At 40.3% G+C, this 144,179-nt stretch overlaps 1 protein-coding gene and 1 long non-coding RNA gene across 5 annotated transcripts; one reads left to right on the plus strand and one right to left on the minus strand.

Annotated features, from left to right (window-relative positions):
* The first annotated feature begins 224 nt into the window (after positions 1 to 224).
* On the plus strand, positions 225 to 41,033 carry MAB21L3 (mab-21 like 3). Of its 3 annotated transcripts, none has more exons than XM_072644455.1 (7): positions 225 to 366; positions 6,697 to 6,993; positions 18,296 to 18,436; positions 26,964 to 27,255; positions 36,460 to 36,641; positions 37,511 to 37,705; positions 40,222 to 41,033. In XM_072644455.1, the coding sequence occupies exons 2-7, from the start codon at positions 6,946 to 6,948 to the stop codon at positions 40,453 to 40,455; spliced, it is 1,092 nt and encodes a 363-aa protein (XP_072500556.1). In that variant the 5' UTR covers positions 225 to 366; positions 6,697 to 6,945; the 3' UTR covers positions 40,456 to 41,033. The 3 variants fall into 3 exon arrangements, with proteins under 3 accessions (XP_072500556.1, XP_072500558.1, XP_072500557.1); XM_072644457.1 differs by lacking the exon at positions 225 to 366 and adding an exon at positions 5,022 to 5,062; XM_072644456.1 differs by lacking the exon at positions 225 to 366 and adding an exon at positions 5,695 to 5,911.
* Positions 36,069 to 47,996, minus strand: LOC140527493 (uncharacterized). 2 transcript variants are annotated; one of them, XR_011974814.1, is made up of 4 exons: positions 47,867 to 47,996; positions 40,002 to 40,119; positions 37,448 to 37,636; positions 36,069 to 36,612 (listed from the first exon to the last, which is right to left on the minus strand). It is a non-coding gene; the product is annotated as an uncharacterized lncRNA (long non-coding RNA). The 2 variants fall into 2 exon arrangements; XR_011974815.1 differs by lacking the exon at positions 40,002 to 40,119.
* Between the last annotated feature and the right edge of the window lie 96,183 nt (positions 47,997 to 144,179).

Consider the following 144,179-nt stretch of genomic DNA (forward strand, 5'->3'; position numbering starts at 1 on the left):
TAGGAGCTGGGAGCTAACACCTCTGTCATCTGGGCCAAAGATTTTCTACTACTGCTACCCTGAAGCGTTTGACACCTGGACAATCAGTGGGAGTCCCTATAATTTCATAGGGAAGGACAAGGTTTTCCTCAGGCAATATGATTGGCTTTCTGCTTTTGATGTCACAGGTATGGAGTCACCAATTATCATGATTGCATGGAACATGGAACTTTCCTGCTTAGAAAGTTCTGAGCCCAAATGATTTCATAAAAGGAAGAAGTACCAAGCAGGAGGAAAGGGGCGACTTAGATCATACTTGCACAGTGTCAAGAAAGACTAAACTATCCAATCCAGAGGACTTTTGGGACACTATTTACATTACTCTAGGTGGGTGATGATCAGAAGACTAAACTGAGAGAGTGGCTGTGGGAACAGGGCAAAGTAGGTGGATACTAGAGATGTTCTAGATACTAGAGAGAGAGACAGTCTAAGAGATTTGAAGAAACCCTGGAATCTGAGTTTAAATCCCACTTCAGACACCAGTATATGCCCCTAGTTACTCCGTCTTTCTCAGTTGCCTCATCTGTAAAATGAGGATAATAATAGCTCTTGCCTTGTAGGGTTGTTGTGAGGATAAAAGGAGATACTATTTGTAAAGTGTTTTGCAAGCTATACTATAGAAATGCTAGTTGTTGTTACAGCTTGATAACTGCTTGGATATAAGACATGGAGGAACAAGAAGTATCAAAGATAACCCCAAATCTAGGAGAAAGAGAAAGGAATGTGGTGTCACAGAAATAGACAAGTTGGAAGGAGGGGTTCACTTTTGGACATTTGATCCAAGATGGAGATGTTCATAATGGTGCAAGGAATAGAGGGCTAAAGAGAGGTAAAATGTAGTGTTACATACAGAGCTAGAGAAGTAAGAGCTCAGTTCTGACCCTTTGAGTTTGGGGTGGAAAATGGAAGATCCAAGATGGAGATGTTCATATTGATATGAGGACTGGAGGGCCAAAGAGAGGTAAGATTGTTCAAGAGGTATGATAGTGGACATGAGACTGAAGTTCCTAGAGGAAGGAAGAGGCAAGAAGAAGACCCAAAGCCAAGGAGTTAGTTAAAGTTAGAAGAGCAACCTGGAAATGAGTAGACAAGAGCACTGAGGGTAGGAGTGAGGGTGAGTGCTGGACATGGGTTATGCTGACCACCAGAAATGAAAGGTTGCTCAAAGGTCACTGGGGGTGGGGTGGGTGCTATAGAACAATAGAAATGGTGGTGAGGAACAAGGAATATATATACCCATCTCTAATTCTGGCCCAGAGAGTTGGGATAATAGAACAATTGATTCTAAACAGAGAGGTTTGCAAGGGAGGTGATTTCTTCAGAGAGACAAGTGAAAGGAATATTGGTTGAAAAGCTCTGGAATATAGATGATTTCAGTGATAAGAAAATAAGGATCCCAGAAAGCACAGGGAATTCATTAGATATAGCAAGATATAGGGGAAAGAGTATTGACTCTGAAATCAAAAGATCTGACTTCAAATCGTCCTATCCCTTTGGAATATTGGGCAATTCACCTAATCCCTCTGGACCTTAATTTTCCTATCTGTAAGATGAGGGGTTGAGCCAGATAGCTTCTATGCTAGATAGCCTTTAGATCTCTTTCAGATTATCTCTATGGTCCCTCCTATGAACTTTATCTTTTAACCTTACATACTGAAAATTGAGTTATAGATAAAGGATTCATTGAGCAGTATCATAGTACCATAGATTCTGAGTTGGGATGGACCTTAGAAATCACTTAGGAAATCTCTTCATTTTGTTGTTGAGTCATTTTCCAATTGTGTCCAACTCTCTGTAACCCCATTTAGGGTTTTGTTGGTAAAGATACTGGAGTGGTTTGCCATTTTCTTCTTCAACCCATTTTACAGATGAGGAAACAGGCAAATAGGGTCAAGTGACTTGTCCAGAGTCATATGGGTAAGTGTCTGAGGCCAGTTTTGAACCCATGAGGGAGTCTTCCTGACTTCAGGTCCTCTATCCATTCTATCTACTGTGCCACCTAACTCCCCCCATATGTCCATATATATGGACATATTAACATGTATACACATGTAGCTATATGTATATATGTATGTGTACATACATGGATGGGTGGATGTGTATATATGTACACATGTATATGTGTCAATATAGATATAGATTTTTTTTTTTTTAAAGACTGGATTTCCCCATCTAGCCTTGGTTGGACATGCAGGATCTATTCTTGGGCTTGTTCCCACTTCTGATTGGCATAGGAGCTTTGAACTATTTTGTTTCTGACCTGGGTGAGTTCTTCCCTCAGATAACCTGCTTGCCCCTGGCACCTGGCTGCTCACCATAACAAAGCCAAATTTACTGCAGACATCCCTTTAGCATATCCTACTAAAGCTCAGACTTTTAGAGTTAATGAGATCCAACATCTTTAGCCTCTTCTGCTGCTAAGAGTATAGGCATGTACCTACATGCTTGGCAAAATTCTACATTCTTGAGGGCAGGGAAACTTGACTTATATTTCTTCCTATCTTCTATGATGCCTATCCAGTTCAATCAAACAAGCATTTCTTAGGCACCTCCTTGTAAAAGTAGGTGAATAGCATTAGAGTGTTACAAAGCTTTGAGCCCCATTGGGGGAACTAACAGAGAACCAGTGGAGGAGTCAGGATGACCTCTCTTCAGTTCCTGTTTCTGACACTTGGTGGTTGTGTGAGTTGGGCAAGTCACTTAACCCTTCTGTACTACTATTTAGTAAGCTGTGACTAATGTGTCAGGGACACTAAGGACAGAAAGAAAAACAAAACCAATCTCTGCTCTCAAGGAGCTCACGTGCAAACAAATATGTACAAGGAAGATATCGATACGATGAATTGGAATCATCTCAGAAAAAAGAGGATAAGGTTAAGAAGGAATGGGAAAGGCTTCTTGCAGACAGTGGGATTTTAGCTGAGACCTGAAAGAAGCTAGTGAAGCCTAGAGGCAGTGATGGGAAGGGAAGGGTATGTGAAAGAGTCAGGGAAAATGACTATAGTCTAGAAACGGATCAAGGAGGTCAGTGTCATTGGATCAGAGAAGAGACAGAGAGAAATGAGGTGTAGAGTGGATAGAGTACTAGGCATGGGGTTTGTGAGTTTAAATCTGAACCTCAGAAACTAGCTGTGTGACTCTGAGCAAGTCACTTAACCCCGTTTGCCTAAGTTTTCTTATCTGTCAAATGATCTGGGGGAAGAAATGACAAACCACTCCAGTATCTTTTCCAAGAAAACTCCAAATGGAGTCGTGAAGGGTTGGATGTAACTGGAAAAAAATGACTCTACAGCCACCTCTCCTTGATACTCTCTTCTGTCTAGGTTTTTGGGACATCCCTCTGGTTCTTCTCCTACTTATCACACTGCTCCTTCTCTGTCTGCTTTCCTAAATCCTCTTCCAGGTCATGCCCACTAACCTTAGGTGTCCCACAGGGCTCTTTCGTGAGTCCTTTTCTCCTTTTGTATTATTTTGTTGTGCCACCTAGCTGTCTATTCAGGAGAAGGAGTCAATCAGTATTGTCAAAGGCTGCAGAGAGTTCAAGAAAGCTGAGAATTCATAAAAAAGTCATTAATTTTGGCAAATACAAGATAATTAGTAAATTTGGAGAATGCAGTTTTGGTTGAATGATGAGATGAGAAACCAAACTGCGAAGAGTTAAGAGAGTGAGAGGAAAGTAAGTGGGGGCACCAATTGTAGATAGCTATCTCAAGGAGTTTAGCCTCAAAAAAGAGAAGAGATATAGAGGGATAGCTAGTGGGAATGGATAGATCAGGTGAAGGATTTTTGAGCATAGGGGAGACATGGTTATGTTTGTACATAGCAGGAAAATAGCCAGTAGAGAGGCAACAGTGAGAAAGAAAAGGGAAGAGAGGTACCAGTCTGCAGAAAATGGAATGTAATGGAATCCCTTGAGTATATGGAAAGCTTGCCTTGGAAAAAAGAAAGATGATTTTCATGGAGTCATTTCAGACCAGCTAATGTTAAACTTTCAGTGTGAGCGTATATACCTTGGAAACCAACCCCTAAAAATCAGAGCTTGATTGATTATTTGGTTGATTGTCTAGACTTAAGAAAGTGATGGAGAAAAATGTTAATAACATATTAAACTTCAAAGTGTGTCATGTACACATTTATTTTTCCAGAAATCTGTTTATTAAACACTTATCCACACACCAATAAGCCACCTCTTTGTGTGGGGCAGGAGTGAAGAAGGGGATCCTGGCAGAAAGCATCTGAATGATGATAGGGAGAAAAGAAAGTCTGTGCAAATGGCCTCAATAATTTTAATGAAATATGAGGCAAGGTTCTCAGCTAAGAAGGCAAGTGAGAGGGGAGCCATGGAAGGTAACATGGGGAGTGGGATAGTGAATGGACCAGACAGATGTAAAAGGATTGCCATGCCTCAAGAAAGACCCAATTGAAACTAAGGAACACAAACTTGTAGTGGTCCCAGTCAACATATTTTTGTACCTCAGTTTCCTTATCAATAAAATTTGGACTTGGCCTCTAAAGTCCCTTTCAGCTTTGAATCAATCATCTTTGAAAATGTTGAGGTTACCACGCTACATTGGTAGAGGGATTTCCTCATCATGAGTTCCTCATACCAATGGAAATCCAGCTCCAGACCAAATACATGCATGCATATACACATAATACCTGCATACTTATATATACACACATGCATATATACATCTCTAATTATGTATCTGTGTGTTTGTATATATATGTACATATACAGACACATACACATCTGACTTGTATGTATCCTCCAGTTATTAGTGAATATAATAGTACTTTACATGTAGTAAGTACTCAGTTAACACTGATTTATTTGACTCAGTTTATCGCTGAAGATATCAGCAAAGATAGTAGTCTGGGATTAAGGCTGTATCTATTTCAGGGTGTGAGATGTCTTGTAGATGTAGAAGTGTATTTCAGTGCCCTTTTTCTTAAAGAACTGTTTCCTGAAACCAGGAACGATTCCTGGTTGAAGCCTTGGGTAACTCACCATCCAGTCACTGTGAGTAAACTCCTCCTCCCTCCCCCTCCCTGCCCTTTTGACATAATTACTCTCTCTCAGGATTTTAAAGCTTATCTCTAGCAATCTTCATTTATACCCAGAGAAATGTGATCATTCTTTTCTTCATTCATTCTTCTAGCCCTTCTATGACAAATCACATCTTATCAAACAAGAACTAAGAAGGTTATAGGGTTTTAGAAACAAATAAAACACGAAACTATTTGTGAGGGAAGGTGATGAGCATGTATTTTTTTTTTCTATAATCCTCTCCAGAAGGCAAGGAATAGCCTAAGCACAACACAGAGGGACACACAAAGGCATTGAAGATGGATTTAGGAATATTTGGCGTCAAGTTTGTGCCGTACCTCACTAGGGTAGCAGAGATCAGCAGAGGTATACATAGAAGGCACCCAACCTAGACTTCAGAGATCAAGGATGATGTCAAGGTTACTGAATCTAATAGAGATAAATTAAAAGGGAGAGAAACAGGCTTTAAGGGTGGTTGTTTTCTTGAAACGTCCTCCCCACCTTTGGCATACTTGACAGAAGCAAGCTGAGATTGCATACATATTGTAATATGACAGATTGCTAGGTACTACTAGGCAATGTTTGCTGGTTTCTGAGAGACTGGGCCATTGTGAAATATTTTTCCCCTGCAGTAAAACCAGCCTGAGCCAGCCTGGCTGGGTATCTGCTGCCCATGCTCTTCTCAAACATGACTTTCTGATGAAACCAGATGGAAGCATTTTCTCCACTTATTACCGGCCTGTTTATAGTGACTTTGTTTTTATTGCCAACCACACAGGGACTTCAAATGGGAAGAGGGAAGTTATGTTTAAAGGAAAGCAGGTGAGCAAGTGAAATATATCTATCCTGTCATTCCTCTGTGTGTATGAGCCATGCAAGAGACAGACAGAGAAGAGAAAGAGAGGAGAGAGAGAGAGAGTGAGAGACAGAGAGAGACAGAGAGAGACAGAGAGAGAGAGACAGAGAGACAGAGAGACAGAGAGAGACAGAGAGACAGAGAGAGAGAGAGACAGACAGAGAGACAGAGAGAGAAAGAGAGAGAGAGAGAGAGAGACAGGAGGGGGGAGGGGAGAAAGAGGAGAAAGAGAAAGTGGAGAGAGAGAACACAAGAACACACATACACACACACGTGTACACACACACCAGCATCTTGTTCTAAAAGCAAAGAGCAGCAGCATTACCTCCCTGAAGCTTGTTGCCAGACTGAGATTGATTATCTCTGGGTTTCTTATCTGTTTATTGTAAAGAAAGTAAATCAAACTCTTTGTGCTCTAGACAGGTCAGGCAGGGGTATTTACTGTCAATATGAGAGGGAACCGAGGCTACATAAGCCCAGAAAGGCAAAGGAGTGCTCTTAGTCTCAGTAAAACTGAATACAAAGGAAGTTAGGAAGAGATTAGCTTGGGAGAGGTTTTGGAGGGATGGCTGGCTAGAATGCACTTCTGTCTTCTAAAAAAAATTCAAATATTTGAGTGGGAAATGTGTTTTAGAAGATTAGAAACTCTTTAGGGATAATCTGGAAAATTATCCTAGACTTACATGAATGAGAAATTCCATTTCTCTCTGTTCTCCACCCCCAAAGTAATTTTTCTTTTAAAAAATGACAGATATGTTCTTATGACTTGCAAAAGACAATTTGAGTCAAGAGCTGAGGAGGAAAGATCCCCATACTGCTTCGGACGGCCCTTTTGTTTGACTCCCAGGGAAACTGGGAGGGGCAACATGTGGATAGTGGACAACAACCTCAAGACAGCACACCAGCATTTTTCTGTGCAGTTAGAATCAGCCCAAGAACCTAAGGCATAATCTGGAACAACAACAACAAAAAAAAAATTAAAAAAAAAAAGAGGAAAAACATGGAATCATTAACAGAAGAAGCCGTGAAGTATTATCTTATGAATAAGGTAAGAGAGAATGTTTCTGTCTCCCTACCCCTCTGTTGTTCTCTTGCCATTCACTCAGCATCTCAGTGTAGATACTGAGGGATTTGAGGAGAGAATTCTCATGGAGCTCCTTTAGGCTTAAAGATAATCAACAAGCATTTACTGTGTTTCAGGCATTGTGCTAAGTGCTGAGGATACAAAGAAAGGGGGGGAAAAATCATGGTCCTTGCCCTCATGAGATTCACATTTTATCAGGGAAAAAAACATGCAAAGAAATTTGTACAAACAAGATATTATACACACACACACACACACACATATATATATACATGTATGTATATGTGTATGTATCTGTGTATGCATTGCAAATGGAAATAACCTAGAGATGGCCCATTACTTCTCCCTTTTGAGAATTCCTTTACCTCTTTTTAGGGTTCCTTTGCTGATGGTTCAGTCTCTTTCATGTTTTCCTATTTCACCATATCCCTTTGGATTCATTCAAAAGCTGCTTTGTAATTACAGATTACAATTTGTAATTGTAATTGGCATTTCTGAAGTCAGTTTTGTCTCCCTGCCTGGACTGGTGAGCTCCCCTGGAGGAGACAATTTCTTTTCTTCCTTGTGTGTCTTACAGAGTGCCTGGTATAGTGTGTCAGGTACAAGGACAACTTTATTTGGCCATGTTTACTAAATGCCCGGTAGAAGGAGTCCAGAGCTTGTTGAAAGAGATCTCAGACCTTAGCAGTGACTAAGAATTGTGGTGCTCCTGGCTAGTACCAGAAATGAACCCAGGGCAAGGGGCCAATTTTCCCTCAGATTGTGGGGCAGGGAAGGTGGGAAGGAGGGAAAATTGGAGGACACTACTCCCTGGAGTAGGGGAACTCAGACAGAATGGAACTGGCCACCCTTATAACGGAAGTATGTGTGCACACCTGGGTCCAGGCACTTAGTAACTTTTTTATTTAACTAATTATCTCTTTTAACTGGGTAATGAGCTCTTTTGCTTCTAGTTGTCCAAGAAAAGTATGTCAGTGCCTGCTGGTAAATTCAGTAGCCTTAGGCAAAGAGCTATCTCATCACCTAGTTAGAGTTCTACTAAGGTAATACAAACCCCTCATTCAAAAGAAAATAAAACTGAGTCCCAGAGAGAAATTCTGAAGAAAAGGGAACAAAGTCTGATAAAAACATTAAAAACATAAAAACCTTGAGTGGTTTCAGGACTTTTCAAGGACTTCCGTTAAACCTTCTGGGAAAAAACATCATTCTCATTAATTAATAAGTATTATTTTTATGTTTCCACCTGAGATTTCTTAGGCAGAGTAAGAAGAAAAATGAGGTAGATGGCTACTTACTGAGGGTATAATGAGAATTGTACCTTTTTAACTCTCTTCAAGACTTAAGACATTGTTATTAAAGGTAAAAATGCTCAGTAAATATTCATTGAACAATTTGTCTTTAGAGGTGCAGAGCTTACTGTAGATACTTTGTAGATGTTCTTACAATTTTGTACCTTTACCTCCTGCTAAGAAAATTGAATCTATCAAGTAAACGGTCCTTTTAAACCTACATTTTCAAGGGGAATCCATACATCTGAGTTTTCTTTCTTCAGTATTCAAACCTGAATTATTTTTAAAGTTCTAGGGAAGCAAAATCATTTCCATTATTGGTCCTGTCATTATTTTTAAGTAGCTAAGCAGGGTGGGCCTGTAATTTAAATTTAAAGGCATTAATCACTCAAAAGGTCTGTTATCTATGAACTAAAATCCGAAGTCCAAAATCCAGCTCCCCATTATATGCAATCAGTTAATCTTCCCAGTCTCTTGAAAGGAACGTTGATTTTGTATCCAGAAGACTTCAACTCAGCAGATCTGCTTGCTGACATTCATTTATTTTATTCATTCATTCATTCATACATACATATATGTGTATGAATGTGGTACATATTATTGAGTCCCTATCTTTCCTCTTATTTTGTCTTTTGTCTCATACCTCCTTAGAACACCATCCTATTAAATTTCACTAAACCATATTCCTACACTCCTTCAGAACTATGCTTAAAATTCAGTTGCTCCCTGAAGACTTTCAGGTTAGAATGAATGCCATCAGCTACTCTAAATACGACTATGCCTTACTTGTGCAGATTTTCCATAATTCTCTATGAATGTGCCCATCTCTTATCACTATTCATGATTTTATCTGTCTCCATCTAGAAAGTATTATTTAATATTTCAGTTTATAGCTCTTTATCAGGCCTTTGGGGAATGCTTATTAAAAAAGACATGGTTCCTAACTTCTAGGAATCTACAGTCTAATCTTTATCCCTAGCTATCAAACTATCTTGTCTCCTCCTTTAGATTATAATATTTTTGGAGAAGGGCAAGACTTATGTCTTCTATATTATTTTTAGCTCTCTGCAGGACTTAGGACAATGCAAACAAAGGAAATGATTCCTTGTAAGTATTAATTGAATATTTGTCTCTAGAGATAGAAAGTAAGAGATGGAGAGGGGCAGCTAGGTGGTGCAGTGAATAGAGCACCAGTGCAGGAGTCAGGAGGACCTGAGTTCAAATCTCACCTCAGACACTTGACACTCACTAGCTATGTGACCTTGGGCAAGTCACTTAACCCCAATTGCCTCATCCTGGGTCATCTCCAGTCATCCTGATAAATATCTGGTCACTGGATTTAGATGACTCTGGAGGAGAAGTGAGGCTGGTGACCTACACAGCCCTCCCTCACTCAAAGTTAAGTGCAAGTCATGCCATCATTTCTCTGATGGCATGGTCTTCTTTGGGCAACAAAGGATGAACACACACAAGAGATGGAGAAGAGGAAAGGTAAAAATAATAGAGACAGAAAACGTGACATGAAACATGGTTCCTATCTTCAAGGAATTTGCCCTCTGATCTCTATCTGTCACTACCTAGTGAACTATCTTGTCTCCTTCTTTAGATTATAATATTCCTAGAGAACAAGAATTACATCTACCATATTATTTTTAGCTCTCTGCAGGAGTTAGGACAGTGCCAGCAAGGGAAATAATATTCAGCACATATTAATTGAACATTTATCTTTAGAGATAGAGAGAAGGAGAAGAGAACAGGTAAAGATCTGGATAATATCACAGCACAATACCATGTCTCCTTGGAGAGAGGTGGAGTCCACAGAAATCTGGGGCCCCTGGCAATGTCTTTCTTTAAAGTTGCCTTTAATTATTATTTTGACATGATCTCTGTTGAATTTCAATCAAAATATTCATTTAGCACAATGGCCTCTTTGGGTCTTAGTTTCCTTATCTGGAAGGAAAAAAAGAAGGAACTGAGCTAGATGACCTGTAGGCCCTATTTAGCATGAGCATGTTATGTGGTAACTGAGAGACAGCAAAGTATCATGTATAGGGCACTGGATTTGGAGTCAGAAAGACCTGGGTTTGAATTGCGCTTGAGACACATAATGGATACGTAATTATGGACAATTCACTTAACTTTCGGAGCCACCTTCCTGCACCTGCTAAATGGGAATAACAGTAATACCTACTGTTGTGAGGGTCAAATGAGATCATTTATACAGAATGCTTTTGCAGACCTTAAAGCTCTGTATAAATGTGGGCTGTCATCATCATCATTACTGTTGCTGTCCTGGTAAAAGTGCTCTATACGAACGTGCAATGATACACCTGTGATTCTCTTGGGTCTGTCATTAGTCTATATGTGTAGACCCTCCATACAGACAGTTCTTTTAAAACAGTATTTTTTTGGTATGGTGTGAAGGTGCCTTTGGATTCCATGCCACTTGGATCCCAAAGCCTGGCAGTTCTTACTAACCTGGAAAAGTTTTGAGTTAGGATTAGTGATTATAACTTATATGTCATTTGTCCAAGGAACAGACTAACTGAGTTTGTGAGAGGAGTTGAAATCTGTATCATTGAAAAGAAAATGCTACTAATGAAATCACAGATATACCAAGAATATGATGATGATAATGAGAGAGAAGAGGGAGAGTAGAGCTTAATGCTTTAAGATTTGAAAACATTTCAGACATCTCATTTGATCCTCACTACAACCCTGTGAAGTAGGTACTACAGGTGATATTTTATATTATCCCCATTTTACAGATGAGAAAAACTGAGGCCTCAGAGAGGTTGTGAAAGGCCTATGATCACATAGCTAGCAAATATCAAAGGGAAGATTTGAACTCAGGTCTCTTCTGGCTAGGGACAGATTAAGATCCATATATAGACTTAGGGTATATATCTGCTTCACAGATCTTTTGGTTGATGTATTTTTATAAATGAATCTGATCATATATTACTTTTAAAATCTTAAAATTAAAAATCTATCAAATTGAATTTTAATTTTAAATTTGTTTTTGAATTTAAAACTTGATTTTAAATTTGTTTTTGAATTTAAAATTTGATTTTAAATTTTGATTTTAAAGTTAATTTTATTGTAAATCTTTTAAATTAAAAATCTTTTAAAATCTTGAAATTATATAATTACAGTGTAAAAGATAATATGAATGGTCATATAAGATCTTTAAAAGTTTATCTTTGTTATAGTTTTATTATGTAGATATTTACATATAAAGTATTGAAATGCCAAATAGTTTCTTCATAATCCTTTATAGTTGTGTTCCCTGTAACTACAAAATATTTGGACCTTTCTCCTACCTTTTTCCATTGCCTCTCTAAAGTAGAATTTTTAGTTAATTTTTTTAGTTATCACTATAAAATCCATGCAGCTTTTTAAAGAGAAGCAAGTCTTCCTTTATTAATTAACAGTGAACACAGAATGAGAGAAATCATCTCCCTGGAGGTCTTCTGGTTTGGACAGGGCCCCAAAGTCCAAAATGGGATTTGAAATGGTTCCATTCTAGCTTTCTTGTCTGGTCAGACAAAATTTTTATTTTGTTGTTGTTTTTTTAATACCTTATTATAGGGTAGATATGTTGATGTGACTTGGAGAAAGAGAGCACATGATATCTCTGTGTTTTGCAAGGTGAGGCTGAAGTTGGAGGGGGCAACTTGGTGGCAGGTTTCTACTTGTGGGAGCTCCTTCTTGTTTGGACAAAACTCTACATGCTCTGGCTCCCTGAGAACAACTCTTCCCCCATGAGTAACTATGGAATAGATCACCCTGCCTCCTCCTTACACCAGGCTTAACTTCTGTTTGTCTCCTCCAACCCTGAAGTGGAGATTACTTCACCATGTCCCTAATTTGAGCTAAATAGGAGTATAGAGTCACAGAATATGAGTGCTTTGAAGACCACCATCTCTAGTCCAAACCCCCTCAAAATGAGAATGAATGGGGTAGATAGGTAGAATATAAGACTAGACCTGTAAAATACAGGTGAAGATATATGGTGAACATAGAATCATAGATCTGGAATTGGAAGGGAACTGAGGTCCAAGAGAGCTCAAAGGAGCCTGCATTTAGATCTGGAAGGGCTGGGAGATTTCCCTTTTCTGGAAGGGAAATTATATATACATATACATACATACATACATACATAATAGGGCAGCTAGGTATTGCAACAGATTGCCAGGTCAGGAATCAGGAAAATTCATCTTCCTGAGTTCAAATCTGACCTCAGACTCCTACTAGCTGTGTGACCCAGGGCAAGTCACTTACCCCTGTATGCCTCAGTTTCCTCATATGTATAATGTGCTAGAGAAGAAAATGGAAAACCACTCCATTATCTTTGCCAAGAAAATCCAAAATGGGGTCACAAAGAATCAAACATAACTGAAAAACAACTGAACAACATACATAATATATTCACACATGTGTATGTATACATACACATATTACATAAACTATATATATCTGTTTATGTGTGTATGTATACACGTATACATACATACATACACACATATACACACACACATATATTTCTATTGCCACAAAACACAAACAAGCCCGGAACCTGGAATTTGTGATTGCCAGTTCCATAAATTCCATTTATTTTATCTGTCACATAGGGAAAGCAAATCTATATCATGATAGTTGGTGACACAAAAGTGCTAATGAAGCAATCAGGTTTGTTTGTTTTTTAAAGACATATAAGAAATCCTGTGGCCAACAAACTATTAAGAACCTCAAAAGACATACAATAGAAAATTACTGAAATGACCAAGGTTTTGTGAAAGGGTTTGTGGTCCTAGATCTGCTGGCTGGGAATATCATTGCATAGAAAAGACATAAAAGAATAAGCCCAATTGCCTGGGGAGCCAGAGGAAGGAAAGGAAGATGGGAAGAGGGAAGATGGAGGGAATCATACCTTCGGTGGCAGTCCCAAATTAAGGCAGCAGCTTAGAAAGTTGCTTCCAAAACGAGCGGGTTCCCACTCATTAAAAGTCTTAAAGGAAAGGCTGAATGACCACTCAAATCTCTGTAACATTAAATTAAAAGCTCCTTCAGGGCAGAAGTCATTTCTTGCCTTTCTCTTTTAACAGCAGAACTTCAGGACGACTCTTCTCCTGGACCCCCTCCTACCTTTCTGGCTTTATTATACAGAATGCTCCTTCACACACTCTGGTTCCTGCATATTGGCTTTCTTCTTGTTCTTCACATTTATCACAATTCCCACCTCTCATCTTCTTTACATCGACTGTCCCCTATTCTTTATGGAAACCTTTTGGAATCTCTGGTTTCTTTCAAAATTCCCCTCAAGTTCCACCTTGTGCAAGGGCCCTTTCCTCATCTTCCCTTTCCTCATCCCTCCTGTTTGACTTCCTTCCTAAGCTAAATTTGAACTTGCTTTGTATATATGTGCCTATTTTCTCCCTCCCCCCCATAAAAGGTAAGAAGGGAAGAACTATTTTATCTTTTGTCTTTGTGACCCCAACACCTTATACAATTGCTGCCACCTCATAAATCCTTAACAAATGCTTGTTGATTGATCCATTGGAGATATTCTAGAAAGGATTCTTCTTCTTCAAGTATGAGTTGGACTAGACTTGTGAGTAGAGCCAAACCAAGGGTGGGGCTTTCTGGTCTTTTGTGCAGGATGGGGATTTATACCTGACCAGTGAAATATAAAGGATCAGGGGTGCTGGTAATATGGTGGAATACGGAGGAAATATGGTGGTGTTCAGTGGGAGCTCCATCAGCAAGAACTTCTATGAAGTGCTTAAGCATTTGTTAAATACCCACGATGTACAAGGCATTGTGCTAAACTCGGCATACAGAGAAAGGCAAAACCAAAATAAAACCCAAATTAGTCCCTGCTCTCAAAGAGCTCCCAGTCTAATAGGGTGTGTGTATATATATGTGTGTGTGTGTGTGAGTACATATGTGTATATACACACACACACATGTGTGTATATGTATGTGTATATATACAGACATATGTATGGGCATGTATATATTCACACATATGTATGCATGTATATATACACATACATATACACATGTGTGTGTATGAACATATATATACACACACATACACAAAGTATGTATAAGAGAAACTGGACATAATCTCTGAGAGAAGACATGAAGTATAATAGTACCAGAAAAGAAGAAAGAGTCTGGGTAACGAAGGGCTATAAAAGCTAAATAGGATTAAACAATCAGCTTCTGGTTTTTCCCAGTGAGGGACAGTATCCTGAGGCTTCTGCATTTCCATTGTGGTGGAGTCTCTCCCCTACCCTACTCCCGCCCCAAAGAAGCAAGCCTTCCGTGCCTGTCAAACAAAAATGTCCATTGAAACTTTGCCTCCAAGATTTCTTCTAACCCTAAAGATTTTGAGATTCTGCTTAGTGGAGTCCCGGTTAACTGGGAGTCAACAGACATGAGTTCTAGTCCTGTTCCATGATTTTTTTTCTATTTGATATTCAGAAAGGTCATTTTGACTCTTTGAGTTTCTGTTTTTTTCTTCTAAAGATCGGAGTAAATGGTGTTCTGTCATTCTCCTTCATGCTAGGGCAGAAAGAAAAAGGAGGAACAGGAACTTTGGGACCATGGGCCCTTGGAAGATAGCCAAAGGAAACACCTTAAGTCCTTCCTTGGTGGTTTCAGTTAGTATTCATGCTGGAAGATAAGCTAAAATTCAGGAGTGTACCTATCTACCTATCTTTTCAACCTTATCTCTTACTTTATGTTTTTAAATGCTTGTAATCTTTTATTTTTATTCAACCAGTTTCCCCCATCATTCCCTATCCCTCAATCCCTCCTAATCACATTCTTTGTTCTCACTGTGACCTTTAGTCCCTTCAGTGGTCTGGGCCTCAACACCTCCCCCCACCCCCAATCACCATTGCTCTGATTTTCCTTTCTTCCCCTCTTAGGTTTCTCCAAGCCCTCAGACTACTCCCACTATCTCAATTCTTCTCCTTCTTGACTTCTCTATAGCATTTGACCCTGTTAACCACTCCTGGATAATGTCTAATTTCTGGGGCTTTGTGACATTGCTCAAGGTTCTCTTCCTACCTGGCTGACCATTCCTTCATAGTCTCCTCTATTTGAATATCATTAATACCCCAGTCCCTAAGGGATTCACTCTAAGGCTTTGTATTGGGCACTTTTCTACATTCCCTGACTTAATTTCATCAGTTCTCCTGGCTTTAATTATCATCTTTATGCAGATAACTCCCAGGTCTATATGTCCTCTCTCTCTCTCTCTCTCTTTCTCTCTCTCTCTCTCTGTCTCTCTGTCTCTGTCTCTCTGTCTCTGTCTCTCTCTGTCTGTCTCTCTCTCTCTCTCTCTCTCTCTGTCTCTGTCTCTGTCTCTCTGTCTCTCTCTGTCTCTCTCTCTCTCTCTCTCTCTGTCTCTGTCTCTCTCTCTCTCTCTGTCTCTCTCTCTCTCTCTCTCTCTCTCTCTCTCTCTCTCTGTCTCTCTCTCACCCCTTCTCTTCAGTCTTGCCCAGCTCTTCATGACCCCCATTTGGGATTTTCTTCCAAAGATACTAGAGTGAGTTGTCGTTTCCTTTTCCAGTTCATTTGACAGATGAGAAAACTGAGGCAAGCAAGGTAAAGTGCCTTCTTCAGGGTCAAGGAGCTACTAATCATTTGAGGTTGGATTTGAACTCAGAAAGATAAGTCTTCCTGATTTAAGGCCCAGTGCTCTATGAACTATTGCATCATCTAGGTACCCATGTTTATTACCAAGTACCTATTTCAAACAAAGTGCTCATAGACATCTCAAACTCAAAATTTCCAAAACAAAATTAATTATATTTTTTCCCTCAAGCTAATTCTTCTAAACTTCCCTATTTCTGTTAAGAATACCACCATCCTTCTACTTTCAGAATTATCCTCAAATTCTCTCACTCTTCCCCAATAGATATACTTCAATGAACTGCCAAGTCTTATCAGTTTTACCTCCAGAATCTCTGGCTATTCCTTTCTCATAACTAATACGGTACCACCCTAGTTTCTCATCTCCTCTCAGCTGGATTGTATCAGTAACTTCCACTCTTTTTCCAATTCATTATAACTGGTTAAGTGTTATTCCTAAAGCACAAGTTTGATCATGTCTCTATAATACTCAGTAAACTCCAGGGGCTCCCTATAGCTCTAGTATCAAATACCCCCACCTCTGTTTATCATTCAAAGCCCTTTTCCATCCATCTCCAACCTACCTTACTACGTATTATTCCCCTTCATACAATTTTACAATTTTTTGGTTTAGCCAGACTGGCCTTCTGGCTATTCAAAAATAAGCCATTTGTTGAGGCATAGGAAACAATGAAATGAATTGCATGTGTATATCACTCCTAAGCTCCTAGATTCATTTCCTTAAATTTGGCAATACTTGAAGGAGGATGACCATGTTAACATTTATTTTTCTATTTTGACTGCAATTTATTTAAAAAATTTATTAGACTTCCTATCCCTTGATCATCCTCTTGTATCTTTCATGTTTATTATTGTCTAGGTGTTTGATTCTCGGTTGGTTTTCTCTGTCTTCCTATCAACTATATCACTTTTGCTTAACCACAGTGTCTGGCACATAGTAGGTATTTAATAAATATTTTTTGAATTGGTAGTCTGAAACCCATAGTAGTCTGAGCCCTGGATCTAAGGATGTATCCATAATATTCATTCATTTATCATCACCAGGATATAGAGCACTATGCTGGGTGCTGGGGAAGATATATGTCTAGACTCAGAGCAAACAAATCCCTGACTTCACAGCACTTACAGCCTAGTAGCAGGAGAAAACCACACAGGGCATAGAAGTCATCCAGGTTGGCTAAAGAATAGACTGAATACGACAAGTAATTGGAGAAAACACAGGATGGTGCAAAATTTTGGTAGGCCTTGGATACCAGAAGTTAGACTCTACTTGGTAGAGAAGATTCATGAAGATGTCATAGTGAGTTAATTTGCGAACAGGTGATCTCTTGAAAATGTTCTTTTTCGTTATTATGAGTGAATCTACTTTTCTTATCCCTGGAGCTCAATGTTCAGTCACTATCAGAAGTGTCTGCCTGGAAAGTGTTAAGATGACAGCATCCCTGCCTGTAGTTCTATTTTCCAATGGCTGACTTCTTCCCAGCAACATCCAAAGGTGGAAAAGTAATCTTTGTTTCAGAAGGAACTTCTGGGCCAATGAAATATCTGCTTACAAATTGTTCCAAGACCAAACTTTAACAGGTGTAAAGATTTGCCCTAAGGGAGAAGGTTATTATCTGAAAGCAAACTTTGCTTCAAGGTTCAGGGAGCCAGGGTTGGTGGGAAATGAGAAAAAAGTGTGGAAAATTAGGCTTTAAGATCCCTTATTGATTTAATTTTTGTTCATGGACTATAGCTATCTATGGACTTTGATCTCTGGGATTCCCTTATCTTCATGAACATAAATAATTTCAGCAATTCATAGACTTTCTACTATAAACAAAATATGTGGGCCCCACAGAAACTGAAGCATTTGGAAACTATTTAAGCTGCTAGGTGATGTCATAGATAAAGTACAGGGCATAGAGGCAGGAAGACCTAAATTCAAGTTTTACCTTGGATACTAGCTGAGTGACCCTGAAAAAATCACTAAGTTCCTTCATCCATACCTCAATTTTCTCACCTGAAAATAGGGATAATAATAGCATTTTCCACACAGGGTTATTGTGAAAATCAAATGAGTTAACTGGTTATTACTATCATAATATCAATATATAATATAAAGTATTATAATATAACTCTCATTATTTACAATAGGGTTACAATGGTGAGCCAGAGTTAATGATTTGCTCTCCTGAGAACCTAAGGGCAAGAGTTTATGAACAATATTTTTCCCCTGTGGAAAAATTCAGATTAGAAATTTTGAAATGATGGGAGAGCTGATCTTAAGCAATCAAAGAGAGTTTTTTCCTCTCTCTCCAACACAGGTGGATCCAAGACAACGTCTACTCTCGAAGATTGTGGAAGAAGTGCAGGAAATCATCCATCAATTGACGAAAGAAATCAGCTACAAAGACATTAGATTCCAAGCTGTTTCTAAATCAGTCTATCATAATGAAAACTTAAGGGTAAGAGATGATGGCTCTTTTTAGATTTAATGTCTACTTCAGAAACTCTATAGTAATTTAAATAATTTTGCTTGACCCCAAAGAGCAGAACAAGGACAAACGGGTAAAAATTTCAGGGAAATAAACTTTAGCTTAACATAAGAGAAAAAAAAACATCCTGAGAATCAGAGCTCTCTAACAGGAGAAGGTGTTGCTTTGGAAAGTTCCTTAGATCTGTGTCCCTGGAGGAGTTCCTGCAGATTCTAGATGATAACTTTAGGAGCATTTGGTAGAAAGAATCACTGTACTACATTGCAGGGGTATCAATTCCCAGGCCAGGGTGTGACTAGAGAAACTCCCAAACATAACCATATGATGTAATTGGGAAATTTTTAACAAAACAAATAAAAATACAACATAGATGATATTAGTTTGTGGTTGTCTATGTCAGTATGTGACTTACAAGGATCCATTTCTATTTGAGTTGGGCACAACTGGACTAGAGGATCTTGGAGGTCCCTTTCTAATCTAGTGGCTCTCTGTCACCTCCAGGATCAAATAGAAAATCCTCTCTTTGGTGATCAAAGTCCTTCCTAACCTGATCCCCTCCCCACATCTTTCCAGTCTTCTTACACTTTACTCCAGCCATAGATTCTTTGATCCGGTGCTCTGGCCTTTCCACCATTCTCTGAATTAGACATTCCCACTGTCACCTACCAATGTTTGCTCTTGACTATCCCTCATGCTTGGAATGTTCTCCTCCTCGATCTCTGTCTCCTATCTTCCCTGGCTTCCTACAAATCCCATCTAAAATCCCATCTTAGAAAGGAAATCTTTTCCAATGCTCCTCAATTCTATTGGTTTTTATCTCTCGTGATTATTTTTTCAGTCTGTCCTGAAGCTAGGTGGCTTGGTGGATAGAGCACTGGATTTGGAATCAGGAAGACCTGAGTTCAGATCTGGCCTCAGACACTCACTAACTGTGTGACCCTGGGCAAGTCATTTAATTTCTGTTTGCCTTAATTCAATTATTTTTGGGTAGCTAGGTGTCTTGGATAGCATGCTGGGCCTGGAATTAGGAAGACTCATCTTTCCTGAGTTCAAATCAGGTTTCAGACACTTACTAGCTATGTTACCCTAGGCAAGTCACTGAAGCCTGTTTGCCTTGATTTCCTTGTCTTGTAAAATGAGCTGGAGAAATAATGTTAGCTGAGAGAGAAGGGGAAGATTTCACATGATAGTCAATGAAAAGCATTAGTTGTGCTTAGCCAAGATAGGGGGCAGAGTGACAAAAACAGGACAACTGTCTTCAAGTATTCAAAGGACTATCGTAGGAAAACAGGGTTAGACTTATAATGTACTTTGAATGAGCAGACCTTGGAAAGGTGAGTACAAGTTGCAAAGAATCAAATTTTGGCTTTCTGTAAGGAAACCCTTTCTAATGATCAGAGCTTTCCAATAGGGGAAGGAGTAGTATTGGAGGATAATGGATTCCCCCTTCATAGAATTCTTCGTGGAAAACTTGGGATAAAGGTGAGGTATTGGTTTCACTCATTGGCCTTTGAGATTTAGGTATGCATAAAGAAAGTGGGACCTTTTTGTGGCCTTGAAGGATTTTGATAGGCAGATTTCAATATACTTGTATTTAATGAGTTCAGCAACTTCCTATTGCTTCTTGGATCAAATATAAACTCCTTTAATTGACATGTGAGACCCTTTACAATCTGGTCCCAACCTACCTTTCCAGCCTTAATACACATTATTTCCCCTTCACATATTCTGGGATCCAGTAATAACATCCTCTTTGCTATTCCTTGGGCATCCTCCATGTCTGGAATGTACTCCTTCCTCACTATCTTTTCAGAATCTCTAGTGTCCTTCAAGGCTCAGCTCAAATAGCATCTTCTAAGTGAGTCTTTCTCTGATCCCCCTAGCTAGTGAAATTCCCTTCCCTAAATTTCCTTGTATGTGATGTATATATACCTATATGTGTACATGTCATCTCTCTAGCTACAGTAAAAGCTCCTCCCTGGCAGGCATGGTTTTGTTTGGGGTTTTACATCCCCAGTGCCTGTCACATAGGTAGGAACTTAATAAATGATTGCTGATTAATTGATTTTGGCTATTTTAGCAGAGAGTTTGGAGTGGATTGGGCCATAAAAATCTGTCTTCCTTAACTTCTCTACCCTGGCTTTATTAAAATAAAGTATTGAATACCCACCATGTGCTATATGGAAGATATATCTGTAAGATGCAGACCTTCCCTAATGTCCTAGAGCTGAAGTAAGATATATGCATGTGAATGAAAGTTAAATAGCAAAACAAAATGGTATTTGATTAAGCACCGCCATATGTTATGTTAGTCCAGAGAAAATAAAAATACTGGGAGTTAGGGCAGTCAGCAAAGACCCTATGTGGAACATAGAGCTTGACCTGGCCCTGAAAAGATAGACAGGATTTGGACAATCAGAAAGAATAATCAGAAAGGAGTCTTTCTGTGCTAGTTTGATAATAATAATAATGTTTTAATGCAATATATAAACATAAGTCTATTATAAATATATAATTATTATACATAATATAATATTATAAATAACATAATATAATAATTTACTTTTGTATGGAGAATGCAATTGCAAAGCATTTTATTTCCCTTATCTCATTTAATCCACCAACCTTGAAGCAGGTGCTATTGAGTATGATTATCCCAATTTATAGATGAGGAAACTGAAATCTAGAGAAAGGAAAAATGACTTACTTAGGTCACATAGGTAGTGAGGTGCAGAACCACTGGATTCAATTAAAAACCCGACTTCCAGCCTTGAGAAAATTTATGCAAACCAAGTAAGATCAAGGAAAAGAATGTAAGTACTATTCTGTCACTGCAGAAGACAGTGGATAAAATATTATTTCATTTAGTTTTATTAAAATAGTCTTATTTTTCTAAGCCATCTACCTCACCTGGATGGAATGCCAGAAATTATGGGTTTAGAATTGAAAGCGTCCTGAGCAGTCATCTAGTTCCCCCCATTTTACAGATAAGGAAAAGGGACTTACAAGTAGGTGGAAGCAGTAGGATTTGAAGTCAGCTCTTTTGATCTCAAGTCCAGTGTTCTTTCTATACCTTATATTGTAATATTTTATAAGATCAGCATAAAAAAAATATCATAGGACTGAGAGTTGAAAAAAAATGTTAGAGACCATTTAATCCAAAATCCAGAGAAGAACCCTGCCTTCAAGGATTACATTTTTGGAGGGTTAGGCCATGAACAAATGGACAGATGTTTGGATGGATGGATGGATGGATAGATGGATGGATGGATGCATGAAAAAACATTTGGTAAGCTCCCACTCTTGACTGAGCACTGTGGATACAATTTTACAAAGCAATTTAAGAGCTCTCAAGCTAATTGGAGGAAGCAATTCATATTAGAAAGTGTAGCAACAGAGTGGATGGAAAAACCTAGGAGTCCTAAAAGTAGAATGTGAGCAAAAACCTTTATTCCTGATTCCATTTATTTCTATTTTCATTTCTGCTGGATAACTTTTGAGGTGAATCTCATTTTGTTTTGTTCTGTGTGGGCCCAAGCCAAGTGGAATTTAGTAGAGAGAGAGAGTCTCATCTCTACAGAGCCCTTCACATGAGGGCAGGCCTGGGCCCTCATCAGAGATGGAACTCTGCAGGCTGAGAGAGTCTCCTACTTCATCAGAGCCTTTTTTGTGTGTGGTCAGGGACTGGGTTTCTCCTTGGTGATATTCCTGAGGGCTGGGAATATCAACAGTTTCAGGGTTTGATCATTAAGAAAAGAAAAGAGAAAAAGAAGAAAAGATACTTGAAGCATACAATATGAAATGAAAACTTATGAGCTCTTCTGAATTAATACGCAAACCTCTAAATCTTCTGAAGGTAGTTAAGCCCAAGGCAAAAGGCAGAACCCAGACACAGAGAGGGAAGTAGGTGTACGTTAATAGTTCACCCATTGAGTTTGTAGTCACTCTGGTATCAAGTTTCGCTGTTCTCAGCATTCTGGCTTGGCCAGATCATGAAAAATGATTTCATGATGATAAGGACCATACTTTTCATGAAGAGGGGAGTCATCTTCATCTTTGGAAGCATATGCTTAGTAAAAACTATACAAAAATTTCTACTGGTAGAAGATAAGTCCTTCAAAGACCTTGAAAATCAATGTAATTGGGCTAAGAAGCTAGAGATACAGTCAGCAGACTTATAAACTCAATTTCCTTTCTTTAAATCTCAGTACAGTTGTATTTCATCATGGGCCTGCTCCCATCTCAGAGATATAACACTATCTTCTTGGAAGCATACACCTTGCCCATGATGTCTCATGTTCTTCCATGTTGAATTTCCCATCATGGCAGGGGCTAGATGAAGTGACATTTGTCTAGATCAGTGATCCACAAAATTTCTTTTCATGGGACTTTCCTATTTGGAATCTACTCTTCCTCAGCATCTACAATTTAATTTTTTTTTTTCATTTAAGTTATACCATAAATCTGAGAGGCATTGTGATATGATGGATAGAGAGCTAGCATCAGAGACAGGAAGACCTGGGTTCAACCCTGGACAAGATGCTTAACTTCTCAGAGCTCTAGGAAACTCTAAGATTATAAATTGCAGAGAAAGAACTGACCTACATTGGTAGAAAGAGTTTCCTTACCTAAGAGTTCCTTACATCAGTATAATAACCAGCCTAGACCCTATCCTAGCCCCTTGCTACAAAAAATGATTTTGAAATTAATGGTAATAGGCTATACAATATTATCTTATTTCATCGCAGATTTCAATCAATTCAAGTATTTCTTGAATGTCTATGCTCTAAGCATTACAATATGCAAAGAGAAAGGCCCTCTTGATTTCTCATTCAAAGCTAAATGAAATAGTATTGTGATTGTGACATTTCTGTTTTAGTTTTTTTAACAATAAGATCATCTTGCTCCAGAGCACACATTTGAATTTCGTATCAATCTATCCTAACATCAATCCATTGTTCTTTAAGAAAAGTATGGTCTGCTGCTATGAAATTTGTCATTTTCTAAACAAGCACCTCCCTTGAAAAGAAAGGGTATAGAGTTTAGAATGGGAGGAAAAGATAACCAAATCCTCTTCACAGGAATTTTCTCTTTACACAAAGGGTAGATCCTTTAGGGCCCCATTGTATTACAAAAGCACAGAATGAATTGTGGTGAGGACTTCAGTATTATAGAGTCCAAGTTCATGTTCCCTTTGGTCACACATTATTCTGTCCATCAACTTTTTCTTTTACTTAGACCATCAATCTACCATTCTGACTGCTCAAATACTGTGCTTGGGAAGATTGGTAGATTTGGTTGGTAGACATTTTTCTCATTAAATTCAGAATAACCTCACAAATACAAAACTCATTGTTTCAAGGACTAGCTTTCCATTTTCCCTCTATTCCTCTGAGGATCAAGCACCTATATGAGTCCCAGAATCAGTGCTATCTTAGGAGAAAAAACTAGGGGACAAGTAGATGTCACAGTGGATAGAGCAACTGCCCTAGAGACAAGAGGATGGACCTGAGTTCAAATCTGACCTCACACACTTACTGGCTATATGACCTTGAGTAAGTCATTTAACCCTCATTACCTCAAAAAAAAGAAAAAGAGCTGACCTGATTATCATAGTAGATAAAAAGGAGGTTGATATTCTAATAACTTTTTTCCATGATTACTCCACTCCTACCCTTTTTCAAACACTAAATCCTACATATGTTCAGACTACATATTCCTTAAGTATAGTTCCTTTCTGTTCTCACAGCAAAAGATCTGTTATTTATATGGAGAGCCCTATTCTGGCTCACTTTGTCACTTGCCAGAACCATAAGAGGCTGCCTTGGGAGGTGGTAGATTTCTTCCTCACTGGAGGTCTTTAATCAGACACTGAATGTTGACTTGTTGAGTGTATTATAATGGAGATTCCTTATGTAGCATATGTTGGACTATTTTCTTGGTGGCATACGCCTTGGCCATGAATTCTCATTTTCACTCATACTGGACTTCCCATCATGGGACGGGGTCCCAGGGGCAGAGTACAAGCTTAGGGGTGAGAAGGATGAGGAGGATGGCCAAAGTGCTCATGGTATGACTTGTTTTGATGGTCTCCATTAAACTCTCACACTGCTTTCTGGATTTTTACCTCTCTGGGCCCTGTTGTCTATTGACCCAGGATGTAAGTGAAGATTTCTTAAAACCACATTTTATTTTTTGATGGATATTCAAATAGCTTCCTTTTTCCCAAATTGCATGCAATGTTGCTATGAAAAAACTTTGAAGGTAGCTTTTTGATTGTTTTTGATAGCATCATGGGCAACTATGATCAATTCAGAGAAACATGCCAAAGAGCTTTATGAAATAATGGGGAAAAGGTAGAAACCGAAGATGAGAATATGATAATGTCAATCAAATGAGGAAAAATAAAGGAGAATGAATAAGCATAGAATCCATTCAGATTTAGAGGGAGGGACTGAAGAAGTGTTAAGACACTTTGTTTTACAATTGATGCAGCTCCTCATGAGGACACTCCCCTCTCAATGTAGAGAAGCAACTGTTGTACCAATTAAAGGATAATAGGAACTCAAATTTAGACCTAGAAGTCAGAGTCCAACCCCCTTTTAAAAATAAGTTTTTATGGATTTCTTCTGTTTCTTATATCACCATAGTCATCTGAAGTAGTATTCCCCCTCCTCCTCCTAGAGAGCCATCCCATTTAACAAACTGTAGTTTTTAGAGAGGAAAAAAAGACAACACCGCTGATCAGTACAGTGAAGTAGTCCAAAACTGTGTGCATTCGTAACACTTATGGACCTCCCACCTCCACAAAGCAGCAAGTTGGATGGGGGTGTCCTCTCATTCAAGTCATGTTTGATCTTTATAACTTTATTCCTTTTACTTTTGATGTGCTATTCTTTCCATTGACATCATTGTACTTAGTGTGTCTATTGTTTCTTGGTTCTGCGTACTTCACTCTAAATCAGTTCATATAGCTCTGTCTGTACTTCTTTGTATTAATCACACATATCATTTCTTTTAGCACAGTAATATTTCATTCATGTACCACAATTAGTCTAGCCACTCCCCAATTGATGGGCATCTACTTTGTTTCAAACTCTTTATTACCACAAAAAATTCTACATTAAATATTGTAGTGTTGATGGAAACTTTCTTCTTATCAATGACTTCCTTAGGTCAGTCCTTTCTTTTTACAGATTAAAAAACTGAAGCACAATGGTGTACCCAGAATTAGATAGCTATTCAGTATTTGAGGTAGTATTTGAACCGATGTCTTTCTGACTCCCAAGTCCAGTGTCCTAGAAACTACCTTTTTAAGACTTATAGAAATGCTTGGGGCACTAAAAATTTTAATGACATTCCCTTGGTCAAACAGCTAGAATGCAGAGATGCACATAAGACCTGAACCCAGGTCTTTCTGACTCTTAATCTGACCATCTGTCTACTATGTCATATTTCCTCTTTTAGGAAATATTACGCATTGAAATGAATTAATATTAAAGTAATTAGGTTACATTGTTTATATTTTAGCTCAATGTTATGTTTCTTATAACACATTTAACTAAAATATGTACCCTGTGGCTATTATGGTAAAAATCTTTGACTCAGTTAAGTGGTGTTCCACTACAGGTCTAACCATGAAACCCTGTGACAAAAGGAAGGGATGAGAGAGGAAGACATCCTCCATTCTCATTGTTAGCCACTCTTTTCTCAAAACTTTCATTCCATTCTTCCTAACACATACCACCTCAAATCAACATTTATTTCTCAGAGCATCATGCTAGGTCTTGAGAACAGTGCAAAGATAAATGACCCAACACTGCCTTCAAGATATAATCTAAGAGACCATAATTCAAAAAAATGCAGTACATGCATTGGAGACATACAAACACTGCTATGAGAGACCAAAGGGAAAAATCATGAATCAGCATTGAAAGGCACAACCAAATTTATTCTAAATTTGACTGGTTTAACCAAGATATTATTTGCCTCCTTTTTGCTGTTTGTTTACTAGAAACGTTCTTTTCCATCCCAGGCCATTGAATTCAGTTGAACTAAATTCAACAAACATTTCTTATTAAGCACCTGCCTTTTGCTCTGCATTGTGCCAAGCACTAGAGTTACGAACACAGTACTGAAACTATCCCTACCTTCAAGGAGCTTACTATCTATTGGGGGATGCCACATATACAATACATAATTAAGGACATTAATCAGCAAAGTGGACAAACAACTGGACCTGGAGTCAGGAACACTTGCATTCGCATACTGACGATGTGACCCTTGGCAAGTCATTCGATCCATCTGATTTGGTTTCTACATCTGTAAAGTGGGGATAATAATACAGTTCCCTCCCTCCCAGAGGGTTTGGGAGGATATAATAATATAATATTTGTCAAGCACAAAGCACTATACAAATGCTAGCTATTATTATTATTATTACTTAAATTCCCTCTCTCTTGTTGCGTCTCTTCCTTTTTTCTCTGACTTTGCCCAGGTTTTGGCACCCACCCTATTTGTCATCACAGTCCCCATCAAAGGGCTCCTTGGGTATAGAAAGAGCCAGAGCCGACGATGGAGGTATTACTCCGCGAGTGGCTCTAAGCAGTTCTCTCCTATTCGGGATCCTGAAGAAATGTACCAATGGCTGGAGATCAATCAGTTTTTGAAGACTCTGCGACAGTGGCATGAAACAGACGTGACAATGGATGGGGACATCATGCCAGCTAAGGTGGTGGAAGTGTTCCAGAAGCTGGTGGAAGAATCAGTTAAGTCCTGCAACCTCTCTAGTAAGTCTAGAAGCATACAAAAGAAATTCATTGAATTTGATTGAGGAATTAGAGACTTTTGAGCTTCAGATAACCTTAGAGGTCATCTAGTGCAATCCATTCGTTTTATGGATGAGAAAACTGAGATTGAGAGGCTTAATTAACAAGAGGGGATCAATGAAGCATAGTGGGCAGAGAGAGACAGACTTTTTGAGTCAGGAAGACTGGATTTAAATCTTTCCTCTTACTCTGAGGAGCTGAGTGACCCTAGGTAAGTCACTTAATTCCTCTCGGCCAGTTTCCCCATCTATAGAATGGAAAAAATAATAGGAAGAATCTCACAGGATTGTTATAAAGCTTGAATAAGATAATAAATATAAAGCACTTTGTTTACAGTAATGTGTAAAAAAGGTTAGCTATTTGTGTCCAAGCTCAAACAAGCAGTAATGGAGCCATGACTGGAATCTAGGTCCTCTCTGCCTCTTAATTGAGTGTTCATTTTACTAAGTTCTCTTGCTTGTAAAAGATAGACTTTATCAGCTACAGAGAGCCACAATTTCAGTCCTTAAATTTAATCATCTGCAAAATAGTTCAACTTTCTCCCTAAACAGGACATAGTCTATGTAAGACTATTTAGAAACATGGTATGTTTGAGCTAGAAGGGAGGGAAGGAAAAGAGGGAGGGAGGAAAGAAGGAAGGAAGGAAGGAAGGAAGGAAGGAAGGAAGGAAGGAAGGAAGGAAGGAAGGAAGGAAGGAAGGAAGGAAGGAAGGAAGGAAATAAAAAATATTTATTAAGCATTTGCTTTGTGCGATTCACTGTGCTGAGTGTGCTAAAAATATAAATGAAAAGAGAAAGACAGTCTCTGCACACATGGAACTTATATTTTAATAATGTAAATCATCACAAATAGAGAAATAGTATCTAGAGAAGGGAATCTTTGTCTGGAAAGTTGATCCAAAAGGTAGTCAATTGACCAGTCTTTTCTTGGGAGCACAAAAGTCTTATTACTGTGCCCAAAGCAAGAGATAGGAAGTGAGTGGAAAAGGGGTATGCATGAGTGGAGGCATATGGAGGATGATCTAGGTCAAGGGTGGGGAACCTGAGGCCTCTAGGCCACATGTGACCCTCTAGGTCCTCAAATGAAGCCATTTGACTGAATCCAAGCTTTACATTTGAAGGACCTAGAGGATCACATGGCACCCTGAGGCCACAGGTTCCCCACCCCTGCTCTAGGTAGACATGACTGGATGATATATGAAGAAGAAATGTGGTTTGGTCCAGCTAGATATAATGCGTTAAATGGGATTTTTTTCCCCATTTAGTCTCTGAAACCCAGGGTGGGAGTTTCAAAGATTCCACAGATGAATAGATGAGTTTCCCCAGGGACTTAGAGCATTAAACTTACTTTACAGATGAGAAAACCAAGGTCCAGATAAAGTTACAGTTTTTAATTGGATCACACACTCTCCTAACTCCAAATCTGGTGCCCTTTCTATTATTCTACAGTGCATCATGGATGATAATAAAAATTCGGAAGCTTAATTTATACAGCTGTATATATTTGTGTGTGTGTGTGTATGTGTGTGTGTGTGTGTGTGTATGATGTACATATAATAAAATAGCAAATCTCTGCCTAGGTTTTTAAAAGGAATCAAAATTATTTGATGGTATCATTCAATAATTTAGTATAGTATGTCATTCATACCAAGTTAATTGTGTGATAAGGATAAAGAATGTCTTTTTTACTGCCTGGATTGATAAAGAAATGTTTTCTCTTTACAAAATCCCTCTTACACCATAGGTATACATTGTCTTTTGGAGGTCTTGGTCTCTTAGCCTACTGAAAGAAAGATAAGGACTAATTTATTAAAAGATAAACCTTTCAGAGATTGGTAAGTGAATAGATTGGACTGGGGAACCACATTTCAAGAAGAGCTGTAGCAAATTAGAATAAACCAAAACCATGTCCTGTGAGAGCTGGTGAAGAAGTTAAGGATGTTTAGCCTGGAGAAAAGATGACCTGAAATTGGGGGTAAGGAAGGAGAAATGGAACAACTGCTTAATGCATAAGACAGATTAGGCATATTTTTCAGGACTTCAGAGTACAGAAGTAGGATCAATGGGTAGAAGTTACAAGAAGGTAGATTTAGGTTTGTTATAAGGAAGAACTCCCTAATAATTGGAGAACTGCAGTGGAATGCAGGAAGTCCCCCATCACCAGAAGTATTCAAGCAGAGGTTGGATCTCCAAGTTCCCTTCCAAATCTAAGGTGCTGTGACCAGGAGTCTAATGTGAAGAGACAAGTCGCTAGTACTCTGACTTTTTGGTTCATGAAAACTCAGTCCTCAAAAATTATTTGCTTCATTAAAGAAAACTGAAGTAAGCTCACAAAGCCTCAAACATTCAGATTCCCACAGAAATATTGTTTTTCAGTTGTGTGAATCTTTCTGTGACCCTATTTGGTTTTTTTTTCTTTTTGCAAAGATACCGGAGTGGTTTTCTCATTTCCTCCTCCAGCTCATTTTACAGATGAGGAAACTGAGGCAAACAGGGTGAAGTGACTTGCCCAGGGGCACATAAATAGTAAGAGTCTGAAACCAGAGTTGAACTCAGGAAGTTGTGCCTTCCTGGCTTCAAATCCATCATTCTATTCACAGTGCTACCTAGCTGCCCTCCCACAGAAATATCAGACCTTCAAAGGAAGGCCTCATGAATGTTGTATTATCTCACTTCCAAGTCATTCTTCCAACCCAGTAGTTTACCACTTTTTAGCAAAGAACAAAAGTCTTATTATCTACACTAGAGCTTGACTTTATCCTGTTTAGGTGGAACTCACCAAGTAGAGAAGTGACCATTCATAGAATAAGCCTTCAGAAAGGAGTTGATTAATTAGCTTACCTTGGCGAAAAAAGCCCAAGATTTGGACTCAGAAGGCCTGACTCAGATCTGAATTCTAATTCTTGCTAGCCACTTGATCCACAAAGCATTTCATATCTCTACATCTCCATGTCTTTGTTTGGAAACTGAGGGTGATAATATTTGAAAAACCTACCTTACAGGTTTACTGTGAAAAAAGCACTTTGTAAGTTTTAAAGAAATTTTAAAATGTGTGTTGGTAGTAGAATTTTAAAATGTGAGAAGTGAGATTACTTATTATTGTTTTGGACCCTTCTTAGAAAACATTCTATATAGATATAGCTTGTAAAAAAAAAAAATTATGCCTGGTGGGTCAAGTGTTCAAGATAGTTGTCTACTTTCCCTTAGTGTGAATATCCCTTAGTGTGAATATCCCTAAGTGCTGTGTCCTGAGGTCAATACTCTTCCCTCTCTCCACTCCTTTTCTTAATGTTATTATCTGCACTGGATTTGATAATCCTCAATGCAGATGACTCCAAGTTTCTATGTCTAGCTCTCTCTATTGAACTACAGTCTTGGACTATAAACTGCCTAATGAACATTGCAAAATCAGCATGTCCAAAAGAACTCATCGTATTCCCTACTCAACATCCTAAATCCAAAACCATGTACTATGAAGAACTATTGAAGGAGCTAAGAATGCTTGTTTTTCTATTATGGACACCATAGTTCTTTTAGTCACCCAGGTTCATAATGTAGTAGTAATCCTTGACTCTTTCCTCTCTCTCACAATATCCAATGAATTACCCAAACTGGTCATGTGTATTTTACTTCCATAAGTCTCTTGGGTCTGTTACCTTTTCTCCACTCACATTCCACCATAATAGTTAAGAAATGTCCCCTCCCTCTATTTAAACTATTATAATAGTTTCCTCAATGGTCTCCCTTCTTCCAGTTTCTTACTTTCTAATCCAAAGTAATCTTCCTGAAATATGTCTCTCTTGTCAGTGCCTTGCTCAAGAAATTTTGTTTACCATTATTTCCAAGATATAATAAAGACTCTTTAACATATTGCTTGAGACCTATTCCAATCTGGTTCCTACCCAGCTTCCCAACTTTACTTCATACTACTACCATTTACCAACTCTCTCTGTTACAGCCAAACTGGGCTATTAGCTCTTTCCCCATTTTAACATCCCATTCTTCATGCCCTCCCCACCCCCCTGTATTTATATAGGTGGTTTCCTATTTCTGTAGTGAGCTCCCTTACAATGAGAAAAGCATTGGTTCAGGATTCAGAGGACTCTGGGTTCAAATATTACCTTTTATTCTTTCTACTTTGTGACTTTGGGCAAGCCATATTACCTTCCTAAGCCTCAGCTTCCCCATCTGTACAATGAAGCCAATGGGCAAAATAAGATGAATTTACCAAATTCACAGTTACAACCTTTCTAAGTACCAGTTGTATAAATACAATCATGTAGTCTCTGATATCTATTCTAGCTTTAGACCTATGATTCCATGTTCCCTCCTCATTTCTTCCTTTCAAAACTTTTGTCTTTGTTCTAAGTTTATTCTCATTTGACACCTTTTACAAGGGGACAATTCCTTTGTGGAGCCTTCCCTGATCCCACCAGGTGCTAGTGCTCTCTTCCTTCAATTACTTTGCATTATACTTCAGCTGTTTACAAAGTGCACACTCCGCTGTCCCAACAGAAATGTAAGCTCTTCTAGAACTGGACTTTTGGACTTTGTATATCCAGGGTCTAACAATGCCTGACATCGAGAAGGCATTTAATCAGTGTTTGCTTTTGAATGGAATTGGTTTGGGGTTTGTCGGGGAGATGAAACAAAGCCAGCAGATCATGATTAAATGAAAGTCAATTTGAGGACTTGGATTTGACAGAGAGATGATCAAGGTTACAAGGTTCCAAAATGGGAACTATTCCCCCAACCCTCCACCCCTTAAAAAATCAATAACAATCCCCTAGTCTTTGTGAAATGGCCAGATGCTGGTATGTCTCCCTGAGTGCTCCCAAGTCACACTGCAATAAAGAACATGTGACAAATAAAAAAAATTAAAAAATAGTGATCCTCCCCTCATCAGGACAAGATAAGGTTCATTCAGGGCTTCCCAGACAACTACCTAAATTATGGACTGAGTCAGTCAGCCAACCTTTCTCATGTACTTAGGTATGATCATATTACATGAATGTTATGTTAATATTTGTCAAATTTATCATTTTGACTTTTCCAAGGAAGGTGACGCACAGTGATAGACACTAATTCAAGAAAATGTAATCTTAATGTGAAAAAAAAGTGTGTAAATGTCTTTAAAAATAGAAGAAAACAAAGTAGGATTTAGGAGTTTGGGGTCATCTCATTTATCAGAATCATTTATTGTGGTTTAGTGAAAATCCATCAACACACAAACATTTATTAAGCACCTGTAATTCCACTCAGCTGTCAAGTTGCTTTTCCTAAAGCAAAAGTCAACCTGCCTCTCCACTCCGCTCCACTCTCATTCAATTAACTCCAGAGAATCCCTAGTACCTCCAAGATCAAATATAATCTCCTCTTTGGCTTTTTAAGCCCTCCATGACCTGCAGTCTTCCTACCTTTCCAGTCTTCTCAGACCTTACTCTTCCCCGTGCTCTGACTTTTGTTATCTAGTGACGCTGGCCTACTTGTTCCTCTCACAAGGCAGTGAATCTCCTGCCTCCATGAATTTTTACAGGCTCCCCACCTGGAGTGTTCTACCTCATCCACACTTCCTGGCTTCCCTCAAGTTTCAATTAAAAATCTCCTCATCTTCAAGAAGCCTCTCCTGATCCTCTTTAACATTAGTTCCTTCTCTTTGTTAATTATCTCCAATTTATTGCTTGTTTGTACATAGCTGTGAGCATGCTGTGTCCCTCATTAGAGTTTCTTGAAAGCGGGCATTGGTTTTTTTCTTTGTTTTGTCTTGTTTTTGATGGGGAGTTTTTATTTGTTTCCTTTTTTGTTTTGTTTTGTCTTTCTTTGTATCACCAAAGCAGAGTACAGTTGACTTGACATGCTAGTCACTGGGCTGGTTGCTGGGGATATAAACACAAAAACAATATCTCTAATCCTAAAGGGGTTTATAGTCTATCAGGAGAGACAACATGTACATAAAGAAGTATACAAAAATGTTATACAGAGCTATATGGAAGAGCAAGATGCTAGTAGGTGGGGATGATTAAGAAAGGCTTCATGTTATTCCTTGTAGCTAAGATGACTAAGGAAGACTTCATGGCAGCTAGGGGTTGGAGTCAGAAATACCTGAGTTAAAATCAGGTCACAGACACTTACTATGTGATCCTAGGCAAGTCCTTTAACCTCTGTTTGCCTCGATTTCCTCATCTGTAAAATGGAGCTAATGATAGCACCTGCCTTGCATAGATGTTGTGAGGATCAAATGAAATAATAATTGCCAAGTAATTAGTGTATTGCCTAACACATTAATGAATTATATATAAAATATATATTATATTATACATATATATAATAATTATTATTGTTATCCTGGAAGAAGTGATACCTGAAGAAAATAATTTTAAAATGTAGTCTTTAAAAAAAGATAATTGTAAAAATAATTTTATTTTTTGAAACGCTTTCTAACAGTGCTCTAATTGAAGAAGAAATGAACTGATTCTATAAACTTCTTTGATTTATATTGTCGAAAGTTCTTCTACTAAATCAATATCTTTTACTAAAAAATGAAAAGCTTTGTGTGTGAGGTGATGCTTGAGCATCGAAGGAAACTACGGATTCCAAAAGGCAGAAGTAAGAGAGGAATGTTCCAGAAATAGCGTGTGCAAGGGTGGCAGATGGAGAGTTGGGAGGGGTGGAAAGATTTGAAGTCAAATGAGCTCTATATGAATCTTAGCTCTATCACTTCATAGCTTTGTGATCTTGGACAAGCTCTCTCACACCTTTGATTTGCTCTTTTATAAAATTAGGGGATTTAAACAATTAATTAATTGAATAATTAATTAGGGCCTTAGAGTCACTTCTACATCTCAATTTAATAATGATTATTCCTGGAACAATTGTTTCCTTTCCTGGAAAATGAGGCAGTAATATCTCTAGTCATTCTTCTTTTCCTTCCACCATGACCCATGTGTGTTTCACATGGCTATAATCAGGATATATAAGGCAATGGCTGTAAATGTGATAGAGATACTACATGGATACTACATGTTGTAATAATTATTTTATAAAATCCTAGTATGGTTTGGAATACAGCACTAAATCCCAGCAATCAGGAGGGTGAAAGAACTAGAGAACTGGTTCTGCTCTGAATTTTTGGTCCTTCCAATGTCCTATGACCTCTCTGGGGAGGAAGGGAAAGATGACCATCAATCCTCCATCCTACCTCCAAAGAAGGACAAATTTACATGCTGTTTTATCTCATCTTGTTACTGTTGTCTCCATTGACCTTAGGGCCCTAAGGGTTGCCATGTGGAAGTATGGCGTCAATGAGTCTGGCAGTGGTAGACTCTCAAGTTGTTACTTACTACCTAGTTATCATGGTTTTGGTTTTTTTAATGCTTTAAGGTTTGCAAAATACTTTACATAAGTTATTTCATTCAATCCTCACTACGACCCTTGGAGGTAGATGCTGTTACCCTCATTTTACAGATGAGGAAACTGAGGTACAAAAGGATTAACTGATTTGTCCAAGGTCAAACAAGTCCTAAATGTCTGAGGTAAGATTCAAACTGGAGTCTTCCTGACTCCAAGTTCAGTACTCTATACACTGTACCATCTAGAATATGCTTGTCCTCAGAAGGAAGAGCAAGGAATGAGGAGTGGAATTGATAGGAGACAGATTTCAAGTTCAATGTAAGGGAAAATTCCTAATAACGAGAGCAGAGTAAGCCTGCAGATGAAGGGTGATACAATGAGTTTCCCCTCACTTGATATCTTTAGGCAAAGGCAGGATGACCATTGATAGGGGAAATTTCTGTTAAGATACAAGTTGAACCTTCAAGGATACTTCCAGTTCTCTCTTTTTCATTTTTTTTCCTTTTTTAAAAATAAACTTAAACATTTCAACATAAAACAAAGAACAGGAGACAGAGATGAGGAGAGAAAGTATTTCAGGCATAGGGGACAGTCAGAGAAAATGCTCAGATCCAAGAGATGAAGGTCTTGTTCACAGAACAGTCAGGCGGTCAGTGTCACTGGATCAAAGAGTATGGTGGTGGTGAGTGAGGCGTAAGGAGATAGAAAAGATAGGGGTTGGGGGAAAGGTTATGGAGGGGTTTGAACATTAGAAAGCAGACACCATAACTAATAAACATAGCACAGAAAGGAAGGGCACATGGAATTACCCACAAATTTTTTTGCTGATGATAGTTTATGGTACTATAGGTTTAAGTTTTACAAAGCACTTTCCTCCCAACAACCTGGGATATAAGTATCACGAATATTAATGTTATCAGGGAAACTGAGGCTCTGAGAAGATGAAGTAGTTTGCCACAAGTAACCAAATTAAGCATCAGAGCCAGATCTTTTGACTCTACTTCCTTGGAGTACAACACTTTCAATTGCTCCAAAGTACTTCTCAAGCAAAGATTCCTCACCTTTTTTAATGTCTTGAAGCGCTTTGGCAGTCTGGTGAAACCTATTAAATTCCCCCCCAAGAATAATGTGGGTTTTTGGAATTTTTTTTTATTTTAAACTTCAATACAAAATGAATAAAGAAAAGAATCGCCATGCACACAGCAGAGCATAAGATAGGATTCAATATGAAACAAAAAAACCAATAAATTTCCTTTCGATGTCTAGTCTATAATAAATACTGCACATTATTTTCAAAACTGCCTAGCTTTTCTTTGCTTCCTTGTTGGTTTTCTTTTGTACTCAGCTATGCACAGAATAATGTTTTTATATGAATGAAATAGAATATATATAGGATCGCACAGGGATCAATTACACTGAAATACAGTTATCAAAATATATTTTTAAAAATAACAAAACAAGTCCAAAGCCAGCACATAAGACTGCAAAGGGATCAATTATGTTGAAATACAGTTATCAAAATATATTTTTAAAAATAACAAAGCAAGTCCATGACCTCCCAGGTTAAGAATCCCCGTTCTACACGCTTACAAAAAGCAAAGCTCTTTGAGTAATGCTTAGGACAATATTTACCTGGCATTTCTCTTTGTCATTCAAGTCTAACCTCTAAATGCCCTTCCCTGTTGCTAGCACTGTGAAAACTATTGCGCCTATTGTCAGGAATATCCGGGCCAGTTCTGTCTGTCTCTCTCTCTGGTTAACTGGCCTTAAGCAAGGTTTTCTCTTTTTAACAAATTGCACTGGGATTTTCCAACAGATGAAGTCAGCGTGTTAGACAGTTTTGGCCCCGTGGTCCGATTGGTGGTGGAGACATCCGAATTTCAGGTGGAGATAGAGCTGATACCGGTGGTAGAGATCCTCAACCGTTGGTGCGAGAAAGCTCGGTGGCCTCGATGTTTTTCACGCTGGCCTTCTCGGGAGAAAGTACAATGTGTTAAGGTACCAGGGACTTATAAGTGCAGATTGAAGCATTTTTTTCACTTGATTTTTCTTGCTGCTTCCCCCACCCCCAGCATAATGTGGGAAAATATTTTGCATGACTTCATATGAATAAGGGATATCATAGTTCTTGCCTTCTCCATGGATGAAGAAGCTAATAGAGGGAGGAAAAGAATTCAGAACTGAAAGTAAAAAAATAAAATAAATACCAAAATTAAAAAGTGCCAATGGCTAGGGCAGGAAGGGCCTCTATAGAGCTCACTAGAGACTGGGTGACTATTAAAAGACCAGCTAATTACCTGAAGGACTGAGTTCTGATTTGCCATATGATGAAGGAACACCATAGGACTGAATGCACAGGATTCAAAGGAAATGATGAATATCCTTTGAACCTCATGTCCCTCCTGTTAGCTTCCTTTCCAGGAAGGGACAATTTTTGGGGTCCCTTTAATATAGGAAAGTCAGAATGATGATAATGATTCGAAAACTGACCTTGGAGCCAGGATACAGGTTCAGGTCTACCCTCTGACATAGGTTTGCTGTATGACGTTGGGCAAATCACTTAGCCTCTCAGTGCCCCCAAACAACTATCTGCGATTATAAATTATAGAGAAGGTGCCTCTACATGCATAGGTAAAGGGTGTTTCCTTATCTGAATTTCCTGTACCAATGAAATCACAATCCCTATTCCTAGCCCTTCAATATACAGTAACATACCTTATGTACACATTCCTTACATTTTGATCTCTTTGACAAGCTGGGAAATCCCCTCTTAGTTCTCCTTTCCCATCCTGAGACTTCCTTACCATCTTAGGGATGTGCTTGTTCTTCAGCTGATTGCATTTTTCCCCATTTCTCTCACCCTGCAGTCATTCGGGTTTAACCTGATGGCTCGCTCTAGTTATCACTGGCAATTGGGCTTCGACCGAGCTGAGTATATGCTGATGGAGGGGATAGATGATGATGGCGGATGCCGGAAGATATGTTACCAGGTCCTAAGACAGATGAAAGAGGACGTTTGGTGTCCTGGAAATAAACCTGTCATCACATCCCAGCATCTTCAGGTATATATGCCACACGAGGGTTTTGGAGAAGTCAGAGGGAGTGGAGGGGAGGAGGGGAGGTTCACTCTTTTATCTATTAGAATAGTTGGACTTGTTTAACTAAGATTCAAATATCCCTCTCCTCAGAAATTTTCTAATTTGTTCCCTATGACCCAACACCGCTCAAGAATTAACAGTTTAGTATAGTAGATAAAATGCTAGATGTGGAGTTAGAAAGATATAAGTTCAAAAACTATCTCAGATACTTCCTAGGTATGTAAACTTCTAAGCCTCGATTTTTTCATCAGTAAAATAAAGGTGGTAAGATGGAAAGGCTTTTTAGAGCCCTTTTAGTTCAGCTTTAAATCTATGATACTGAAAAAAATTACACAGAAGAGCTATAGTAGGGTAATGAGTTCAAAATGGGGGGCACCATGGCCTTCATAGGAAAACTGAAATAGGGATTTGGGGTCTAGAAAAGGAAAGAATTAAGGAATATATGTTAGCTCTCTTCAATTATTTACAGGTTTATGATGAGGAAGAAGCAAGTGGTGTATTGGAGAGAGCACCAGGAAGACCCAGTTTCAAGTCCCTGCTGGGACACACACTGATTGAATGAGCTAGAGCAAGTTACTTTAACCTTTCATTTTCCCAGGCAGGCAACTCTCTGAGATATGAATTCAACTGATTCATCCCCCTTCACCCTCCCCCCCCCCAAAAAAAGAAAATTAGATGAATTAATCTTGTTCTGCTTGGTCTCAGAAGGTAGAACAATTAGTATAGGAAATTGCAGAGAGGCAAATATTAGTAGATTCCAAGGAAAATTTTCCTGAAAATTTCAATTGTCCAAGAGCATAATCGGTACTGAGTTTCCTCTCACTGAAAATCTTCAAATGCAGTTGGATAACCACTTGTTGCCATTACTGTAGAACAGTTGTCAATCAAGGATGAGTTGAACTACATGGCCCCTGGCGTCTCATCTAATATTGAGACTCTGAGATTCACCTCAGCTCCCTACCAAGGAAGCACAGAAACCTTGCTAGGATTTCAGTTGAAATGATCCTCTAGGTTTACCATATTCCCCCCCACACCCCATCCAAACTTCAGTTTTGGGGGGTGTTGTCCCTTTCCCATGTATACTGGTCAGAGACTTCTGAATTAATGCACATATGTGTCACACAGACAAGATACACACTAGAAAATGCTGATATGATCATCTGAAACATCACTCACACCTATAAAATACCATCAGCACATTCTGATACCAATTCACTCTTAAGGATTTTTACTGGTTGTGCTACCTACCTCATCACCTACCCAAGCTCAACATCTCATTTGACTATATCTTTCTCATATCCCTCTGTCTCAATTTCTGGTCCAGTATATGACTGTTTGGCTATGTCACATTTAGTGAATTTCCATAATTTTAACAGGCCTCAAAATTCTAGTGGACTCTACCATCCCAGATGATTAGCTTTGGTTTTTATTCTTGACCATAGAAGGTCTGGTGATTTAGGAGAATGGTGGCATTTACTTATACACCTACAGAATCAATTGACAAACACTTGTTAATTGGCTATGTTAAGCTGGGAGCTGAAAATTAAGGAACCTAAGACTTCATCTCTGTTTGGTGGTTTCATGTCTACAAAAGTTCTTGGTCCATAATGTAAATGATCCTCTTAATGGTGGCTCAGAAGCTTTTAGGGCATATATTGTGTTTATAACCACAGCATCCTTTCAGTAGACTTCCTTTCCTGTCATGTTTTCCTTTTTCCCTTGATTAAGAATCACCTTTGTGCTTTTTAGACCCCCTTCTCTATTTTAATGATAACTATCATAACAAGATCCCCTGTGAATACACAACTTATTCTCCTAGCCCACAGGTCTGGTCCCTTAAAAGATAACCTGAAATGGTTTTGTGGGTTCAGGTTAGGTCTTTATTTTTTCACTCTCATTTGCCTTTCTATTAATCAAGCTTTTTCAGCCTTGAGTCCCAAAGAATTTAATTTGAAAAAAAATCCACCGTCATTTAATGTCATCTTAAATAATCTGCCTCACCCTCCTTTTCAGTCTCATTTTATATTGCTCCCCATTCTCTGTTCCAGTCAGAATGACCTGAGAGCTATTGTCCACCAATAACATTCCGTCTCCCATTACAAGGGGTATTCCCCCATATCTAGAATGCCTTACTTCAAACTTCCTTCAAAACCCAGTTCAAATGCTACCTCCTGACCTACATGAGGTCATCAGGGATCTTCCCCAGTAATTGGCATTATCTCTCTTTTGAAATTACCTTCTCTTACTATGGTATACATACTTTGTATTCACTTGTGAACATGGTAAATCTTCAGGAGAATGTGATTTCTTTGAGGCAGGAGGAGTTTCATCTTTCTATCTCCAGGGCCTTGCTCATAGTAGGTGCTTTAAAATACCACCTGAATGAATTCAGGAATATGACAGTTATGGCCTTCAGAACATTCAAATATACATCTTCAATTCAGCAATTAATATGTTTGATTCCCTTCTCCTTTCTACAGATTATATTGTTTTGGACTTGTGAAAAGTACCCACGTTCCAAAGACTGGCGTATCTTCAGAAAAGCCTTCTTGCGCCTGGTCCGTAAACTATACAAGTGTGTAAACCAGCACTACCTGAAACACTTTTTCATCAAGGGTACCAACATGCTTCAGTATGCCAGCAGAAATGAGTTGGAGGTCGTGTCCCAAAAGCTGGCCCTTTTCCTAAAGAACCCAGTACTTCAAGAAGACTGAGAGCTGGAAATTGTCTCCAAGGCTTCTGGGGCAATTCCCCTTGGCCTTTCCTGACTTCTCCTTTGATGACCACCATGCTAGTGGAAGTTAGGACTCTCACCACCTGCCATGGTTCTGACAAGACAAAGGAGACATGAACCAAGAGCATTTCAAACTATATCCTACAATGCCCTACCCATATCCTATGTGATTTGGGTTGTTTCACTTTTAAACTACCTCACTTGGGAGCTGAGCCTGTCCAAGTTACAGATTGTGAACTGTTGATAGTTCCATGTTTATTTTCCTCTGATCAGACTCCTTACTGTCTATTAGAGAGGAGAGAGGAGACTGGAGCTCCTAGTACTGGAAATGATCATGATGATCTGGTGTACACCCACATCACTGACCCAAGAATGCCTTTTTTTTTTCCATTTGTAAAATGGAAGTATTAATGCCAGCTTCACCAAGGTATTGTGAGGCTACTTGCCCTTTCAGATGAAAGGCACTTGATCAAAACAAAGTGTTATTAGGAGTGAATCTGCATCTAGGATGGAGAGCCTGCCTATATCATTGATTAAAAAAATAGGTTTAATTGCTAACTGCATTAGTATTTCACTGGATGTTCTCATTACTCTCCTAATTACTATGTTTCACATGGGTCCTTTTGGGCTGCTTGGTTGGTTTGGCTGGTTGATGGCCTGAAGGTAGGTCAATAGAAGATCATTGGGATGACTGGGTGTGGTCACTGGTTACTATTACTCAAGGCCATTGCCTCCGATGTGATTCATGATGTAACTTCTTACTCATGAACTGTTCACACAGATACCAACTACTGCTATAGAGACCACCACTGCTCAGAGCTGGCTTGAAGGGCTTGATATAAGGCAAAGAGCATTGACTAGATTCCAAAGGTTGGGGTTCAAATCACACGTTGGGCCTTGGGAAAGTCACTTATCACATGTGCAACTTTGAGAAACTCATTTAATCTCCATCAACTTCAGGGTCTAAATCTGTAAACTAGGGAGTTTGGAGTAAATGTCTCTCAGTCCCTTCCATATCTACAGATTCTATGATCCTACATACTTGTCACTCAATTATAAATGTTTGTTGATTGACTGAAAACTTGGCTGAAGACCAAAAAGCAGCTTTGATTTTAAATGTCATTACAATCAACAGGAAACCAAACATCCTAAGACTACAATGATTGAACCAGAAATTCCCAAATCTTCAACCAAAAGCAATGACATTCAACCCTTTCCCCAAACATGAATCTCATCTCCAATATCCCCAATGAGTTATTCAGAGCCCTCTAGATTCAAAGGAATTTATTACTTTGAAGGCAACCCATTTCAATTTTGAGCATCACTAACTGTGATGAAGCTTTTCCCCTACGTTAAGTTGAAATCAGTCTCCTTGAAATATTCACCCAGTGCTTCTAGTTCTGCCCACTGGGAGCAAGTAAATAATGAGATAATTGTTGGGAATTGAGTGAACCACACTGATTCCATTTGAGATTCAATTCTGGTTCTAGCTTAGTTCCTTTTCTATTCAATTATGGGTCTAGTCCAATTTCTGTCTTGTGAGAAAACTTTATTCAATTACGGGAATTGTGAGAAAACTTCAATGCATTGTTTGAACCTAGTCTTGAGGGGCTGAGAAACTGGACCACCTCTACCTGTTGCTGAGAGACCCTTAACCAAGAACCTGGATTGTGCTGACCAGAAACCCAGTCAGATTCAAAGATTAATGCAAGAAGGTTTTGTGGGTTTTTCCACAATTATATAATTCAAGCAACCCATATGTCTTCTCTGGAAACTGGCTCCATACTGGTCAATCAGTTATTGTTTCCATGTTCCCTTGATTGAATGCAGACACTTGGGGGAGTAGGACATCTCTTTTTCTGATTTCAGAGAATTGTAACTATTCACTCCCTCCTAACTTGGAAAGTCCCTAATCTTTCTTCCAATTAGAAATCAGATCACCTAATCTTGCATCCTGGTTTATATCCTGTTAATTGTTTTCTTTTAATGCATAAAAATCTGTCTCCCCCTGTATTCAAGGTCCAGTGCCAAGTTGTATGATTGACATGCATTACCTAATAAATAGATAATACTCAGATGCTATCATTATTTCCTTAGTTATTTCATCTTTAACCCATTACAATAAGCCTAATCCTTTATCCACATGAAAATCCTAACATTTAAAATACATGAAAATGTATAAATCTTAAACATTTGAAAAATATGATCATGCCCTGCCCCCTAGGCTTCTCTATTCTAGGCTAAACCTGTGTCCCCCTCATTTCCACAATAAAATATTTGAGTGCCGATTTTGTACATAATATGATGATAAGTATTCAAAGGGATCCAAATAAATATAAAATGGACTTTGATGGCAAGGAATGTATAATCTAGTTCTGAAAATAAGATATATGCACATGAAAATATAAATGAAAAGTTTAGGTAATATAGAGTAGATGCCAATGAATAGGAATCAGAGGAGCACAACATCACAGCTGTAGGTAAGGGAAGCCTCCTTAGAAGAGGAGAAATCTGGCTGAGTTTGGAAGGATAGGTCATAGAGGAAAGGGAGAACATTCTGAAGTGGGGGGAAAATATGAGCAAAGACTTGGAGATGGGGAAATGAAAGATATATTCAGGGCATACATAGTGTGTAGACTAGTTTGTCTAGAGTAGAAGGTTCATCTAAGTAATAGATGATAAAAATTGAAGGTATAAGTTGGGAGCAAACTATGAACAAGCCAAAGAACTTGGGCTTTGTCCTGTAGGTATTGGGGGGGGGAGGGGTCCTTGGAGGCACTAGGCAGCAGTGGCTAGGCTACAGAATTCATGTAGGGAGGTAGCAGGTGCTAGTTAGCCCAGTGCTATAATGGTGTTTCTCTTATGGCACTGTACATATGCATTAGCACTTAAAAGGTTAGAGTACCATGCCCTGGTAGTCTTTAGAATAGTTCACAGCCAAGAGCAATCTCTGGGAGGGGTCCAGGCCCCAGGATTAATCATACAATGATTACCTCCTCCCACTGAAAACTTTTTTTTTTTGCTAGTGAAATATGGTCAAAATTGAATATCAAGAGTTACATTAAAGAGGAACAAATCCTAAGAATAAATGGGTCACCTTAGCATGGGGGAGAGAGAAATAGGTGAAAGGAAAAAGAAGTCTTTTGGTGGTCACTAAGACATAAAATAACTTTGGCATAGGATCATAGGATCAGCAAGGGACCTTAGAGATCATCTCACTATATAAATTATATATTATGATTATATTATACATTACATAAATTATACACTATGTAAGTTTTATAGAAATCATAATAAAAATATAATTATATAAATATAGTTTTATATAATACATATAAATTATAAGTTATATAAATATATTATATATAAATAAGAAAATTATATAAATTAATTATAGGAATTAAATATAATTATATATTATACAAATATGTATTTATCAAAAATATATTTATCATATCTCATACATAAACTAAAACCCTGAGGAAGGAAGTGACTTTTTTGGATCATAGAAACAAGTAATGAGACAAACAGGATTTGACCCTAAATTGCCTTAGTGCTCTTTCCACAAGGGCCCCTCACATGGTACTAACAGCTGTGGTTACACCTGTGTTTATACCACAAATATATGCATCAGAGAAAAACCTAAATAAGCACAGAACAAGGAACCAATACAGTCACACTAAGATTCCACAGTTGGTGGTGGCTTGTAGATTAGCAGGGATTGTGAGCCAATAGAAGCATACTTGGGTACCTGAGTAGAGAAACTAGAAAGTAGATTTGATGATTTGTCTTGGCATAGTGGCTAGAGAGCTGGTCTTGAAACAATAAAGAACCGGGCTCAAATCCTGTCTTTAACATCTACTAGCCATCTGCCTTTAGACAAATCTCAGTGTACTAGGCAAATTTCTAAGGCTCTAAAGGGCCATACTACATTGGTAAAGAAAGTTCCTGGGGGCAATTATGTGGCACAATAGGAAGTCAGTAGGACTTGAGTTCAGATCTGGCCTCAGACACTTACTCCTTGTGTAACCATGAGCAAGTCACTTAACCCCAACTGCCTCCAAAGAAAAGAGGGGAGGGAGAAAGGAAAGAGAGAAGAAAGAAAGAAAGAAGAAAGGAAGGAAGGAAGGAAGGAAGGAAGGAAGGAAGGAAGGAAGGAAGGAAGGAAGGAAGGAAGGAAACAAAGAAAAAAACAAAGAAAGTAATAGAAAGAAAAAAAATTCCTCATTGGGAGTTCCTATGTCAATGAATTCACAGGTCCAGTTTTCATCTTCACAAGATATAAATTGAGGGGAAAGTTTGCTCCAGTCAACTGTTACTGTACTTGAGATGAACTTGAGATGGAGTGAGGAAAATCCAGGGTTTGGGGTCAGAGGACCTCAACTGAAAATCCTTTCTCACCTATGCAAACCTTCTTCAAGTCAGTTCCCTTTTGTGTATCTGTTTCTTCATCTAAAAAATGAAGGGATTGGATTAGATCTCAAAGGTCTCTTTAAATTCTATTAATCTATGGATTGAGCATATAAAAGAGATCCAGATAAAGTTCTGTGAGTCACTCAGTTATGGAGAGATGACCGCAGAGGTTCCATAAGGAAGAGTGGTTGAGGAACACAGATTCTTGTCATGGTGTTGATAGACTTGTATAAGCTTTAGCAAGTCATTTCCCTTCTCTCCCCTGGCCCCCTTTTGAAGAGGCTATCAGGGTTAAGTGACTTGCCAAGGGTCATACAGGTAGCATCTGAGGTCAGATTTGAACTCAGGTCCTCCTAACTCCAGGGCTGATGCTCTATCCCCTGTACCATTTAGCTTCCCCTATTTCCCCTTTCCAGGCTTCAGGAAAAATTATTGAAGGCACACTTAGCCAGACTATATGAATATAAGGCACCAGGTCTGGACAAATTACCTAAGAATAGACAGACAAGAGTTGGTGGGAGAAAAGATATTGGCATGGGGGAGGAATATCCGGAAAAGACAACCAAAATGGGCAGAAGACTGGAAACCATGACATCCTAAAGATCAACTGAAGGAGGGGGGGATAACTGAGGCAGTTAGGCAGCACAGTGGGTTGAGTACTGCACATGGAGTCAGGAAGATCTTAGTTCAAATCTGGCCTCAGGCATTTTCTAGCTATTTGAGTCTGGGCAAGTCATTTAATCCCTTTCAGACTCAGGTTTCTCATCTGTAAAACAGAAATAATAATAGCACCTACTTCCTAGCACTGTTGTGGAGATAAAATGAGATAATGCTTTTAAAGTGCTTTATAAAGTGCTATATAAATGCTAGCTCTTCTTGTATGATTTGCAAGATCCCTTTAAGCTCTAAGACTTGTAAGTATAAAGAGCTACATTCGTGTAATATCTTATTACTATTAAAATACTGGGAGCACTTCCTTGTCAGATATCACCATCAATTACAATTACCCTGTGCATATAAGGCACAGTGTTCAACTGTATGAGTCAGGTCACTGAGTTCTTTGCCCTCTTTATCCTCTTGCTGGCCTCATTTGGCTAGATGTGCTCTGCTTGGCACTAAGGGGCAAAACGAGACATGATGGATAGATATTGCAAAGAAGAAAATCCAGGTCCCCTTCACTCAATGCCTTCAAGCAAAGGCAGTGTTTGACTCAAGTACAGACTGGACTATATCTAGCATATCTATCTTATCAGTGGGCTTGGAATCAGGACAACATGAATTTGTATCCTGCCTTGGCCATTTCCTATCTGTATGAATCTGGGCAAGTCACTTCTACCCTGTCTCATCTTCAGTAAAATGAAGTGATTGGACATGACAGATTCAGATCTGGGATCCTCTGAGACTCTAAGGACCCTTCCAGCTCTCAGATTCTGTGACTCTCACTAGAAGACTGTGCCAACAAGTCCAGATTCACATGTTTGATCCTATAGGCAATAGTTGAGCTTTTTCTTGTTCTGAAACCACAAACTTGGAACTCCGGGCATCCATCTTGATTTGTAGCAAACATTGCCATTGGTTTAAAAAAAAGAAAGAAAGAAAAGAAAGCATGGTCAGGAGAAAGAGTATATGGTTGGATCTGCAAAAACCTCAAGGGTAAAACAAGAAGAACCTGTATGTTCTAAAATATTTATAGCAGCTCTCTTGGTGGTGGCAAAGAATTGGAAACTACAGGAATGCCCATCAATTGGGAAATGACTGAAAAAGTTGTGGTATATGATCATGATGTAATACTACTGTGCCAGAAGAAATGAAAAGCTCAATAATCATAGAAAAGCATGTGTAGACTTGCACAAAATAATGATGCATATGGTAACAGCAATATTGTTTTAAGAATGAACAATAAATCATTTTGACTATTATAAACCTGCATCCAGAGAAAGAACTGCTAAATAGAAGTATGTATGGAATGGTTTTAGATGCATGCATATATGTATACACAGACACACACATACATATTTGTGTCTAATGGCAGCCATTTTAGGGCAGGAAGGGAAGGGAAGAAAAAAGGGGGGGAAAGTTACATGATAATTTTATTATGTATTTAAAAGGAATGCCAGTTGTACATTATAGATTTGCAGTTTCATGAGCAATCACCTTTGTTATTATGTTATGTTATGGAAATGCTTGTTTTATTTCTTAAGTTCAGAACAAAATAAAATTTTTAAAAAGAAAAAATAAAACAATTTTCTCTCAAAAAAAAAAAAAACTCAAGGAAAAAACTTAGAAGATGAGAGAGGACAGAATAGAGGGAGCCAGGGCTTCTCAACCTCAGGTTCATGAATTTTTTAAAAAATGATTTATTTCAATCTAATTGGTTGCCTTTGTATTGCTATGGATTTTCTTTTATGCACCTAAAAAACATTATTGCAAGAGGGGGTCCATAGGCTTCACCAGACTGGCCAAGGGGTCTATGACACCAAAAAGTTACAAACCCTAGCTAAAGGGGACAGCTTTGACAAGGAAGATGGTCCCTTCACCCTCTGAAACCAGAGAGAGGGATAGGATAGACAAAGTTAGTACAAAACATAATCTGTTCATATGGAGGAGGAGAATGAAAGAGGTCATTCTGGACAAGAGAAGAGATGAACCATTTTATTTCATGAAATCTGGGAATTTTTCCTCTTCCCTAATTAATCCCCATTATTTTCTCCTGTTTTCTGAATGGCTGATGACCCATGACTTCTTTGAGGTTGAAAGGTGTTTCCTTACTGAGAATTACCCATGTCAATGGAATGAGATCCCATCCAAATATGTTACTGTTCATTCTTGACTGGGTTAAAGAATTTCATTCTACTGGGTGCATTTCCCGCACATCAGTATCATCCTTTCCATAACACTGATGCAAATAGCAGGCATTTAATTTATGCTTGATGAATTGAATAAGAAAAACAACCCAAAATCTCAAAAAGCAAACTTACCAGTGTCAGTAAAAGCATCTGTATATTCGAAAGGAGACGTGCTTCCCATGCATTTTATCCCAGTAGGTATGGAATCAGGAAAAAAGAGTCCCCACTCCCAGGAGAGGTGAACTCCCTTATTTTGTAAACAGGTCAAGCAGGACCGAGACTAAGCCACATGAAGCAATAAATCTGTCTTCTCCGAGAACTTACCTCCTACAGGTTCTCCCTGGGAGACCTCCAGGCCCTTAGGGGAAGAACCAGTTACCTTCCTAGCTCTTAGCAGCTTGGTAATAACTTGATGGGTAGCCATGGCATTGAGGCAAAGTAGGCTGAAGATAGTGTACTAGAAATAAGGAGACCAGAATTCTAAGTCTGCTACCAATTCACAGTGGGAACCTGGGAAAATTTTCTTTTACCTCTCAGGTCCCCAGACAGATCAAATCTCATCCTCCCAGATCTGTCAAAGTCAGAAGGTGAACAAATGAAACCCAAGGTCCCATCTGCTCTGGCATTCTATAATTCTTTGAAATACTGCATCTCCGTTCCTCGTGTCAAGGGCCTTTGCTAGCTATATTTCATCCCTTGGATATTTGAAATGGCATTAGTCTCTCTTCTGAGGGAGTACCTCTATCTTCATAAGACTCCTTTAGCTCCGGGGCCTGCTTTTAAAGACCAAAAGCAGAACAAGGAAGTCTGACACATGGGACAGTTTAAAGGGTAGAGAAAGAGTCAGAGGCTTCAAAAACCTCTGCTAGTAGGTGTAAGGAGGAGAAATAGTATGTTACTATGTTACTGCTTTACCCCTAGGAATCCACATGGCTAAAGCACCTAGGCAGCCAGGTAGCATAGTGGATAGAGCTCTGGACCTGGAGTCAGAAAGAACTGACAGCCTCAGCAAGTTAGTTCTGAGACTTTGGGCAAATCATCTAACTTCTGCCTGCCTCAGTTTCCTCAACTGTAGAAATGGAGATAATAGAGTGCCTACCTCCCAGGGTTGTTATGAGGATCAAATGAGTTAATAACTTGTAAAATGCTTAATCGCAGTGCCTGGTATATGTAGGTACTTCATACATGCTTCTTCATTCCTTCACTTCTGTGGTACAATATGAGGCAGTTTATCCCGGAGAGATGAAGATCCACTGCGCATCAGTGAGGGAAGGAGCTGTCCAAGGAATAGATTGATGATAACTTTCAAAAGGTGGCAGTGAAGGGGAGAGAACAGTCTTATGGGGTAGCACAGGGCTTTTAGAGGACTTAGGGGCACTGCCCTGAGAAGAAAGTATATCTCCACTCAATGTTGGTACCGTGAATAAGCTACCCATGACTCTATCCTAGTCATGGCTCTGATTAAAAGTGCTCTTTCTGTCTCCTCAAATTTCCCATACATCTTTTCTGGATATCTCCTTTGTACTTATCACAAATTCTATCACACTTACATGCATATCGTTTCCTCTCTATTAGATTTTTAAGTAGAATCTGGACATGTCAAAGAATGAATGCATATGTATTCATAAAGCATTGTGCCAAGCTCCAAACACTAAGAAAGTCTCCATCCCATGAAGCTGATATTCTAATAGAAAGAGACAATGTATACATACAGGGTGATACTGGCCAATGTCATAGGACACCCTTTTTGGTTTAACTTTAACATTTTGCTCCATCACTTTCCTAAGACTGTGGGGCTAGGAAGATTTTTGAATGGCACCTCAAGGCAGCTCCTGAGAAGCAAGTCAAAGAGCAGACTAAAGCATGTCTGGGGTCTGCCTAAAATCTCAGTCATCAGATCAGAGGGCCATAGGGTGGGAATTCTGAAGATAACAAAGTCACTCAAACATGGTTTCTGGTCGGGGCAGTAAGTGTGGTGTCTTATACATAGAATATACTTAGTAAATTTTTGTTGGATTGTGTGTATAGCTTGCTTTGTATATATCTGTTTACATGATGTCTTTCCCATTAGATTATATGCTCCTTGAGGGCAGGGACTGTCTTTTGCCTCTTTTTGTACCTCCGGCACTTATCACAATGTCTGTTATGTAGTGCACACTTAATAAATGTTGATTGATTGAATTGAACATATATTGGTTGGTCGGACCATTTCTTTCTTACTCTGAAAAACAGGCTTGGGAATGAGATTATCACTATATCATCTCTGAACAGCAGAGGGCAGTGGGATATTGCATATGAATGCCATCTGTCCAACGGTCAATTCTAGGCTAAAGTCTCGAAGTTGAGTCATGTAGTTTACTCCTAGTTTAGTTTGTAGCTATATTCCTAATGGGAAAAGAAGGGGGAAGCTATATTTTTTGGTTTTTCATATTTAAATATTCATCTTGTTTTATAGGGGTTTTTTGTTGTTTCATTCTTCTGGTCCACATTTCACAAAACCAAAGAAGTTCTAGGTGGAAGAGACCTAGAGGGTGGTCTAATACTATGAATAACTAACAAAATCCCTTCTCCAATATGCGTGAAAAGTGGCCATTGGACCTTTGCTTGAAGACCTCTAGTGAAGCAAAGCCCACTACCTCCTTATGTAGCCTGCAGTGGACAGAGCATCAGACCTGGAGCCAGGAAAACATGAGTACAGAATCTTGCCTTGGACACCTACTAGATGTACTGAACCCCTCTTTCTAGCTCAAAAATCATAATCAAATCTAAACTGCCATGACTCCTGCCAAGTGTGCTTCAGTCTTCTCTCCTGTGATTCCATTTGATAACTCTGTAACTTTACAAATCAAAATATCCCTCCTTGACCAACCTCCCATGTATACAGGAGTGTGTTGGAGCCAGCTCTGACCAGCTTGGACCAGCTCCTGAGAGCCAAAGTTTTCAATGTGAGCACTTACATTTCAAAATCTAACACCACAAATCAGGGCTTGATTGATTGTTGTTGATTGTCTAGTCTTAAGAAAGTGATGGAGGAAAATGTTAAAGTTAAACCAAAAAGGGTGTCCTATGACATTGGCCAATATCCCCCTGAATGTATGGTATGTTAGGTAGGGTATGTTAACCTAAGCAAGTCATATAACCTCTGCTTGCCTCAGTTTCTTCATCTGTAAAAAGGGGATAGTCACAGCACTTACTTCCCAGGGTTGTTGTGAGGAACAAAGGAGATAAAATTTGCAAAAGGCTTAGCACTGTGTCTGGCACAAAGTAAGTGTTATACAAGTGTTAGCTATAATTATTATCATCCTCATCATCTCAAACCTAAATCTGTCTCTTTGCAGCTTCCATTTTCTTCCATTTCTGGGGTCAATATAAATAAGTCATCTTTTTCCCTTCTAATATCAGGTCCCTCCTAAGGCTTTTCTTCTTCAAACTAAACACCCCCATTTCCTTTAGTGGAAGAACTGTTCTAGCCAGGACAGATCGGGATTGATCTCCTACTTCTGACAACCGTTAGGTGGGTGATCATGAAGGAGATCACTGGTCTGTAGGAGCTAAAATTCTTCCTCTGTAAAATGAAGATAATGAGCTTTCATTACGTACATCACAGGAGAGTCATGAAGAAAATGCTTTGAAAACTTTCAAGTACTATGCAAATGCAAGTTATGAAATGGCATGACTGCCACCATCATCATCCTAGTCATCCCCTACTAGTCTCTTTCCAGCTTATAAATGTCTTATCTAAAATATTCTACCCAGAACTGACTGTAATGTGCTAGATGTAATCTGACAAAGGCAGAAAACAGTGGACATTAACTTGTCTCCTTGTAGATACTAGGTTTTTAATGCAACCTAAGATCCCATCCACTTTTTCCCCCCATACTTCTTCTAGCAAATTTCTTTAATTATCTGTAACTGAAGCCCCAAGGCCCATTGGTAGAGGACTCTCTTCTCATTGGTAGAGATCAATGTCCCATACCTGCATAAGGGGCAAGAGTCTGGGCAGGCTTGGTGAAAGTAGGAGGGGAGAGAAATCTGGAGTTCTGGTAGTTGAATTGTGATCTTCACCCTCTGGATGAAGCAGGAAAGAGCATAATCCAGAAAGAAAGATTATCCCAGTCTGGTCATTTTTAAAGACACAAGGTAAGACATTTCTGAAGCCTGAGAATGGTATGGAAGGGCCAGATTTGAAGTGCAGAGGAAGATTCTAAAGGGTCTATGCCAGCCGCTGATTCCATACATTAAAACTGAAGGAGAACTTCTAAAAACCTGAGATGGAGCAATTGGGCTATTCAGATCTGTGGCTAGAAAAGAATTGAGTTAATATTAAGGAATACAAATAAACAAAGAATAATGAATGAAAAAACTATTAAATTGAGGGAGCAAATATTCTAAACAAAGTTCAGCTACAAGGAAGATGGAAAGACCTATAAATCCTAAGAGGGTGATGGTGGGGTAGATGGTAAATTTCAGAGATAGACTGAAAAATTTCAAGTCTTTCTTGGGAAAACAGCATAACTTGGCAGAAAGAGCACTGAATTGGAATTCTTCATTGGTATCATTTTCTCTTACTATGTGTATCCTCCAAGACAGGAAGACACCCACAATGTCCTCTTCTCTTTTTCCTCTGTCTCACTTGGTAATCTCTTCAGCTCCCATAGATGACATTATCACTCTATGCAAAGGATTCCCAGATCTATATATCCAGTCCTAGTTTTTCTCCTGCGCAACAGTTAGCTTTCACCAACCATCCTTAGGACAACTCAAACTGAAATTCCAATTGGAATTCCCAACCTCAAACCCACCATATTGCAAAAAGGTCTCATTACTCCTCTTTTGAACTTCCCCCTTTAGGATTAAAGGGCATCATAATCCACACCAAACCTCCTTAACTCTAGCCAGCGTCCACTGGAAGCATCAACACTTCCCCTAGGGTAGTAGATTCTGATAGTTTAGTCTTTGCCTTATTATTGCAGAAATCAAATTTCAATATCGTTTCTTGGCCATTTCCAGACCATATGATCAGGCATACATACTGTCTTCTACCCCCTACTTTCATGTTACCTTTATATATTGTCTTTCTCCCCCACATAAGGATAATGATTGTCTTGTTTGCTTATATTTATATCTCTGACACTAGCACTGTATCTGGCACAGAGGAAGCACTTAATAGAAGCTTACTCTGTCTTTTTATCCATTTATTTATCATCTATCCCTCCATCCATCTATTTATTGTCTATCTTTCTATCTGTAATCTATTCTTCTTGTCTCCCAGGTTCATATCTTTGCATTACCCTTAGCTCTTTGTTATCCTACGCATAAGATAATTTTGCTCATCTTTGCTACCTTCACAACATCATTTTTATGCATCCTCTTCATTCTTTCTCAAAGATATTGCCATGATTCAAGCCCTCATAATCTCTTTCATGAACTATTACAATTTCCTTTTAATTGGTCCCCCTGTCTCAACTCTCTTCCCTCTACAATCCAGGCTCCACTCAGCTGCTAAAGTTATTTTTTTCCAAAGCCGAAGTCTGATCTTATCACTCCCCTAATCGATAAGTTCCAGTGGGTTTTTTTTATTACCTCCAGGATCAAAAATAAACTCCTCTGGCATTTAAAACCAAAGAAAGATCCAATCTTCTTACATTTTACTTAACTCCTTGCACTCTATGATCTAGCTACACTTGCTCTTCCTTGAGTAAAGTCAACATGCATTTATTAAGCACCTACTATGCACCAGGCACTGTGCTAACTACTGTAATACAAAGAAAGGCAAACATATGATCTCTATTCTCAAGGAACTGACTGTCCAATGGGGGAGATAACATGCAAACAATTATGTTATCAAGATACAGATAAATTCCCTGAACAAAAGGAAGGCACTGACTAGCATTTAGAGATTTCAGAAAAGGTTTCTTGGTGAAGATTGGATTTTGGCTGAGACGTGAAGGAAGCCAGGTGATAGAAACAGGGAAGGAGAGCATTCCAGGCATAAGGAAATAGCCAGTGGAAATGTATGGAGTTGGGGAGAGAGAGTGTCTTGTGGGAGGAATCCTGATTTATGCACCTGCTAGCACTCTCCTCCCCAAACTATCTCATGTTAATTTTGTAAATATTATAAATATGTCTATATATACATATTCTCTACCCTACTGGAAGGTAAACTTCATGAGAGCTTCATTATAGACCCTAGAGATCAATCAACCAATAAACACTTATTAATCACCTACTAGGAGCCCAGGTAATGTGCTAAGCACTGAGGATACAAAAAAAGGCAAAGGACAGTCCCTACCCTCAAGGAGCTAACAATCTAATACATAAAAAGCAAAGTGTATACAGGATATATAGCAATGATTAAAAGAGGGAAGGCACTGGAAATAAGAGGGGTTAGGAAAGACTTACTGTAGAAGTTGGGGCTTAAAGGAAACCAAAGAAGTTAGTAGGTAGAGATGAGGAAAGAGAGAGTTTCAGTCATGGGGGACAGTCAGAGAAAATTCCTGGAGTTGAGAGGGGAGTGTCTTATTGGTAGAACAGCTGGGAGACCACTAGAGTGAAGAGTACCTGTCAGGGAGTAAGGTATAAGAAGATTGGAAAGGTAGGAGAGGTGAGAGATAGTGAGGAATCCAGAATGACTCCTAAGTTGTGAGCCTGAGGGACAAGGAGGATGGTGTTACCCTCTGAGAAAATATAGTTGCCCTCTATGGTAATAGGAAAGGTGGAGAGGGTGGGGATGTCAAGTCTAGAAGAAAAGATGAGTTCTATTTTAGACATATTGAATTTAAGATGTCTACTGGACATCCAGTTTAATAAAGCTGAAAGGCAACTGAATATGCAAGATTGGAATTCAGCAGAGAAATTGGGGCAAGAAATTTGATTTGAGAATCATTATATACAGGAAGTAATTAAAATCATGGAAGCTGATGACATCACCAAATGAAATAATGGAGAGAAGGGGACCCAGGACAGAACCATTAGGAACACCTAAGGACTGGAGGGCATGGTCTGGAGGAGGTCCAGCAAAGCATAGGCAGGAGGAAAACTCCGAGAGGATCAAGTTCCAAAAAACCAGAAAAAAGGAGTTTCAAGGAAGGTAGAATGATCAGCAGTGTCTAAGTCAAGAAAAATGAGGATTGAGAGAAGGCCATTGGATCTGCAACTAAGAGATCATTAGTAACTTTTGAGAGAAGTTTCAGAGGATTGAAAAAATAAGATAAGATAAGAAGCTGGATTGTAAGGAATTAAGAATAAAATGAGAGGAGAGCAAGTAGAAGCATCTATTATAAACTACATTTTTGAGAATTTTAGCTACAAAGGACAAAAAAGAAAAAGTATGATAGCTAGCAGGGATGGAAGCATCAGGAGATGTTGGGTTTCTTTCAGGATAGGGGAGATGGGCATATTTGTAGGCAGTAAGAGATGAGCCAGTGGACAGGGAGAAATTGAAAATAAGTGAGAGAGTGGGGATGAAAAAGGTGGCAATCTGTTAGAAGAGACAGGATGGAATCAGTTGAACTTGTAGAACAAGTAGCCTTGGTAAAGAGTATAACCACTGTATCATGTGAAACAGGGGTGAAAGAGGATAGAGGAGCAAAAGGCACCTCAGTGATCAGAGATGAAGAAGGAAAAAGAGAGAGTTCATGAAGAATGACCTCAGTTTTTTTCTGTAAGATAAGAGGCAAGGTCCTCAGCTAAGAGATGGGTGGAGGGGGAGCCTTGAGAGGTTTGAGGAGGAATGGAAAGGTATGGAAGAGCCATTGTGGAGAATGAGGTTGTTGTGTTTGTCCTTTGTTCTTGAAGAGGACCATGACTTCAAGATGATGACATGATTTACAATTCACTTTGATTTGAGTGAGGGAGGGCTGTGCAAGGTCACCAACCTTCTTCTCCTGAGCTATCTGGGTTCAGTGGCCTGATATTCATCAGGATGACTGGAGACTGTCCAGAATGCAATGTGAGATCCTGACCCTTTTAGGCTTATCACATTCTCACTTTGAGTGAGATATACCCATTCAGTGAATAGGTTTCTTTAAGCAGTTACTCAAGGGATGTCCCCTTTAATCAAAATAAATAAATAAATAAAACTGGGAGGGGAAGGCCCTCAGGGTTCCTGGGTAAAAGAGAAACAGCTACTATTTAGTAATTACATTCACTCTGTGCTTGGTGGGTAGGGACTTGTCCAGTCTATGAGCTCCAGAGTGAATTAGGTTTAAGGTTTGATCTTTAAGCAAGAAATGTAGCCAGTAAACCCAGAGGAAAAAAGGCAGCTGTTGGCCATGGAGTATATCTTCCCCTGGGTAGAACATGAGAGGAGAGGAGGGGAGGGGAGGGGACGAGCTGCTACTCACTCACAGGTTGTGTTTTTCCTTCGTTCTTGCAGAGGTCTGTGACATCAAGATGATGACATGACTTGCAATTGACTTTAACTTGAGTGAGGGAGGGCTGTGCAAGATCACCAACCTCACTTTCTTCTCCTGAGCCATTGGAGAATGGGGTAGTGAGTTAATGAGGGCGGTACAGTTAAGATTAGCTAGCAGCAGTGTAGAGTTGAATTGGTTCACCAGGGAGTCAAGATGGGGAGAAGAGGAGAGAGTGGCTAGTGCAGGAGAGATGGCCTGGGAAAAAATTGAAGGGTCAAGGGATTAGAGGTCATGGTGTAGATGAAGAATAGGGTGATGTAAGGGAAAGTAGAGGTAGAAGTGATTTCGATAGATTATGGATCTATTTCAAAAGATTTTGGTCAGAAAAGGGGATTTCAGAATTCTTAAAATGGAAATATTGAGGTTGGTGATAGTGTCCCTTCCTTCTACATTACTTGAGGATGATGGCAAGATCAAGGATATGACCATCTTTGTGTGTGATTGAGGTAGGGTGGAGGATTAACTCATGGGAAGTAAATGAGGTTGAAGATGAGTCGTTTGAGTATCTGAGGTAGAATCAAGAAGGATGTTGAAATACCCTAGTATGAGGGCAGGGGTTGGGGAGGGGAGAACAATCGTAAGCCAAGGATAGAGGTTGGGGGGAGACCTAGGCCAAGGCCAGTGCTGAGGCTTCTCCTTGAGCCCTGCACTCTCCCCCAAAGTGGGATTCTACTGAAGTTCCCCAAATACTCCAATCTCTGGCAAGATCCCTGGTTCTCAATTAGCTTGATACTTCATGGATGATCCTCGGGCATGACCAAGCTTCCTCAGTAAATCAGAACACGATTCTGGTACAAGTCATTTCAGTTCCAAGGAGCGTTAGCCTAAATTCTATTATTGAAACTGATTGATTGAAACTATTCTCACCTGTTTAAGGTACTGGTGCATCTTGTGACTTACTTTAAGAGGGATGGGGTGAATTGATTCTTTTATTTAATCAGTTCTTTCCTTATTCATAATCACTATGACATAAGGATCAAGAGTCTGCTGAGGTGTGTGTGTGTGTGTGTGTGTGTATCTGTGTGTTCATATGTGTTTGTATTTGTGTGTGTTTATGGATGTTTGTAAAAGTGTGTGTGTGTTTTATACGTGTTTGTACTTGTATGTTTGTGTGTGTTTATGGGTATTTGTAAAAGTGTGTGTTTGTGTGTGTATATGTGTGTGTTCATATGTGTTTGTATTTGTGTGTGTTTATGGATGTTTGTAAAAGTGTGTGTGTGTTTTATACGTGTTTGCACTTGTATGTTTGTGTGAGTTCATGGGTATTTGTAAAAGTGTGTGTTTGTGTGTGTATGTGTGTGTATCTCAAGGACCAGTGCTCTTATTGCTTCAAAGATAGAAAGAAAACAGTCTCTATTATTTGCATCCTTTGGGGTCCTTCGCTATTTTAACTACCAGGAGGTGCTTTTGACTAGGCTCAATCTAATGATATGAGCATTTCAATCTCACCCTTCTCCAGCAGTTATGCACTCTACCGTACACCAGAGGCCGCTCTTAGGTAGCATCAAATTGTCCATGACTTGGAGCTCTGGCCTGTCTCCCTTTGCCGGTGGCAATGGTAGGATCTGCTGGTCTAAGGTTTTAGGTATGTGCATTTGTGCAGTTCAGCTCTGCCTCAGCCTCTGCTCCTCTTCCTATCTTTGCTGCCTGTCAGTGGGGTTAAATTGTCACCCAAAGTTGGCGTAACTGAACCAAATGCCTAAAACAACCATTGCACTGGAACTGCATAGGTTGGGCTTCTCCTAGATCCAACAACCCAAAATCTTTTGTCTGAAATTAAGCCAAACCTGAGAGATCAAAGAAATAACAATTCAGGGGCTCAGATTCAAACATCCTCTTCTAGCGCTTCAGGGAAGTAGGAGGAAAAGTATCAACCATTCCTGGGCTCCTCCTGACAGGCTAGGCACTGCTGATCCTGGCCAGTTCCTGCTGCCCAAGCTGGGTACAAAGCCACTTCTGTTTGCGGTCTCTGCTTTTCTGATTCGCCTTTGCCTCAGTCCCAGCTGGCTGATCAGAGGCTCCAGATGATCCCATCTCTTTCTCCTTGGTCTGTGTAAGGAGGTGTGGGTCATCCTTACTCCCTCAATGGAAGGAATCTCCAAAGGGCATGACTGGCCCAAATATCCCAGTCCAATCAAGTGACTGCAGTGGGGAAACCCAGAGGCATCCCAAGCCTGCCACAATTGCCCCATTTGTTTTTCTCCTCCCTTTTTTCTTCCTTGAAAATTTCATGTTTAGACCATATCATACCCTACATGCCTTCTCCATGTTAGGTGATCTCCCTCCCATCCCTCCCTTTCCATCCCTTCTTTCTACTCCATAGGGAGACACAGGATCCTGGCCAAGCATATCCTGGTGCAGGGGAGGGGGTTGGAGTATGAAAGGGGTGTAATGCTTGGAATTAGCTGAAAAAAAAACCCAAATAAGCCAGTCAATGCTGAAAGCAGTAGATCCCTTTGTTTGGTGTTTGGGGAAGGCTATGTGCTCCAAAATAGAAATAACAATAATAGTAATAGTAGCATGTAGATAGAGCTTTAAGTTTTGCAATATACTTATCATGTGTTATATGATTTGAGCTTAACAATAACCACTATTATTCCCAATTTACAGAAGAGAAAACTGTGGTACAGAGAGGTTGAGTGACTTACCCAGGGTCACACAGCTGGTATATATCTGAGGCAAGATCATGAACTCAGGGCTTCCCATCTCCAAGTCCAGTAGTCTATCCACTACTAGTGCTATCTCATTGCTTAAACAGATATGCTCTAGGAAGTACAGAGGTAAAAGGGGTGGGGTGGAGGTGGGGGTAAATAAGGATGTATTTGAGCAACAGCTGATATCTTCAGAACAAGGGGTGCATGCTAGAATCAGGGCCAATGCCTCCCAAACTATGTCTCTTGACTGAGCTTAGTCCTCTTTTTTTGGTCCATAAAGTATAGCCTTAATTAGGATCACCTGGAGCTCCAGCACAGCCCAGGATACTATGAGGTTTCTATGCTTGGACTGGCTGCTGCTGGGTAGGGCAGAGGTGAAAAGGTGGAGTAGGTATGGCTGGGACCATTGGAAGAAAATATACCTAAGGATGGTATTTTCAATGCTGTCTAAATTTTAAAGCCCTATGTCGGAACCCTAGTCACCCTACCCTAGTTATGGCTCTGCTTTGAAGGTGAGCTCCTATATCTACATGGGGTCAGAAATTCCTTCATTCTAAAAGAAAACAAAATTTTCTCAGGCTGAGAAAGTCAGTTTTGCAAAGAGCATCTGTCTCTTTCCTAAGTCAGCCTGCCTTTGCTTGAAGAACTGTACACAAATTGGAAGGAGATTCTCTCAGAATGCACACTCATGCTGCAGAGTTGGCATCTCTTCCTCAGCCAGCTTCAGACTCTGCCACGAGCTGAAGAGGGACAACTGCAGATTGCTTAATTTTATACCTGCAGTGATGAGCCCATTGAGGACACAGGTTGGGCAAAGGGCTATCAACACAATCATTTTGAGGTTTGTAGAAAGAGAGAGAGAGAGAGAGAGAAAGAGAGAGAGAAAGAGAGAGAGAGAGAGAGAGAGAGAGAGAGAGAGAGAGGGAGAGGGAGGGAGGGAGGGAGGGAGAGGGAGAGGGAGAGGGAAAGGGAAAGGGAGAGGGAGAGAGCTAGCATTGTCATAGAACCACAGACTTAGAGCTGAAAGGCATCAGCTAGTCCATAATTACAAAAAGAGAAACTGAGACTCAGAGAGAAGAAGACACTCATCCCAGGCCATACAGGTAAGTGACAGGCTGAGTTCAAACTCATGTTGTCTGACTCCAGATTCATCTGGAGTCTGTATCAAGCTGCTTCCTTTATCCTCTATTTGCTGAAAATTGAATGTTACTGAGGAAAGAAAGCCCTCTTTTCACCTCCCCCTGCCCAAAGTGTGATTTGTGAGCTGAGCAGGTCAGAAAACCCTTCACACTTGTCATCCTCCCTTCCTGTACAATATGAGGGACAATAAAGCAATCCGTCCAGTCCCTTTGTATATTGCTCACAGCTAAACTCCTCCATTTCCCCTCATTCAACTGGCTTTATTTTTGACCTTTTCCTACTCTTTTGTTAGCTAGTTTTTTAAATCTTTCCCAGGCTTTTTCACATAAAGATGTGCAGTCAATTCTGAACTCCTCTCTCAAAGAGGTGGAAAAGAAGAATAAGATAAAAGATATGTGATTATCCAGCACATTCTAATGAAAATAAAATCTCCTCCTGGGCAGGTCCCCATATTTGGTTTGCTCTCTGTACAGCACCCAGCTTTTGGGAGACCATTTAGGAACTGTTGATCACTTCATACCCCAAGTGGAAAGCAACCTCAGTTTGGAGTCACAGGACCTACTTTTGTTTCAAATCCTGGATCTGCCATTGCCTACCTTGGACAAAGAGGTCTTCTCCTGAACCAAACTTCCTCATTTCCAACTTTGGGGAAAGAAGAACAAGGCAAGCTTAAGAATATATGGAAAGAATTGTGGAAATTTTTTTTTAAAAAATGGAGAAAAAGATTTCAGAGAAGGACCCAGAGAAAAAGAGAAACAGAAGAACTTAAGCTGAAAAAGAATAAAAAATAAAAAGGAGAAAGAGGACTCAAGGTTTTGAAAAAAGAAGTTGGTAGGACAAGTTCTGTGAGGCACTAATGAGATGAGAAGGTGCTAACTAGGCCAGCTAGGAGTTCTCTCCAAGCCAGTGATTAGTAAGGACTGCAAAGAGTTGAAGCCCTAGTTTTAAGCAAGTATGGAAGGCAGAAAGAATTTTGCTGAATTTTGCATGATCTGCATATATTTAATGACATCTGTTTTCCTCCCAGCCAAGAAACTGCTTAAAGTTGCCTCCTTCCAAAGGAGAAGATACAGGGGTTCAAAGGATGTCTCTTCTCTTTTCTGTCTCATCTTCCTTCATTAAAATCTAAATTCCTTAAGGGCAGACCTGTTTTACTTTTATTTGTCTTCCCAGCTCCCTGGTATGTAGTAGATGCTTAATTAATGTTTTATCTATTTCATTATTTTCACTCCCTAAGTTATTAAGGGAACTGAAATGCAGAGAATACATGTGATTAGGGGACATTCATAGAAAGGGCTTGTATATGAGGAATTCATATAGCAAGGACGTGTTCAGAGAAAATGTGTGGCAGGGAAAACCTAGGCAGGGAAACTCGTGCTCCTCGGGACTCTATTCCCCATGAAACACCTTTTTGGAGTTTCAGCACTGGAGGCTCATAATTTTGCTTCCCTGCAGAGCTCCCGACATCATCTTTGGTCTGGGAATGTCATTGGTCTACGAGTCAGCAGCGGGGTTTTCTGCTGGTCTTATATCTGATGGGTCTCCCCTAGTGCCACCTGCTGATCATCCACTGAATTGCCTGGATGTAAAAAGGATGCCTTCAGTAGAAGGCATCAGGGCTTGAGGTTTATAGGTTACATTTTCTAAACAGACACATCACTGATTAGAAAGGATGCAAATGAACGAACCCTTGAGGAGTAGAAGAGGTGGAGAAACGGAAGGAAAGCATGCTTTACCAAAGACTAAAGAAATCATACTGTGGGTGGCAGCCTCAATCTCAGACAACTGACTCAGGGGGTAGCAGATTCCCAGTCAATTTAGGTCTTCAAGTAAAGGCTGAGTGAACACTTGTCGCAGAAGGGATTCCTAATCTAGATGGTCTCCTTCCCACCTCTGAAATTATGTGATTCTGGTTTATAGAAGTTATTGTCTAAGATGTTTTCCAGATCTAAACTTTAGGAGATTCTATAAGATCTGGCAGACAGTGACTCAGCACGAATTAGCACATCAGTTGTTGAACATTTCCATGTATCTAACCCTACAGAGGAGTCTCCAGAGTGTCCCAAACTTCTACCACTAGACACAGCGATACTCAACTACACCAGCTTTGCACTACTTCTCTCCTTTGCGCTATCACTGGTATGGCCCAAAGAGAACCAGAGAGGTTCTCCTGCTCCTAAATATCTCTCTGGTGCCATAGCCCCTGAAATCTATTTCCCATGTTTTCTTTCTGCTAGAAACCAGAGAATTCCATGGGCATTAGAGAGGAGGAAGAATCCCTGAAAAGGTTTGTGGAGGACCTTGGAGATATGCTATCCCAGTGACATCATTTTGCTGAGGGCTGTACCTGATAAAATGACGCAGGCTGCAGGGCAGGAGAGGAATTGCAATGAGTGCCCAGCAGCAAGGACCATTTCTCAAGCCAGCTGCCATGCTGTTGGGACTCAGCAGGGGGCAACCTCAGCTCCCTCATGCACAGACTGCACCACACAGAGATCTCAGCAATCCATCAGGAAAATTCCCATTTCTATAAAGAAAATATGCTTTATCAAAGAGCCATTTCCAACCTGCAGACATGTCAGACAGGGACAGCCTTGTTTGTGGATAAGGGACCGTGCCCGTGCTCTCTGGGTTTTGCTAGGTTTCTAACATGGAGGTTGCTGGCTGGCATCCTTCAGTCAACCCAGAACTCTTGGAAAACCATAAGGAAACCTTGGCTGCCTCCCACAGCAACCCTCGGGGTTGGGCTTGGTGTCAGTCACTCCACAAGTGTGGGGTGAGAACTGGGTGTGGCTCAGCCCCAGCTCCACAGGGTTGCTCTCCACTTTCACTTGAGCACTATCCCTGGGGCTTCTGTCACTAGAGAAAATAAGAGACAAGCCATGGAAATGAAACTCAGACATCTCCAGGAAAAAAAATAGATAATAGCCATGGGAGAGAGAGATAGTTATTGACTGCCTTGAGGTTTATAAAAGGCTTTCTATATACCATCTCATTTGAGCCTCCCATGGTTTAGGTGCTTCAGCATTCCCATTTTACAGATAAGAAGATTGAGGCAACAGAAGGCTAAAGAACTTGCCCAAGGTCATAATACTTGTAAATGACAATGCTAGGAGTCCAATGTCCTTCCTCCTACACCTTTATTAAAAGTGGTGAAATACACACACACACACACACACACACACACACACACACACACACACACACACACACACACACTTACACACACACCCCTTAATGCTATACTTTAGAATAGTGATAAGGGCATTTAAGGACAATGATGTAGAAGTAGCTGCCAAAAAGAAACTAAAATATGTACAAGATAAAGGAAGTTGTAGCTGAATTCCGACTTCTTAGATTCTGATAGGCAACTGATCCATTTGTTTCCTCTGCCCCCAGGGCCCCCTCTTCAGCATTTTTGATGAAGAGAGGTCATAGATTTAGAGGGCATCTAGCCCAACCCTTTACTTTACAGATGAGGAAACTGAAAGCACCAAAGCTGAGGTGACTTGCTGGAGGGCACATAGGTGAGAAATGGCAGAGCAAGGATTTGAACCCAGGTGCTTTGACTCCAAGTGTATAGGTTTGAAGAACGGCAATAGGAGGAAGGCAGAAGGAAAAGGGAGGAAGGAAGGAAGGAAGGAAGGAAGGAAGGAAGGAAGGAAGGAAGGAAGGAAGGAAGGAAGGAAGGAAGGAAGGAAGGAAGACAGAAAAACTCCCTTCCTTGGAAGCCATTCCAATGTTCACCCACAGCCTTTCCTGAGTTAAGGGAGGAGGAGGGAGGAAATCATGGGATGAAGGGGGAGGGAACGGTTCTTAGAACATGCCCCAAGAGAAAATATTCTAGTAGTACCTTTGACCACCAGTAAAATCCTAAAAACCCTTCCATAAGAGTTAATCATTGACTTTCTCTCACAAGGCCAAATGAACTTTGTGATGATTTTTTTGTTTGTATTTCTTAAAAGTTCTGAAATTCTCAGCAGGATTATGGTCCCCAAAGGAAATCAAGGAAGAGAATTTTGGCAGCTAGCATAACTTTGCCCAAGCCCCCAGTCCCTTTCTCCTTCAGATTCCACACACAACACAGAGGGAACTCCACCTCCACGAATGGCTCTTCTGCTTTGTTCAGGACCTTGGGGTTGCTCATCATAAGCCCTTTTTCTCTCCAATTCCAAATTTCCAACTACTGTGGAGCATTTCACCCCGGGTCAGAGCCATCTCTGTAGAGGGGGACCAGGATTTTGAATTGGGGTATAGAAATTTAATAAGCACTGGTAGCATTTGTACTAGTACAATAAGAAGAAATCACTGAGCTTAGCACCCAGTTAGCAATCCAAACAGATCCCACAAGCATTTATTAAATCCCAACTGTATGCCAGTCACTATACTAGGGTTGAGGACAGAAAGACAACATGAAAAACAGTCCCTGACCTACATTCTACTGGGATTGGGGATGAGGGTGGGTGGAGAAAGCTATGACATGTAAATACATAAGTAACAATATCATTTAATGAGTGAAAGTACTATCAATTAGAACAATTAGAAAAGGCTTTCTATAGGAGGTAATATCTCAGATGAGCTTGGAGGGAAGTAATGATGGATTACCATTGACGCTTCCCCTAAGGAAGCTAGGGATTCTAAAGAAATGCATTTCAGGTGTAAGGGCTAGCTTCAATAATTAATTAAAATAGATGGCTTCCTTTCTCAGCCCCTCTGATTCACCCTACCTGAGTTCAAATCTCACCTCAGACACTTGACACTCACTAGCTGTGTGACCTTGGGCAAGTCACTTAACCCCAGTTGCCTCCTCCTGGGTCATATCCAGTCATCCTGATGAATATCTGATCATTGGATTCAGATGGCTCTGGAGGAGAAGTGAGGCTGGTGACCTGCACAGCCCTCCCTCACTCAAAACAAAGTCAAGTGCAAGTCATGTCATCATCTCTCTGATGGCATGGTCTTCTTCGGTGGAAGGACGAACACATACATGGAGTCACCCTAGCTGAGTTTCTCCGTGGTCTGTCCCTTCCCTGCTCTCTGCCTAGGCAACGAACTCACAATCTCTGCTCACTGGGCCTGATGTCCCAGGGTTTCTGTCTACTCACCCCATCCTGCTATGACTGTAATTCTCCCACAAGGCCTTTCTAAATCCTAAAGTCCTACTTTTTTCCTCATCTCCTGCCCTAAGGCTTAATGGTGAATGCAACTTCATCTAACAAACTATATATAAGACCTAGATAATACTTTACATCTATCTGCCATGGACATCTTGCCATTTTCCCTGTCACCTTCTCTACATGATGCCTATCTCCCCATCCCCAACTGAAAGAGTTTGATAGTTAACTGCCCTATGGCCTCACTCATAATCCCTGTGACTTCCCAGATGAAAATTCCCTTCCCTGGGAAATTCTTCCCAGTGTGTTATCACTCTATTAGAATGTAAACATCTTTACAGCAAGGACTAGCTCACTTTTATATTTGCTTCCCTAATTAATCAATTAATAAATAATTATTCAGTGTCTACTATGTTCCAGGCATTGTGCTAAATGCTGGGGATACAAAAAAAAAAGGCAAAAAATTGTCTCCACCCTCAAAAAGCTTACAATCTAATGGTGGAGATAATAAGCAAACATATATACAAGTCAAGCTATATTCAGGATAAATAGGAAATAATTAGCAGAAGTAAGGTACTGCTTACAGAACAGATTGGGGACACCTTCTAGTATAAGATGACATTTTAGGTGGAACTTGAAGTCAGAGAAGTAACTAGGAAGAACGGAGAAGAAAGAGCATTCCAGGCATGGGGGACAACCAGAGAAAATGTCTGGAACTGAGAGATGGAGTGTCTTATTTGTAGACATTTGTAGAGCAGCAAGGAGACCAGTATCACAAGATCAAAAATTATGTATTGAGGAGGTAAGTGTAAAAAAACTGGAAAGGTAGCAGGCAGCTATGTATGAGGGGCTTTGAATGACAGACATTTTGTATTTGATCCTAGAGGCAATAGGGAGCCACAGGAGTTTACTGAGTAGGGGAGTAACGATCAGAAATAAGAATAAGAATAATAGCTAATACTTAAAGATAGCATTTAGAAAAAGCACCACTCTATGTGGGTGGGGACAGGGGAGAGACCTAGGGAGAATATTCAGACTTGGCAGAGAGTGAATGAATAACTAGATGAAAAAACATTTACTCAATATCTATATGTTAGGTAGCAGGATATAATGACCAAACAAAAACAAATCCACCTCTCCCCTCAAGTAGTTTATATTCTATCACAAACTATCTTCTTCCCTGACTTTCCTATTTTCTATTAGCACCACCATTTTCTAAGTCATTCAGGCTTGAAATTTGGGATCATAAGAGAAAACACAAATAGACCTTGGGGATGATTCAGTCCCCAAAGATTGGATCTTTATCTTTAAAATAAGGAAATAAATATCTAAAAGCGTTAAAGAATTCACCCAAGGATAATACAGCTGATTTTCGATGCTGTCCCCTTGCCCCATATTTAATTAATTGCCAAGTCCTCTCAATTCTATGTCTGAAATTTCCTTTCAGAGCTCGCAGATGCATCATGCCTCTCTTACAAAGCCTGCCTTATATTGAAGTTACCTACGTATACATAGATACAGATTGTAAATGACAGAATTGGGATCTGATTCTAGGCACTAAGACTCCAAATTCGGTTCTTTCTCCACTGTACCATAAGTAGTAGCTAGGATTTGAAAACAGATTTTCTGATTCCAAACCCAGAGTACTTTCCATGGAACTGTGTTTTCTCCCATAAGCAATAGAGAGCTACTGAATTTATCTGAACAAGAAAAGAACACAGACTTGTGCTTTAGAAAGATCCTTCAAATTCAGCTCAGAGCTAGAAACTGTAGCCAGCTAGAGTTTCAGAGATATTTGTTATGGGAGACAATTTGCACATGGACACACTATCTATCTCTTTTCTCCTCCACTCGTGTTCCTATCCTGGACTCTTATGCAACTATCCTCCAGACCTTTCTCCATGGATGAATAATAGATAGTGATTTCTGGTTTGATTGGTTTGCTCTGTGCCCACAAGTGACAGGTCTCCTTCATTTTTCATCACATCTTTGCAGGGCTTCCTGAAAACTCTCACGTTGCCTGGCAGAGTTTTTACTCCATTTCTGATAGAGTTTTCCTGTTCCTAAAAAATTCAGGAGGTGGGAAGAATTCCCATAAGAAAAGCTTGGGTGGTCCCATGGGAAGGATGTTCCAATCCCACTCAAGCCTACCCAGACACAATATCACTTCAGCAAGATGTCACTTCCACAGGGCAAATAATATACTGATGATTCCTGACTTGCCTTGGGTTTCCTGCCAGATCCCAAAATTTTGGCCAAGTTTCCCAGGATCTTTACATGAATTAGTTATTCAATTAAAAAATGTAAATCGAGCCCAAAAAGCTGTGGAATGGCTAAATCGACAAAGACCAGAAGCAAGCATACAACCAGTTTCTACCATAGAGGTAGGTGCCCTCTGGACTTCTGAGAAAAAGTCATTGAATTGAAAATAGGATGGAAAGAATACCACTGTACAGCCACCTTCATTAACGCATTCCTCATTAGCATGCTTTGGAGCATATCACAATCTCCCTCTACCCCTCCTGACCACCTCATTAGCCCTGAACCCTGTTACTATGTTTTCCCACGTTTCATTTTGGTTTTTTCTGCCCTTTGGTCTTCTGATAAATCCTTTAATGAAGTTTCAGTGGATTGGAAATAGGGAACAGGAATGTGCTATCAAAACACACGTCTGCCTAACAGCACATTTGTTTATTCTTGGTGCAGTTGGGATATTGTAGCATTTGTTTTTCTTCATGGTGGAGAAGTTGGGCACTAGTGAAAAGAAACCAACCGAAAGAGGCCTGGAAACCTTGTCTCCTCTCAGGAAACCCAAATGCTTGATTTCATGAAGGTGAGCACTGCAGCTGAGAGTTTTACTGCAGTCTACTCTGCCCTGTTGGCTCCCAGAATCGGAGCCAGGCCTTCAGTAAAATTGCTCCCTATTGCAAAGTTTATATTAAGGAGCCCTGGAGTTCTATTTCCACCCAGATTCTGTGGTTCTAAGCCTGGGGAAAGGACCTCCTGAATAGGTCTAAGTAAGAAGATCCTATGCTTGAATTTTTAAGAAATTAACTTCACAAATACAAGATGGGAAAGGCTTGGTAAGAGAGTAGTTTGTCTGAAAAAGATCTGGCTGTTTCAGTAAGTTAAAAGCTCAATGAGAGTCAAAACAAGGACAGTGGGTGGAGAGGGAACAAGGGGGTGGCGTTGAATGCAATCCTGGTCAAATTAAAAGAGGCATACTGTCCAGAACCATGAATCGAGTACAATATGCAGTTCTGGGTATCAATGTCCTTTGACAAACTGGAAAATGACCAGAGGTGGGGTATCAGGATGATGAGACATTGGAGACAATGCCATTTAAGGATTCCTTGAAGAAAAATGAGATAGTCAGCCCAAATAAGAGATCACTTAGGAGGGACGTGATAGCTATCTGCAACCATTTAAAAGGCTGTCATGCAGAAGATTGAGCAGATATAGACAGGTTCTTATCGGCCCCAGAGGGCAGAACTAGGAGTAGAGAGGAAATGGCTCAAAGTAAGTAATAGCAAGTTGAAATTTCTTAACACTTAGAGCTGTCCAAAAGTGGAATGAGTAGTCTTGGAAACTGATGTATTTCCCTAACAAGAAGTCTTCAAGCAAAGGCCAGATATCCACATGTTGGGAAAATTCTAGAGGGCATTTATGTTAAGATACAGGTTGGGCTAGATGACTTCTGAGGCCCAGTCTAACTCTGAGAATTAGTCATTCAGTGACATTGCCACTGAAAAAGCTATTTGGTTGTACAATTAACCCAGTTTCTTTAGCCTCAATCCCAAGTCCCTAGACCAATTCACTTCATCAGACCAAGAACAGAGACCTTGACTGTATTCTTGGGAAAAGACCTAAAAGAAAGGTTTCACTGTTTGCCTTTCACCTTCCCATGACCAAAGAACACGGATTGTCATCCCTACTCTCTGCCTAACTTGATGGAATAGTGCACAGATGTCCAATTTACCAAACTGGCCAATGTTCTTCTTGAACCTTTGGGTCAGGGGTAAGGAGATAAAAATTGGGTAGAAATACATGATGAAAATCTTCTGCCCAACCAGATGGAATAGTTCATAGATATCCAATTTACCAAATTGAACAACGTTCTTCTTGAACCTCTGAGTCAGGGTTGAGGTGATAAAAATTGGATAGACATGCAAAGGGGATGATGAATGGAAGGTGACTCATCAGATCAGTAAAGTCTGTAACAATACAGGATCATGCCATTTTGGTTAGGCACTGCCCCAGCAATCTTTTAAAGATTCATGAACTTGCTGTTTCAAGACCAAAGAGGTAGTGGTTTATAACAATATTTTGCTCTGTTCACAAGTTTTCAGGATCATAGAAATAGAACCAGAAGTGACCTTGGAAGCTATCTTATCCAAATCCTTCATTTTCTATATGAGGAAACTGAGGCTCAGGGAAGTAAATATCCTGCCTCGCATAATAAATTGGTCCAAGCCATTCTCCCATGACTGTGCCAGCATGAGCTATTTGCCAAATTGGAAAAAATGTCCACTAACAAGATGAAGACAGAGTTCTTGAGTGACATAACAGGCTGGAAAGATGTCCTTATGGGAGGAAAATAAGCTTTTTTGCAGTAGAAAATTTCCCATCTCCACAGATGACCTTTAATGATACATCAGCTTTACAGGACACTAATATCTCTTTATTCCCAGCTTCTCCACCTTGACTGTGCCTTACTAATTTGCAGAAGGATCACAAAAAGCTTTCTAGTGGACCTCAGAGACAAAGGACCCATTTCATGATGAGGACTCCTTCACCTCTGTTTGATGTAATTGGTCCTGCATTAACAGGTCATCTTAGAGACTGTTGTATCCAACATCATTCGAAGGGCAGTGCTCTCCCAGGCCACATTGACCTCTCCCCTACTGTGCTGCCATGTATATTTCTTCTGCAAATTGACTAATGCAAAAACAATTTTATAATCTGTAGGAAGGAGAGACTAGACCCTTGCAAAGAGATTGGACAGTGGAAGAATATCATGCCAAGGAGAAAAGGAAGGAGGGAAAATATTCATTTAACAACAACAACAAAAAAAAACCTACTCAAGGTACTTCTGAGGTGGCCAGAGCAGCATTTCTGGAGAAGAAACAGCAGCTCCTCTTCCAAGGGATTTTATAATAGAAACACAGAAACCGTCAGTGGAGATGTGAGCCAGGAAGGCTCAGAGGAAGAAACAAAAGGTAATGGTGGTTGTCGATTCCTGTCTCAGTGATACTGAGGCAGGTCTTTGTGGACCTGATAGTAACAGAATTTCTCTTTCATTTATTTCATCCTTTAAAAAAATGTGATTATCACTTCCTTTTAAGTTGTTCATCCATCTGAATATTAAAATGTTTACATTTTCTTGCTAAATTTCCCACAGACTCACAATATGATGCTGAGCAGCCTTCTTTCGCCTCAGTTGCTCAGGCTGTCCCCAAGGCCTGGGATGCTTTCCTACCTGACCAGTACCTTATAGAATCCTTAGCTTCCTTCAAGGGACATCTGAGATGCCTTTTACAGGAGGTCTCTCCTGACTTCCCAAGACTTCTTTGAACATATTTGCATTTACTTGTCTGTATACATGTTGTTGTTTTTCTTCAGTCCTCATCAGGAAATGGATCCTTTGTCTCTGAGGTCCACTAGAAAGCTTTTTGGGAGAGGAGGGGGGAGGAGAGGAGAGGAGAGGAGAGGAGAGGAGAGGAGAGGAGAGGAGAGGAGAGGAGAGGACAGGAGAGGAGAGGAGAGGACAGGAGAGGAGAGGAGAGGAGAGGAGAGGAGAGGAGCCACTAAAACCCAAGTCAATTGGGCATCTTTTGGCCATCCAAATTTACCTTCCTTTGGAGAGGAGAAGGAAGGGGAGGAGGAGGCAGTAGAGAGCTGGGTCCCCATTCAGCCAGCTATCATAGAGTAGGCTCAACTGAATTGAATTAACCAATAATGAGCTCTGTTCTTCCCATGATTCTTTGTAAACCTGCTTTCTATAGGCCTTAGGCAGTATATGCAGAAGGAAAAATGTCTTTTCCTTTACCTGCCATGACCTGAGAGACTGCTCTGTAGTGGAGCACAAGCCAGCCCTGCAGGTCATAGCCACAGAGCAGAACCTAACCCCTTTGCACCTGTGCTTGGGACTTTTCCTTAGCATATAAGAAGCATTGGAGAATAAGATTTGAAACCAGAGGACTTTGACTGTCAACTACTACCTCTGTGATAAAGAAATAACTGTCCAGTCATGTACGACTATTCATGACCCCCTTTGGTGTTTTCCTGGTGAAGATACTGGAGTGGTTTGGCATTTTCTTCTCCAGCTCATTTGACAGGTAAGGAAACTGAGGCAAATAGGGTTACATGACTTGCCCAGGGTCACACAGCTAGTTGGTGTCTGAAGGCAGATTTTAACTCTGGAAGATGAGTCTTCCTGACTCCAGGCACTGGCACTCTATCTACTGTGTCAGCTAGCTGCCCAATAGCTAACATTTATTTGCACTTTAAGGTTTACAAAGTGCTTTACAAATATTCACTTATTTTATACTCACACTAATCTTGAGAGATGGGTGTTGCTATTATCATCCCCATTTTACTGATGAGGAAAGTGAGATAAACAGCTCTTAAGTGCCCTGCCCGGGGTCACAGTCAGTAAGTGTCTGAGGCAGTAAGTTTCTTAAACGCAGGTCTTCGTGAGTCCTACCTATCTAACCACTCCTCTTTCTCCTTTGCTGGATCCTCCTCCAGATCACACCTCTAATTGTACGTATCTCTCAGGTTGTTTCCTGGGTGCCCTTCTCTTCTCCCTCAATACTATGTCACTTAATGATCTCATCGTTTCCTAGATTTAATTGCCATCTCTTTTGTGATGACTCTCAAATCCTGCCCCAATCTCTCTGCTGACCTCCCAATTCCCATCTCCAACTACCTTTCAGATATCTCGAACTGGATGTCCAGTAGACATCTTAAATGGAGCTCATTCTCTTTCCCCTAAACTTCACCTCCCCACCACCATCCCATATTACAGGGCAACACCATCTTCCCAGAATGCAACACCATCCTCTCATCCCTCAGGAGTCATCATAACCTAGGAGTCATCCTGGATTCCCACTATGTCTCACCCCACCCCCATATCAAAGCTGTTGACAAGGCCTGTCAGCTTCATCTTTGCAAATCTCTCCAATCTGCCTCTTTCTTCTGACACAGCTGACACTCTGCTACAGGTCTTCATCACCTCATACCTGGATTAGTAGGTCTGCCTGCTTCCAGTCTCTTCCCAGTACAATCTATCCTTCATTCAGTCACCAAAACCATGTTCCTAAAGCTCAGGTCCTTAGCATGTTGCCTCCACACTCAAAAAATCCCAGTGGTTCCCTATATTACTTCCAGGATCAAATAGAAAACCCTCTATTTGACACTCAAAGCCCTTTATAACCTAGGCCCCTCCTGCCTTTCCAGTCTTCTTCTACCTTAGTCCCCAACACATACTCTTTGACCCAGTAACACTGGCCTTTTGGCTATTCCACGAATAAGATGCTCCTTTCAGTTCCACATATTTTCTCTGGCTGTCCACCTTGCCTGGAATGTTCTCTTTCTTCTACTCCAACTACTGACCTCTCTGGCTTCCTTTAAATCCCAGCTAAAATCCCACCTCCTAAGGAAAGTCTTCCCTAATCCCTCTTGATTCCAGTGCCTTCCCTCTATTAATTATTTTCTATTTATCCTGTATACAGTTTGCTTTAAGTAGATAGATATGTGTATATATACATATATATGTGTGTATATGTATATATGTTTATCTGTGTATATATACAGATAGATATGGATATATTTATTTGTTTGTCCTCCTTGAGGACAGGGACTGTCTTTTGCCTTTCTGCATCTACAGTACTTAGCATATAATAAGCACTTTAAGATAAATAAATTCTAAATAAATGTTGATTGATTGATTGACATCAGGCCTATCGCTCTATCCATCGCATCTATCACCAGGGACCATGATCTTGGGGATACACTTCCTTCATCTTTAAAATTCACTGGTAGCATCCAAGGCCCCTCCAGCTCCAAAGCTAAGGTTTTATGGTCTTATTCTACTCATTATAGGACATCATGGAATGTTTCAGTGAAGCCCCGAAGCCCAAAGGGACCTCTCCCCTTTGTTCTCAGCACAACAGGCAGACTTCTTGTAGAAGATGGGACCTCCCTTGTAATGAGAGGAGCCCGGCAAGGACAATGCTTATCTCCTCCGAGAGGCTCCTCTTCAGGGGCTAAGCAGCTCATTTCCTAGGTTCTCTACCTTCCCAAAGCTTAGCTGCAGTTCTCTGGCTCTGTTGTTGCTCTGGCTGCTGCTAGCTCTGCTGCCCCCATCAACCAGGGCCAGCTGGCATCCTCCACTCACCCCTCCCAGTGCGGGCTGCATTTCACTTGAGCTGAATAGGCAATCTCTAAAGTGCTTTGGACTCCTCTGGGAAGAAAAGGCATTATCTTTTTATATTATTATATAATAATGAGAACATATTTCTGCATCCAGAGGCCTCCTGGTTGGGTACACTGTGCACTGGGAGGAAATATTGTTCGGGGAAATATTGTTAAAGGGGGTCTGCTCTTATTTCTCTTTTCTACATGGTATCAAAACTGACAACTCAAAACACCAAGAGCATCCTCCAGGCAGGATGCTCACTCCTCTCCTGTCCCTTTTCCACCTAGCCCCCATCGGACCCACCTACCTGTCATTTTTGTTCATAGCAAATAGGCAGACTTCTTACAGAAGATGGGGGTCTCACTTGTGGTGGGGGAGGCAAGCAAGGCAAAGATCACATAAGTAGCATTTATCCCCATCCCAAGAGGGCATTCTTCAAGGGGCACCAAACCCACAGACTCCTCCACCCTTATCAACCCACTGGCTCTTTCCTGCTATTAGCTAGGGATGAGAAATGTATCTCTGGGTATCCACACATCGTTGATAATATTGGCTGACATTTATAGAACACTTTAACTTTTACCAAATATTTTTCATGTATTATCTCACTAATAATAATAATTGATATTTGCATAGTGATTCAAAGTATCCAAAGCTCTTTACAAATATTACCTCGTGTGCTATTCCCAGAGATACTGCAAGGTAGGTACTGAAGGTATGATTAGTTCTGTTTTAGAGATGAAGACTGTTGGGCTCAAGGAAATATAAAAACTTACCCATAGTCACACAGCCCAGAGGTTCTGGGATTATAGGATCATAGCTATAAAAATGAAAAGGGCCTCAAAGATTGCTGAGACCAAAGCCCTCATTTTACAGATAAGGAAACTGAGGCACAGGGATGTCAGATGACTTAACCAGCATCACAAAGCTATTAAGAATCTGAGGTAAGATTTGAATCCAGTCTTCCTGACTCCAATTCCAAAGTTCTCTCTACTACACTTAGAGGCAAAATTTAAATGATTATTGAAGCACCTACTATGTGCCAAGCACTATGCCAGGAATACAAAGATAAAAGCACAAGTCCCTGCCCTCAAGGCAGGGGGGAAGGAGAGACAAAATGTACAAAGGCATTTTTTTAAACCAGACCTCTGTTTTCATTCATGTACGTATGTGTTCATCCTTCATTGCCAAAGAAGACCATGTCACCAGAGAAATAATGACATGACTTGCACTTGACTTTGTTTTGAGTGAGGGAGGGCTGTGCAGGTCACCAGCCTCACTTCTCCTCCAGAGCCATCTGAATCCAGTGACCAGATATTCATCAGGATAACTGGAGATAACCCAAGATGAGACAATTGGGATTAAGTGACTTGCCCAAGGTCACACAGCTAGTGAGTGTCAAGTGTCTGAGGTGATATTTGAACTCAGATCCTCCTGACTCCTGCACTAGTGCTCTATCCATTGCACCACCTAGCAGCCCCTTATTCATGTAAGGATCATATGGGAAAGAAGTTCTTTTTAGTAATGTAGACCTAGCTCAGTACCTTGTCTATGCTTGATAATCTTAGAAAGTTATTTGGCCTACCAGAAAGGCATTAACACTTGGGGGGATGGGACTGGGGGAGAAAGAGAGGTTTCTAGATATGTCTTGTGTACCAGGTAATACTTGAGATGAGCCTTAAAGGAAGGTAAGGACTCTAAGAAGTGACCATCAGGAAAAACTGCATGGGAGACAGATTATTCAAAGGGACAGAAATGGAGATATAACATTTTGTGTGGGAAACAGCAAGGACCTTTCGTTCTATAGGTCTTACACTCTTTTCCCTACACGATGCTGTGTGTGTATGTGGGTTTGGGTCTTAGACTCTCTCACCACTATCACAATTGATGCCTCATGGGCTTTGTACAACATCCTGGGATTTAGGTGGCTGGGTTGCTATCCCAGATGTTAGCAGGTCTGGTTTTCCCCAGACCTCTGTGGCCTAGAACTGTATCCACAAAGTTTCCTCAAGTTTCCCAGAATTCATCTGGATGATGGATAGCCAGTAATCAGGAGGCAGCCAGGAAATCTGTGGGCTGGCCTCTACAAAGAAAAGTGATAGCTCAAAGAGCAGTCCCTTGGGAATGCTTAGTTGAAAACCTTTCAATATATATTTGTGAGTGTAAATTGCAGCTAGGTAGCACAGTGGATAAAGTACTGGACCTGGAGTCAGGAAGACTCATCTTCCTGAGTTCAAATCTGACCTCAGCCATTTTCTAGCTGGGTGACTAGGGCAAGTCACTTAAGCCTGTTTGCCTCAGTTTCCTCATCTGTCAAATGAGTTGGAGAAGGAAATGGAAAACCACTCCAGTATCTTTGCCAAGAAAACCCCAAATGGGATTATGACGAATCGGACATGACTGGAAAAAACCACAATAATAATAAAATAAAAACTAACAGTAGTAACTCACATCCATGTAATGCTTTAAGGTTTGCAAAGCAGAACCTATAAGCTAGAAGCTAATGGTGTGTGTGTTCATCCTTCCACCAAAGAAGACTGTGCCATCAGAGAAATGATGACATGACTTGAACTTGACTTTGTTCTGAGTGAGGGAGGGCTGTGCAGGTCACCAGCCTCACTTCTCCTCCAGAGTCATCTGAATCCAGTGACCAGATATTCATCAGGATGACTGGAGATGACCCAGGATGAGGCAACTGGGGCTAAGTGACTTGCCCAAGGTCACACAGCTAGTGAGTGTCAAGTGTCTGAGGTGAGATTTGAACTCAAGTCCTCCTGACTCCTGCACTGGTTCTCTATCCACAGCACCACCTAGCTGCCCCAGAAGCTAATGGTATTCCCTTTTTAGAGAGGTTAAGAGATGTAGTTTTAAAGTATCTCTGGCAGGATTTGAGCTTATCTTCCATACTCCAGATTTAACACTCAGTATGTACAAGTATATATCAAGTTACCTCTTTATCTCTGTTGTGAGAAATGAGCCCTTCTAATAAGCCCCCAACTGTGAGAAACATGTTCACCTTAAACAAAGGACAATGCCTACTGTGAAATCAGGAAAGCTTTCGTTAATCTTTACGTCAGGGTGAATGGACAGGTAGCCTCCCCAATAAGGTTATAGGTAGACTACAACACATTCAGCAAAAGAGAAGCTTCTTATACTGTTTTCCAAACTTTGGATCTCCTGCAACATCGTCCCCTGGTCATGTGACTTTATGTTCTCCTCTCTGATAGGCTTCCCCTCGAATCGCTCATCCAGTCTGCCATTAGTTTCTGACCTTCACAGTACTAGGTCACAACCCTGATCACCCGGAACTGTGGAAACAGAACTTCCTTGTTTCCCACATCTGGGCATTTTAATATGATTGTACCTACTTGAGTGTGTATTTGCATATATGTATTTATGTGTCTCTTACAAGAAGGCTCATGAATGCATGTGCAAGAGAGATAAGAAAAAAGATATGTGTTCATGTTGTTGAGTGGTTTTAAGTCATTTCTTATTCTTCATAACCCCATTGGGATACTAAAGTGGTTCACCATCTTTTTCCTCCAGCTCATTTTACAGATGAGGAAACTGAGGTAAATAGGGTTAAGTGATTTGCCCAGGGTCACATAGCTAGTAAGTGTGTGAGGCTAGATTTCAACTCGAAGTTAAGTCTTCCTGATTCTAGGTCTAGTCTCAGTGTTTGTGTTAAAGTTTCTTAAGTATAGATATATGGTCTGTCTTCATCCTTCTTCCCATCCCTGTCAGAACTGTTATCTGCTCCCAAGCAAGACTGACCTTGCCTGGGAAGGTTTTGTAGACTTGCTCCTTTTTTTTTTTTTATCTTTCTCTGTTGTTTGTTGTTTTATTCTTCTGGGAACAGCTCCCCAGCCCTTCTCCCGCCTCCTCCCCCTCCTCTCCCGCCCCCCCCCCCACTAGTAGCGGCAACCTTCTTTCTTCCCTTGGCTCCAGCCCTGCTTACTTCTCCCTAGCAACATCCAAAAAAGAAGCAACAGTCATTGGATCTGAAGCAATCTTTGAGCCAGTGAAATGTGTGGGGCTATAAATACCTTGGGCCATCGCAGGACTATGTTCTTAAACTCCCTGGGCCTCACTCCACCAATCTTTCCCAGGATTAGCATCAGACAACTCCCCACAGAAGCCCACACCAAAACCCAGTGAGCTAAACTGGTAGGGGACCTTAGAAGCCATCTTATCTAAACCCTCATTTTATGGGGAAAAAAACAGGCCCAGGCTTGCCCAAGGTCACCCAGACAGCAATTCTCAAAGGCAAGACTTGAACCCCAAACCTCCAGAGTCAGTACTCCTTCCACTCCATTGGTCCACACTTTAGTAAATTGGTCCCTGCCCTATATGGCACTAGCTAGAATAGGTCTGTCCTCCATGACCCAGCATGACACATTCTATATCCTCCCAGAATTCCAGTCCTGCCTCAAATTACAGGTCCTTGACTCATAGAATCTTGAATTCGATGCAATTGGACAAGCTTTTATTGATCACCCTCTTTGTGCCAAGCGCTAAGTGCTGACATGATTCAAAGACAAACAAGAAATAGTCCTTGCCCTCAGGTATCTCCTGTTCTATTTTTTGATTTTTTTTCTTTAATAGACTAGGATAGGCATTGGATACACAGTTTCATTGGTAGTGCATAAGGAATGATCAGGTGAGGAAACCCCCTCTTCCATTTCAGGGTAGCACTTTCTGTGAAACTTTTTATTTTAAAGAGGTGTCGAACAGAGCCCTTGGCATCCCCACATGTGGCCAGCAACACTCCTGGTGCTTCCTAACCCAATGAAAATATAATTGGGAAATATTTAACACACAAATAAAAATACAATAAAACATAGATAAAGTAAATAGGTGGTTTTCTAAGTCAATATGTGCCTGCAGGGATATGTGTGGTTGTATGGTTTGTCCTTAGACAAACTTATCTTAGACATCTTAGACAAAGGTTTGTCCTTAGGAAGAGGACAATGACATTAGGAAGATGATGATATGACTTGCAAGTGAATTGGACTTAAAAGAAGGAGGGCTGTGCAAGGTCAAGAGCCTCACTTTCTCCTCTGGAGTCATCTGGGTCCTGTGCTAAGATGTAGATCAGGAGGAATGGAGACAGCAGCCTTCAGGTATCCATATAAGTATGTATATGTATATGTGTATGCATATGTGCATGTGTATACATTTATATATACACATATACATGTATATGCGTATGTATCTGTGTGCATACACATACACACATATGTATGTGTGTATATATGTGTGTGTGCAGATAGACAGACAGATAGACAGATATATGTTGCCATGTCTATTTGAGTTTGACACCACTTCCCTAGAGCATATAAAATTACTTTATATGACTTACCCAAGGTCACACCTATCAGTGCGTGTCAGACATGGGATTGTAACCCAAGTCCTCCTAGCTTCAAGGCTGGCTCACCATTCACTACAACACCCTGCTTCTCACACATACTGCGCATAGCTGTGTATATGCAAGACTTTTACAGAGGAAACATAAAGCAATCTTTGGGGGGAGGGGAGGAGCACTAGCATTTGAGGAGTTCAGGAAAGGCTGCCTGGAGGCGGTGGCCCCTGAGCCATACTTTGAAGAAAGCTGGAACTTAGCAGAGATTTCTGCTGGGATTGGGAGGGATGCCAGGGTAGTAAAAACCTACTAGTGACCTTGGACAACTGACTGGACTCTCTTCGGCTGCATGGGTGTGTCTCTTTCTGCCTTAGTTTCCTTATTTACCAAAGAAGGCGACTGGAAGGGAGGACCTCCATGCTCCGTCTGTGTCACAGACTAGCTGATCTGCAAAGGGCTCTTCCACCCCTGAGGTTCTGTAATAAGGGGAAGGAGAAGAGCTCCGCTTACTCGGGAACGTTCACCGAGAGGAGTGGGCTGGGAGGGGTCACTGCCAAGCCCCCAACCCACCCCCCTGAGCCCACAGGCCAGAGAGGACAGGGTATCATTTTAATTCATTGGGAGCCGAGGGGATCAGTTTTACCGAGGGGAGCAAGCTGGCCAACGCTTCAGGGGACCGAGATGCTGAAGTCCCGGCAGCTGGAAGCCGGCTCCTGGCTAAGGGTCCATGCAGTGTTGCCTCCACGGCCACGCCCTCCTTAGCCTTCCCGGGCCTCCCTTTTCTAAAATCTCCATCCATCCAATCTTCGAGGTTCGGTCCAATTGAGGTCCTCTCAGACACGCAGAGCTTAGACAAAGGGGTGCTAGGCTGCAGTGTCTTTTAGAGGGGTAGCGAAAAACCCACAGAGGACAATCGGTCATTTTTAGAGGTGAGAGGAATCCTCTCTTTAGATGTTGCCCAGGGCAAAGTCAGCAAGGCTAGGGATGGGGGAAAAGGGGAGAGCATAGAGCGCTGGACCTGGAGCCAGAAAAACCTGGCTTTGAATCCTGCCTCAGATAGTTATAACAGCTAACATTTATGTCGAGCTTACCATGTGCCAGGCACTGTGCTATCTTGTTACTCAACAACATGTTTGGGTTTTCTTAGCATAGATACTGGAGTGGTTTGCCATTTCCTTCTCCAGCTTATTTTGCAGATGAGGAAACTGAAGTTTAACGGCTTAAGTGACTTGCCCAAGGTCACACAGCTAGTAAGTATCTGAGATGGGATTTGAACTCAGGAAGAGGAGTCTTCCAGATTCCAGGCCCAATGCTCTATCCACTTTACCACCTGGCTGCCACCAGCATTCTGTAGATAGTTAATAAATATTTATTAATGAGTAAAATAATGAATGAAAGAAAATAAGACAACATCTGTTTTATATTTTCCAGGCTGTGGCTGGGTCTCCTTGTTTGAAAAAGGAGGGTGCTGGACTAGGAGTCCCTCACAGATGTGATTCTTTGAGGATCACAGCTAGGTGGAACAGTGGATAGAGCACTGGGTCTAGAGTCAGGAAGACCTGAGTTCAAATCTAATCTCAGACCCATACCAGCTGTGTGACCCTGGGCCTGTCATCTAAAGTCTCAGGCTCAATTTCCTCATCTGTAAAAAGAGGATTATAATAACACAGGTTTGTGGTGAGGACCAAATGAGATACTCATTCTAAAAGTGCTTACCACAATGTACCTGGTAAATAGTCGGTGCTTAATAAACGAGTGTTCCCTTCCCTTCCTCCCAGGAGTTTCAGAAGGCACATGCATAGGATCAAATACAACTGACATCCAGAGGCAGGGGTTTGAACTCAGAGCTTCTGTCCCCAAGACTATCATTCTCTCCATTGCTGCCTCTAGCCTTTATAAACATGAGCTGCGGAACTATCCATCCCTGAAACTCTTCCTACTGTCCTGATGTTATAGGAACTGGGTGTTATCAGGGTTGGCCTGGCCTGTTTTGTGGAGATTCTCCAACCCCAAATAGGTGGAAAGAAAGAAAATTTATAGTCCATAGATGTTCTCTGCTCTTCCTCTGAATTTTTTCCTTAAGGTAATTGGAGTAAAGGGACCCCCACTCCCAGATTCTATTTCCAGAGACTGGGCCTGCAGACACTGAAGCTAAAAATAAACCTTAATAAGATTTTAAATAAACACTTTCCACAAGGATTTACTTCATGATTTTTCCCCCATTCCTGGAACAGTGTGACTTAGAAGCCAAGGGTATCCTTCCCAGGGGAGGAAATGTCAGAGGATCCCAAAGAGGAAGCCAGTCTAGAGAAGGCACAGTGATCACCCCCAGCTTACCAGAATTAGCCAAAGCCCCTGAACATCCTGCCTTCTGTAACCTCCTTAGCTACCCTCCTAACCCTTACCCTAATGCTCAGGGGGCTCCTCACTTGCATCACTCACCTACTCTGGGCTTTTCTGCTTGTAGATGAAATGGAGCCATAGAAAGAAGAATTTTTCTTTTTTAAAAAATTTCTTAAGCTATCTTTCCCTCCCCAACATGCCATCACCTTTCAGAGATTCTGTTCTGGCTTCAGATGAATATCTGAATCTGCTGTCCCTTTATTCACACCGGCTAACCTATTGTTTACAAACCCTGTCCCTGGAATGTATTCTGTATCATGAGGGAGAGGTTGGGAGCAGAAGGGGGAGAGGGAAAGGAGAAAGAGCAAAATATCTGAGGCCTCCACAAACCATTATCAAGGGTGTTAGAAGTACAAGCATTCTGGGGCTGAAATGCCAGCCAGTGGGCACGTGATGGAGCAAATTTTTAGCTTTTCTCCTTTACACCTCCGAGTGAGAAAAGGTCAGAGGGGTGCTGGGATTTCTATCAATAGTATGAGCTTCCTCCTGTTGCTCTTCTCCAGTAGCCAAGAGGGAAAAAAATATAAAGGAAAGGGGTTGGGGAGAGGGGGGAAGTGCAGGGAAGGGTGGAGAGAAAGATGAGAAAGGAAGGTGGTTTAACAATATATTATGTTGTGGGAACAGTTGAAATTCCCCACGATGCTACAGAACAATGGTCTTCTGACTCTGCCACCAAAGACTGGCTTGAGAGAGTTGAGAAAGCCCCTTTGAAAAGCTTCCTGGCAGAGCACCCGTCATGGGAAAGGGAGCAGTGGGTGGGGTTGTCCGCAGTGTGTCAGCAGCAGGAGAAAAACAAAGAACAGGCAGGAGGACCATGCCCTGGGAACTGGGAATGTGCCCAGAGAGAGCTCTTGGCCGAAGGCCAGGCCTGATTTTTAATGAAGCCACCTGAGTAAATGAGGATGAGCAGAGCTGCTGCTCCTCTCTCTGTGTCCTCAAGCCACGTTCTGTTCAGTTAGCCAGACCAAGAAGGCGGCCTTCTGCCCAGCCACTAATTGGGAAGAGATGTCCAAGCCTCACACAGCAGGTGGCACTCTTATCACTGCCTCAGACCAAGACAACTGCCCCCACCCAGGGGAGACAGACAACTTGCCTCAGCTGTGGTGCCATTTTGTGATGGAGACTAAAACCCCAGGCCTGACCACTCATACTCATTCATCTCTTCCAGATATTTTCCACATTAACCCCAGTGTCCTGGCCCAAGTCCAGCCTAAGTAATTACCTTCCACCAGACTCCATTTTTGCCTTAGGTTTCAATTGAACTGAGTATTTTTCATCATTTTCTTCCTGGAGCTGTGGTAGGACAGGAGTATCCCTGCCAGGATAAAATGTTAAGTCATCTCCTCTGCCTCTGTTTTGGGAGTTGAGACCAAAAATAAAAAAAAAAAAGATGAAAGAAACACTGGAATATTCAAAGTTGGGTGGTACAGTAGAAAGCACCCTGGATTGGTAGGCAAAAGATCCATGTTCAAATCTCAACTCTACCATTTATTATCTGGGTGACCTTGGGCAACTTGCTTGTACTTTCTAAGGCATTTGCAAAAAGTGAGGGTTTTGGACTAGAAAACCACAGAAGTTATTTCCAAATAGAAATTTACGATCTTCTGATCTCCATAATACCACTAAACTGTAACAGCTCTCTAAACTTGCCAAAAGTCAGGATAATAGCTGGGAGCTACCCCCAACAAAAAAGCAAGTGAAGACAGAGAAGCCAACCTTGGCAGTCTCCATCCTCCTTCCTTGGCCACTCCCTGTAGCCCATCTTTCCAACCTCAAGGTAGATCTCCCCAGGCTGAGTCTGTGGCAGTCTTCCACTTTCAACCTCTGAGAATACTTTGTCTGGTTCCTTTCTAATGCAGTTGTCACATGTGATCGTTGTAATTATCTGTTTTGGTATTGCATCACTTTAAATGTATTGGGGGCCCAGATCCTGTCTTATCTGAACTTATATCTCCCCCAGACCTTTCTATGGTACTCAGCATTCTGTTTATTGTTGTTCAATCGTGATCCCATTTGGGATTTTCTTGGAAGAAATACTCAATATTCAAGTGGTTTGCCGTTTCCTTCTCCGACTCACTTTACAGATGAGGAAACTGAAGCAAATAGGATTAAGTGACTTGCCTAGGGTCACCCAGCTAGTGAGTGTCTGAGGCCATATTTGAACTCAGGAAGATGAGCCTTCCTGATTCCAAACCTAGTACTCTATCCATTGTGTTACCATAGATATTTTAAAATATTTATTAATGAAGGTAAATAAGGCAACAAACCATATGTTTTATATTTACAAGTCACTACTATGTTTAGATATTCAGGTCCATGTCACCACAAACCATCAGAATGTCCTGGAAATGCCAATATTTCAGAGAATAGTACAAAAATATGTCAAGTTAGTAAGCATTGCGGTAGAGCTGATACCTGTCCTACATTAAGAGCCACAAATGATAGCAAATTGTAGGCTGATGAAGAAAAGTAATTAAACCTAAGGATGGATATGTTGCCTATAGGTATGTGGTTGGCAAAAGACCATTGATTGACTTGCATAATTCTTTTACAAGTGCATGTGCTCATATTCAATCATGGCAGAAAATAGAATTGATTGTCCACTGATTTTACTCCTAAGGTGCCAAATGTGATTAGATATTATATTCACGTCACCAGAATTTATCATTAGGAAAATAAATCCTACCCACAAGGCTTACCATCCTGAGGGAATGACTTCACTTCCCTGGGTCTCAATCAGATGGCCTCTGAGGTCCCTTCTAGGCCTTTATGTATGAGATGGGGATCTGGAGTAGCTAGGTGGCACAGTAAACAGAGCATCAGACCTGGAGGCATGAAGAGCTTTTCAGATCTGACCTCAGACACTTACTTAGCTGTGTGACTCTAGGCTTAATCTCAGTTTTTGTTGTTCAATCATATCCCACTCTTCACAACCCTACTTGGGGTTTTCTTTGTAAAGGTACTGGAGTGATTTGCCATTTCCTTCTCCAGCTCATTGGCAAACAAGCTTAAGTGATTTACCAAAGATCACACAGTCAATAAGTGTCTGAGGTCAGATCTGAACTCAGGTCTTCCTGACTTTAAGCCTGGTGCTCTATCCATTGCACACCTAGCTATGTCCCCCTAAAATGTAAAATAATACCACCTACCTACCAGGGTCATTGTGAGGATCAAATGAGGTGATAATTGTAAAGTGCTTATATAAATGTTATTCATTATTGCTTTTATCAACAAGCAGCTCCAGAGATATTTGTATTTTAAGAAGGTTTGTAGTTTCATGGTAAAGTCAATGACATCCAGAAAACCTGGATTTGCTCACTAGACTACCTCCTATGGCACTAAATGTATTTTCTTGCTCTTTGGTGATGACATCACTAAGATATTACTGGGAACTGTTGGTTTCCAGTGTCTCTCACTGATTTAGAATGATTAAGGAAGAGATCTCAAAGGTTAGTTAGGCTAACCCTTTCATTTTGCAGAGATGGAAACTGAGGAGCAGTGAGGGTAAAGTGACTTACCCAAGGTCACTCGGATAGTAAGTACTAGGACCAAATTCCCAACTCAGTTCCTTTGGCTTCACATCTAATGGCCTATCCACGGCATCTATAATTACAGTGCTTTAATTTTGCCATTAAAAATCCAATTCTGCAGATGTCCCCCAGAGCCCTGTCCTGGGCCCTTTTCTCATCTCCATCACTTGGTAACATAATCCATGAATTCAGTGATCGTCTCCACAATGATGATTCTTAGATCAATAGATCAGGCCCTGACCTCTCTCCTGACCTCCAGGCTTTCATCTCCAATAGCCTATTAGACATTACAAAATGGATATCCAGTAATCATCTTAAACTCAATATGTCCCAAACTGGACTTATTATCTATGCATTTGTTTGCCTGTCTACATGTGTATCTCTACTGTTTAGCAGAGTGCCTGCCACATAGTAAGCATTAATAAATACTTGATGATTGGTTGGTGGATGGATGACCACAGGTCATCTCAGGAAAATATCTCCTCTCCCCTCCTCTTATTTCTGACTGATACCTAACACTCAGTTTCTTTTTTCTAGCTTGAGATGGTGCAGTCAGGAGTGAAGAACTTGGACCACAAACCCTCCCCTCTTGCTGACTTCCCTGTTACTGTGGAAGTCATCAGTATCCACTCAGTCACCCAGACTTAGAACCTATGCATCATCTTCAACTCTTCACTCTCTCTCTCTCTCACCTCCATCCCCACATCCAGTCTGGAGCCAAATTCTGTTAACTCTATTCTTATTTGTTATTTAGTCATTTTTCAATCATATCTGACTCTTCATGACTGACCCTTTTAGGTATTTTCTTTGCAAAGACACTGGAGTGATTTGCCATTTTTTTTCTCCAGCTCATTTTATAGATGAGGAAACTGAGGCAAACAAGGGTAAGTGACTTGCCCTGATGTAGGCCCTCATCACCCTGCTCCTACATGATTTACCTAGCCTGCTGGTTGATTTCCTTGTTCAAGTCTCTCCCCACTGAAGTACCTCCTCCAAATAGCTGTCAGACTGATCTTCCTTAAGAGCAAATCTGACCATGTCCCACCCCTTCTCCTCCTTCCCCCATTCAATCAACCCCAGCAGCCTCCTATTACCTAAAGGATCAAATATAAAATCCTCTGTTTGACCTTCATAAACTGACCCCTTCCTACCTTCCCAGCCTTCTCACACCGTAGTCCCTTACATGTTCCAGTGACACTGGGCATTGTTCTTTTCACAAGACTTGCCCAAATTTGAGTATTTCACCAAATCTGAGTATTTTCACTAGTTGTTTCCTCACATACCTGGAAGGGTCTTCCTCCTGATCAATACTTCCTGGCTTCCTTCAAGTCTCAGATAAAAAATCCACCTTCTACAAAAAAATTTTCCCCAGTCCTTCTTAATCTTTGTGCCTTCTTTGAGATTATCTTCCATTTATTCTGTCTATAATTTATTTTTATGCAGTTGTTCACATAATTGTCCAACACACACACACACACACACAACACACACACACATACACACACACACACACAAACTTTGAGCTGCTTGAGAGTAGGGATCATTTTTGTCGTTTTCTTTTTTGATTAGCACAATGCCTAGCACGTAGAACAAACTTAATGCGTGTTGACTGACTGACTGACTGATTAACTGACTGAAAACACTATAGGGTATCTTATTCAAGCTTCACAATAACTCTAAAAAGTGGGGAGGACAAATATTTCCATTTTGCCAATAAGAAAGTCAGGCCTCAGAGAAGTGAAGGAATTTCCTCAAGATCCCATAGTTGATCAGTGAAGAATGGAGACCAGGTCTCCTAAATCCAAACCTTATGATGACCACACTGCCTCAAGCTAGAGAAAGGAAATTCTAAGTGTTGAGTGTTAGATATCAGTCATAAATAGAAGAAGGGACAGGGAGGTATTTTCCTGAGATGGCAGATCATCATCAATCAATTAACAAGCATTTATTAAGACCTTACTTTGTGCCAGGCTTTAGGCTAATCACTAAGAATATCTAAATAAAAAAAAAATAAATACACAATTGAACAAATAATTAAATGAATGGATAGACAAATGAGTCAATCAACAAACAACCAAATAAAGTATGAAGCACTAGACAGGCAAATACGTTGCCTGCCCACGAGGAGCTTACCCTCTAAAGGTAGAGACAAATTGTAAATAAATAGGAATGCGCAAGATCTGTACCAAGTACATGGAAGGTAATCATAGAGAGGAAAGGTGGAGAGGCTGGGATACACAACCTGGGCAAGGACAGTCATGGCTTTTACTGGGGAAAAAGAAGGGTCTGTCTCTCTTGATGGCTGTAGTAACTGAAGGATGGCCTGTTCATTAGAGTGTGCTTTTAAGCTTGTCCTCTCTTAAATGTCCCTTCAGGCTCCTATTCATGCTTCTAGACTTCACTGCAGCATTATGAGATCATTATAAAGTGCCTTGTGTTCCCTTCTACACTGGTGCAGCATAAATGTAAAGGAATTATCATTTTTCTTCTTTCTCCTTCTTCCAACCTCAGTTCTCCAGAGGATGAAATTCAAATATACCCAATTTAAAGAACAGTTTTTAAAAAAAATACTGAGCACTGAGTTAAAAATGGAAACTAGATTATGCAAAAAAATATTTTCAAGGTGTCTTTCTCTGTGTTTCTATTTTGCAAGTTTTAAAAGAGGAATAAAAGTGTAAGGCAGAGGGAAATTTCTCTGATGCAGCATTTACATAAGAAACACATTCGGTAAAAAGGAGAAGCAACTCTGAGAGTGTCCTTATTATAGAGGACTGAAACATTTCCTGGGAATTGGGGGAGGTTTCAGTTAGTTGGGGAAGGAAGAAAATAAAAATCCTCTTTTGCAAAATGCAAATCCTTCCCCTACTCTGAGAATTCCACCCAAGGAAAGGGCCACGCTGGGTTCGGCTCCAGACAATGCTCTCATTGTACAGATCATTCTTACCTTCTCATGCCTTCATTACAATTCCCAGGCTCCTCTGATAATTGCTTGACATGTCCTAACACTGCTGTTTGTGCTGCATCAGAGTTCTGTGTTCCTGAGGACAATTCTCAAGGAGGCCATTGTTTTCGGGGATTGTACATTTGGCTCTAGATATGGACCCATAGGAAATTGATTGGAACTTAGGAGAGAAGAAGGAGTTCCAGTCAGTCAGTCAATCAATCAACAAGTATTTCTTAAGCTCTTACTATGTGCCAGGCATTGTGCTAAGCCCTAAGAATACATAAATAAATGGATGAATAGATAGGTAAATGAATGAACAAACAATAAATAGACTGATAATTAAGTAGGGGCAAAAACCAAAACAAAGCAAAACAGAAATCCCTACAGTCCCTGCCATCAAAGAGAGTACATTCTGATGAGAAATAGATAACATGTAAATACCTTGGTACATATAAGACATGTCCTGGATAGATGGAAGGTAATCTGAGAGGGGAAAACACTAGTAGCCAGGGGGAACTAGGAAAGGTCTCTTGCTGAAGGGATAATTTGAAATGAATCTTAAAGGAAACCAAGGAAGCTTAGGGGATAGAACACAGAGGGTATCCTCTGCTCCTCCAAGCACACACCAGCACCAGGTATGTCCACACCCAAAACAATTAAGAATCACCTACTATGTTTTGAGCAAAGTATAGTAGAAGAAGAGAGAGTTCTAAAGCCAGGAAGATCTGGGTTCTAGTATTACCTTTAACTCATACTGTGTGACCCTGGGCAAGTCAATGAACCAAGCTCTTAGTGTTTTAAAGAGCTCTGAGACTATAAGTTACAGACAAGGTGCTGACCTGTGTTGGCAGATGAAATTTCTTCATCCAGGACTTTTCTATATTAGTGAAATCCAAGGTCTCGCCTCTAATCCTATCTAGATTTGGGTTGTTCCAAAAATCTTTGTCCAGCTTTAAACTATTAAAACTTTAATAATGTAAAATTTAAAGCAGTTTTGAGCTATTAAGCTTTAAACTACACTAAGATTTTTGGGACAGCCTGGTTAAGAGCATGCTAAATGACCAAATATAGGTAATAATCGTAGTCTGAGAAGCATTAAACATCAAAGGTATAACAGCAGGATAATGACTTGTTTCAAGTCCATTTCTATCTTAAAACCTCAGGAATAAGTTTTTTAAAAAATGATTATAACTGATTTGTATAGCACCTTAAAGTTTCCAAAGCACTTTGCATACATAACCTCATTGGACTCCCACAACAATCCTGTGAGGCAGGTGTGTAGTGTAGTAGAAAGAGTGCAGGAATGGAGGCAGAGGACCAGAGTTCAAATCTGGCTCTGGTGCTTACTACCTGTGTGACCTTCAACAAGTCACTTTTCTTCTGAATCTCAATTTCCTCATGTTAAATGGAGGTGGGGGGAGGGAGGAAAGTGGAATAGATGACCTTGAAAGTCCCTTCCATCTCTAAATCTATGACTCTAATATATTATTAACTCCAATTTAGAGATGAGAAAACAGAAGCTCCGAGAAGTTGTGTTGAACCTTGAATTCTACTGACCCACCTTGGTTCATTCATTCATTTGTTTATTCTTTCATCCATTCAACTACTCATTTAAATATTTATTAAATTGTCTATTATGTAAAGTGTATTCTGCTCATAGGAAAGATAAAAAGAAACATAGCTGGGAATTCCTTAACAAGAAATTAGCTTCTCTCAGATATATGTACATATATGTGTGTGTATATATATATATGTATATGTGTATGTGTGTGTGTGTGTATATATATATATACACACACAAAATGTCAGTTTCTTAAATGAAAAGAGTTACTTTTTTGTTTTATATTCTTGGTGCCTACTACATAATAAATGCTTGGCCAAATGCTTGGCTTGATTGGTTGATTTATTGACCTGCTACAAAAACAGTTGAGCCAGAAGAGAGTGGTATTGCCTTTGGTGGGAGGTGGGAGATGACAGTAAAACTGAGGATAATATGACCATTGACAGAGAGTGAATGTGTGTGTGTGTGTGTGTGTGTGTGTGTGTGTGTGTGTGTGTGTGAGAGAGAGAGAGAGAGAGAGAGAGTCTAGTCTGTGAAGCTGAAAAGGTTGGAGGGACACATAACACAGTGATGGGATCCTGTGATTGATTTGAACTGGTCAAGGAAGCGAAATTGTGCCACATGAAAAGACAGCAGAAGACTATAAGGCAAAAGAGTCACAATTTGGGGTGGGATGTGGGTAGGCGAGGAAATGTGTCCTTCCTGTTGTCACCCTGGGACAAAGCTCTAGTTTCCACACCCTGGTTATGGCTTTCATGATAAAGAATAATTTGAACATCAGTTCCTCATCTGTAAAAATGAAAGTATTTCATCAGATTAGCAAAGTTGACAAAAAAGAAAAATGATAAATGCAGGAGAAGCTGTGGGAAAGCAGGTATGTTAATGCAGTACTGGTGGAGCCTTGACCTGATCCAGCCATTCTGGAAAACAATTTGGAATGATGCCCAATAAGCTATGAAACTATTTTATTGTAGTATTATATTATTGTATTATATTGTGATATAAAAGCTATGAAACTTCTGACCCAGAGATACTACTGTTAAGTCTATACCTCAGCCCCACCCTCACCCCAAATCAAAGAAATAGGAAAAAGATGACCCACTTGTACAAAAATGAATTTAGCAGCTCTTTGTGGTGGCAAAACATTGGAAATTGAGTAGGTTCCCACCAACTGGGGAATGACTGAACAAGTTATGGTATATGCATGTGAAGGAATACAATTGTACTAGAAGGTTTCAGAGAAATCTGTGAAGACTTTTATCAACTGATGCAAAGTAAAGTGAAGAGAACTAGGAGAATAATTTATTCAGTGAAAACAATATGGTAAACACAAACTTTGAAAGACTTGGAAACTCTGATCAACACAATGTGTCTGCTGACCCCAGCCCCAGAAGTTCTTTCTGTAGAATGTTCTCCATCCACTGAAGTATAGCCCTGTGGGAAATGTAGTACAGAGAATCCCAACCAATGAGTAAGACTATGCTCAGTCCCAGGCATTACAAAAAATTAAGTCCTAGGGATATTCTTATAATATTTTTTTAAGGTATATGGCATGGCATGGGTTAAGGAAGAATTTTAGACCTTTCTTTCCATTCTCTTTTCCTTTCCTACTACAAATTGTGTGAGGACTTGTTTCAATCTGCTTTCTAAGAGTGGACTAGGGGAGAGACTGAAGGCCCAATTTCCCCATCTTGGCCTCTAAGTGCCTGGAAGCACATGACATCTGCAAAACAGGTTCTTTGGGCAAGCCTGAGCTGACATTTAGGTTGTCTTTTGTGTTTGTTATTTCTCATCTTAGGCAATTGAGTACTTATCTTGAGACAGATATGTTCAGGCTTGAAGGTCACTTTGTGAATTTGAGAATCTGGAGTCCCTGGGTGGGGAGCCCAGGATATTGTAGAAGAGGAGGAGTACCCCAGCAGCTACTCTGGCGCTCTTGGAATGGACAACCACCAATAAGGGAAGTAGCCCCAACCTGGTTATTTTGCTAGCAGTGGTTGTATAGTATTAAGTCAAGGTTAAATAGAAAATATCTAATTGGCAGTCGGATGAAGTACTTTAGTTTTTGATGAGGTTTAAGTATCTGCTTCCCAGTAGATTGGAACAGTAATTGTAAGCTAAGTTACTGAATCCTATTTTATCTGTGTGTGCTTTTTTGTCAAATATGTGCTGCTGAGTGACCTGTGTTTAGCATTTCTTTTGTGTGTAGGAACAAGGCCTCGCATTGCATCCTAGGCCTTCTCCAGTCATCCTGATGAATATCTGGTCACTGAATCCAGATGGCTCAGGAGGAGGAAGTGAGGCTGGTGACCTGCACAGCCCTCCCTCACTCAAAACAAACTCAAGTGTAAGTCATGTCATCATTTCTCTGATGTCATGGTCTTCTTGGAAAATGGAGGATGAACACAGGAACAAATTACCTATTCCATTCAAGAATCATATTGTACACTATTTTTCTACACCCCCTTTTTGGGGAAACCTTAGATATGAGCTAAAAATGAAGCTACCAATGACATCATCCCCAGGTTAACAGGGAAAGGATTTAGAGAACAATAAAGTACAAGAAAAGGGACCTTATCTGCAAGGTTTGGTTTTATAGACTTGGTTTTACCAGGACTAATTCTGGTCTCAACTGTATGCCTGGGTACAAAGTTGAAAGTGGTCCCTTGGGCAGAGGGGTTAGAAATCAGTGTCTGTTCCTAGGGACCGAGCAGTAATTCCTTAGACTTGTACATGTCTCTGTACTGTTTGCCTCTGAAAATGAATCAAGGAGGATACCTGCAGGAACATTTAAATCCACACCTGTCACCCCCCTCAAAGCGTCTTTACATCTGAAGAATACCACTAGATAAATAGGAGTGGCAGAGGCACAGTAGTTAGATTTACCACTTTCATTTATTCTTTTTTTCTGGTTTTATTTTTAAAATGAGCATTTATATTTATTTTTTCTCCCACTCCTTAATTAAAAAAGAAAGGGAAAACGAAACCCTTGATTGATTTTGCATAGGTAAGCAAAACAAATTCCTGCCTTGGCCATGTTCAAAAATATATATTTCATTCTGCTTTCTCAGTCCATCAGCTCTCTGTCAGGACATGGGCAACATGCTCCATCCTCAGTTTTTCACAATCATGATTGTTTACTGAATTGATTGATTCTTGGGTCTTTCAAAGTTCTTTGTCTTTGTAATGTTGTTATTGTGTTTTCCTGTTCTGACTGTTATACTCGGCAACCATCCTGTCATTCATTTACTCACTTATATCCATTTAGTCAATTTGTTTTTCAGTCATTTTTTCAGTTGTACGTAACTCTTTGTGACCCCGTTTGAGGTTTTCTTGGCAGATACTGAAGTGGTTTGCCATATCCAGCTCATTTTACTGATGAGGAAACTGAGGCAAACAGGGTGAAGTGACTAGTCCAGGGTCACACTACTACTAAGTGTCTGAGGCTGAATTTGAACTCAGGAAGCTGAGTCTTGCTGATTCCAGGTCCAGCACTCTATCCACTGTACCACCCAGCTGCTCCATTTAGCTGGTAATTTAGTCAGTTATTCTGGGCAAAACACTGTTCATCCTGAGGTGGGAATATAAAGATGAATATAATCCTCTGGCCCTTGTTACCTGATGATAATAGATCCGTTGGCCTACTTGACTTGCTTCTGGCTTCCTCACCTCTGGAATAGTTAGAAATTAGGATTCCTGACCTCTAATAGCTTGTACTTCAGTATAGAAGATAATGGGGCAGCTAGGTAGCACAGTGGATAGAGTGCAGGGCCTGGAATCAGGAAGTTCAAACCTGACCTCAGACACTTACTGGCTTTGACCTTGGGCAAGTCGCTTAACTCTGTTTGCCTCAGTTTCCTCATCTATAAAATGAGCTAAAGAAGGAAATGGCAAACCACTCTAGTATCTTTACCAAGAAAACCCTAGATGGGGTCATGGAAAGTCAGACATGACTGAAATGACTCAACAAACAAAAAAAAAGGGGAGCAGGAGGGACAGATAAGATAATTTCCCAAATAGTTTTTAAGAAAATGAATAATGTATGAAGTACATAAGTATACTTACTATGAAGGCTCTGAAGAGAGAGAATTCTATATTGTTGGAATAAGTGTTCTGAGCCAGTGAAGGCCAGAAGATCCAGTCAGGGGCCACCTCTGTGACCATCCAGGCAAATAATCTGACACACAGTCTGGTTTGATCAGGGCATGATAGCTGTCCAGAGGTGAGAGGCCTGAAGCAAGTCCAGGAGGCCAATGGTTCTATTATCCCCAAGGAGTAAAGGCCAGAGACAAGAAACTCATCCAAAATTCCAAAGAATAATAATAACTCTATATGCCTTGAAGATTTCAAAATGCTGTCCCCACAACAGATCTGGGAGGTCAGTAACACAAGTATTATTTTACAGATGAGGAAACTGAAGGAAAGAGATTATAGTCCAGGATTAAAGAGCTAGTCAACAATGTAGCCAAGATGCAACCCCTACCTCTTCATGTCAAATCTAGTGCTCTTACTACTGCACCATACTACCCCTATGGGTCTGACAATGTGAGGCATCAGGACACAAAGCCAAATGTGTTAGGAAGGGCACTGGTCTTTCTCAGCTCCATCCACTCCGCTCCTCCCCCCCCAATCTTTTACTTCTCCCCTTTACTTTTAATTATTTTCCTCCATTTTAAATTATTTCCTCCAGAGCCTCAGTCTGCTCTTGCCTTGAAAGAGCCAAGATAATGCCTGAATGATATATCTCACTGAGGTTCAATTTCTGTTGTCAGTCCTTTGTCCCTCCCTTACCCAGAAAGCAAACTTCCTTAAGTCCCAAGGTCTGGTACTCCTGAATAATGCACTTCCTGGAAGTTCACTATAAAACACAAAAGTTCCAAATTTTATCTCAACTCTAGGTAGGATTAATGGTACAAATCCTGTATCGATTAAGTTTTATCAAGAAATCTTATGATATCAATATACCTCCCATGGTACTATCCCCCCAATCCCAGTCATTCCACTTCACTGCCTGAGGTATAAGCAGCATGTCCACAGGACCTGCTCCTCAAACTTCAACCCTATTCTGATCACCTTTACCCCTCCCTTGTCAGGCTCTGACACCAGCCATCCCTCACGGCACACATTCCACAAAGCCTGTGGGAATCCCTGCCCTACGTCAACAAACTCCTCTAACCTCCTCCAGCATTGCAACCTCCATTCCTGCTACCTCCTTGATTTGGTTGTAAGCTGGCTCATTCCTGAGGATGGCAGACCCCTGAAAAGCCTTCAGCTCATGGTCATTTCTTTACTTACTCCCTTTTACTCACAGAACTACGAGAATGGGTGGACAGGCTATTTGTTCCCTACTGTTGTTTCAAGACCATTCTTCTATTGCTATTACTGCTACATAACAGATTCAAAGTGTCTTGGGCTTGGGTCTGTCTTAAACTTTAATAGTCTAAAACCAAACCAAAAAAAAAACTCAGAAGTGGTTTTTTTTTAACCTTTTAAGGTTTGTCTAGTGCAGGGGTGTGAATCCAAACTTTATCAATCAAAAGGCTGCCCTTGAGGACCTAGAAGGCCACATGTGGCCTCAGAACCAAAGTTTAGATTCAGTCAAACTGCATCACATGAAGACTTCGAAAGCCACATGTGGCCTCGAGGTCCCAGGTTCCCCAACCTGGTCTAGTGTTTTGCAGCCACTATCTCATCTGAGCCTCATAACCAATATGTAGCCTCTGTCATTCTTTCCACATATGTGCATGTAGCCCCTCTGTCTAGAGTTCCAGCCACTCTACCACGATGCCTCTTTATTATACTTACTCTCATTCCACTTTTGCTCTTTCCAAGTCCATTCAATCTGATTATACCACCCTCTCTCCATCCTTGGTGCTCTCACCTATGATTTCCACATCATTATTCCAACTATTTCAATAAGCCTCATGACTTTCCTCTCCCACCTCACCCCCTATCGTAATTCTAAGAGACATCAATACTCTTGTTAATAACCTCAGTAGCAACTTGACCTTCCAGCTTTAACAACCTCCTTCTACTTTTCATCCACCTGCCTGACATGGCCATCCCTCAGGCCTCACCATCTCAATTCCTTATGGAGCAAGGTTTTAAGGTCACCTCCTAGTTGGATACTTGACTTGTTCCCATATTCATTCACCTCATTCCAAGTTTTAAGGTAATTAAGGGGAAATCTTTAGATATTTTCTTATTAATTACTAAAGTTGCAGTCTTGGTCTAATTAATCAATCAACTCTGAACCTTCACTCAATTTTAATAACTATTCTTTTTTTTTTTAATAGACAGGGAGAAAGCATTTTTTCCCATAAGCAGTTGCTCATTCTTCTGCATATAACAAAACATATCATCTCCTAGAACTGTGTGTTCGTCCTTCATTGTTGAAAAAGACCGTGCCATCGGAGAAATAATGACACAACTTGCACTTGACTTTATTAAATAAACATCAAAGTCAAAGACTGGAAAATTTGGTAACAGTGTAACAAATAATAAAAGAAAGAGAAATAATTAGTTACAATGTTTCAAATTTGAGAAAAATCACAGCAAGAGGCACTTTAACCATCATCACTGCTCTCAACTTCTCACTTTTGGAATATATTCCCACCATTCAGATTTCAGATTAGCAATTGCAGTCTCAAAAATCTTTTTCTTATTTATTCTTAAACATTAAATCTAATTCCCTCTCTCTAGTTATGCCATGTAACAGCTATACTCCGTCTCTTCACAGATTCCATATAGAATGACAAAATCTCAGTCTCTTTAATGATGACAGTTAAAATTTAATCCCTTTATAAGTGACAGTTAAAACCCTTCATCTCCTAACAGACTCCCTTAAGGAATGAGCATTAAATGACTATACAGTACTAATACATTGTATAATATATTTATATACAATATTATATTGATACAGAATATAGTATTTATATGATACATTATTTAATACTTATAATATATTAATATAACATCCATATAGTATATTATATAATATGTTTATATCTATTTCTAAGTGTTCTAAATTCCTCTTTTTCTTTTTCTACTTCCTACAATTTATAGGCTATCTCAGAATGGCTTCTAATCTTGTCATAATTCACATTCAGCTTTTTTAAAAATTCGGGTTTTGATTACTTTATTTGCTCTGTAATAGTTAAATTCCTACATAGCTCTCAGCCTCTCCTGCCCTAAGGGGGTTAACTTTCCTTTATACTCACTCAGTGAGTGACTCACTCAGTTCAGGTTTCATACCCTCCTGAGTGGAAGCTACACTTATCTTGTTTTAAGAAATGGAGGTTTGCACACACACATACATATAATGATTATTTCCACCCACTGATAACCTTCTTTCTTCCACGTGACTTCAGGAAAATCGCCCAACTAACCTGGTCCCTTCCCTCTCATTTGCTTGTCTGTAAAATGATGGGATTGCTCTGGATGACTTCTGACATCCTTTCCAACTGGCTCCAATTCTATGATCCACAGTCAGACTGTCAAGTGGAATAAAATGCAGTTCAATGACATGCCTCTTTCTGATTCCTCCTACCCTTTGGCCTCTCCTACAACCTTGATTTCCCTTGCCCTTTCTGACCCTTTCAGCCTGGTTTCATGAACAGAATGCTGCATGTCAAGTTAAATGACCTGGGGTATAGTCCTGGCTCTAAACTGACAGTTTTGTGACCATGGGCACAGTCACTTAGTATCTCAGAGTCCCAATTTCCTCAGTCCTAAAATGGAAAAAAAAATAATACTTGTACTACCTGAGTGTTTTATAAACCACAAAGTGTTATTACAAATGTGAGCTATTATTATTACTTAATCACCTGGTACAATGCCTAATCTTCAATAGCTTCCCGGCTTTTAAAGTGTTTTGTAACAATAAAGCATTATATTATTCCATTTGCTCAGTGATTCACTCATTCCACAGAAATTCATTGCCCCTACTGTGTCCAATGGACTGCGATAATATTATTGTTTCTAGGACAGCACTATGGTCCTTTTACCAAGATGACTGGCCAATCTGCCACCAGATTTCATTTTCTAACTGGGCTCTCTTCCTTCCTATGCTACTGATATGTTATGCATCCATAAGGTGGTTCTCTGGCCTAAAGTGCTGCTTTTCAGTGCAGGAAAATATCCACCTGGGCTTTGTTTCAGGTGTCCTAGGCCTACAGAAGAGTTTTGTGTGCCATGTTGATAAAATTCCAAGAATATGGTCCCCCTTGGAAATTCCTGCCCTTTCCACAGGATACAGAATTTTCTTGTATCCAAAATGAGAACACAAATATCCATGTATCAGAGAGATCTCTGGAAGCAAGAATTATCTTCAGAGTTGTCCCCCTTGATAAAGGAAATCAGTCCAATCCTATCTAAACCTATCTGATTAGTATTTATTAAGTGTATAAAAGAACAACTAGGTAGTGCAATGGGTAGAGTACTGGGCGTGGAAGCAGAAAGACCTGAATTCAAATCCAGTCTCAGATACTTAACTTACTGTGTGACACTGGGCAAGTCACTTAACCTCTGTTTGCCTCAATTTCCTCATCTATAAAATGAGCTGGAGAAGGAAATGGCAAACCATTTCAGTATCTTTGCTGAGAAAACCCCAAATCAGGTCACAAAGAGTCAGTCACAGCTAAACAACAGCAACAAATGTATAAAGCCTATGGTAGGATCTGAAGATGCAAACAAAACCAGAAATAGCCCCTGTCCTCAAAGAGCTTACTTTTCTACCCTGAGAAAAGGAGAAGAGATCATTCTGGGCAAATAACCCATTTTTTGTTTTTGCCAAGGTGATCAACATCTCAACCCCCTCTTCCTATCGAATTCATCCTTCTGACCTTGTTTCCATCCATGGAACCATCCTATGGTCAGCTAGACTCAAAGTCTTGGAGTAATTTTTGACTCTTTTTCTTTGTTCCCCATATATGCTATAAAGTCTTGTCAACTTTTCCAGTGCAAGTCCTGCTTCTTAAGTTGGTTCTTACCTACCATCATGAACAAAACCACTTGAAACACGCCATTATCTCTTGCCTGGACTATGACAATGGTCTCTGAACTACTCTTCCTGCATGTGGGCTGTCATCTATCCAATCTTATATAATATTGTCAAATTGATTTTTTTAAAGCACAATCTAATCATATCAACTACCTGCTCTGTGGCAGCAAAGCTGGGTGAGATTTGTTTGTTTAGAGTTATTTTCCAGGCTCAGGCTAGATTGTGAGCACCTGAGGGTTCAGTCCCCTTTGAGCCCTGATGGTTCACAGCTGTGCTGAGTCATGTGGGTTTCATGCCTGCTGACTGAAGAAATCAGGAGCTGATTCTTCATTATATACACTGGGTGGTTAGTACTTTACTTTGGGGGTTCGGTTATGAGAAAGGTCTTGTGATTAACTGGTTGAGACTCTGAGTGGCCATATGTTCAGATTCCCCGACTGCTCAGATGTAAAGGTTCTCTCGATCTGGGGATGTATGTAAATATGTATGTAAATATTGCTTTGATTCAGGCATTAAGAGCCCTGTCTGTTGGTCTTTATCTGTCTGTCTATATTTTTCTATATGATGAATGTAATTAAAGTGATTGTTGACCCTTCAAAAGTTGCTTTTCCTTTTATAAATGCATATTTAGGAACCTATGATAGTAGGCTCCCCTGTGTATGTTGGGGTGCTTATTGATACAACTAAAAAAATTTAATAGCTACACACTCCCTACAGAACAAAATTCAAACTTCTTAGCTGTATTCTCCATTATCTGCTCCTAACCTACCTTTCCATCTTTATCTCCCCACTACCCCTTCTTGTATACCATCTATTCCAATCAAGTTGGCTTACTTGCTAATCCTTGACATTACTATAAACTTTTCCATAGACATGCCTCGCTCACGCTATTCCCTTCACATTCCTCAGAGGGCGCTATTGCCTGGAATCTGCTCATCCTTCAATGCCCTTTTCTGCAATATATATGCCCTGACCCCCATCACCTGGAAAGTGGCCTCTCCTACTGAACTACTATAGTATCTTGAATTTTCTTACAAGTGATATTACATTCCACTTTTTATTATATTTATTTGTTTTAATTTATGATCTCCCTTAATGGAATGTAAACTCTCTGAGAGCAGGACCGAGACCATCTCTGCATCTTTCATAGTTTCTTGCACATTGTAGATATTAATAAATGTTATTTGAATTAAATGACAGTGAAAATTAAAAGTACATAAAACTGTACATGATACATTTGTTCAGGTAATTTTAACCATTTTTATGATTGATCATGGAGATGAAAAGAAAATTGTATATTTACATGTGTGTCCTGTTCTAAGAAAAGCAATATATGAAATCAAAACAAAATCCCTCAATGGCAGAGTTAGAAGGGACTTGAGTGACCATCTTGTTCCCTCCATATCTCCAAATTCCAAAGGTTCTTTTTTTTGGGGGGGGGGGTGGGGTTGGTTGGTTAGGTTAGGTTAATAGTTAACTCCAAAATTCTATAGTTCTACTAAGAAGAATCCTACCATTATAATACATCAAAGTAGGTAGCTAGGTGGTGCAGTAAATAGATTGCTGGGCCTGGAGTCAGGAAGACCTGAGTTCAAATGTGACCTCAGATATTTACCTACTGTATGACCCTGGTATAACCTCCATCTGTCAGTGTTTTCTTAACTGTAATTGGGGGGATGATATAACAATAGCACCTACCATTCAGGGTTATTGTGAGGCTTAAAAGAGATAATACCCATAAAGCTCTTAGCAAGTGCCTGGCATATAGTAGGTACTTAATAAATACTTGTTTCCTTCCTAGTAGTCTAGCCTCTGCTTGAACACTTTCAGTGAAGGAAATCCTTCTTGGTAGCCTAACTGTAAATTTTACATAGGTCTAAATCAATAGAAAGCATTTCCTGATCTTAAGCCTGACTTTACATCTTTACAGTTCCCACATATTTTAGTACCTCCTTTTGCCCTCTGGGGTCACACATGGCAAGCTTGATCACTCTTCACTATCACAGTCTTTCAGATACTTGAGAATAACCCTCATCCTCCCTTCTCCAGTGTCTTCTCTTCTGCTAGCTCTATCTTCCCAGTTCCCCCAATAAATCATTATGAATATATATGATAGACAGAGTCCTTTCCCATTCCAATTGTCCTGTATATATTCCCCAGCTTATCAATGTCTTTCCTAGCCTAGTGGACCCAGAAAGGAACATAACACTCCCAATGTGGTCTGACCAGGGCAGAATATGAGAACACTATCATTTCCCTATTTCTGGAATCTGTGCTTCTCTTAAAGCAAACCATGGCTGTATTACTTGTGATAGGTGCAGCTAAACCAATCTATTGTATCATACTGAGTTTTTGGTCTACCTGAATGAAACTAATGAATGAAGAATTTTTTGAATTACAAGACAATTCATTTCAGAATTCCTTTGAATTGTAAATTCCCTTAGAATATTTGGATTTTAACTCAATTTTCACAAACTTGATTACGAACAAATTTTAAGGAATATATCTATTATATAAAATGAAACATCTCTGTGCCCTTCAATAGTTCTCAGACTTGCCTATGAAGACTGCCTAGAGTTTTTCAGTCAGATACTATCTTTTGGAGGGGCAGCTAGGTAGTACAGTGGATAGAGCACTGGACTTGGAAACAGGAAGACTCATCTTCCTGAGTTCAAATATGGCTCCCAACACTTACTAGCTGTGTGACTCTGAACAAGTCACTTAACCCTGTTTGCCTCCATTTCCTTATCTATAAAATGAACTGGAGAAGGAAATGGCAAACCACTCCGGTATCTTTGCCAAGAAATCCCCAAATGTGGTCACAGGGAGACGGATATGCCTAAATAACAAAACTGTCCTTCAGTCTCTATAAATCCTGGGTTCAGAGAAGATCAGCTGCATTTAGCTGAGGTCTTTCTAGCCAGATCCCAAAGAGATTGTGCAGCAGGATTTTAGACACTTGGGTTCTCTTAAAGAATATCTTTTACAGTTTGACTATTACTGTTTTATAGTTGATGTGGAATGAAGCCAGACTGTCTATAGCTTGCCTTCTGAGGATTCTCTCACCAATGGCAGCAGACAGAAAGATACATGGGGACAAGAGAAGACATTGAGACATAGAATAGTACAATGTGGAGCCAGGATAGATATATAAAGCAGGGGTGGGGGTGAGGGGGTGGAATCAGGCAACATTCAATACATGCAATAAAAGGGCAACTGTAAAACCATAAAATGATCCAAGGAAAAGAACACAGGATATGGTTAAAATTCCAAGGACCAGAACAACTTGTGCTTTATAGACTCAGAACTTGAGTGTTGGAAGGGACCTCGACTATCACTTCCTGTTGGAGAGAGAGCTAGCTAGAAAGATTCACCAACTCACTCACTATAGTAGTTTCTCCAAATTTTCATTTTTCTCAAAACTCCTATGGGTTCCTCTCTATCCACTCTCTCAGCTGAGAACTTTGCCCCACATTTCACTGAAAAAAAATTGAGACTTGACCAAAAGCTTCCTCTTTTTACCAAATTCTCCTCCTCATTTTACAACACTCAGAGAGATGCCTTTCCCTCCTTCACCCCTGTCTTCACAAGAAGAGATGGCCATCCTCCTGGGTAAGCCACCTTTTCTATTGTTCAAGTGTCATTCTGTCCTGTCTTCTCCGTAAGATTTCCCCCATTCTACTATCCCCACTCTCTCACTTATCTTCGATCTTTCCCTGTCTATTGATGGCCTACAAATCCATCCAGGTCTCCCCCATTTTAAAAAATCCCTCCCTTGGGGCGCAGCCAAGATGGCAGAGCAAAAAGATGCACATACACATAGCTCTGAACCCACAGCCCATAGAACATCTGTAAAAAAGAACTCCCGGTGAATTCTGGAGCAGCAGAGGCCACAGAACAATGGAGCAGAGGAGATTTCTGTTCCAGAGAGCCCTGCAAACCTCTCACAAAAGGTCCGTTGCGCTGTGGACACAGAGCCGAGCCCAGCCCTGCCGTGGCTGTGCGCACCAAGAGGAGCAGATCCGAGCAGGCTTCAGGGATGGAATCTCCAACAGCCACGCGGGTCCCTCCACCCACAGGTGACGGGGGTCTGTGAAAGGGTCTCTTTGGTGGGTCGAGAGGGGAGTGGGGTGCCCCCATAATTCAGGCCCCCTCAGGAGGCAACAGCAGAGGCGGGAGCAGACCTGGGCTCCCCAAGCAGGCAGGAGCCTGGATCCATTGTTGAAAGTCTCTGCATAAACCCCCTGAGGGAACTGAGTCCTGTGAGGTGGCCCTGCCCCCACCTGAGCAGCTGAACTTAATCTCACACTGACTAGCAGCTCTGCCCCCACCCCAAGCCCTGAGGCTGGGAAGCAGCATTTGAATCTCAGACCCCAAGCGCTGGCTGGGAGGATCTGGAGGCAAAGTGGGTGTGAAGAGAATATTCAGAAGTCAAGTCACTGGCTGGGAAAATGCCCAGAAAAGGGAAAAGAAATAAGACTATAGAAGGTTACTTTATTGGTGAACAGGCATTTCTTCCCTTCCTTTCTGATGAGGAAGAACAATGCTTACCAACAGGGAAAGACAAAGAAGTCAAGGCTTCTGTATCCCAGCCCAATCAATGGGCTCAGGCCATGGAAGAGCTCAAAAAGAATTTTGAAAATCATGTTAGAGAGGTGGAGGAAAAGCTGGGAAGAGAAATGAGAGACATGCAGGTAAAGCATGAACAGCAGGTCAGCACCCTGCTAAAGGAGACCCAAAAAAATGCTGAAGAAAATAACACCTTGAAAAATAGGCTAACTCAATTGGCAAAAGAGATTCAAAAACCCAATGAGGAGAAGAAGGCTTTCAAAAGCAGAATTAGCCAAATGGAAAAGGAGGTTCAAAAGCTCACTGAAGAAAATAGTTCTTTCAAAATTAGAATGGAACAGATGGAGGTTAACGACTTTATGAGAAACCAAGAAATCACAAAACAAAACCAAAAGAATGAAAAAATGGAAGATAATGTGAAATATCTCATTGGAAAAACAACTGACATGGAAAATAGATCCAGGAGAGACAATTTAAAAATTATGGGACTACCTGAAAGCCTTGATCAAAAAAAGAGCCTAGACATCATCTTTCATGAAATTATCAAGGAAAACTGCCCTGAAATTCTAGAACCAGGGGGCAAAATAAATATTGAAAGAATCCACTGATCGCCTCCTGAAAGAGATCCAAAAAGCGACATTCTTAGGAACATTGTGGCCAAATTCCAGAGTTCCCTGGTCAAGGAGAAAATATTTCAAGCAGCTAGAAAGAAACAATTCAAGTATTGTGGAAATACAGTGAGGATAACACAAGATCTAGCAGCTTCTATGTTAAGGGATCAAAGGGCATGGAATAGGATTTTCTAGAAGTCAAAGGAACTAGAACTAAAACCAAGAATCACCTACCCAGCAAAACTGAGTATAATACTTCAGGGGAAAAATTGGTCTTTCAATGAAATAGAGGACTTTCAAGCATTCTTGATGAAAAGACCAGAGCTGAAAAGAAAATTTGGCTTTCAAACACAAGAATGAAGAGAAGCATGAAAAGGTAAACAGCAAAGAGAAGTCATAAGGGACTTACTAAAGTTGAACTGTTTACATTCCTACATGGAAAGACAATATTTGTAACTCTTGAAACTTTTCAGTATCTGGGTACTGGGTGGGATTACACACACACACATGCACACGCACACACACATAGAGACAGAGTGCACAGAGTGAATTGAAGAGGATGGGATCATATCTTAAAAAAATGAAATCAAGCAGTGAGAGAGAAATATATTGGGAGGAGAAAGGGAGAAATGGAATGGGGCAAATTATCTCTCATAAAAGAGGCAAGCAAAAGACTTATTAGTGGAGGGATAAAGAGGGGAGGTAAGAGAAAAACATGGTTTACTTTCATCACATTCCACTAAAGGAAGGAATAAAATGCACACTCATTTTGGTATGAAAACCTACCTTACAATACAGGAAAGTGGGGGATAAGGGGATAAGCAGGGTGGGGGGGATGATGGAAGGGAGGGCATGGGGAGGACGGAGCAATTTGAGGTCGACACTCATGGGGAGGGACAGGATCAAAAGAGAGAATAGAAGTAATGGGGGACAGGATGGGATGGAGGGAAATATAGTTAGTCTTATACAACACGACTATTATTGAAGTCATTTGCAAAACTACACAGATTTGGCCTATATTGAATTGCTTGCCTTCCAAAGGGAAGAGGTGGGGAGGGAGGGAGGTAAAGAAGTTGAAACTCAAAGTTTTAGGAACAACTGTCAAGTACTGTTCTTGCCACTAGGAGATAAGAAATACAGGTAAAGGGGTATAGAAAGTTATCTGGCCCTACAGGACAAAAGAGAAGATGGAGACAAGGGCAGAGAGGGATGATAGAAGAGAGAGCAGATTGGTGATAGGGGCGATTAGAATGCTCGGTGTTTTGGGGGGGGAGGGGACAAAAGGGGAGAAAATTTGGAACCCAAAATTTTGTGAAAATGAATGTTAAAAGTTAAATAAATAAAAAAAAGTGAGAAAAAAAATCCCTCCCTTGATCCATTCATCCCTATTAGCTATTATTTTATATCTCTCTCTTTCTTGGCTAAACTCCTTGATAAAGTCATTTACAATCGGTGCCTCCATTTCCTTTCTTCTTGCCCTCTTCTTAACTCTCTGTAGTCTGGCTTCCAACATCATTGTTTGACTCAAACTGTTCTGTCAGTTACCAATGATCTCCTAATAACCTTCCCAGTCTTCATCCTTCTTGACCTCTCTTCAGCCTTTGATACTGTCAAGCATCCTGTTGTCTTTTACACTCTCGTCTCTAGGGTTTTGTTATGCTACTGTATCCCGATTCTCCTGACCTGTGTCATCATTGCTTCTTATTTTTCTTTTCTGGATCTTCATCCAGGATCGACTGACCAACCATTGATATCCCCTAAGGCTCTGTCCTAGACCTTCTTCCCTTCTCCCTCCATACTAATTCTCTTAATCAACCCTGATACATTCAATTATTATCTTGATGTAAATGTTTTTCTGGTCTATTTGTCCCTAAACTCTTTCCAGTTGCCTACTAGATAACTGAAACTGGATGTCCTATAGACACTAAACTCAACATGTCCAAAACTGAACTCATATTTCCCCTAAAACCCTGTCTTCTTCCTTACATCCTTATTAGTATATAATATAAAGTATATAAATATAATAAAAATATAATATATAAAGGACACCACCATCCTCCCGTTCACTCAGGCTCCCCATCTAGGTGTCATCTTTAACTCCTTACTCTCTCCCCCTAATATCTAATCAGTTGCTGAGTGCTGTTTCTATCTCTGTGACATCTCCCATGTACAACCCTATATCCTTTAACACTGGAACCATCCTGGTGCAGGTCTCATCTCCACATTCCTAGACTATTGCAAAAGCCTGCTGGTTGATCTATCTGCTTCAAGATGGCTCCCATTCCTGTTCATCCTCCAATTAGCTGTCAAAGTGATCTTCCTAAAAGTCAGATCTGACCACGTAACCCCCACCCACCCTTCAGTAAACTCCTGTAATGGGAATCCACGACCAAATATAAAAGCCCATTTGACTTTTACAGACTTTCTTGACCTGACCCCTTCCTATCTTTCCAGTCTTCTTTTTCCTTCTCCCCTCCACATTCTCCCAGATCTAGTGACACTGACGTTATTCTTTCCCCCAAAAGATACTCCCCTCTCCCAAATCCTTGCATTTTCACTGCCTACCCTCCCACCCCCCTGCCATGTGTAGAATACTCTCTCTTCTCATTATAATCTCCTGGTTTACCTGTCTTCTTTCAGATCTCAGCTGAAGTGTCTTACCTTCTGCAAGAGACCCTTCCCAATCCTCCTTAATCTTAGTGCCTTCTTTTGGAGATTTTCTCCATTTTGCACCATCTATGTCTCATTTGTATACCATTACTTCCTTGTCATTACTCCCATTAAACTTCAAGTTCCTTGAGAGCAGGCACTATATTTTGCCTTTCTTTGTAGCTTCACTCAGCACATAGTAGGTATTTAATAAACACACAAGGGACACATAGTAGGTGTTTAACAAATGTTCATTTTTGTCGTTATTAGATGACTTTCAGATCATAGCAATCCAACTTGCTGAGACGTGAAATTTCAATTTCCATCTCAAGCTGTTTGCAGAAAGACAGGACAGACTGTCAACTGAACAGTAACATATGTGCCAGAGATCACAGGATATTGGTTCAGGAAGAGACTTGAGAGACCACTAAGGATAACCCCTTCTCTCATTTTACAGACAAGGAAACTGAGGCCCATTGAGGTGAAATGACTTCAGCTAAGTTCACAGGTTTTAAGAGGCAGAGTTGGCATTAAAATACCAATACTCTGACTCCAAATTGAGCCCTCTTTTTACCAGGCACAACAGAGTTCATCTTGTCTTCAGTCCTGCCTAGTAATAGGAACTTCATCTACCACATCTCTGCCAGGAGATCACCTGGCCTCTGATAGGATACATGCAGAGACAGGAAATTGACTCTGTTAAAATATCTTAACTTAGTTCCTTGTGCAGCCTTTGTCAAAATAGCCAATATTGTTCTTTTTATAACAATCTCATCCACATGCCTGGTATATACTTAAATCTGTTAAAAGACAAAACAAGTCTTTTTTCTATCACTTTCAAAATTTATAAAACCAGTTCTCATGTCGATAAGGTTTTGTTTAAGGTAATAAATAGAATTTAGAACTGGAAGAGATTTCAGAAAGCATCTGATCCAATTCTCTCACTTTACAGATAAGGAAACTGAGGTCCTGAGAGATGAATCTACTTCTCCAAGGATATAAGGATGTGTAAACCCAGGTTCTCTGACTCTAAATTCAGAACACAAGAATTTCAGGATGTATTCAGAACAATTTTAAGGACATAAAAATGAAATAAAGATTTTCAGGGTATTTCATAAAACTTCTCTACTGTTATGTCCAATATTAACTGGTTAGCTGTGTGACCTTGGACTGTCACTTACTGTCCTTGTATATGATTCATCTTCCTGTACTTGTACTACTTGTCCTAGCTGTTTTATTTTATTGGTCTCTGACCACAGTTGGATCCGGTTTTATGTAATGCTATGATTTTAATAGCTGGTTCCTTCAGCTGGGCTTTATATTTATTTTACTTGCCATATGATACTTGTTCTATGCTCCAACATGTTGGGTCTTTGGTCCCCTGGAGGCAGGTGCCTGGTTGCTATAGTAACACACACACAATCACAAGAGGGAAGAAAGGGAGGCTGGGTAAGGGAGAGAATGAGTGAATAACTAAGAAGATGGGAGAAAGGGAATTGGCAAAGGGAAAAAAAAGAATGAGTGACAGAGAAGGAAGGTGAGTGAATGGTCCAGAGAAGGCCTGAGGATGCCAGAACATCATCTAAATCCTTTGACCTGAATTTAAGCTCATTTCCCTTTTTCTGTCCTTTGATGAGGCTGGAGCATAGCTGCTCACTCTCCTGGTATAATGACTCTCCATAGACTTCAGAGCTATTATTAAACTGCCCGTCAGCTTTCTGTAGTCCACGCTGACTAATCCCAGTTAGTTCAAGTTGAATCTTTTCTTCCAGGTATGATCAGTCTTTCAAATGGGAAAACAGATGGAGTTCTGAACCTAGAGACAGGAAGACTTGAATCCAAATTAAGCCTTAGACATTTACTCTCTGTGTTATGCTGAGCAAGTCACAACTTCCATCTACTTCAGTTTTCTCATCTGTAAAGTGGGGAGGAGAAGAGCACTTTCATCCCAGGATAGCAGTGAAGAGAAAACGAGATAACATTTATAAAGCATCTCACAAATCTTAAAATACTGGCTATCCTCATCATCCTCATCATCCTCATCATCCTCATCCTTCTATATCTCCCCTGAACAACTTAAAAGTTGTTTTCATTTGTGGTACCTAGAATTAGATTAGTAACTGAAAAAGTACCCAATCAAGGACTAGTGCCCTTGAGAGAGCAGCTAGGTGGTTCAGTGGATAGAGAAGTGGCCTGGAGTCAGGAAGACCTGAGTTCAAATTTTGCCTCAGACACTTAGTAGCTGTGTGACCCTGGGCAAATCACTTAACCCTGTTTACCTCAGTTTCTTTATGTGTCAAATGAGCTGGAGAAGGAAATAGCAAACTACCCAAGTATCTTTGCCAAGGAAATCCCAAATGAGGTCATGAAGAGTTGGACTTGACTGAACAACAACAACAGCAATATCCTTGGCAAAGACTTTTCCTGAGAATGCTTATCTCTGGTTCAGGACCAAGGCATGCCTGGATTTTCAATTCAATATTAGGTCAGGTGCCATTAGGAGGCTGTCTTTAATTCTAAGCTTTGGGATCTTTTCTTGAGTGGACTCGTGGATTTGGGGCCTGTCTGGAACATCCAGGGATTGATTAGGCCCCTCCTGAGCAGAATTGAATTGGCCCATTGACCTAATAACTAAAATGTCTTTTCAGGGAGCTCTCTGAATGGAGAAGGATCTGAGCCTAATCTATGCTCCTGAAACCAGACCAATAGCTCGGTGGTCTTCATACTTAGGTAGTAAGGTAAAGTTGATTGAGCTGTTTAACCCAGAACACAACCTTTGATGTGGACCTTTGGAACTAGATGGAATACTCCAAGGGCTGGGTTATTAGATGCCAGGTGGAATGCCTATCCACTTTCTCCTTTTCTAATCATGTACTCTGATTGACCCTTGAAATAGACCTCATCTTATCTTGATTTTTCTTTAGGAACAGACTCAAGAAATTTTGTACTGTCATTTTAAATTTTGTGGAAGACATTTCACAGTATATTTTGTTGACAAGTGGGATTTTTATTTTTTTTACAGTTCCTAGCATTTTTTGGCATCCTCACCTTCCTCTTTTACTATCTTCTATGTCTTCTCTTTTGTTCATGACAATCCTGTGAATTAGAAGTCTTGAAATGTTATTATCTCCTTAATAATCTCTTAATAATCTTGCCAGAAGTCACATAGCTAGTAAATAGCAGATCCAAGATAGAAAGCCAGGTGTCCTGCTTCGAAGTCTGGTATGCTTGCAACTCTGCTCCTGCTTACCCATATGACCCTGGGAAAGCCACTTTCCTTCCTTGGTCTCCAATTCCCTTTATAAAATGAGAGCTGGATTTGGTCATCTCTAAGGTCCTTTCCACCTCATTACCTAACTTTCTACACTGCCTTGCACTTCATGTAAAAGCAGTCACTTGCCTCTTAAATTTCAATGTACAACATCCCCCTAACCTTTGGGGGAGGAACAGTGCCTTCTAGACAGCTCTCCCCCACTTCCATCTAGAATGGCCATTTTCTTCCCACATGTCTTTAGCCTGCACTTGTCCTTTTTGTGATTCATTTGCTTGGTTTCTGACCACAGTTATTGGATGAGGTTTTATTCAATACTTTGGTCCCTTCAACGAGGCTTTGCAATTATTTATTTTGCTTCTGATGTAATCTGTCTTCTGATTTAAAGTACTAAATCCCTCCCTGGTTTAGGATTTAAAGCCCTAGCTTCTGCAGGTTCCCAGAGCCTTTCCATTAAAGGTCTCTCTGCTCTGCCAATATTTATTGCTCGAGTCACTGTTTGCCCAGAAGCTACTATCTCCTCCTGCATCTTCTGGGAAACAAAATTTATATCTCCTGGCACTGTTGGAAGTGACATCATTAGAGCTGAGTTACCCCCACTCTGGGCTCAGCTGCATAATCACTGAATTGAATTCTCCCCTTGGGAAGAGAGAGTTGAGGAACATAGTAGAGAGGAGTGGGTCTCTGCAAACACATATTATTTACCTCTCCCTCTTCCTCTATCCATTCCTAGCAGTTGAAAATGGTCACCCTACCTCTCCTGAGAAGTGTCTGCCACGTCTCTGCTTAGGAACCCCGCATCCATGTGGAACTGGAAATAATGAGCACCTGCCAAATGACAGAAGGCAGCAGGAACCAGGAAGAGGAAAGGGGAAGGAGAAGGGAAAGATGAGAAAGTTTTGATGGATGCCTGACCTGGCTTAGGAGGATGTCTGCTTAAGGGGAACTTGTACCCAAGCTAAGTATTAGTACAGGCTTCACATCCTCTGGGGCCAGTGCAGTGACCTGCATGGTGGCTCTGAAGCTCCCGCTCAGCTACCTGGAACCTTGATATCGTGACAACAGTGCTAACCTGATGTGCCTGTTTCCACAGACACCATCTGTGTGCTCCCAAAACTTGTGGGGTCTACTTAGGCAAGAGTTCTGCCTGCACATAGAACTACCCCCAAGCACACAATTCCCCAGTAAGATGTGGTTCAGGGAACAATTATAGGACATACCCAGAAATTTTTGCTACATCCACTAAGGTAGTGTCCATAAAGCACTAGAAAAATCCTCCAGAAGGAGCAATAATCAGTCTACCATTTTTACCTACCTAATACCAAATATTTATAGAATCATAAAATTTAGAGGTACCCTTCATTTCACCCAGTGAGGAAACAGGATCAGAAAAGTTAAGTGACTTGGCCAAGGTTACACAGTTAATAAATAGCAGAATTGAGATTTTAATACAGCTTGGCAGATTTTTTCCCCCATTAAGTTAACTGAGGTGACCAGTTGCTTGGTCATAATTTAGACTGAAAATATTTTTATGATTGTTATTCATAATTTACATGTACATATACATATATGACTGTTTATTCAAGTGTTTGATAAGCCTGTCAGATAGTGATACAAGCATTTTTTTGTCTACGTTTAAAGGGAAGGAAGTTGAGGCTTAGAGAGGGGTAAAGCGATTTGCTCAAGGACAGGCAGGAAGTTACCGGAATAATCAGAAATGGAACTCATATCATATTCCAAGACCAGGACTTTTCTCTCTCTTAATCTTCATTTAAGTCCTAACCACCCATACTCACCATTTTGGGGCTCCCAGTTCAGCAATGGAAGGTACGGCGAGGGGGATGGTAACCACCAGCTCCTTTCCTAGCTACGTCTGAGAATCCATTAGATGAGGGTGGGGAGATAGAGAAAGGAAGATTTTCTTATCTCTGTGTCCATCAACATGCAAGGTTAACACTTGCATAGAGAAGATGGGAAACTACAAGCCCTCACTGGCCGCCAGCACCAGCGTGGTTATATTTTTCTCAACAGTACAGCCAGTAGGCATAGTGGACAGAACCTAGAGTTAATAAGCTCGGAATCAAGAGCACAAGATTCAAATTCCATTTCAGTTACTTACTGGATGTGTGCTTATAGGCATATCACTTACTCTCTCTGAAACTCAGTTTTTTCATCTGTTAAGTAGGAATTGGAATGTTGCCAGTTCCTATCTCATAGGTTCTTATGAAGAAAGTCAAACTCACAGTCAGTAGGCAGCCCAACACTTTCAATACAGCCCAACCAGATTAAATCTAATTGGCAAACATTAACAAGATAAATAAAAATAGACTAGAATATGGATAATGCTATTATGGACTAGTAGGCCAGGCCTGGAATCAGAAAGACTCATCTTCATGAGTTCAAATCTGACCTCAGATACTTACCAAGTGTATGACCCTGGGCAAATCTCTTAACTGTTTGCCTCTGTTTCCTCACCTGTAAAATGATCTGGAGAAGGAACTGGCAAACCACTCCAGTATCTTTGCCAAGAAAACCCCAAATGAGGTCACAGAGAGTCAGGCACAACTGAAACAACTGAGCAGTGATAACAACCAAGCTTTTCTAAGGCCAGCAGGTCTCCCTGCAGGCAGTCTGATGGCCCCCTTTCATTTGAATTTGACGCTGCTGACTTCAGGCACCATATAAGCATAGACTACTATTGTTAGGCAGAATTTCCTGTAATTCAATCGAGTTCCACAATATCTTTATTCATACTTGAGATTTTCAATTGATTCACTTGACTTTAGGAACTGCTCTTGCTCGAGAGGAAAGGAAGGAGAGAGTATACTCTACCTCATTAGATACACACCTATGTACTGGGAGGGGTACTAAATTTCAAGTAAGAGAGCCTGGAACACAATCACAGCAAGGCTATTTACTACCTATGTAACCTTGGGAAAAATAATCTTACCTCTCAGGGCTTTAGTTTACTCTTCTACAAAATAAAAGGGTTAATAGACTAGATGACTTCAAAATTCCCTTCCTGCTTGTTATCTAGGATCTTACGTAACTCTGATACCAACCAAGTTTGAAGGATTTTGTTTTTTGGAGGAATTGCCCTATTATCTGTGATGTGACTCCTGACTGGCTGAGAGAACACAGAGCCTATGTATCTGCATGCAGGGAGAAGGAATTTCTTCATATGGTTAGAAGATGTCAAGAGAGGTCAAAAGGAACTTTTGAATGCCTACCAAGAGCCCTCAGAGCCACAGATATGTGGGAAACTGGCCCCCAACCTGGCCTTTGATTCTCAATGCTTATAACCCTAGACTACTAAAAGTGGACCCTCCCTCAGTTAAAAGATTCTCTTTGCTTGTTTGAGGAGAAATCCTATCTTGCTCCCAGATAAAGAGCTCGTTTGCTTTTGTGAATTCTTTGGTCTATTTGAATACTTATAACTTCCTAAATTTGCTGTTTACTCTGATAAAGAAGTATAAGATCTATTTATGCTGAACTTTTATGTAACCAGTATTAATTGGATAGGAATTAAGCTGACAATAATAGGCTTAGTATTACCTTTCCCTTGAGAGCGATCAGGCAAAGTAGCATTGAATCTGGGCCACCAAAATATGATTCTTCTGGACTAATGATATTTGAGGAGTGCTGGATAGATAAAATTGTAGTACAAACCTTCTCTTAGAAAAAGGTAAGGAAATGAACACATACCTAGATACAGCCCTTCTCCTGCTTTCTACAGCGTCCATAGTGAATGAATATGTATTAAGCATCTGCTATGTGGCAGACACTCTGCTCAGTGCTGGGGATACAAATAAGAAAAAGAAGACAGGCTTGCCCTCCAGGGGCTTACATCTAATGGAGAAAGACAATACACAAAAGAAAAGAGAAAAGGCAGGGTAGGGGAGAGAGGCTGTCCAGGGACATCAGGCTTTGGGGCATAATGTTCTGTAACATTTGTGGAGTCAAAACAAGCAGAGCAACTGATGGAAAATAAGGAGTTACCTTGAAAGCTCTTCACCCTCCTTAAAGGAAAGTTTTGGGAAGAGTTTGTTGCTCTACCTCCTAGCATTACAATTAGAGAGGCGAGGCAACTGAGGGTACTGAGAAAGCAGAAATAGCAGTTTCCTTGGAGTGGGTTGGCTCAGATCAAGTGGTATGCTGGTAAATGTTTAACAACCAGCTTTGGGGTGGAAGGGTGTGAACACAACACATTTTTAAGTTTAATTTGCATTATTAATATTTTCTTATGTCAAGACAACCAGCAAAACAATAAATCAAGCCCCAATTTGTAACATTTTCCAATTTCCAAGGTACAAATGCTCATACTGAAAATTTAACAATCAGCTTTCATGAGTCAATATCAGCTGGCTACAGCACACCACTGACCAGATCTTCAGGTCAATATTTATCTGTGTGACATTTGAGCTGACTTGTCTTCACATTTACACAACCCAAACAGATAAATGAACACTCCTTGGATAATATTTAGTTCACATCAGATAAATGACTTGAATCATGGCATTTGGTAATTATTTCAAATGGCCAAGTTACAATATCATTGGATCATAGTTTGCTAAATCTAGAAAGTACCTTGGAAATCATGTAGTCATAGGATTGAGACCTGGAAAGGACCTTGGGAAACTTCTAATCTAGCCCTCTCACTTCACAGATGAGGAAACTGAGGCTTAGATGAATTAATTAGTTAACTGCACCAGTAACATTGGTAGTAAGTAGTAAAGCCACAATTCAAACCATGGAATTCTGATTCAAAATGTAATATTCATTCCTCTGTACCATGCTGCCATCTTGTTTTACGGATGAGGAATTAAAACCTAAAGAAAGGAAGTGATGAATCCAAGGTCACTCACATATTCAGTTGTGCTAGAGCCAAAATTCTCAGTTCTCCCAGTCCCTAGCTCAGTTCTCTATACACTACAACAAGACCCTGTTTCCCTAACAGTTTTTAAATTCAGAACAGCATTTGATTCTGACTTATTTTAGCTATACATTTCTTTCTTTCTTTTCTTCTTTTTTGTTTTTTGGAGGCAATCGGGGTTAAGTGACTTGCCCACGGTAACACAATTAGTGTCAGTGTCTGAGACTGTATTATGAGATCAAGTCTTCCTGACTGCAGGACCCATGCACTATCCACCACACCACTTATCTGCCCCATCACCATGAACAGTTTGAAGTGACATTTTCCTTTCATTTGTCATTTTTCAATAGAAGGTCTATTCTAACATCCTTTGTAAAGACACTGACCCTTTAGGGCTCTCACCCCTCTCTCAGTATGTGGTTTAGATGGTAGTAAACAAAGAGAGGGGAAACCCTGTGAGGTGAGGGGGCTGCTCCAGGAGGCAGAGAGTCTTAAAGTACAGACCTGGTGGCCACTTGGTAAGGATTCAGTGATTTTGATCAGGTCATGGTTTCTCCAAATGAACTGAGACTGACAAGGAAAGATAAGAACAGCAAAAACAAGGGTGAACTGGATTTGTTTATTTGCTTTGTGTCTGCAGGAGTGGGGTTGTTTTATTTTTAACTATACTGGAGAAAAAGGGGACTTCATTTCTCACAGTGAATAAGATAATGATAATTGGCAACAGAAGACAGGCAGACCTCATAATAATTTGATTATGTTTTCTCTGCCAAGAAGAATGACCTTTGGACAGGAAAGGACAAAACCAAAAGTGTTCATAGGAAATTGTTATGAACTAGATGGCGCTGTAGTGGATAGAGTGCCTGGCTTAGAGTCAGGAAGATTCATCTGCCTGAGTTCAAATCCAACCTCAGACACTTACTAGCTGGGTGACCCTGGGCAAGTCATCCAACCCTGTTTGCCTCAGTTCCTCATCTGTAAAAATGAGCTGGAGAAGGAAATGGCAAATCACTCTGGTAACTCTGCCGAGAAAACCCCAAATGGGATCATGAGGAGTTGGGTGTGACTAAAAAAAAAAATGACATGACAATTAGGAAAAAAAATCAGGTGAAAATAAGAGATTACCTAGTTGCCCTTACTCTATCAAGTCACCTGGCCCAGGTGAACTATGTATTCCAGGAATAAAAGAATGGCCGATGCGAATGCATTGACTATGGCTAATGATGCTAAAGTTGGAGAGAATGGGAGATAACTGAAAAGGGGAAATTGTTACAATTTTCAAGAAATGGGGAACACAGTTTGCAAACTACAGGCCTGTGAATATGATTCCAATTTTAGAATGGATTATTAAATGGATGCTTAGTAAACATCTAGAAAAAAAGAAGCAGTGACTACAAAGAGCCAATAGGCCTTCATCAAGAACAGGCCATGCTAAACTCACCTTGTTTCTTTTTGTGACAGGATTATTAAATTGGTAGATCAGAGAAATGCTATGGAGTATAATTTCCTTGAATGATAAGACAAGAGCTAGGAGGTGTTTTACTGAAGCCTTCAGTAAAGTATCTCACCTATCTCATCTCATTCTTATGGAAAAAGTGGAGTATAATTTATCTTATCTCATTCAAGTCATCCCACTGGTTGGCATAACTGGACTCAATAATTTAATCAATTATTAGTTATCACTATAGAAAGGGAACCAACCTCTTTCCTCATCATTGCCAACAATAAAAACACAAATACTCAATTACTAACTGAGGAGATGAGAAGAATTATGTGAAATTGAGTGGGCCCAGGAGATTTTCAAGAAGTTATTGAATGACCTCTTGTCAAAGAGGTGGTAAAGGAGACTTGAGTTCTAGGATAGGTTGGATTAAATGACATCTTGTGTTCCTTCCTACCCTGAGAGTACCTGATGCTTATGAATCAGGTGAATGAATCAGAGTTAACTAGACTATATCAAATCTGACAAAGACTTTTCACAAATCCCTCCATATTTCTTCAAGGTATGAAAACCAGTTAAGAAATAAAAGGAAAGATATTAAAAAATGTTCTCAGTTGGGTTCATGAAGGTATGTGAAGTTGAGTTTAAAATATATATATTTTGATGACTGTTTTGCAACGTAATTGGTTTCCTTTGTAATTCTATGTATTTGACTTTATACATTTAAAAGCATCCAAAGAAAAGAGTTCAAAGGCTTCCCCAGATTGCCAAAGGAGTCCACCATACACACAAAAGGCTAAGAACCCATGAACTGAGGAGTGATTGGAGATGGTTAAACCCTAGGGGATAAAGAGAGAGCATTCCCCAACCTGAAGGCTCCTAAACCTTCTTGGCCATTTCCCTTACTTCCATATATTGAATGTTTTCTGAATTATGAAGTGGAATGAAATTGGGCTCATATTTTCTGAATTATAAAGTGGAATGGAATTGGGCTCACTTGGTCTTTGCAGTGTTTGCCCCAAAGTCCCAAAACTATGAAAATTCTTCAACCATTCACCCTGGTATCACTCCACAACCTCTGAAATGAGGCCTTCCAAGATGTCTGCTTCAAAATCAAGGTATATCCCAGTCTAGGGTCTGGGGAAGAAGAAGAACTTTGCTCCCTACCTCCAGTAATCCTAACTGGGGCTTCCAGGCAGGCCTCGAACTGACTCTAGATCTGCTAGGAGTTTTCCAGAGCTCCAGGATCAGGTCAATCACAGGACAAATCTGAGGGCCCAGCCTGGTCACAACTTGCATCCTGGAGGAGTTATAGAAACCTCTTAAACTATTGATCAATTAAGAGTGCCTGCTATGTGTCAGGCAGTATGCTAAGCCCTGTGTATAAAAAAGACAAAAAAGGCAACAGTCCCTGCCTTCAAGTAGCTTAACTTCTAACAGCTGTTAGATTTGGAAGGAGGAAATATTAAACTGAGATACATGAACTACACTGGCTTGAGGATATATTTCAGGGTGTGTGTGAACTTGGATGAGGAAAATATGTTTTTAGAAAAACTATTTCAATATAAACAGTCTCCATTGTAATCTTATGCATTTTATTCAATGGATTGAAAAGCAATTCTGAGGACGATTCCATAGGTTTTATCAGACCTCCAAAAGGGTCCATGTGACACACCAAAAAAGGCTAAGAACCACTGGATTATAGGATAAAGAACAGATTAGTGGCTATCCATGTGCTAACTGGGATCATAATCATCACACAAGGAGAGGTCTTAGACATCATCTAACCTAATGCCATTATTTTACAGACGAGAAGACTGAGACCCAAAGAGAATGACTTGTCCAAGGTTGACTGATTCCCACTTTAAGACCCTTCCAATAACTCTATCTGATTCAGTTAGCCAATGTTGTGGCCATTGGCTGCATGTCATGGAAATGCTGATACATGTTCTCTACTATAAAGTAAGCCTTGATACAAAGATGAAGTAGGAAGTAAGTGTGGTGTCAGGTGAGAGTCTCTGCTTTCCCAAGTGTCCCTTCCATCTGCTCACTGAGGCATGAAATGTCTCTAAGTATATTATCTTTTGTCCCACAATGAGCAGAAGGTCCAAAATAAAAATACTACAAATTTTATAGTAAGACATAAATCAGATTTATGTATAAATATGTGTATAGATGTGTGTGTATGTGTATGTGTATATTTTATGTGTATGTGTATATGTATATCAGAGCCAAGACTGAAATCCAAGTCCTCTGACTCCATTTCCACCATAGTTACCATATATCCAATCCAACAAGCGTTTATTAAGCACCCACTATGTTCCAGGCACTGAGCTGGGTGTTGATCACACAAAGACAAAATAAAAATAAGTTCTTACCCTGAAGGAGCTTATATTTGAGGAGGGTGGGGGAGTACAATAAAAGAACACAGAAATATATTATTGTTACTGTTTTTGCTGTTGTTGGAGGAGGAGGGTAGAGAGAATACTAACAACTGAGGAGATAGATAATGCTTCCTCTAGCAAATGACACATTAGCTGAGCCTTGAAGCAAACCAGAGCTTCCGAAAGGCAGAGTTTAGTAGGGGAGTGCATTTTAACATGAAGGACAGACAAAAGCACAGAGATGGGAAACATCATAGGGAGTTCAAGGAGTTTGTCCTTGTCCATAGGGAGTTCAACAAACAGGCCAGTTTTACTGGGGGTATAAAATGATATTAGATTCTTCCCTGAGAGCAAGTTTGTTTTGTTTTTAGTGAGGAGAGAAATAGAAAAGACACTGGTGAAGGTGGCACCATAAATAGGTGTGGTAGAAGAGAGAATGGGGCTCCCAAAATTTTCAAAGCCCAATTCTGGGTAGTAGATACATCATTCTGGGAGAACATGCAGGATTTTTCCAGTCAGTGACCCAATACCTAGGAATTGTTGGGAGTCGTTAGAAGATGCATGAATCTTTTCAGAGCCTTTAAGGGGGGGGGGGGGGGACTATCAACTACTGATTCAGTGTGCATGTGACCTCTCAGGAAGTTATCACTTTGTGATAAGGAGTCTTCCTTCCTATGTGACCCTCACTGGCGAGAAGAAATGAATGCTGTAGCTCCCAGACTAGGCAGTTACACGGAGAGAATCTGTGTTATTTGGGACATTCCAAGGAGCTGTCAGGAAAAATGAGCTAGACATTGGAACAGGGAAATAGAATGTCTCAATAAATGAGCATCACTTTCTTTCCATTCTCTTTGGTAAGAGGATTGAGTTTGGTACTTAATTCCCGTTATACTGCTTTGGGAACCCTTGGAACAAAACTCTTTTGTTTGATGGGAATTGCCTAGAATACACAGGGTAGAAGTTCATCTATAAAGTGCATATGAAGGGCAGAATATTTGGTCATTACGATGTTATCTAGAAACTGGCAACTTTTTGGTGAATGTGAGGCAGGCTGGGTGTGAAAGTGACATTTTTCCTGATTCCTTAAAAGGTAAACTGGAGAGGCCTGGATGGTCTCTTTTCATCAGAGGAGACACAGAGGGATTCATTTCTTTAAATTTTCATTTTTTATTATGACCTCAATAATCATTGGTAATATACAATAATATTTCGATATACAAAAATCAAAAAGGAAAATTGAATGTGAAACAGTGAGCTTTTGTTTCATGGTTTATTTTTAAGTGTACAGGAAATTTAACATGTCCTATTTGTGCCCCCCTAACCTTTTTGGTTTTTTTATATGCACTTTTCAAATGCTTTATTGGTGTTTATCTTTCTTTTTTTACCACGTCTGTCCCTTCTGACCAACTATCTCTGTGCCTCCCCTCTCCCACATCTAAGCTTTCCTTTATAACAATAACTTTAGTCAAGAAAAAAAAAATCCTCATAGATTTTTCTTAAAATATCTGTGTCTTCTGGAGTAGCTACAGCATAACAGCTTCGTCATCATGCTGTCTGTTCTTCAGGCATCATCTGCACCTCCTTCCCACAGGCAGGACAGAGGACTCCACCTCTGGGTTCCCTGATTTTGATGGGAGATTTTGTCTTGTTTTATCCAGGGTCTCAGGCCTTCCATACCCCTTCCTGGCCATTACCACACTATGCTACCACAGACACTAGGCCCCAACCCACTTTGCATCACTCCTGTATGTATTGTCTCCCCCTCCCCTGAATTAAAAGATAAGCTCCTTGAGGTCAGAGACTATCTTGCTTGCTTGTATGTGTATCCCCAGAACTTAGCACAGTACCTGGCACAGAGTAACCCCATAATAAACATCATCTATTTATCTTGACCTATCACTCTTCTTTCTTTTCTCATTTATTATCTCTCCTCCTCTCTCTGCCCCCTACAACTTCATATCTTTAGTTCCCGAAACATTTTTTCTTCCCCATATCCATTTCCTTAAACATTCCTATTATCTACTGCATACTTGGGGCACAAAAATACTGGGAGCCAGTCTAGTCCAAAGTTATACAACCCTTCTTCCTTCATGCCATCATTCACCAAGACTTTGCTGAACCTCTAAAATGAGTAAAGAACCATTCAAAGCATTATGGGAAATATTGTCAGCTCATGTCTTTCTAGGTTTGATTCTTGAGTGACTTGGGGGTCTTTGCACCAGTGTGCTCGTCCTCCTGCACACCCAAGCCTACACATGTAGCTAGAGATAGTGTGGGGTGCCCACCTGGGCTGCTATCTCTGGTGGTATCGGTTCTTCTCCCATAGCTGCCATCCCTATGTGGCAATGTCACTATTTGGGAACAGCTCTCACCCCTCTTACCCTGTACTACCTTATACCAAATCTCACATATAGTGAATAGCTCTCTAACAAGCACGTGAACAATCTCAGAGATGCAAGGGAACTTAGGGGTCATGTAGATCAACCTATACCTAAAATGGATACATAGATAGATAGATAGATAGATAGATAGATAGATAGATAGATAGATAGATGGATGGATGGATGGATGGATGGATGGATGGATGGATGGATGGATGGATGGATGGATAGATAGATAGATAGATAGATAGATAGATAGATAGATAGATAGATAGATAGATAGATAGATAGATAGATAGATAGATAGATGGATGGATGGATGGATGGATGGATGGATGGATGGATGGATGGATGGATGGATGGATGGATGGATGGATAGATGGATGGATGGATGGATGGATGGATGGATGGATGGATGGATGGATTATTGGATGGCTGGATGAATGAATAGATAAATAAATGAATAAATGCATAAATAAGCAAATAAACTAACAAAAGAATGAAAGAATAAATGAATGAATAAATGAATTAATGTATGATCATGTGACCTTTTCTTCAGTCATGACAGGAAACACACCATCTCCCTAGGCAATTGTTATCCAGCCTTTGTTTGAGGAATTATGGGGAATATACCATTGTTCCACTTTAATTGTTAGGAAATTTTTCCTGACATTGAACAATGTAACTCCTTGTGACTGCTAGCCGTTCCTTCTGATTCTATGCTCCAGAGACAAGCAGAGTAAGTCAAATCCCTCATTCGCATGTCAACCCTTTAAATATGTCATAGAATCCCAGAATTTGAGAGGTCCCAGCAGCCATCAAGACTGGCTCATATATGGAAGAATTCTCACCATAACATAGCCAGTAAGTGGATGTCCATGCTCTGCTTGAAGATGTCCAAGGTGGAAGAAGCCACCACCTTCCAAGGCAGACCTGTTGGGTTGTTTTGTTTTTTTACTGACATCAAGCCTAAGTTTGCCTCTTTGCAACTTTTATCCACCACTATGGGCCCAAATAAAACTAGTATAATCCTTCCTGTATATGACAAGCTTTCAAACACTTGAAGATAGCTACCATGATACCCTGAGTCTTCCCTTCCCTGGGTGAAAAGCACCCAGTTCCTTCAACAGATCCACATATGATATGGATTCAAGGTCCTTCACCTGGTTAAATGTCTCCTCTGTACATTCTCCGGCTTACTAACAATGATCTCCTAAACTGTGGTACCCAGAACTCAATACAATAATAACAATAGCTAGCATTTATATATCACTTTAAGGTTTTCAAAGCACTTTTCAAATTCTTTATCATTTTAATCCTCCCGTCCTGGGAGGTATGTACTATTATTATCTCCATTTTACATATGAGGAAACTGAGACAGGCAGCAGTTAAGTGACTTGCTGAGAGTTACATAGGAGAAAATAAAAAGATTTGGGGACACATAGAACAATTTGTAACTATAATATTAAATTTGACATTCACTATGTAGCAAAAGTTCACCTACTTTCCTAGCTCCAGATGATGGATGACTAAGATATCATTTTTCCAGAAACTGAAGCTAAGCCCAACATCACACTAGTATTTTGATAGTCATATTATACTGCTGACCCATAATGGACTTGTCGTCCACTAATGCTGTGCTCCTCTCCCCCTCCTGCACCCCTATTTCAGCAAGCCTTGGTATATATGTATTCTGGAACTCTAATAGTCAAACTAGTTTTCAATGACTCATAGGCTGATCCATATTGGACTCTATGCTAGGGCTTTCAGTTACTGAAATAGCAGAAGGAACTCATAATGATGAAGCAGACTGATCTCGAAGGTAATCACATAGCATAGGTCCCCAAAACTCAGGGACAGCATTTTAAGGAGTGGGGAAGGGGGTGCAGAGAGAAAATGAGCAGTGAAAAAAGAAAAGAGAAGAATGCAGCCTCTTGCAGGCCAAAAAAAAAGAATATAGACAACAGTCAGAACAGGAGAAAGACAGGCTGTGTCTAGACAATGCCAAACTATTCTGATAAAAGTGAAAAATTTTGTCATCTAAATGTTTTGTCTACAAGATGTCAAAATAGCCAGATTTTTTAAAAAGTGAGAAATGCAGTCAGTCTTTTGGATGTTTTATCTGCATGATACCAAATCCTTGGGATCATTAAAAAAGGGTAAAAGGAAATTTTCCTTTGAGGGTTTAGAATTTAATTTTGATTATGTTGCTGTGGGTGGGGAAGAATTATGAATGTATGAGAAGTTAATAATAAATTGTATTTCCTGATGCCATGCTCTGTCTCAAGGGATAAACTAATTTGTAGTTAATAAATCCAAACAACATAACAACATTTATTTTCAAAGTGACTTTACTTGTTTTTCCTGTTTGAAATAGGCAGCTCATGTGGAAAGGCTTCTAAGTAGCCTTCCATATTTTAAAGGAACTAAGTTTCCTTTCCATCATAGACATAGCTCCTTACTGAAAAAGCTTTTTTACCTCCAAATGTTTGCCCAGTTCCCAGAAATGTCCCATCCTTCCTTTCCTCTGACTCTGAGTCCAATGAATGATTGTTGGAATGGATTGAATTGGGGCTACTTGACTCAAAAGGCAGATTATTATTCAGGGAAGACAGAAAAGTCACTCGTGAAACTGATATCGGTTGTCAGCCTCATTCTCTCTTCCTGCAACTTTGCCCAATTCTGTCTCACTTAAAGAAGGCATGATACCATTGGTCCTTAAAACAACAAAGTAGGTAATTGATCCTCACCATTCCCCCCAACTCCTGAGCTTTAAAGGATTGCAAAGAACATCTCCTGAAGCTAGTAACTGATGGTATAGGTGTTGTTGGAAGTCTACACCTGCCTGGGAGGAGTTGATAGAGTGTACTCGAAGCAGAGTTTTTGAGTGTGCAGGGGACAATGTGTGGAGGATGGCGTATCTGGAAGTCAAAATTGTGATTACTTGGTTCATCTGATTGTGCTCAAAAAGTAGACTGTGAATCTGTGTGTGTCAGTGAGTTATAAAGCAATGCGTATAAGTGAGGCTATGTTTTGAGCGTGAATTTCTGAGTGATTTGATAGAACATTTAAAGCCTTTCTTTGTAAATGTCCATGAGGTTTGAGGTGCAGATAATCCTCAATTTATAGAACATGAGTGTCATAAGGCAGCTCAAAGAGTCAAGTGCTCCTATCCTGTAATACCAATTCCCATGATACAATTCTAGTTTTGGGGACTTTGATGGTGAAAGCCTACAAGATGGATATAACTGGTTGGCTCAGTTCTAAGCCCCTTATAGTAGACTCAACATAGAAAAAAGAGAGCACTTGGAGGAGAAGAGGTAAGTAGACATTAAGCCTGGAAGCTTCGCTGTCCTGTAATTCAGGTCCTCCTGAGCTTAGGGCTGGTGCACTATCCACTGCACCACCTAGTTTCTGAGATTCTATTTATTGGTAAATTCATGCTTTACTAATAAATTGATCATACTCAGAACATTGTACCTCAGTTTATCTTTTTTAAACTAACCCTATAAAGACCTGGTCCTTTGAAGATCAGTTGAAAGAACTAAGACAATTTAACCTACACAAGAAAAGACTTAGGAGAACCTGATAGTTGTCATATGGAAGAGAGATTAGATTTGTTTTGCATGTCCCCAGAAGGCAAGGTTAAAGTAGGTTGTGTTCATCCTTCTTTTTCGAAGACCATGACATCAGACAAATGATGACATGACTTGCACTTGACTTTGTTTTGAGTGAGGGAAGGTTGTGTAGGGTCACCAGCCTCACTTCTCCTCCTGAGCCATCTGGATCCAGTGACCAGATATTCATCAGAATGACTGGAGATGGCCCAAGATGCAATGGGAGACCTTGGTTTTTTTAGGTTGGTCTTAGAGAGAGGTAATACCCATTGAGTGAATAGGCCTCTTTAAGAAGTAGGCAGAGAATGGCCCTTTTAATGACAAAAGAAAAAATAACTAGGAAGGAAGGAAGGAAGGAAGGAAGGAAGGAAGGAAGGAAGGAAGGAAGGAAGGAAGGAAGGAAGGAAGGAAGGGATTTAGCCCGTAGATTCCAAAACTCCAAAGGAAGGGGAGAGGGAGACAGAAGGGAGAGGATGAACTGGGTTACCCAGTTAGCTGGGTCCCCACTCTACTTACAAGTAGGCTCAAGTTATAAAAAAGCAGGTTTAGATTAGATAAAGGAAATATTAAGAGCTAGATAAAAGGTGGAATTGGCTGCCTTGGAGAATAATGGGTTTTTCCTCTGTAGAGGTCTTCAAGTGAAGATAACTTGGAGAAGTTATGGAGGTCATTGCCATTTGGGTATTCTGGACCTCAATGGTCTGTCAGGCCTCTAAGGCTCTCTTCTTCCTCCCCAGTGATCTGATCATGATGCTTCTGTCCATGGTGCTGTGGTTCTTTCCATAGACTCACCTTAAAGCACAGTTCCCAGTGAGTTCTGTACCACCCAATATTCCTCAATCAAACCTTCTCTCTCTTTTCCACTAAATAACTGTCCATCCTCTCTTTACCTATTTTCCAGCTGAGAGTTTCAACCTCTTCTCTAATTTTCCCTTTGTCATTCTACGCAAATTGAAGTCCCCTTGCCAACTTTCCAGTCATTTCTGTAACTTCATTACAGAAAAGGTAGTGTCTACTATGGTATCCTGAGGCATCTAGGTGGTACCATGGATAGAACCCAGATTTGAAGTCAGGAAGACCTGAGTTCAAATTCAACCTTAGACGCTTACTAGTTCTGGAACCTTGGAGAAGGTTCCTGACTTTTGCCTTAGTTTCTTCACTCTTAAACGGAGGTAATAATAGTACCTACCTTCCGAGGTTGTTGTGAGGATCAAATGAAATAATGTTTATAAAGTGTTTAGTAGAGTGCCTGGCACATAGTAGTCACTTGTAAATGTTAGTTGTTTTCATCATCGTTGTTTATGTTTATCATCATCATCATTACCATCATTATGGGTCCTCCAAGCCTACTTATAGAATTCAAGATATGTGAGGGTAGGGATGGAAGTGTTGTATTTGTTTTCCCAAAACCAGGCAAGGTGACTTTGCACACGTTGTGGGGGAGGACAGAGAGCTCTGCAAAAGTGTTTGGCTTTATTATTTATTTAACTGAAGTAGGGTACTCCCAGAGCAGAAACTCCCTTCACTAATGATTGTCAATTCTCTGTATGTTACAGTCTTAAAAGAGTCATCTCTAGCATTGAAAGAATCATTAACTTTCCATGGTCATTTGACTGTCTATTTCCAAGGCAACATTTGAACCCAGATCTTCATGCCTTCAAAGCTAACCCTCAATCTACTCTCTTCCTCAGTGTCTCCACTTGTATGCAGTGCATAATAATAAGAAGACATCTGGAGAAACACTAGGTCTGTGATTTCTTTGATGTAAGGAACTTTTGGTGATGAAACTCCCTCTACCAATGCCACTATTTTCCAAACTATTATTATTCCAAACTATTCTAGAGTGACACTGTTTAATAATATAGTAGATATTTAGTAAATGCTGAATTGAATTGGTCAATGGGAGAAGTTTGAGAACAGGTTTCATGTCCCTAGACCTTCCAGTTACTCCGCATATCCATAGGCAATGTAGGTGACTAGACTGGTTTTTAGATGACAGGTGTGTGTTGAGGGTGGAGACAACCAGACCTGGAGTGTCCAACCCTACCTGCCTTCTTTGGAAACTCCTAGAATCAGTTATTTAGAACATAACTTTTTCATTCTACAAATTAGAAAAAGCTGAAACAGTTATTTGTCTATTACCTTTACCACTCATCTCATTTTCCTTGTGTGTTTGAATATGTAGTGGAAAGAGCACTGCATTTAGAATCAGGGGATCTGGTTTCAAATTCTCTGCCATTTAATTTGATGTGTAGTACTCCTTCTACCATATATTCAAACAGTTCTTCTAAATCAGGGGTTCTTAATCTTTTTCATCTCCTAGACCCCTTTGGCATATTTTGGAAGCCCTTCTCAGAAGAATGTATTTAAATGAATTAAAACAAATACACAGGACCACAAAGGAAGCCAATTATATTAATATATAATTATTGAAACATTAAAAAAAAATCAAGGGCATAGACCCCAGGTTAAGAACCCCTCTTGATGGAGATGACCTGTTTTCTCTGTATTGGCTACTAGAGGGTTTCTCTGAACTCACTTTGTCTCCATGGGAAAAGGCGTAAAGACCTGCCCAGTACAGGGCATTTTCCTCTTCTTTCCAATTGCTTCTTGACTTAATGCACAGTGCCTCTGAAACACTCTGGTTCCCTGGTTTATGGTTACATAAATACACAGATCATTATCTTAACAACCACATTTATCTCAGGAATCATTTCCAAGAGCCTTACACAGAGGAGAGATCTGTATAGCCCTGTTCCACAGTGACCCTGCATTCATTCTTCTCTGGTTTTTGTTTCTGCCCTTGATCAGAAAAACCCTGAATATTTTAAATTACCTCAATTATCCTCTGCCTTTCTCTTTGTGAGGTTGCTTCTAATTGTTCATTGCCTTGGGTTGGCAGTCTGAGTTTTTGTTGTTTTTTTTTTCACATTGAGATGGCTCTGAGTTATCTTTTGGAGGCATGTACATTTTGATTTTATGCCTACAACTCAGAACATCACAGGCCTTTTAACTTTGTAATTGTTCTAGTTTAATTTATCTTTCTTTTTTTTGTTTTTGTTTTTATTTTATTTTGTGGGGTTTTTTTCTTTTTTGCAATTGTTAGCCTTCCATGTAGTTCCCCACCCACCCTCTACCCCAATTTAGAAAAGCAATGACTTGAATCTGATGGGAATACTTAATTGAGAGTCAAGAGATCTGTGTTCAAGTCTCAGCTCCCACACTTATCCCATCTGACCTTGGACAAGCAGTCTCCAGGCCACAGTTTTCTTAATCTATAAAACTTGATTTATGTCTGTCCTGACCTCAACAATTCAGTTCTACAAATATTTGTTTCTATGATGCTGGAGAGATACGACGTTTAGATAAGAAGGCAATATATCTAAATAACATCACAGTATATGGATGCTCTTTGAAAATCCTAAATACAAAGAAGAAAAAAATAGACCTCCCTCCCTTCTTTGCAGAGGTGGAATGCTATGGGTATGGAATGTCATAAGTCTTGTCTGACTTGGTTGTGGTGTTGGCTGGTTTTGTTGAGTTATTTTTGTTTGTTTCTTTTTTTAATTCTTTACTACAAGGAAATCAGTGTGGTGTCAAGAAGAGAAAGTTAATCTAGAAGCCAATCCTACCTCTGACACAGACTGCCTAGGTGATCCTGGGTAAGTCATTAGCCTCTCAGTATTCTGAGTAATTTCCTAAATTTGGGGTTAGTCACACAAAGTAGATGAAATTTCTTCACCTTGGAATTCTTTTTACCAACGAAATAACAGGTGTGTAGTCTTTATCCTTATTATAAGGGAAAACTGTGGAAGGGGGCTGGAAAGACTATATAGTAATAGCAGCTGAAGACCTGACTGAATCCTGCCTCAGACACTTACTAGCTCAGTGTGACCTTGGCAACTACTTTCAGACTCAGTTTCTCATCAAATGTGCCAATTAAAGCCCTTACCTCACAAGCTTATTGGGAGTATCAAATGTAATAACGTACATAAAGTGTGTTGCAAATCTTAAAGTGCTTTATGTCTGCTATTATTAAGTAAAAACAAAAGATATCAGTATTTTTTTAAAATAAGAAAATCCTAAATGCAAAATACTCTTATTCAGTGACATGAGAGCAGTTACCACCAAAGCAGCCCCTGCAATGTTTGGGAAAGTCAAAAGCAAAAAAAACAACAAAAACAAAACAGAGACAAAAATCAACCCCTCCATGTAGCATGTGGGGGAGGGGAGGATTGGGCAGCATTATTTTCCAGGGATCATGAATGGGAAGAAGGCACAGAGAGGGAGGATGGGAGTGAACATATTGTTTTCTTTTTTCCCACAATGTATTTGTGATGGAAGAAACAATGCCTTTATAACTAAAAGCTAGAGTAATACAATATGCTCTTCCTCCATTGGTCGGGATGGTCCCCTGGTGCTGTCATCCTCAACATGGAAAGCTGCTAGATCAGTAACATTAATGTGCAAATCACTTCGCAGGTGTGCTTTAGAAAAAAAACAATTCTCTAGGGAGAAGTGAAAAGACTAAGATGGTGTTCAAACATTGGCTCAAGTACAAAAACATTGGCATTCTCTTGTAGCTGCCCTTTCTTTTGCTGATCTAGTCTTTTTATCAGCTACTGGATCACTCCTTTGTCCTATCTCTAAGCTTTGAGTTCTCATTCTTCCCCAAACTTCTTAAGTCTCTACTATATGTAGAGAACTGTGCTAGGTTCATGGTTAGGAGTCCAGAGATCTAGCTCCATACCTCAGAACTCTACAACCTTGGGATGTAACCTCCCTGGTTCTCTCTTTCCTTGACTGTAAAATGAGTAGGTTGCAACTCAATTTATTTTGACAAACATTTATCAAGTACCTACAATGTGCTAGGCATATGAAGACACCACCCTCCAAAAAAAAAAAAGGAAATAGTTTCTGTTTTCAGGGAGTTTACGTTCTAATTTGTGAGGAGCACAAATATAAGGTATATACAGATAAGCAAATGCAAATTCATTCAAAATTAAGACAACATAATTGAAGATGAGAAGAAGCAGAATGACTAAATTCCAATTCCTGGGCATCAGGAAAGGTTGTTTGTAGGAGGTGGCATTTAATGAAGCCTGGAATGGAACTAAGGATTCTTAGAAACAGAAGTAAGGAGGGAGATTTGGATGAGGGTGGGGAGAGAGACAGCCAGTGCAAAACTACACACACACACACACACACACACACACACACACACACACAGAGTCTTATTTTATTTCATTTCGTTTTCTTTTTTTATTGTGAATTTAATTATGCATAACTATTCTAAGATATAAAGAACATGAAAGAGAATTGTATAGGAAGGTGTGAACTTCTGTTATATCCTTTAAAAAAAAATAGAGTATCCCAAAAGTTTTAGTGCAGTTTTAACCTTTAATAGCTTAAAAGTACATTAAGACTTTTGGAATACTTCTTATTTATGTGTGCATGTGTATACATATATGTATTATTTTATATATATATATGTATACACACACACATATTGAGTTTCACAAAATAGCTGCTCTATTTGTGTTTCCTTTTGCATTTCTTTTTTCATTCCTTTTCCTTCTTAAAAATATTTTCTAATTTTTTTTTTAAATGCCAGTCACTCCTTTCTATTCACTCACTTCCCCTTACCCCTAGAAAAAGCTCTCCAAGTCCCCCATTGGTCACACATGAGGATGCAAGTTAGATTCTGTGCTCCTCATCCATCACCTCTATGACAAGGGGGCATGGGGGGACAGCTTTCGTCATCAGTATATTGAAGCTGTGCTTAGTCTCTAATTTAGTAAGAGTCCTCAAGTTTTTCAAGGTTTTTCTCCTCTTGTGTTTTGCAAACTGTTCTCCAGCTTGCTTATTTTGCAGATCTTAAACAAGATTTGGACAGCTAGCTGATCCAATGGATAGAATGGCAGGTCTGGAGTCAGGAAGACTCATCTACCTCAACTCACATCTGGTCTCAGACCCTTACTAGTTGTGTAGCCTTGGGCAAGTCACGTCACCCTGTTGGCCTCATTTTCATCATCTGCCAAATTATTTGGAGATGGAAGTGGCAAACCACTCCAGTATAACTGCTAAGAAAACCCCAAATGGGGTCAAAAAGAATCAGACACAATTGAAAAAATAACGACAACAGGAATATGAATTAATAATTACTGATCATCCTGGCTCTGCCACACATTTTCTAGGTAACTTTAGGGTCACTTAATATAACTGAGTCTCAGTTTCCCCATCTGTAATAAAGGGAGATTGGGGTAGATGACTTCTCAGATCTCTTCCAGCTCTAAATCTATGCCCCATCTCCCTACAAACCCTTAAGGACCAGAAGCTCTCCAAGTCCCCCATTGGTCACACATGAGGATGCAAGTTAGATTCTGTGCCCCTCATCCATCACCTCTATGACAAGGGGGCATGGGGGGACAGCTTTCGTCATCAGTCTATTGAAGCTGTGATTAGTCTCTAATTTAGTAAGAGTCCTCACCCCCCCCTCCTCTAGTCAGAGTAGAAAAGATGGACTTTGGGGTGACAGATGAGCTGATCCCGGACCCCTCCCTCTCCCTCCTCATCGTTTCTCCCCTTTTGTCTCCTTTCAGGAAGCTAGTGTGCTGGATGACAACAGTGAATCACCACTAGAAAAATCAAATTGTTTGTGCAGGGTAGCTCAGTAATGAGGTTGATCACTTCTGACAATGGAATGAATGTCCCCAGAGTTTTCCCAGGGTGTTGTCATTTATTTCCCTGGCTGCCTCCTCAAGAGAGGCAGGAAAAAAAAGTCTAAAAAAGACACCGGGAGTCTTCAGAAACAGAGAGACTCAGCAGTCTTCACCTGGAACAATTTGGGCAGGGCCAGGACTTTAAATTGGGAGAGAGAAAAGAAATGTGCATAGTGAGAAAATTGGTCAGGCTATTTACTGGGCTCTTAATTTGAACTCTCTGGGGCATCAGGTAAATACTAACGCTTATTATGCTGCACTTTTATTTCTCAGATTCATCACATATGGCAAACACTCCAGGTATTAGCCAAGCACCCAGTGCTTTATAACAACCTCTTAATTATGTGACAAGTATCCAGGAATCCCCCTGTTCCTGAAAATAAGTAGCTATTGTAGTATATGAGGAATCTGACCCAGAACCTACAAGGAACTAGGTGATACAGAGGCTGGAGAGCTGGACCTGGAGTCAAAGAAGACCTCAGACACTTATTAGCTATGTAACCCCTGTGCAAGTCACTTGGCCATCATCTACCTCAGTTTCCCCATCTGTAAAGTGGGGATAATAATAACACTGACCTAATTATGGTTGTTATAAGCATAAAATGAAATAATATTTGTGAAGTGCCTTGTAAATTATATATATGTATGTATGTATATATATTTACATATTATATGTAACTTATATTAGTGCTACTTATAATTATTATGGATTCACTTGGTAAAACCAGTGCTTGATAGAAGATGAGAGGAGAAAATATGTTAAAAGCTTCTGAGAAGCAAAGCTGGGTCTTATAAACCTTTGTATCTCTCTCAGTACCTTACAACAGTGATTTATACATGGATAGAGATGGGCCTGGACCAGTAATCACCTCATTTTCCATCAGTTTCACTCTTGGGATTCCAACCTACCATCTCAAGACCCTGCCCTGGGGTATTTCTCCCACCCACCATCACCTTTTTATAACTTTCTTTGTGTGGTCTTCCCAATTAAATTATATGCTCCTTGAGGTCAGGGACTATCTTCCCTTTTCTTATCTGTATCATTAGCACATAGCACAGTGCTTGGCACACAGTCACTTAACAAATTTGCATTGTACTGTATGGTTTAATTTTTGTTGTTGAGTCATTTCAGTGACCCCATTTGGGGTTTTCTTGCCAAAGATACTGGAGTGGTTTACTATTTCCTTCTCCAGCTCATTTGACAGATGAGAAAACTGAGGCTGAAGGGTGAAGTGACTTGTTCAGGGTCACTCAGCTAGTAAGTGTCTGAGACCTGATAAGTCTTCCTAAGTCTAGGCCCAGGGTTCTATCCACTGTTCCACCTAACTACCTTTGATTTCATTAGTATAGGGAATTTCTGGCTGAAGAAATTCCCTGAGTCTTAGAGAGTGGCTGAGAATCCATATAGCATAAATGTCCTGCCTGGGATCACATAGCCATTTTGTGTCAGATGCCAGACTCCAGCTCTGAGGCCAGTTCTTTGGCCACTGTAAGTGACCACCATCTTCAGTTTTGTATGTAGCAGGCACTTGATGAATATATGTTGAATGAATGAGTTAATATTCTGATCTTACCCTTGGTTTCATCATATTTTCTTCTATCTCACTATAGCATAACAGGTTACCAGGGGACTCCCCCCATATACCCCTACATACACACACACACACACACACACACACACACACACACACACACACACACACACACACACACACACACACACACACACACACACACACACACACCCCCCTTCCCTCCAGGGCTACTCAACATTTCAATGTCCTAATCTATGCTAATTTGGAGAGGTGAGGGGCAATAAAATATTTAAGGCTTCTTGGGACCCATAGTATAAGTTGTCAAATCCCTGAAGCACAGGTAGGTAGCTCCTAGCAGAGATATAACTCACACAGGGAAAATGGGGCTTTGCCTCAGCACACAAATATGGAAAGGACACTTTCTTTTGGGGGAGGGATTAGAAACTTGCATACTTCCTCTCCGGGAGGAGCCTTCCCCCATTGCAAATGCCTTCCCTGTAACTCACATTCCTCCACTGACCAGTGCTGAAGGATAAGGTACAACAACCTCAAGGTGACATGGAGTTCTTGTAAAGCCCGCCTTGCCCAAACTCCTAAGAGAACAAGGGTCCAACCGTTTCATGTCCCAGCACATCTCTGGATTGTTTTCTGAGTCTCTGCACTTTCCCCAGGTGAAAAAAATTCCTGCTTATTACTCTGGTTTCTAGGGATTTCTCTGAAGCAGGATTTGAAGTGATCAGGGTACATCCATCCCATTCCACAGTGGCCTTCAAGTTCTGGGGGACCCTGTGGGAATGGTTCCAGTATCATAAGATCATAAGCTCAAAAACATAGAGCAGGGACATATTGATAAATATTTAAGAGAAAGAGAGGAGAAAGAGGAAGGAAGGAAGGAAGGAAGGAAGGAAGGAAGGAAGGAAGGAAGGAAGGAAGGAAGGAAGGAAGGAAGGAAAGATCTGTTTAACTCTTCTCCCTGACACTTATTAGGTGGTCAAATCACCTAATGTCTCTGAGCCTCAGTTGCTTCATCTATAAAATAGGAAGAGTAATGACAGTCATACCTATCTAGCAGGTCCTTTGAAAGAACGAAATGTAAAAATAAAAAGTGTCTTGTAAACCTGAAAAGTCATATAGCTATCAGTACTATTATTAGGAGGCAGCAAAGTGTAATAGTGGTTAGTGCACTGGACTTGGAGTCAAAGAGATTTGAGTTCAAATTCTGCTCATATATTTATTAGCTATATGGCCCTGGGAAAATCAACCCCTCGGCTTTCATTTCCTTATCTCTAAAATAGGGATGGGGACAGCCAGGTGGTTCAGTAGATAGAGTGCCAGGTCTGGAATCAGGAAGATTCATCTTCCTGAGTTCAAATCTGGCCTCAGATACTTACTAACTATGTGATCCTGGGCAAGTAACTTCACCGTGTTTGCCTCAGTTTCCTTATCTGTAAAATGAGCTGGAAAAGGAAATGACAAACCACTCCAGTATGTCTGCGAAGAAAACCCCAAATGGGGTCACAAAGAGTCACACACAACTGAAGTGATTGAACAACAACTAATGGAAATACTAATGGCAATTACTTTGCAGAGTTGTTGTGCAGATCAAATAAAATAATATTGGCGAAATGCTTTGCAAATTTTAAGATGTCCTATAAATGCTATTATTAATATTAAATAAAGAGTAAAGCTTTATATATAAAACCAATGACTCATAGAATCTGAGAGTGGTAAGGGACATCAGAAGTCATCCAGCCAACCCTTCTGTGTGAAAGGAATTTTCACAATAACAAGCCTAAGAAGTGATTGTCCAGTCCCTGAGTAAATACCTCCCAAAAGAGGACACCCAGAGGGTCCCAGTCTCCTCTGAGGATAACTGGCTTTGGAAGAAAACCTTTCCTGACATCCAGCCTAGATTTGCTTCTTTGCAATTTTTACACGCTATTCCTGGTTCTGCCTTTCTTGGACCAAGCAGAACATTCTAATCTGTCTCCCACAGAAAGGACTAAGTTTAGCAAATGGGCCTTTAAATACCCAAAGAGACCTACCCTGTTCCCCTCGAGTCTTCTCTTCCCAGTTCTTTCCACCAAAAATTAAGCATAAATCGCTTAAATATTTCAAGTGCTGAACATAAAGTACAGCAGCTGGAAGTACACCCAACGTAGGGAAAATCCACAGAATGAGAGGGGATTGTTTTCAGTAGAAGAGGACTGATTTCAGCATTCCTGAAAGCAGTGTTTCCTTCCTTGCTACCCTGGGGCATCATAACATGGTTAGATTCACAAAAATTAGGTTTGGGTACACCTCTTCAGGAATTTTTTTGTTGTTTATTGAGTTGTTTCAGTCATGTCTGACTCTGTGACTCCATCTGGGGTTTTCTTGGAAAAGATACTGGAGTAGTTTGCTGTTTCCTTCTCCAGGTCATTTGACAGATGAGGAAACTGAGGCAAACAGGGGTAAGTAACTTGCCCAGGGTCATTCAGCTGGTAGTGTCTGAGGCCAGATTTGAACTCAGGTCTTCCTGACTCCAGGTCTAGCCCTCTATCCACTGGGCCACCTAGCTGCCCCTCTTCAGGAATACTCTTGTATAATATAAGGCACACCTGTACTTTGGTGACTTGCTGAAGGATGAAGGTCAAGGTAACCCATGGCATAGCCTCAGGAATGTCCCAGGCCTCAGGGAACAGACTGGGAGTCAGGAGAGGAGGGAGGGGAACAGAACAGCTTAACTTTCATTGTGCAGTAATCCTAGTGCTCTTGACCCCTCAGAAACCTCACAGAGTCATCAGAGCCCATTACAGCTCTAATTACAGCAGCAATCATGAGCATTTTCTTTCCTGACCACAGGACAGTATGTGAGGAGAGCCTGTTTCAGTTCTCTCTGGGCCTTGTCTCTGCTTGTTCTCTAATGACCATTTAGCCACTAAATCAGTGCTTGGGTACTGAGCTGAAATAGCCTCTGTCATCCACAAGACTCACAGAGGATTCATGAAGAAGGTTTCTTCCCATTCTCCTTTCATAGAAACTTGGTCTCAGAAAGGGGAGGGAAGATGCTGCCCCTGTCCCTCCTCCTGCCCTTGCCCCGCAGCCCTCCTTTTGCCTGCTCCTTCTGTCCCCAGAAGACGTTGGCTTGAATGGGCTCTCAGACCCTCTATGTTTTCAATCTGATGGAAGAAATTAAATAAGAAAGGTTTACATAGACTCCTGAGATATTTCTGAACTCTAATGGCCATAGAATTTCCTGGTACTGAGAAGGCAAGTCTGTCATTATGGTATTTGCTGAGCCAAAGATTGTATTTAAGGTTTCAAGATGATGCTTATTATAACCCTCTCTTTGGTTATCAGGCCAAAAGGACGACATAAATAGTCTTTTCAAGGGAGTTTGCCAGAAAAAAGCAAACTGCAACTAGGCACAGAGAGATCCACTTAGGGTGTGTAGTGGGTGGCAGAATTTAGGGGAGAAGGAAGGACTTCTTAGCCTCCAAAGGAGAAGTCCTAATGAGAAAAGAATGCAGCTGAGGAAAAGATTGACCTCTGAAATGAATCTCTTCGAAGGCAGAAATGGGGTCATTGGCAACTGTGTTCCTTCTCTTTGGAGAGGGAAATATCTTCATGACAGTCAAGCTTACAGATGCCTAGACCTGATCCTATACGTATATGGGTCCACAGGGAATCATGGCTAGGGGTATAGTGAGGGAGAGACCTACTCATGTTAGGAACATTGAACATGCCCTAATAACACTCCTAGGATGCTCAAACACCATTTACTACTAGGTTATTATAAACATCTTTTATTACCCTTATTTCTGTGTGTGTGATCTGATGATGTGTCACTAAAGAAAGAAGAAAGATCTTCATTCTCTGCTACCTTGCTCCAACCCTAACCTTCAGCCTCTGGCCTGGTATCCATCTCAGGCACTGGGGATATGGGCTTCTGACTGGAGACAGTTCTCCATACCTGTTGTCATTGTTCAGTGGTTTCAGTCATGTCTGACTCTTCATGACCCCATTTGGGGTTTTGTTGATAAAGGTACTGGACTGGTTTACCATTTCCTTCTACAGCTGATTTGACAGAAGAGGAAACTGAGGCAAGCAGAATTAAATGACTGATTTGACAAATGAGAAAACTGAGGCAAACAGGGTTAAGTGCCCAGGGTCACACAGTCAATATCTGAGACTGGATTTAAACTTGGGAGGATGAGTCTTCCTGACTTCAGGTCTGATGTTCTATCTACTACTGGCCTCACTGCCATATCTAGCAAGACCCAAACACACCATTCCATTCTCCATTCATCTTTATTCTGTTCTACTCCCTGAATACTCTTTCTTTTCCATGTCTAGCTCTAGAGACAGTAATCAAAGCAACAATACTATTCTTGGATAGGACATGTCAATCAATTACCCTATGGCTCCACTCATCATCCTGGTAAGTTCCAAAACCAGAATCCTTTTCTTCCCTCTTCCCTCTGCCAGTCCTTTATATCTATTGTATACTATCAGAATGTTAGCCTTTTGAGGGCAGGAACTGTCTTGTTTTTTTTATTTCCATCCTCAGCACAAAACCTGGCACAAAATAAGCACTTCATAAGTGCTTTTTTCATTCATTACACCATTTCCTTGCTCTACCCCCATGAGAATCTTGCATGAATTTTTACTGAAGTCTAATGTCACAGTCATTGTATTATGCCACATGGCATATCACTGATGCCAGGCAGAGGGTCTTGTTATTGCAGTATATATGATCACTTCTCTTGACTGTCAATGCATTTTTAAAATTCTCTGCAGGTGGATGTGCCCATTCAGATGCTCAGACATGCACCAGCCTCTCTGCCTTCCCCCATAAGATCATAGATTTCAAGCTAGAAGGGATTTTAAGGACCATCTTATAGAAGTTACTCCTTCTTCTGTGCCATGGTCCCCTTCGGCAGATTAATGAAGCCTGTAGAACCTCTCAGAAGAGTTTTTGAACATATAAAATACGTTGTATCACAAAGTAGACCAACTGTTTTCAAATTATCAAAAAATTTTAATAAGTTAATTAATTTGTTCCTACCAGGTTAAGAACTTCTGATCTAATACAAATCTTTCATTTTACAGTTGAAAAAACTGACATTACACAGGTAGCCAGTAGCGCAGCTAAGATTCAAACCCCGCCCCCCCCCCCAGGCCTCTGACAGTGTATATGATTGTACCTGCACAAAGACAAATACAAGGAGAAAATCATATACTCAGAGGTATTCATATACACATGGCCACAAAAATAACAGATAGACATGTGACATAATTCATTTCTATCTTCAAACTTCTTCAACCTTTCCTCTATACTTAAAGGACTGTCTCTGTAGTCCAGGCTCTCATTCTGGCTTACAATGACAATAGCTGTCTAATAGCTGCCTCAAACCTCTTATCTCTCTAACCCATCCTTCACATCACATTCAAGTGTTTTTCCTAAAACAGAGGTCTGACCATGTTGTTTCCTCATTGAATAAACTCCAAGGGCTCCCTGTCATGTCTAGAATCAAATGCAACGTTCACATTGAACATATAAAATCCTTCACAACCTGGCTTCTGCCTACTTTTCCAAGCTCATAAACTTCACACACACACACACACACACACACACACACACACACACACACACACACACCCCTCTTTCATATACTCTATGGTCCATTCAAACTGCCTTTATACTATACCTCTCCCATGACATTCTATTGCCCATCTCCGTGAGTTTAGAAAGCTATCCCGCCATGACTAGTATACAGTCCCTCCTCACTTCTGTTTTTTAAAAATCTTTGATTCCTTCAAAACTCCTCTCAGATTCTCCCATCTACATGAGGCTATTCCAAATCCCTCTAATCTACGCTCTCCCTCCCACATATATACTACCTTGTATTCAGTTTGTATAGATATTGTATGTAATTATATATGTACATGTTATTTTCCCTGATAAAATGTAAACTCCCTAAGGGCATGGAATTTTTCATTTTTGTCTTTTCATCCCCAGCATCTCACGCAGTGCCTGGCTCTTAATGTTTGTTGATTGATCAGCGACATATTTGGACACAGTCCTATGAACACATATATAGATGGAATATTGTGAACAATGACCCTATGTTGCTACATCTTGCCAAACCTCTGTGGATTAACACTCTACTCGACTCACTTCCATTTTTTCATTTCACAGTGTCCATATCACTACCCAGATCCTTTCTTGTTTTCACATTCTCTCTCTAGCAACATGCCACAGGGCTCTGTCCTTAGTCCTGACCAGTCAATATCTTTAACACTCATTTGGAGACATCAATTGATCCAAGACTTTAGTAAGTACCTACTACACAGTAGGCATTGTGTAGGTGTTAAGGATGCAAAGACAAAAGTGAAAAGTTGCCTGTCCTCATGGAGCTGAACATAGAGGTCATGCTTAAGAAATTTACTGGTGACACAGCTGAAATGTCTAGGTAAATAAAGTCAATGGAGGAGAGCCTCGATTCAAAATTATTTCAATGGGCTGAGATGACAGGCAAAAAATACAATGATATTTAATGAGAATAAATGTCAATTCCTGTATTTAGATTCAAAAGAACAATTTCAAGAATAGAAGAAGAAAGGTCTTCATTAATTGAAGCTCAAGGGCAATTCTAGGTATGATTCTAGAGTTTTAGTGGATTATATGACATGACTGGCAAAAAACAAAAACAAAGCAAAACCCAAAAACCAAAAGATTCCATTCATGGAAAAGGAAAATGCCCAAAACAAGAAAGGTAATGATTCCCCTGTACTTTGTACTGAGCAGACCCAGAATGACTCATAATCACCTGTAGGAGTTGAAATGATGTCATGGTTGTGGAAACCTCCTTAAGTTCCCTTGTCGATGAAGGTCTTCTAGCTAAAACTAGATGACAACTTGTAAGAATAGTATAGAAGACACTCCTACTTGGCCATACTTTGGACTAAATGACCTTCAAAGTCCCTTGTAATTCTGCCAAATTCCATTTTTCACTTAATAGCTATGTGACCTTGGATAAATCATTTAACCTTTATTAGCTTCAATAATCTCATTTGTAAAAATGAGGATAATAATAGTCTATACCTCCCGGGATCATTGTGAGGATCAAATGGGATAATATATTTACTGGGTTTTGTAAGCCTTAAATATCTAGTTATTAAATTAAATGCTAGCTATTATTTTCTGAAATCCTGTGATAATATGAGTTCTGGAGAGGAAAAATCCATTGCCTCTTTTATGACCTGTCTTTTAAATCCCCATGATTTTCCCATCCTGACACATTTTCTCTTCCTTCCCTTCCCCTCAGTTATTTATTATTGGCCCTTCTCTTTAAATCCCATTTACTCCTGACATGCATTTGGTTTTAACATTTCACCTTCAAGGCATTTCAGTTCATTATTTATATTTAATAATATGCATATATTTATTTTTTCTTCTCATGGTTTTCTGCCTTAGATTGTGTGTTTCTAGGGGAAAGGGACTCCATGAAAATCTCTGAGCACTCGACACCTTGTAAACCTTAAAGTGCTCTATAAATACCAGTTATTAGGAGCCATACTAATATTACATGCTTTAGGAGAATGGAAGCAATGTGCTACAGATTCATCTCTGTGTGTATACAATAATACATAAGCACCTACATGTTTTTTGCCCTTCATTTTTGAAGAGGACAGTGACATCATTTGGTTATGTCTTGACTCATGCTTGAATTGGATTTAGGTAAGATAGAGTTGGACAAAGTCGGCAGTCTCACTCTCTTTTTCAGAGCCACTGAAGTAGAGTGGCGAGACAAAAGTCAGGATAACTGGTGATGGCCCAGGATACGGTGGATGACCTTGGCATCTTCAGTGTTTGACTAAACTCTTAGAGCTGCACAGCGCCTGCTTCAACCCCCTTCATGGCTGTTGAAATAAATTGTTCTCAGCCACCCATTCCATGGGGGAATGGCTTCACATGCTTAAGGTAGACATCCCCCTAGCTCACTGTTGAGTTTGCAGCCTCTTGGTTACCCTCAACCTAGTTTGGCCTAGATGGTTTTACCTGGCTGTGACGGCTGTGCATGCTACAGCTTCCTAGGACCACAGGTGAGAATTAGGTGGCAGGTAAACAACAAAGGAGGATAAGTAGCATTCTAAAGGACTCAGCAAGCCCTTCCACCAGGGGTGTTAGCCCCCCATGAAGATCCCATACACCCCACCTACATGTACATGGAGAGATACACCTAGATTTACTGATATATCACATTAATTCCATAAACTATGATCAAGCGACACTGGACTCCTTGCTGTTCCTCAAATGGGACATTCCATCTTCCAACTCCTGGCATTTTTCATTGGTTGTCCCTTATCCCTGGAATACTCTTCTTCCCCATCTCTACCTCCTGATTTCCTTCAAGCCTCGATTAAAATCTCACATTCTACAAGGTTTTCCTCAGGTCCTTTAATTCTACTGCCTTCCTTCTGGTGATTATTTTCACTTTATCCTGTACATAGTTTGTTTGTTGGCATTCGTTTGCATCTTGTCTCCTCCTTTAGAGGGGGAGTTTCTTTGAGAGCAGAGGCTGTCTTTTACCTTTCTTTTTATCACCAGTATTTGACACAGTGCATGACAAACACTAGGAAATGAATAAATGTTTATTGACCTACTGCTTGACACAGGCTTATTGTGGTGGTGCAGTGGATAGAGTGCCAGACCTGAAGTCAGGAAGGCTCATCTTCCTGAGTTCAAATCTGACTTCAGTCACCTACTAGCTGTGTGACCCTGGGCAAGTTGCTTAACCCTATTTGCCTCAGTTTCCTTATCTGTAAAAGGAACTGGAACTGAAATCTCTCCCCCTACTTTCCTTCCCTACCTCCATCCAAAATCCAGTGCTTTTGTATCGGGGAAGAAAAGTAATCCTCAATTTCATCTTTGCTCTTTCCAATCTATCAACCGTACTGCTGCCAAAATAATATTCTTAATTTTTTCTTGTCTGGCAGGTCTGACCATGTCACTTTCCTACTCAAAAATCTTTATGAATTCCCTATTGCTTTTAAGATAAAATAAAATTCCTCCACCTACCATCTAAAGCTAATCTGGTTCAAGTTTATCTCTCCAAATATTTCATATTGCTCCTCAGTCAAATGGCCTACTAACTATTCCCTGAACTTAGTGTGCTATCTCCCCTCTCCATGCCTTCTGCTTGTCTCCTGTGCCTGGAATTTAGTTCCTCCCCTCTGCCTTTGAGGTTCCTCCTATTCCCAAAAGGCTTACTTCAGGGGTCATCTCCTATGCAAAGCTCTTCCTAACATACTCAGCTATTAAAGCTCTCTTCCTCCTGAAATTCTCTTGTGCCATCTATTAGTTCATTTACATGATGGGTCTCCCAATCAAATGTAAGCCCTTGGAATAAAGGTGTCACTTTAAGGTTATCACTGTATCTTCAATGTTTAATACATATAGTAGAAGCTTAATGTTCATTGAAATGAATTGAGCAAACACTAATTGAGTATGTGTTACATACCAGAGGCCAAAACTGTATATAGAGTCCTTACCCTTAGTAAGGGAAGAGGGTGTCTTCACAAATATTAATTAATGTTATCTTTCAGTTATGTCCAATTCTTCATGATCCCATCTGGGGTTTTCTTGGCAAAGATATTGAAGTAGTTTGCCATTTCCTTCTCCAGCTCATTTTAGAGATGAGGAAACTGAGGCAAACAGGGTGAAGTAACTTGTCCAGGGTCACACAGCTAGTAAGTGTGAAGCAGGATTTGAACACAGCAAGAAAAGTCTTTCTGGTTCCAAACCCAGGGCTCTATGCACTGTAGTGTCCCCTAGGTGCCCCTTAATACAAGGCAAAAAGTGATAAAGATCCTATGGGTGACTCTGAGTAAGTGCAATAGTTTAGGGTAAAAATGGCTCATTTTCAGCTGTATCCCTAGGGCTTAGCACAATGCATGGCACATACAAAGTACTTAATAAATGTTTATTGACAGACAGCTAAGATAATCAGGGAAAGCCACTCCAAGAAATGAACATTTGTGATGGGCATAAAAAGAGGAGTATGTTTGTGACATGCAAAAACTAGAGGAAGAACATTCTAAGAAGATGCATCAAAGGGCTTTTATCATAATCGTAAGCAAAGTGGTGCAGTGGGCCTGGAGCCAGGAAGGCTTGAGTTCAAATTCAGCTTCAGATACTTACCAGCTACATGACCTTGGGCAAATCACTTAATCTCTTTTTGTCTCAGTTTCCTCATTTGTAAAATGGAGATAATAATAGCACTTCCCTCTCAGGCTACTTATGAACATAAAAGGAGATAATATTTCTAAAGAGCTTTGCAAATCTTAAAGCAATATATATATGTATATGTATATATGTATGTATGTGTATATATGTACATGTATGTATGTGTGTATGCATATATACACATATTTTATATATATGTGTGTATATATGTGTGTGTGTGTATATGTGTGTGTGTGTGTGTGTGTGTATATATATATGCATATATATATACATATATATGCCTAACTATTCTAAATAGTATTCCAGCATACATTAAATGAGAGGAAAGGATTCAGAAGGTAATGTAAAACACATAGCCTTAGCTTACTTTGTAATAGATTCATCACAGCTAAATGCCTTTGATGGTCCCTATACCTAAGATCTCAGGCAACAGCTCAGCAAGAAACCCTGGAACACAAGAAGAAAAACAGCTACAGGTGCTAAGGGAAAAACCCCAGGAAGCTGATCCCCAAAGTCATGCTGCTCCATAATGAGTCCCATCTTTGTCCATTCTCCAAATGGATTATATACAGAGAGTTAAAGTCAACCTCTAAATACCATAAATGATCTATCTACTCCTACCTGTATATATATGCTGGCTATAGATAGTCCTAGCATTGGAGAAAAGCTGGTTCACTCCTCAAGTCAACTGACCAAAGCAGTTGCCCTCTTACTTTTAGAAGTCAGCTTTACTCCCTTCCCTATTATGTTACTAGCTAGCGGGTGGCTCAGGAGGAGGAAGTGAGGCTGGTAACCTGCACAGCCCTCCCTCACTCAAAACAAAGTAGAGTACAAGTCATGTCATCATTTCTCTTATGTCATAGTCTTCTTCAAAAATGAAGGACAAACACTGTCCTTCAAACTACTTCAAGGCAAACTGCTCTGTGAATAGACCAAGCTGCCTGGGTGGGGGACCCAGCTACCTGGGTAACCCAGCTCATCCTATCCCTTCTGTCTCCCACTCCCCTTCCTTTGGAGTTTACTGGCTAGGTGTCCAGCCGTTCATCCTTCCATCCATCTTCTTTCCTTCCCTCCCTGCCCCCCTCCCTTTCTCCCTTGTCGTTCCCAGAACCCAGAGCACTCTGAAGTCCATAGTTTGGGCAACAAAAGGTCCCTGCCCAAGCTCCCCTTAATGACTGGCTTGGAGTGATTATCAATAGTAACAGTTTCTCTCTCCCTCCCACTTTGGTTTATTTTTTTCTTTTGCTCATTAAAAGGGTCATTTCCTGACTACTTCTTACAGAGGCCTATTCACTCAATGGGTGTTACCTCCCTCTAAGTGAGCACCTGAAAAGGCCTAGCCTAAAAAGACCAAGGTCTCCGGTTGCATCTTGGGCCGTCTCCAGTCATCCTGATGAATATCTGGTCACTGGATTCAGATGACTCTGGAGGAGAAATGAGGCTGGTTACCTTGCCCAGCCCTTCCTCTCTCAAAACAAAGTCCAGTGCAAGTCATGTCCTCATTTGTCTGATGTCATGGTCTTCTTCGAAAATGAAGGAAAAACATAACAACCACCTGGAGAACAGTGAATGGAGATGGGATAGACTAAAGATATGTGTGTGCATTTGAC

The sequence above is a fragment of the Notamacropus eugenii genome, chromosome 2 (assembly GCF_028372415.1).
Source record: "Notamacropus eugenii isolate mMacEug1 chromosome 2, mMacEug1.pri_v2, whole genome shotgun sequence".
Classification (NCBI taxonomy): domain Eukaryota; kingdom Metazoa; phylum Chordata; class Mammalia; order Diprotodontia; family Macropodidae; genus Notamacropus; species Notamacropus eugenii.

Bases quoted from the DNA above. Each gene is read 5' to 3' on its own strand.
- MAB21L3 (XM_072644455.1), top strand. From the start codon at position 6,946: ATGGAATCATTAACAGAAGAAGCCGTGAAGTATTATCTTATGAATAAG. The intron at 18,437-26,963 runs GTAAGAGATGAT...GACTTTGCCCAG, and splicing joins ATCATAATGAAAACTTAAGG to GTTTTGGCACCCACCCTATT. The intron at 36,642-37,510 runs GTACCAGGGACT...CTCACCCTGCAG, and splicing joins AGAAAGTACAATGTGTTAAG to TCATTCGGGTTTAACCTGAT.